The sequence below is a fragment of the Microcaecilia unicolor genome, chromosome 1 (assembly GCF_901765095.1).
Source record: "Microcaecilia unicolor chromosome 1, aMicUni1.1, whole genome shotgun sequence".
Classification (NCBI taxonomy): domain Eukaryota; kingdom Metazoa; phylum Chordata; class Amphibia; order Gymnophiona; family Siphonopidae; genus Microcaecilia; species Microcaecilia unicolor.
Window position 1 is genome coordinate 463,505,464 of NC_044031.1, and position 121,896 is coordinate 463,627,359.

The 121,896-nt window shown below is 43.5% G+C and overlaps 1 protein-coding gene across 1 annotated transcript; it reads right to left on the minus strand.

The window, feature by feature from the left end:
- Positions 1-6,471: 6,471 nt before the first annotated feature.
- On the minus strand, positions 6,472-120,310 carry LOC115476782 (acetyl-coenzyme A synthetase, cytoplasmic-like). The gene is made up of 18 exons (XM_030213364.1): positions 119,964-120,310; positions 119,461-119,656; positions 97,166-97,257; positions 82,568-82,671; positions 75,536-75,608; positions 75,324-75,399; positions 70,337-70,421; positions 68,239-68,376; positions 57,867-58,037; positions 56,804-56,937; positions 50,209-50,341; positions 39,827-39,883; positions 34,764-34,844; positions 22,568-22,676; positions 18,193-18,261; positions 15,249-15,425; positions 14,144-14,218; positions 6,472-7,660 (listed from the first exon to the last, which is right to left on the minus strand). The coding sequence occupies exons 1-18, from the start codon at positions 120,109-120,111 to the stop codon at positions 7,533-7,535; spliced, it is 2,046 nt and encodes a 681-aa protein (XP_030069224.1). The 5' UTR covers positions 120,112-120,310; the 3' UTR covers positions 6,472-7,532.
- Between the last annotated feature and the right edge of the window lie 1,586 nt (positions 120,311-121,896).

The following is a 121,896-nucleotide window of genomic DNA, read 5'->3' on the forward strand; positions in this document are numbered from 1 at the left end:
TTAGTAAAAGGGCCTCTGAATGTCCCTTCTAACCACCTATGCCAAAACTGGCTAGTCTGTGGTGGTCCAAAGACAGGGCAGAGTGGAAACTTAGCCAGTTACTGGTGATATTCTGTCTGCTAACTGGCTAAGTAATTGCATAAAGGGCCCCCGTTTACAAAGGTGTGCTAACATTTTTAGTGCATGCTAAAAATGAGAATGCACTAAACGCTACGATTCCCATTATATTTATATGGGTATTGTACTGTTTAGAGCACGTGAATTTTTAGCACGCACTAAAAACACTAGTGCACCTTTGTAAAAGACCTCCAAAGTTAAGACAGGAAAACACCTGCCCTAATTTAATGTGGTGAGTTAACCGGGTACTGGTTTGAATATTGGCTGGTGCACAATTAACTTCCAGGTTGGCAATCATACCCGGATATTCAATGCATACTCCATCATTGAATATCCAGGGTTAGTTCTGCATGCAGCTGGAAACAGCTTGCCAGCCGCTGAATATCGGGCCCAAAACCTTTTATTTTTTTGTATGCCGAGTTGCAAATTGAAACATCTACTTCTGCTCTGCACCACTTGTTGGGGGCAGGGGCATAGCCAGACCTCAAAGTTTGGGGAGTCTGGAGCCCAAAGTGTGTGTGGCAGGGGGCACAGTTTGGCCCATCTCGTTGCCGCAACCCCCACCCTGCTGCAACTCCACATACCTTGGGCAGGGGTCCCCAACCCCCACCAGCTGAAGCCTTTCTTCAGTGCTGTTCTCTGCGCATTGCCTGCCCTGCTTCCTCTCACATCGCGTGCATGCTCGGTTTTAGTTGGGGACCCCTGCCAGCCAAACCAGAGGCCCTGGATCCAATTTTGGGGAGCCCAGGCCCCCTGTAGCTATGCCACTGGTTGGAAGAGTTTTATTGATTGCTCGGGGAATGTTCCATGTGAATGAATAATTATACTTCAATATTCAAAGGCAATTATGCATTTACCAGTGAGCACATAAATAGTTTATCCATGTATTTTCAAAAGCCTGTACTGATAATATTAACCATTTCAATATTTAAATGTCCAGATATTCTCTGTATATTTGTGGGCCGTGTTAGGGGACGTGCAAGGGTGAGCCATAAAAAATTATCCAGATAGCAGCAACGTGCAGCCTTTATCTGAATAAGTTATATGTTCAGTTCAGGCCTGATGGATAGCTGGCTTAAAACTAAAGAGATAGTGTTGATGTAGTCACTGCACTATCCATGTATTCAGTGCCACTAACTATATGACTATTTGCACTGACTATGGGGTCCTTTTACTAAGCCGTGGTAAAAAGTGGCCTGCGGTAGTGTGGGAGCATGTTTTGAGCGTGCGCTGGGCCATTTTTTTTACAGTGGCTGGGAAAAAAAAGCTTTTATTTAATGTGCCGGGAAATAGGTGTGCGCTGAAATTAAAACTAGCACGTGCCTATTTACAGCCTGAGCCCTTACCACCACCCATTGACCTAGCAGTAACGGTCTGCAGGTTAACCCTCCCGTGCCTTAGTAAAAAGGCCCCTTAATGAATTAACTTAAATGCCAGTGCTGGTGTTTGACTTGCCGGTGACTGCACTAGTTTAAAATTTACACCTATTTGCACAGTCATATCCCAAGAATAGCCCAAAAATGGGAGTATAAAATTAGCTTAGGCACCACAACCTCTTGAATTAGCCCTGACAGAATTATAAACCAAATTCAAAAATGAAAAAGAAGCACTTAAAATAATTTGCCAGTACAGTAGAGCACACACACACAATTATTAGGAGGAAAAATTCTTCAGAACTAACCAACCATATCCATCAATGATCCACAGCTGTGGTACAGATTAATCATAGGTCAACCCCTTCCCTTTTTTCACTTTTTTTGTTGTTGTCCAATTTTTCAAAAATCACAAAATACCATCAAAATATGTCTAACTTCAATTCATATTTCGAATATTCATTTATCATTTGGTGTGGTGATATCAAACTTACACTGGTGGTATACTGAAGCACCCCACAGAAGCCTGCATTTTGCCCTTAGGCTGCAAAATGTTTTCCAAATTAATCCAAGTCAAAGAGGAGAGTGGGAATAAAAACCAGGATTTCCAGAGACAGGACTGCAAATGATCTTGAGTAAAACAGTGTTTATTGAAAATCAAAGTGACTCAACACAACGCTGTGTTTCGGCCAGAAGGCCTTCATTAAGAATCTGTGTACTTGTGTCAGAGAGTAAGAGTTTAGGAATCACAGCGATTAGCTGTGATGGCCTTTAAAAAGACCTTGACATATAGTTACAACTGGATACTAAGAGAAACAACCTTGTGAAAAGGCTGAAAAATCACAATAGTAAATGAAATCACCCCTGGCACAGCCTGAGGGCAAAATGAAGATCCTCATCCATCCCCAGTTGCTCCTGCCTCATTTTTTAAGATATCAGGATAACCATGCATGTCTGGAACCGGATGTCTCAAGTCTCACCTTAACCTGTTATGTCAAATGGACCTTATAGTGTTTTTGCTAGAGAATAGTGTACTCAAATAATATTCATATTTACACCTTTACATAAGTACATAAGTGTTGCCATACTGGGACAGACCAAAGGTCCACCAAGACCAGTATCCTGTTTCCAACAGTGGCCAATCCAGGTCACAAGTACTTGGCAAGATCCCAAAACAGTACAATACATGTTATGCTGCTTATCCTAGAAATACAAATACAAAATTAATGGCTTAGTTTTGTTCCCTAAAAAAACTTTGTAAGCATACACAACAATAGTTGAACAAAACTGATATGTAGCAATACGTATCTAATTGGCTGTAGAGGTTATCTCATATCTTTCTTAGCGACTGTGTGCATTAACGGATCGTATAGCTCACAAGTCTGCATACGGTTGTAATCATAGAATACCTCCAGCCAACCAGTAGTATCGTATTCTATTTGAATATTTAATTTAAAAATTGATTCAAAACGTACTACTGATTCAAAAAATAAACATTATTGCACATATAAAAGCAAATAATGCACAAAATTGACTTAACTTGAGGGCTCCAGGCTTTGTATGTTGTCTTCTAGGACTGAAGCTCAACAAATTGCATCTTAGATTAGAAGAACCCTAATTGGCAACTCCGATGTTGTGATAAGCCCTTATCACAACATCGGAGTTGCCAATTAGGGTTCTTCTAATCTAAGATGCAATTTGTTGAGCTTCAGTCCTAGAAGACAACATACAAAGCCTGGAGCCCTCAAGTTAAGTCAATTTTGTGCATTATTTGCTTTTATATGTGCAATAATGTTTATTTTTTGAATCAGTAGTACGTTTTGAATCAATTTTTAAATTAAATATTCAAATAGAATACGATACTACTGGTTGGCTGGAGGTATTCTATGATTACAACCGTATGCAGACTTGTGAGCTATACGATCCGTTAATGCACACAGTCGCTAAGAAAGATATGAGATAACCTCTACAGCCAATTAGATACGTATTGCTACATATCAGTTTTATCCTAGAAATAAGCAGTGCATTTTCCCAAGTCCATTTTAATAATGGCTTATGGACTTTTCTTCAACGTTTTTGGTTTACATCTGAAAACAAACTTTTCCAGAGTCAGTTAATATCAGACATGATTAATATCTATTTTTATTTATCATATATTAAAAAACAAAACAAAAGAAATTAGCCATAAGATTAAGATGTTTACATAAATTTTCTTATAGTGCATTCTAAAAGTGCCAGGTAAGGGCTTGTCCCATACAGAATCACAAAACAGGTGAATTAAACTTTTTACACAGTATTCACAGATAAAATCAGTTATTCAAAGTATTTTCATAGAACTTACTATTCTATTGTTAGACATATACACATATTACTAGGGGAATGATTTTTAAACTACCCACATTGGAGTAATTTTATAACTGCGCACAGATAAAAAGTATAAATATGCTTTTCTCTGTGCAGACTCTGCTGAAATTTCAAAATGAAAGCACACGTGTATTAAAAATTAACCCAGGAAATTAATGTGCTTATCGCCTACACCTGCAATTTCAGGTGCATACATTTTCTGCGTTAAAATACATGTGGACTTTTGAAAATTCATAAATAAGTGCATAAGTGCAAGCAGCTTCTCAATCCCACCTCTTCAAACAGTGGTTAAACGTACATGTAAACAGGCTGTATGCATGGAAGTTTACTCATATACCAACAGGCAATTTGGTAACAGACCATTTCTGCCTTACCTGGGGAAATAAAAAAGGAAAGAGGAAAAAGGGGCAGACCAGTGTCGTTCCAAAGCAGGTGATTTATTAAAGAAAGGCAATAAAATGACTCGATGCTTTGTCTCTTTGCTTGTCAGCACTTTGGATGCTGTATTGTTGGAGGTTTTTGCCCTTCTGTTTGCACTTTATCATCTGTGGCTGAAATAATTTACTTACCTCCTGAAGCAGGCGCGTGTGGCAACAAAACAAAGGACTGCCTTGAGTCATTTTATTGCTGTTCGTCAATAAATCACTTGCTTTGGAACTACACTGGTCTGCTCCCTTTCCCCTTTCCTTTTTGTTGCTGTGTTGTGGACTTGTTGCTAGGAGGGACACCTTCTGCCTGGTTCTGGCTTTCTTTACCTGTGGAAATGCCTTTAAAAATGGCTCTCACTGCTGCAAAGTCCCTGGGTACTTTTTTAACCCAGGCTCTTTGCTCCAATTTTCAAAGTGGAATGTGCATACTTTAACAACTGCTTAAGGAAAAAGTATCCACAGGGATCTACACCTCATTTTCAGCAAATACGTTTTCTGTGCTTAGTTTTGAAAATCCATAACTATAAACAAACTTCCTCTCTCCCCACCACCTAATCCCACCCCTGGAACACCTCCACTACGATGCAAGTACAGTGGTGGAAATAAGTATTTGATCCCTTGCTGATTTTGTAAGTTTGCCCACTGACAAAGACATGAGCAGCCCATAATTGAAGGGTAGGTTATTGGTAACAGTGAGAGATAGCACATCACAAATTAAATCCGGAAAATCACATTGTGGAAAGTATATGAATTTATTTGCATTCTGCAGAGGGAAATAAGTATTTGATCCCCCACCAACCAGTAAGAGATCTGGCCCCTACAGACCAGGTAGATGCTCCAAATCAACTCGTTACCTGCATGACAGACAGCTGTCGGCAATGGTCACCTGTATGAAAGACACCTGTCCACAGACTCAGTGAATCAGTCAGACTCTAACCTCTACAAAATGGCCAAGAGCAAGGAGCTGTCTAAGGATGTCAGGGACAAGATCATACACCTGCACAAGGCTGGAATGGGCTACAAAACCATCAGTAAGACGCTGGGCGAGAAGGAGACAACTGTTGGTGCCATAGTAAGAAAATGGAAGAAGTACAAAATGACTGTCAATCGACAAAGATCTGGGGCTCCACGCAAAATCTCACCTCGTGGGGTATCCTTGATCATGAGGAAGGTTAGAAATCAGCCTACAACTACAAGGGGGGAACTTGTCAATGATCTCAAGGCAGCTGGGACCACTGTCACCACGAAAACCATTGGTAACACATTACGACATAACGGATTGCAATCCTGCAGTGCCCGCAAGGTCCCCCTGCTCCGGAAGGCACATGTGACGGCCCGTCTAAAGTTTGCCAGTGAACACCTGGATGATGCCGAGAGTGATTGGGAGAAGGTGCTGTGGTCAGATGAGACAAAAATTGAGCTCTTTGGCATGAACTCAACTCGCCGTGTTTGGAGGAAGAGAAATGCTGCCTATGACCCAAAGAACACCGTCCCCACTGTCAAGCATGGAGGTGGAAATGTTATGTTTTGGGGGTGTTTCTCTGCTAAGGGCACAGGACTACTTCACCGCATCAATGGGAGAATGGATGGGGCCATGTACCGTACAATTCTGAGTGACAACCTCCTTCCCTCCGCCAGGGCCTTAAAAATGGGTCGTGGCTGGGTCTTCCAGCACGACAATGACCCAAAACATACAGCCAAGGCAACAAAGGAGTGGCTCAGGAAGAAGCACATTAGGGTCATGGAGTGGCCTAGCCAGTCACCAGACCTTAATCCCATTGAAAACTTATGGAGGGAGCTGAAGCTGCGAGTTGCCAAGCGACAGCCCAGAACTCTTAATGATTTAGAGATGATCTGCAAAGAGGAGTGGACCAAAATTCCTCCTGACATGTGTGCAAACCTCATCATCAACTACAGAAGACGTCTGACCGCTGTGCTTGCCAACAAGGGTTTTGCCACCAAGTATTAGGTCTTGTTTGCCAGAGGGATTAAATACTTATTTCCCTCTGCAGAATGCAAATAAATTCATATACTTTCCACAATGTGATTTTCCGGATTTAATTTGTGATGTGCTATCTCTCACTGTTACCAATAACCTACCCTTCAATTATGGGCTGCTCATGTCTTTGTCAGTGGGCAAACTTACAAAATCAGCAAGGGATCAAATACTTATTTCCACCACTGTACATACGGGAAGGGGGAGCAATTTTCAGTTGATTTACATGGCTAAAGTGCTTTTTACCCATTGAAACCCCTTTGAAAACTACCCTCTATAGGACTCAGAGTCCGTTTAATATTAATATAACCCCCAGCACAATATGTGACTGTACCAGAAACACTGGCTTGAAAGCGACGTGTCTTTCTGGAGGTAAAAGCCATTCTGTGCAGATGAGACCTTTAGATTACCAGAGTTTGGTTATGCATGCTAACTGCACTGATAAAGGTCATGTTTTCAAACACCCAGGCACCACAGAGCGAGAACACATCAGAAAGGTCAAATAGTACTCTCTGTGCAGCCCCGCATAACACAACTAGAGCACCAACACTATAAGCTGATGACATCATTGCATTCAGTTCCTCTCTGCAGTAAATGGATATGCAAAAATGAACTTTAACTAACAGGCTGAAAGTCCAGAAAGATCCAGTTTTTAAAATTAGCCTCTCGCAATCAAACGTTAGAAGTAGATCAAGCCTACCTCATAATGTTAATAGCATTTTTATATTTTTAATATTGCATTTTTATATATTTTCTGGATAAAATCTGTTAAACCCAGAATAAGCAAGTAATTTGACTTAATGAAAAGACCATTTACAACCACGCAAAATAACATGGAAGGTAAATGTATAACAGGTCACCACCCTATGTAAGAAGACCAAGGAGGTACCTATTTTAAGCCTATTTTATAAATTATGTGTTTAAATTGTGACTCCACTCACACACTACTGAACACCCGTCTCCAAGCATTCCTAAACCTAGGTCCCATAAAAGTATGTACATTCTTCTCATCACATGGGTGGTAATCTTATAAGCGGCATTTAGCACATGTATATACCATTGTATATGCAAGAAATGCCTTAAAAAATTAATCCCCTTTGTGGAACACTTAATCACTTGATGGCTACAATCTTGTGCAAGACTGTTATGAGAGCATCAAAGGTTTGCACCATTCCACTTTTCAGAAATGAATGTAGGTCAGACTGGTTTCTCAAGGAGTGGAGTCTGTGCGCAGGAAGAAGTATTCAAGGGGCTTCATGCTGCTGCCTCACAGCGCTGGCTGAAAAGAATCTCTATGACCCTTGGGTCTGCAAGCGTAGATATATCTCCCAAATCTTTCTCATTCCGAGCTATCTGTCTCAGGACTCGTCTCATTATTTTACCTGTTAGAAAAAAAATGTGAAAAGGTTGGTTTTGCTTTTCCACCTGAAACATTGGAACAACGCTTCAAAAGAGATTTCAGTGCCAAAACCAAACAAATGTTATTTTATGTCTCAACTGTAAACTGAATGGAAATATGGAGGGTAATTAAGAGGGCGCCTACTTGAGTGGCCCTTTTACTAAGCCACATAGGCGCCTACGCACACCCAATGCGCGCCAAATTGGAGTTACCGCCTGGTTACCGCATGACCCTTGCGGTAATTTCAATTTTGGTGCGCGTCTGCTACGTGCATCTGAAAAATATTTTTTATTTTCTGACACGCGTAGACCATTACCGCACGGTTACCATGTGAGACCTTACTGCTAGGTCAATGGCTTGCGGTAAGGTCTCAGATCCAAAATGGACATTTTGCCGCAAGTCCATTTTCGGCAAAAATAAAAAAGGTATTTTTTGTAGGTGTGCTAAAAAATAATTCTGCGTGCACCCAAAACACAGGTATACACTACCACAGGCCATTTTTCAGCGCACCTTAGTAAAAGGACCCCTTAAGAAGGTAAGTAGGCACCTGCTTAGGTGTTATTTTATAAAGACAAATAAGTGGCTATTGTAACTTTGTATGTCTAAGTGCTTTGAAAATACGCCTCTAAGTGTCTTTATAAAATACTAGCAAACATTGTACAAATTGTGCCTATTTTGCAGGCCTGGATCTTCTTCAGTCTTGTGATAGAAGTTGCAGCCTCTGAGTGAGAGGTAGTCATGGTATTAACAGCAAAATCTGGTGTCTGGATTTAAAGGCCAAGATATATTGTTCCAGGAGCCCTCAGTTTATGGCTCCCAGCATCACAGCCATCCCTGCAATGACCAGACTAGGAAGAGTGGGAGGGGCAGGGTCTCTTAAAACAGTGGAAATATCTCCAGCTAGATGGGAGTGGCGGTTCATGGTGTCAGACTCCAGCTCTTGTCCCAACTGAGATGAAAGAACAAGGAGAAAGGAGACACTAAAGGGCAAAAAAATATGTATTGAATTTTACATTTTAAAAAAGGTAGTTTTCCACTCTTTTTTTGTGTCTGGATAACTTAATAGTTCTTTTAGGGTGGGAAAAGAGGTGTTGGATATCAGGCTAGGGGAATAATCAGCATGGGGGTGCAATATGGAAGGCACAGACCAGAAGGGGGAGGAAGAAATAACTGAAGATAGAAACCAGGAGAAGGAGCAAGAAGTTTCCTCCTCGTTTCCTTCCTGCCTTGTCCCTGTTGGCTTCATCCCAGTGGCATAGCTAAGGGTGGGCCTGGGTGGGCACAGGCCCACCCATTCTTGCCTCAGGCTCACCCAGTCAAGCAGCCCATGAGGCCCCCAAAACTCTTCAGTGGCAGCACTTCACTACTCTCTCTCCCTCTTCACTTGTGGCCTGGCATCTGCCCGTCTCTCTACCCCCCCTCCTAGTCTACCTCAGAGCTACTGCTGGCAGCATGCTGCGCTGGCCCTGCAGGCTTCTCTCTAACATGTCCTGCCCTCAATGATGTCACCTCTTGTTTTTTTGGTGGGAATGTGGTAGAGAGAAGCCTGCAGGTCCGGCGCAGGATGACTATAGGCATTGCGATGGACAATGGCTCTGAGGTAGGACCGGGGGGAGGGGGTTCAGAGAGAAACGGAAAGACGTTGGGTCATTGAACCCCCCCCCACTATATTGTAGCATTGGGGGTGAGAAGGGCCCACCCAGGTTACCGTGTTTCCCCGAAAATAAGACACTGTCTTATATTAATTTTTGTCCCCAAAAATGCGCTAGGTCTTATTTTCAGGGGCTGTCTTATTTTTCGTGGAAACATCGGGGTTGGCCCACTCGCCCTCCGTCACTCCAGGAACTAACCTTAAACGCCTCCTTTCACCTTCGCAGCAGCAGGGCAGGCCACTCCTTCCTTCCGTGTCCCGCCCTCGCCTGACGTAATGTCCGCGAGGGTAGGGCACGGAAGGAGGTCTGCCCTGCTGCTGCTTGCTGCGAAGGTGAAAGGAGGCGTTTAAGGTTAGTTCCGGGAGCGACGGAGGGTGGGTGGAGGGGGGCCCGGTGACCTCGGGTGGGGAGGGAGGCCCGGGGGCGGCCTTGTCCGGCTCTCGGCGGTCCTGCTTTCAAACAAAAATTTGCTAGGTCTTACTTTCGGGGGAGGCCTTATATCTACCAATTCAGGAAAACCTCTACTAGGTCTTATTTTCGGGGGATGTCTTACTTTCGGGGAAACAGGGTAACTCTGGGCCCACTCAAAATGGCAGGTCTGCCTATGCTCCTGCTTCATCCCCTTCCCCTACCGACCCCTGTTCCACCAGCTGAAGCAGTATGAGGCAGTGCGCATCAGGTTGCTTCCTCCTTCTCTGCTATCTGGGGCCAGATTTCCACAAGATACTATGGAGCTGCACAGTTCAAAGCAGCCAAGTTCAGTTCCTAGCAGCCAAGAGGGAAAATGCTCCATGAGATAGTGCTTCTTTCCTCTTCCTTCCATCGGCCACATCAGCAGCAATGCTTGAGAGGTGCACTGGGAAGAACTGCCAGGAGCTTGAAATCGGTTGGGGATTGAGGGAAGAGAAGAATATCAGCCATCCCTGACTAGACTCCTGATATCCCACAAATAAGTGGATAAAATACTGTGGTAGCCATGCTAGTCCACTTTAAAGGTAATAAATGGAATTAAAACAAAAGAAAGAAAAATAAGGTTGGACTAACTTGGCATGAGACAGATACTGTATCTTTTGCCACAGCATTACAGATAGCCAAGAATACTGATTATATGTCTTTAAAAAAACTGCCCCAGAAAATCTACAGCAATTGCAGCTAAAAAGTGTTTCCTATTGTAATTTTTTAAAAGAATGTGAAAGTTACACAATGCTTTATTACACACACTCACACACACACACACAGACACAGACACAGACACACAAGGATTAACACCAGCTGCACATACTATAGCAAGACATGTTTTTAGATTAAATATTGTAAACTGCCTAGATCAGTGGTTCCCAAACCTGGTCCTGGAGGCACCCCAGCCAGTCAGGATTTCAGGTATCCACAACGAATATTCATGAGAGAGAGATTTGAATGCACTGCCTCCACTGTATGCAAATCTCTCTCATGAATATTCATTGTGGATATCCTGAAACCCTAACTGGCTGGTTGCTTCCAGGACTAGGTTTGGGAACCACTGACCTAGATGGTATCCACTGATACCCTAGGATAATATTCAAGCACCTTTAACCCCCTTATTTTCTTTCTCCTGTTACTCTATCTTACCTATCTGTGGGGCGCTTTTACAAAGCCATGGTAGCCCTACTGCAGCAATGGTGTGCGGCAAATTGGTTCTAGCTCGGCAGAGTGCCGGTTTATGCTGTGCACCATTTCCGATGCTCAAAAAAAAAAAAATTTTTCACACTGGGGGTTTATCTGGCAGTCATCGGCAGCCCTTTATGCTGCTCTGTTACTGCTCCCCCAGGAAATGGCTACGTGGCAAGTGCCTAACTTACTGCATAGCCATTTCCGTAAAAAAAAAATCCTTTTACCCAGTGTGGTAAAAGGGGGCATCGGTGTACGGCGATGCCATCACATGGATTCTTTTACCTTAGCTTGGTAAAAGGACCCTTATATGTTCCATCTTTGTTTATACCCTATGCTGTGTAATAAAATATTTTATTATGTATTGTGTTGACATTGTAAGTAGTATACTATGCCATACTTTGATTTGTTATTTAAATATTTTTTACTGCTGTAATTGTCTACTGCTTATATTTGACTTATTCTTGCTGTACACCACTTCAAATGAATTCCTTCATAAAGACGGTAAATAAATTCTAATAAATAAAGGAAACTATTTGAACTTTGCAGGCGGCATTTGTTTTACACACCGACGAGGGCATTTAAATTGTTCACAGTGGTGCTGAATAACTGGGCAAAGCAGGGAGAGCTGATAGTCAAACCACTATCCAGAAAACTATCTGGATAAAAGGTAGGAGAGCAAGTTTTGTATCCTAACTTTCCCAGGTAAGTATCCAGATAGGAGTCTGACTATCACAGTCTTGCCACTATCCAGACAGCGGCACTATGAGGGTAATTCTATGAGGGGAGCCTAGATATTTGAAGTTTATTTTATAAAGAAAAATAGATGCCTGCTTTTCTTTATAGAATACTATAGTACATGGCCGAAAACACACACCTATATTTAAGGCACAGACACAACATCAGCTAAGCTGGTATAAATCAGGAGCGTCATAAGCACAAACTGCACCCTGTGCAACATGCTCCCTACTGTCGCGGTGCACTCTTGCCCTGCCCACTTTGATGACATCAGCACAAGGGAAGCCAATGGATGGTTTCCCTTGTGCCCTGTGCGGCCGTACATAGCTTGCTACGGCCCTGGTATAAATGCTCACATCCAGATTATAAAATCTTACAATCTACACACACAGGAATCTACCCTATCCATATTCTGCCCAAACTCTGCCCCATGGGCGTAGACTGGGGGGGGGGGGGCGAGGGGGGGCAATGCCCCCCCAAACGGCGACGAGGCGCCACCGCGCCAGTAGTTAAGAAAAAAAAACCAAGCAGGCACGCGCTCCTCTCCGTCCGCTTGGCTTCCCTGCCCTCTCTGTCTGCGTCCTGCCTTCCTCTGACGTCATTTCCTTTCGGGCGGGACGCAGACAGAGAGGGCAGGGAAGCCAAGCGGACGGAGAGGAGGGTGTCCGTCTACCCCCTTCTCTTCCTCCCTCCGGCGCAGGCAGCAGTCTTTTTCAGCTTTCCTGGCAGCGGTAGCGATGTACACGCTGCCTTCGGCTCTGCCCCGAAGCCTTCTCTTCAAGTTCCTGTTCCCGCATAGGTGGGAACAGGAACTTGAAGAGAAGGCTTCCGGGGCAGACCGAAGGCAGTGTGTACATCGCTACTGCTGCCAGGAACGCTGAAAAAGACTGCTGCCTGCGCCGGAGGGAGGGAGGGAGGGATGAAGAGAGGGGGTTAGACGGAGTCACGATCTTGGACCTCGCGGGGGGGGGGGGGGCAGCAGATGGAAGATGGATGGGACTGGGAGGGGTGGGGAGCAGAGGGAAGGAGCAAGAGATGGTTGGGACTGGGAGGGTGGGGAGCAGAGGGAAGGAGCAAGAGATGGTTGGGACTGGGAGCGTTAGGAGCAGAGGGAAGGACCAGGAGATGGATTGGAGTGGGAGGGGTGGGGAGCAGAGGGAAGGAGCAAGAGATGGATGGGACTGGGAGTGTTGGGAGCAGAGGGAAGATGGATGGGACTGGGAGGGGTGGGGAGCAGAGGGAAGGAGCAAGAGATGGTTGGGACTGGGAGGGGTGGGGAGCAGAGGGAAGGAGCAAGAGATGGTTGGGACTGGGAGCGTTGGGAGCAGAGGGAAGGACCAGGAGATGGATTGGAGTGGGAGGGGTGGGGAGCAGAGGGAAGGAGCAAGAGATGGATGGGACTGGGAGTGTTGGGAGCAGAGGGAAGATGGATGGGACTGGGAGGGGTAGGGAGCAGAGGGATGGACCAGGAGATGGATGGGATTGGGACAGGTCAGGCACAGCAGAGTGAAGGAGCAGAAGATGGATGGGACAGAGGGATGGTGAGCAGAGGGAAGGAACAGAAGATGGATGGGACTGGGAGGGGTGGGGAGCAGAGGGAAGCCTACTGGAAAGAAGACACTGCATAAAACAGAAGACACTGGGACCAAAGCGAATAGAAAAACGAAATGATCAGACAACAAAGGTAGATAAAAGTATTTTATTCAGAATTTATTAATTGAAATGTCAGCTTTTTGAAATGTGCATCTGTGATATTTTGCCTGTAAATTTCAATTTCTTCCTCCATATTAGCATATTCATTTGCATATGTATATATGCAAATGAATATGCTAATATGCTCCGCCCATCCTTTGCCCCCCCCAAATGAAACAGTCAAACTACGCCTATGTCTGCCCATGTGAATGTCCACTCGCAAAGTATGCGTACTTACATAATACTGCTTACCTGGAAAGTGCTCATTTATACATAAGTATTTGCATTCTCATGTACAAATCTAGAACATTGGCATTTACACACATTCTAAAACTGGGCACCTCCTTACAGAATTACCCATTATCTGGATAATGCCACTGAATACCCATAGCCCTTAGTGCTTGCTAAGGGTAATATCCTGAAACAGTGGCAATTATCTGGATATTTCCCTTTGAATATCGACCCATAAGGTTCTAAACAGAATTTTGATAAAATGTATTAATCTTTGCAACTGGATAAACCTGGGAAAACTGAAGCTCATGGACTTAGCCTGCTGTGCTCACAAAAGACAACACAGACCAAAAATGAGCCGAGGCAGTCATTATCCCTCCTCCTCCCCAGGGCTCCAAAATTATTATCTCAGCAGCAGTAGTTACCTCCTGTCACTTCACCAGCACCCAGTGTCTCCTGATCTATGGGGTAATGGGTAAAAGGCATACAATACCATTATCAATTACCTGAACGTGTTTTTGGTAATCCCGGTGCATTCTGAATGAAGTCTGGAGTAGCAATAGGTCCAATTTTTTCACGAACTGAAAAGGATAAAATTGACAGTATGCTATCAAAAAGAACTTTGCTGTTTGTACAGAACAGTTTTGCCAGCAATTAAGAAAATATTATTTTTTTGATACATATTTCTCATATTAAACTTTGGACAATATCACCTTATTTTTTGAGACATTCTACATTCCCATTCTACTTTGTTTACTTTTTGGTTTTACTATTTTTATAAATGCTGTGTTCTCCTACCCTGCTTTTTCTGTAGTCACCCTGTAGTTTCATGCCTGTCACAAAACTGCAGCCAGGACATTATCAAGAAGATGTTGCTTGTACAACATCTAAAGCCCTTCTCAATATGGCTACCTACAACTGTCATTTCCTCATGGGATTGCACAGTGGCAGGGACAGTTACCTACTAGTGGGTTGCCCTGAGCGGTGACGTCAGATGCTATTGGAGCTGGAGTTATGGCATTATTGGATGGTTTTTGCTTAGGGGAAGGTTTTTGTTTTTTTGAGGGGGGGGGAGGGTGTTGGGGAACAATCTTGTTTTATGTTTCTGAAGTTTGTTGGCTGTATTTTTGTGAAAATTTACAATAAAGATTGTCTAAAAAAAAAAGTGAAACACAACTTGTGATTAAGGTCTTTTCCCCTCACATTTAGTTGTTGATCAAAGAGTTCACTTTGATTTTTATACCACAGTTTTTCATTGTGTGTGCCAGTTTATGGGTTTGTTTGTTTGTTTGTTTTTTAAACACCAGTGGATTTCTATCTTGGGTTGCAAATAAAAATCTTTAGCTGTGTGCTGATGAGATGTGCCAGTGTTGGCACCCCTGCGAATGCCAATTCGATGCAAACTCTGCTAGTCTGCACTTTATAAGAAAGTTTGCACCAGTACTTCTAGAACAATGAATCTAGCTCAAACATACAAAAACAAAAGAGAAGACCACATTTCACAAAAAATGCCTCTCAATATCCACCAGTCAAGGTCATGGATTAATGTCTTTCAATCAAATTGGTCAACTTAAGGTGGGGAAATAGAATATAAAATTAAGTATGCAATACCTTGCTTTTTCAGCTCGGCACTCAGAGACTCGGTAAACATCATCCCATCTTTCAGGGTGACAAAGCAATAGAGACTCTCTCCCTTCACCGCATGGGGGCAGCTGACCACCGCAGCCTCTGCCACTGCCGGGTGCTTCGTCAGTGCTGACTCCACCTCTGAAGTGCTGAGCAGGTGCCCTGATTGCAAAGAGCAAAGGGTTCACAAAACAAGTCAAGGTTCAATGGAGAGAAGCTTCTTATCTAAAATACTGTTCTGTGGGCAGCAGTGTTGAAGAAAAAAAAAAAGAAAACGCTGAGGGATCCTGAAGACAGAACAACGGAAAGTTCAATCCAAAGAGGCAGTAGTACACGTTGCAATAGCAATGATCACAAACTAACCCATTCTACTTAAAACTCTTTCTTTCTTCCTAGTTGCCGATACCATCATTTCTGAATAAATATTCTTAATTGGCCTCTTCCAGGACAACCATATCTTCATTAGAATGCAGAAGTATATGTTTTGCATTTACATTAAGAACAATTTGAGCCAGCCCAATGAACTGGTGTCAATTCTGCAAGCTGCCAGGCAGGAAATTCCTGAACAGTGTTTTGGTCCTTGGAGGATCCTGCAGAGGCAGCATTAGAGGAATGGAACCACAGTGACAACTACTGGCCAGAGTCTAGATACAAGTGGGCCAGTGTCTCAAAGTCCCTGGCTGACTGTTACTGTAATAACTAGGAAATATGCAAGTAAAATGTTGGGTAGATGTGTATGAAGGCATATGGTGTCAATTCCCAGGAGAAACAAAACCTGGTTCTGATTGAGCCAGACACCCCAAGCAGCTGGAGAAAAGTGTCAGGTCAAAACATGTTATTTTTCATTCTCTTTATCATATTTCTCTTCATCTGCCTCCTCTATTCCTTTGTTCTCATCAAAACAGCTTGCATCTTTCCCTTCCAAAAGGAAAGTGCGTGTTGGATCACAGCATGACATATCAAAAAGATCCTTTTTAGAAGAAGATGGCAAACGTGGGGATGTGAGGATTTGGGTGGTGGCTTTCTGTAAATCACTTTGGGCTGGCAAAAGGGAAGTAAGACAAAAATCAAAACAAATCTTTCCTCCTGCTACTCCACCTCTGGGGTGTTGTGGTGTTTGTTGAAGATTGGGTCCTGGGCGGGAAGAGTTAAAGGGTCATGGATTTGATATACTATCTTCTGTGCTACAAAGCAGTTCACATTCATTGTATGCAGCTACTTTCTCTCTCTCTAGTGGATTCACAATCTAAGTTTTGTACCTGGGGAAACAGAGTTAGATGACTTGCCCAAAGTCACAAGGAGTTACAGTGGGAACTGAACCCATCTCCACAGGTTCTCAGCCCACTGCGATAACCATTAGGCTACTTCTCCACTCTGCTATTTATGGAAGACTGAGCCAGAAAGATGAATTATTTGTTGAAGATTGGCCCACAGGAGACAGGGTGAAGGGCTGGTGGTGAATCTGGGCTGTTTTTGCCATGCCTACTAGCCCTTTCAGTGTGATCAAGTTTGCGCAAAGGTTGTAGATTTCTCATGGTAACAGAGTTAATATGAGGGAAGATCCACCAGGAGGTGGAAAACTCAAGCACCCCACGGTAAAAACAACAATGTGCAAAAAGTGGGAGTACGACCAAGGAAACCAGACGCTGGAAGACGTTCTTAAATAAAAACTTTATTAGAGATTTGAAGACTCGACACGTCGTGTTTCGGCCGTCAAGCCTGCATCAGGAGTCTATAAAAAGTACATTTATATATGATATGTGTGATAAAAGAACAACAAAAAAAATTTTAATAATAAATGAAATAAAACACATATAATACATATAATAAAACTGATTATAAAAATACTGTATATGAATTTATGAAATAATAATGCAATACAAAAACATGTCATATATAAATAATTCAAAATGTATATATACGCATAAATTTAAACAATAAATATAAAATGATAAAAGTTACACATACATGTAAAAAATAAATAAGAAAATTATGTATGCTTACATGTGCTGTATTAAGATAACATACATTTAGAGAATATGAAATTAATCAAAAGTTTAAAATCAACTAAATGAATTAAAGAAATTATGGAGAAAGAACTGTGAGGAAATCATAGAGAACCTTGTTAATTTTCATAATACATAACCGCATTACTTATAGAAAAAGAATATATGGGAAAAAATAGCAAATTTGAATGAGTGGGAAAGATCACAAAAATATAAATTAGAGAAGTACTTATTTCATTTATTATTAAATTTTTTTTTGTTGTTCTTTTATCACACATATCATATATAAATGTACTTTTTATAGACTCCTGATGCAGGCTTGACGGCCGAAACACGACGTGTCGAGTCTTCAAATCTCTAATAAAGTTTTTATTTAAGAACGTCTTCCAGCGTCTGGTTTCCTTGGTCGTACTCCCACTTTTTGCACAACAGAGTTAATATGTCAACAGTAGTCAATACCATGGGAAAATTTTCATATAATTTTAGCTCCTTACATTAGGCACTAAAGCCTGCTTTACCACATGTGTTGAATTTGGAAGGCTACTTACAATATAGCACACTTTAGGGCACAGGCCCCTTACAGGCTGCAATGCTGGCCTAGCATCAGTGACTTTTCCCAATCCTTCAGGTCCCTAGGGGCACACTAGCCAGTAAACAAGATGTTCTAATCTGAATAGCTTGTGTGACTCGTATTTAGATAGCACACTATTTCACAGTTTCGGGTTGTTACCCAGGTCTCCCCAAATCAACAAAATGAAAAATAAATAAATAATAAGAAGGAAGGAAGGTTCAAATAAGAGAGTTTTGCCTATTTTTCCGTGTTGCATGTTTAGCAAATCAAGACCTAAATCTAAATGGAGAAGTACAAAAGTACAAAACAAGGTGACGTCAACGGAAGGAATAATACTGCAAGTCTCCCCCACCTGAAACATTAAGCATGTCATCGATTCTTCCAGTGATCCAATAGTAACCATCTTTGTCCCTTCGGCAGCCTGCAAGTTAAAAAGGAAACAAGACCGACAGTAAGATCAGATTCCCATTTTCCTAGAGCAGAGTTTGTATAATAAAAGCATTTTCTTTTTAGGTAATGCATTTCATATACTGCCTTTCTGTGGTACAACCAAAGCACTTTACATATATTACATGCAGGTACTTTCTCTGTCCCCACTGAGCTCACAGTCTAAGTTTCTGTACCTGGGGAAATGGAGAGTTAGGTAACTTGCCCAGAGTCACAAGGAGCTGCAGAGGGAATCAAACCCAATTCCCCTGGTTCTCAGCCCATTGCACTAACCATTAGGCTACTCCTGCACTCCACATAGGGGTCAATATTCAAAATGGTAGGTGCAGATGGTGAGCGTCAATTGAGAAGAACATTGAGGAGTGTGTGGGTAAAGTTTTTCACAGATGGCCCCTGTTATTTATTTATTTGGATTTTGCTCACATCTTTTTCAGTAAAGGGGTAAAGGTAAGTAACATTTAGGTACAGTGTGTACAGTGCTTTTTTTGTAGAAAAAAAGGTGCCGGTACTCATTATGGGTGGGGTCACCCCATATGACTCCACCCCTATTATAGCCACACCCACATCAGCCACACCCCTTGTACCAGCCATGGCGCATATAAACACACATCATTGAAAATATTATACTGGTATAGGAGAAAAAAATAAAGTGATTTATTTTCATTATAAATCATTTCTGTAAGCTGTTACAGCTCCAGTATACCCAGTGCAAAATAAGACAGCAGATGTAAATTCTCAAATTGGACATATTCCAAACACTAAAATGAAAATAAAATGATTTTTTCTACCTTTGTTGTCTGGCGACTTTGTTTTTCTGTCCATATTGGTCCCAGTCTCTGATTCTGCTGCTCTCTATCTGTTCTCTCAACTCCGCTTCCAGAGCTTCCTTTCCATGCATTTCTTTACTTTCTTCTTCATTTCTTGCCCTTCATCCATAAGTAAAAGCTGGGTCCTCCTCCATGGAATTGACTGGAGGAGGTATAACGTGGATCCAGCTTTTGCCTATTTTCCCCATTCATGTGCAGTTTTTCTTCCCTTTCCCTCATCTCCATTCATGTCCAGCATTTCTCCTCTCTCTTCCCTCCCCTGTATCCATCCAAGCAATAATTCTCTCTTCCCTCTCCTCCATCCAAATCCAGCATTTCTCCTCTGCCCGCTGTCCTCCCCTGCCATCCATCTCCCCCTCTCTCACCCCAAGGGTCCAGCAAGTATTCTTCACTCTTCCCTCACTTCTGTTGTGTCTCCTCTTTGCAGGGTCAGCACTTCTCCCTCTTCCTTCTTTCCCCGCATGTCCTGGCATCTCTCTCTCTTTCTTGTCCTTCCAATCCCCACCCCCAAAGTCCAGCACCTCTTTCCCTCTCTGTGGCCCTTCTCTTCCTCATTCCTCTCACCTCACTGAATCTCTTTCTTTTGTACCTAACCTCCCTATCCAGCACTTCTCCGCTTCTTTGCACCCATCGATGCAGCACCTCTGTCCCTCATTGACCTTATTCAGCAACTCTGTCCCTCTCTACCCCTCCTGATGCAGCACTTCACTCTTTCCTTGCCCCCCCATGCAGTACCTGTCTTCCTCATTGCTCCCTTCAATGCAGCATCTCTCTCCTTCTTTGACTCCCCATGCAGCAACTCTCTCCTTCCTTACCACCCCCCCCCCCCAATGCAGCACTTCTCTCCCTCCCTCCAACCTCCCCCCATGCAATACCTAATCTGAGATAATAGCCTTCCTGTTGGCAGATCCGGTACCAAAGTACTTCATCTTCTGCAAGAAATTTCCAAGTTTTGCTTACCTGAGCACACCTTCCCAGTTCTACCCTCTCCAGATACTGGAATATTCATAGTGCCAACTCATAAGGCAGCTGGATGTCAAAGAAGGCAGAAGGGAATCTCACTTATTTCATTGAAGTCGCTGATGAGTTGCTCCACCAAACTGCTGGAGCCTGACCTCGGAGCTGCCTCCTTCCCAGCCGGGGTGCCTCGACCCTTTGTCCACGACGGGCTGCTGTTACCCTCTAGCAGCCTTTCCAACAACTGAAGGTACTCGTGTGGGCCCCGCGGGAACTCTGGGCCTGCTGGCTGCCGCTGTTCCCTGGTCACGGGTTGAAAACGACACCGGCTGCTAGACCCCAGCCCATCCTTCCTGTTCCGCCACGGCTCTCTTTCGCTGCAGGTGTTCGCGCTGCTCCCCTGACCTTCCCCCACCGGCCCAGGTGCTCAGCTCGGTCCGCCATTGCCTGCGGAACTCCTCCAGGGGGAGGGGGCCCTCTCCGGCCATCACCACCGTGTCAGGCGCGGGAGGGGGGAACGCGCCCGGATAGCCACTCAGGGAAGGCGCCAACGCCAGGGTCACTCACGAGCCCTAACAACGGCCCACTTTCCAGTACCTAGCTGGCTGCCTGTCTCCTAAGCAGTGTTAACACGTCAGCAGGAACAGGCTGCTTCAGCCAATCCCAGGGGCCTTCCTTCAGCGTGTTCCGCCCCTGAGGGCTAAAGGAAGGCCCTGGGATTGGCTGAAGCAGCCTATTCCTGCTGAAGTATTAACACTGCTTAAAAAAAAATTAAGCGCGGGTTTGACTTCGCGCGAAGCAAAAGAAGGAGGGTGGGGGGGTGGGAAGAGGAGGAGAAACAGAGCGAGAGAAAGAGAAGAAAATGCCCAAAAGCCACAGAGAGGACGCCATCGACACTGCCAGGTGGGGGACCAGAGCCCAACATTAAAAAAAAAAAATAACCGGCTCTCGCGAGCCAGTGCACGCCAGCTCCAGCTCATCACCGGACCTCACAAAAAAGATGCCGGTACACCGTACCGGCGCGTACCGGCACAAAAAAAGCACTGAGTATGTATATCCCTGAGGCAATAGAAGGTTATGGGGCCTTTTTATTAAAGTTTAGCATGTGCTAAATACCACATGGCCCCTAGGTAGAAAATAGGACATGCAGCATTTAGCACACCCTAAGCTTTAGTAAAAGGGCCCTCTGTGACTTGCCCAGGATCACAAGGAGCAGCAGTAGGATTTGAATTGAACTCCCCTTTATACCAAGCCCAGTACTCTAACCACTAGACTACTCCTCCACAATTTTAAAAGACTCCCTGGAAACATTAGTGTCCCAATGTTCCTGGGTAATGCAAGTAATGCCACCTCAAAGTTGGCATTATCTTTCTATAAATAACACATGAGTGTCTAACCTCAGCCCTCGCCAGCTCATGTTTTCAGGATTTTCCAAATGAATATGCATGAGATCTATTTGCATACAATGGTTGCAGTACATGCAAATAGATTTCATGCATATTCATTGGGGAAATCCTGAAATCCCAACTGGCTTGTGACCCTCCAGGACCAAGGTTGGACAACCCTGGAATAACACAATGCAAGTTAGTTATTCATTTCACATAATAATGAGCTGGTTTGACAGTGCATCACTAAAAAAAAAATCATATGTTAAAAATAAATAACACATGATTTTACTATTTAATGCAAATAATGTGTGTTATTTCCTTAATGCATGTTAGTCACTTTCCTTTTAAGACACCTGAAGAAACTGTAATATGGAACACTGAAGTGATCCTGCCATTGACCGAGGAGTTAATGTCACAATGGTCTACCCTCTATATACTATAACAGCGCCAAAGATTAATTATATTTCTAGTATGATACTTCTTTCATGTCCAATTAGAAAAACATTCTAAGTTGATTTCTTTGGAATAACAGAACCCCTCAGATCACCCCAGGAGCTGGGAAGAGTTAATTTTCCACACTTTCATAAATACCACACCTCGTTTCATTTGCCTGAAGGCTGCCTTTGGATCCATAACCTAGATACAAATTAGAAATGCATCTGGTTGCATCTGCAGGAAGATCAGTCCTCTTCTATATCTATAAACTCCTCCCAAACACATCTACCCTTTTGCAATTCAAAAATAAAAACATTGGGTGCCTTTCAAATATTTGAGAATGGCCTTTCCAATACACATGCTTTATCACACCAGGACCTCACCAGTAAAGACCCAACACAAGGTAGTCAGCTGGAAGCAGTGGCAATCAAAGCACATCTCAACCTTGGGTCAGTTACCTCTGGGCAGTACTTAAGTCATCTCTCAATTTGCTATAAGAGTGTGGGCATCTAGCAGTGATGGTAGGCATTTATAAACGTATTTTGGAAAATAAAGTTAACTGATTCCCTTACTAAAGATGTTTTGGATGCTTGTTTTACAGAATACATATAAATGAAGGTATCTGTCATCTTTATTAAGTATACCAGCTAGAACAAAAAAAAACCCATCTTACCATCTCCTGCCACGTAGTAACCAGGAAACTTTTTGAAGTAGGTGCTTTCAAAGCGTTCACGGTTGCCGTACACTGTCCGCATTATTGATGGCCATGGCTGCTTGAAAACCTGCAACAGGAGAAAGTAACAAGCAATGAAACGTTTTTGGGCTCAAATAAAACTGTTCTGCTTGTAGAAATGATGCACAAGGATCCTCTCAAGCTTGCATATTGCTTCGCGCCTGGCTGATGCCTCCCTCTGTACACACAGAGTTATGTCAAACTAACACAAGACTCATCGGAGTCCCAGAGAATTTTAATGCAAGAGTATATAACTTGCAGAAGATTTTATCTGGTAGTCTTACATTTCAGTGCATGCTGAACATTTTGGAGAGCTTCAGCATGTCTCTCTCATCTTCAGTTATTACAGGCTAGATATTTTCAGAGGGTAATTTTATAAAGGGGGTGCCTAGCTTAAGAGACCAGGTAGGCATCTACTTAGGTGCTTTCATTTATTTAGACATGTTTCAGTCACATCCAGAATACAAAAAGGTGCTCTGAGCAGCTGACCACTGGAGGGATTAAGGCTTGACCCCTCATGAATCCGGATAGTGGTTGCTGCCCCCCTCCCCTGAAAGTGAAGCTGGAAAGGGTCTATGATAGCACCAGGTATTATGGGCATTCTGAACAAAGGAGAAAGCAGATCTGAGGAGTAGCCTAGTGGTCATTGCAATGAACTATAAAGCAGAGGACCCAGGTTCAATTCCCACTTCCGCTCTCATTTTAATTTCCTTTAAATTGCGAGCCCTCCATTAGCAGATTCAAAGGCATGGATTAATGAGACAAAGTCAACATGGATTTAGTGAAGGGAAATCTTGCCTCACCAATCTACTACATTTCTTTGAAGGGGTGAACAAACGTGGATAAAGGTGTGCCTGTTGATATTGTGTATCTGGATTTTCAGAAGGCGTTTGACAAAGTGCCTCATGAAAGACTCCAGAGGAAATTGGAGAGTCATGGGATAGGAGGTAATGTTCTATTGTGGATTAAAAACTGGTTAAAAGATAGAAAACAGAGAGTAGGGTTAAATGGTCAGTATTCTCAACGGAGAAGGATAGTTAGTGGGGTTCCCCAGGGCTCTGTGCTGGGGCTGCTGCTTTTTAACATATTTATAAAAGACCTAGAGTAACTAGTGAGGTAATTAAATTTGCTGATGACACAAAGTTATTCTAAGTCGTTAAATCGAGGGAGGATTATGAAAAATTACAAGAAGACCTTATGAGACTGGGAGACTAGGCGCAGGGCCGTGCCGATGCGGTAAGTGGGGTAAGCGCCGCAGGGGGGCGCCCACCTCTGGAGGGCGCCGCCGCGGTGCTTACTCTCGCCCCGCGCCGCCGAGGCCTTTAAATCTTTTACCTGGTCGCAGCAGCGTCAGTGAAAGCGCTGCCGACGTCTCCCTTCCCTTGCACTCATTGGTTCCCTCAGTGTCCCGCCTTCTTCTGACGTCAGAAGAAGGCGGACACTGAGGGAACCAAGAGCGCGAAGGGAAAGTAGACGTCGGCAGCGCTCCGCTTTCACTGACGCTGCTGCGACCTCTTAGTTGCCGTCGCGTCATCCCACCCCCCACTTCACGCGATTCACGAACCGTGCTGCCGCTTAGCACTGCTTAAAAAAAAATTTACACGTCAGCAGGAACAGGCTGCTTCAGCCAATCCCAGGAGCCTTCCTTCAGCCCTCAGGGGCGGAACACGCTGAAGGAAGGCCCCTGGGATTGGCTGAAGCAGCCTGTTCCTGCTGACGTGTAATTTTTTTTTTTAAGCAGTGCTAAGCGGTTCGCGAATCGCGTGAAAGGAGAAGACAATTTGCTGGAAATGGAGGGGAGGGGAGAGAGAGGAGGATTGCTGGCTATGGATGGAGGAGGGAAGGGCAGAGAGGGACAAGGATGGACATGGGGGCCCAGGGAGAGGACAATTTGCTGGAAATGGAGGGGAGGGGAGAGAGGAGGATTGCTGGCTATGGATGGAGGAGGGAAGGGCAGAGAGGGACAAGGATGGACATGGGGGCCCAGGGAGAGGACAATTTGCTGGAAATGGAGGGGAGGGGAGAGAGAGGAGGATTGCTGGCTATGGATGGAGAAGGGAAGGGCAGAGAGGGACAAGGATGGACGTGGATGGGAGGACAGGACCCAGGGAGAGAGAAGAAATTGCTGGAAATGGATATAGAGCAAGAAATGAAGAAGAAAGGAGGAAAGTAAAGAAATAAATGGAAAGGAAGCCCTGGAAATGGAGTTAAGAGGACAGATAGCAGCAGACTCAGATACTGGCCAGCATGATCGGAAAAAGAAAGTCACCAGACAACAAAGGTAGAAAAAAATCATTTTATTTTCATTTTAGCGTTTGGAATATGTCTACTTTGAGAATTTACATCTGCTATCTTATTTTGCAATGTATAGCAATTTGTTTCTAAGAATATTGCTGACAATTCCTGTCAGTGTAGCAAGTGGTGAGCAATCATTTTCACCGGGGGGGGGGGGGGGGTGATCATTTTCACCGGGGGGGGGGGGGGGGGGGGGGGCGCCAACTGATAGTCTGCAGGGGGGCGCCAGAGACCCTAGGCACGGCCCTGACTAGGCGTCTAAATGGCAGATGACGTTTAATGTGAGCAAGTGCAAAGTGATGCACGTGGGAAAGAGGAACCCGAATTATAGCTGTATAATGCAAGGTTCCACGTTAGAAGTCACGGACCAAGAAAGGGATCTAGGTGTCATTGTTGATGATACGTTGAAACATTCTGCTCAGTGTGCTGCTGCGGCTAAGAAAGCAAATAGAATGTTAGGTATTATTAGGAAAGGAAAGGAAAACAAAAATGAGGATGTTATAGTGCCTTTGTATCGCTCCATGGTGCGACCGCACCTCGAATATTGTGTTCAATGTGTTCAATTCTGGTCGCCGCATCTCAAAAAAGATAAAGTGGAATTAGAAAAGGTGCAGAGAAGGGCGACAAAAATGATAAATTATTTACTATTTTAAGCCGCATTGAGCCTGCAATGTGTGGGAAAGCGCGGGGTACAAATGTAATAATAATAATAATAATAAAGGGGATGGGACGACTTCCCTATGAGGAAAGGCTAAAGCAGCTAGGGCTCTTCAGCTTGCAGAAAAGGCGACTGAGGGGAGATATGATAGAGGTCTATAATATAATTAGTGGAGTTGAACGGGTAGAGGTGAAGCATCTGTTTACGCTTTCCAAAAATACTAGGACTAGGGGGCATGCGATGAAGCTACAATGTAGTAAATTTAAAACGAATCTGAGAAAAATTTTCTTCACTCAACGTGTAATTAAACTCAACGTGTAATTAAACATAAAGGAATCCTGTTCAGAAGGAATGGATCCTCAGGAGCTTAACCAAGATTGGATAGCAGAGCCGGTAGTGGAGGCGGGGCTGGAGGTTGGGAGGCGGGGATAGTGCGGGGCAGACTTATACAGTCTGTGTCAGAGCCAGTTGTGGGAGGCGGGACTGGAGGTTGGGAGGCAGGGATAGTGCTGGGCAGACTTATACGGTCTGTGCCAGAGCCGGTGGTGGGAGGCGGGGATAGTGCTGGGCAGACTTATACGGTCTGTGCCAGAGCCGGTGGTTGGGAGGTGGGGCTGGTGGTTGGGAGGCAGGGATAGTGCTGGGCAGACTTATACGGTCTGTGCCCTGAAGAGCATAGGTACAAATCAAAGTAGGGTATACACAAAAAGTAGCACACGAGTTGTCTTGTTGGGCAGACTGGATGGACCGTGCAGGTCTTTTTCTGCCGTCATCTACTATGTTACTATATGTAAACTGTGGAATTCGTTGCCAGAGAATGTGGTAAAGGCAGTTAGCTTAGCGGAGTTTTAAAAAGGTTTGGACAGCTTCCTAAAGGAAAAGTCCATAGACCATTATTAAATGGACTTGGGGAAAATCCACTATTTCTAGGATAAGCAGTATAAAATGTTTTGTACTTTTTTGGGATCTTGCCAGGTATTTGTGACCTGGATTGGCCACTGTTGGAAACAGGATGCTGGGCTTGATGGACCTTTGGTCTTTACCAGTATGGCAATACTTATGTACTTATGTAGATATATACCTACTATACCTAAATATTTATGACACCTGCAACCTGAAGTCTTTTGCGATGGTGTACAGTCAGGTACAGTAGGTTATTTCTCTGTTCCTAGAGGGCTCAGTATTTACAATAAAAAAAGTTGTAAGGGAATATGACCACTGACCACTAGGCTGTCCCTCTGCTCTGCAAGGACATCTGTGCCCATTTCTGTAAACAATTCTGCCAGACAGACGTTCTTGTCCCTGGATATTTGGAGTTTATAATTTGGACGTTTCCATTTGTAAAATGGCTGTTCATGTTGGATGTTCTCACTTATTTTCAAACAGGAAATCCCAATGTATTTCCTGTTCAAAAATGGCAGTAAAAAGGATGGTTTTTTTGGACGGTATGTGCAAGACATACCAATTCTGTCTTGGACATCCTTTTAAAAATGTCCCTCTATATGTCTTTATAAAATATGGTTATGTTTATTAAATCTGATATACCACCTTATAGAACATGTCATCAAGGTGGTTTACCATAAAATTATGTTTCAAATCTTTTATTAGAAAATCATAGAAACAGAACCAACAACTTGCAGATATCATAAATGATCATCTCCATCTGAATCCCTTACCCACCCTCCCTACCCATACCCTTCACGCCCACCAACAACACGACTACAAATTTAACAGTCGACTACGTGGTGCAGGTGACAGTGTATTCCAAAATGGAGACCAGGGTCCCTAGAAACGAAGGCCAGCAGGTGAAGATATGTCTCTAATTCCCACTCTCTCTAGCCGCAACATCTCCTACATTTGTATTCACCACTGTTGTAAAGACAAATGTCTAGGAGAGAGCCATCCCATTAAAATTGTCTTCTAGGCCATTATTATTGAGTGGTTTAGAAATCCACTCATACCCCTGGGCACTGTCATTGTTTGTGGAAGACAAACAAAAAGCAAGAGGGGGTCTAGGTGCCAACCAGATTTCCAAAGCTGAGAAATGTAGGTCAATAAGGCATGTCAAAAGGCTTGAATCCCTGTCAGGCCCAAAACATGTGACCCAAAGTGGCTCCCGGCACCCCACATTTTGGACAGTCTCCAGTGGATGATTGACCTACATGAAAGACCCGCCATGGCACCATATAAAGCCAGAGGGCAAATTTGTATTATAGTTCCCAGTGTGCTACAATCTTGGTGCACTGCTGAATTGCTAAGATGTGAGTCTGAAATTGCGCCAGTTGCAACGGGATGATGAGATCAGTGCTCCACTGGGAAGCCAACTGGGCATAGATGACTTCTGGCACTGTGTCCCGGATATGCTGGTATGAGAGGGGCACTTTCTGTTTAACTCCCAGTGTAAAAGCGTAAGCCAGTTTTCCTGAATGTCCTCTGCCAAATCTTCCCAGGGCAAGCTATTAACATAAAGGCAAAGTTGATAATAGTGGAAAGTGTCAGTTACTGGGAGTGAATATTCCTGCTGAAGCATGGAAAAGGTTTAATATGACCATCTTCTGTAATCATGTGACGACGGTAGTAGATTTCCAAACAACACTATCTACCAAAGGCCGAGTATAACTGTCCAGGAAGAAGTGATGATGATGATGACAAATCCAGTGCCAAACCACTTTACACACACACACACACACACACACACACACACACACACACACACACACATACACACACATGGAGAAGACAACTAAAATGTACAGTAGGTGACATTTGTAATTCCAGAGTTGTGGCAGATGTTTAGTATAGAGCTGTCTGGTTTTGCAGATCAGCCAGCTTTGTATATGTAACTTATTCACTTATCTATGATCTAGTAGGGCACATAGCTAGCCTGTGTTTTCTTGACCTTTACAGGGACAACAGACAGGCTTGCTTAGCCTTAGTAATGGGCCATAAACTTTAACAAGTGTCTGTTTGCTTCAAGCAGGCTCTAAACATTATACGGAGACACTCTCAGTGAAGGACAAGTATGAATGATTAGTATTCGAGGGGGGGGAGGTTACAAAGGACAAATGATGGATAACTGGGAAAAATACCAAAGAAACAGAATTATATGAAGGTGACCTTAGAGGTCAGAGTTGAAGAATACCAGATACGTAAGAGAGAAAATATAAGGCATTAAGTGATTGGACAAAATGAAGCTTCAGTAATCTGACAAGCACATCTTGTGGCAGTCAGATTTGTTAAGCTTCCAGGGAAATACATGGAAAGACCAGAGAAAGAGATTTTATTTTCCTTATACTGAAATTTAGATTGATATAAAAAAGAATTCAATTTTCTGTAACACTGGGATAAAGTAAATTTTATTGTAATCATTTATTTACTCTAATAAATTTTAGCATTATTATAAAAGAGAAAAACTAAACTCTGGAGTGTTTTTCCAGAAGGGCTTTCAGTCTATTCTGAAGTTGTTTAGCGCCCCTCCCCCCTTTAGAGGCAAGAGGGGGGGCTATACATAGAGAAGTCACAAAAGGTGCGGAACTAGTTGTTATGTCTCATGCCACTGGCTATAGTTAGATGTCGCAAGCTCAAAAGCCCAAATCCACCATGGTCTACTGAAATTTGCAAAGTAGAGATGGAAAGCTGTGTTCTCTCTTGCCCTGCCAAAGACAGCCAATCAAATAATGGTTTCAAGTACAAAGGCAATTGCTGAAAGACATAAAGCCATCTTGGAATTATGAATATATTATACAATGAAATTTGCCCAAGCAAGGAAAGAGGAAAAGCCCGCCAAGTCAGGAGCCTGGTATGGCTATTAACTAATAGTTTAGTCACTTTTGTGATATACAATTGAGACAAGTTAGATGGTATATATATACTCCAAGCTATTTCAAAGGCCCATCCACCCACCCCAAAGGAAACTCCCCTTCCCACTTAGTACGAGTGTCTACCAGTAGTGGGAGGGCCTGAGATTTACGTAAATTGAGAGAAAACCCAGATAGATGACCATAATGAGTCACTCCCTGCAAGATATTAGACAAAGACGCTTTGGGATTAGTTAACAGTAGCAACAAATCATCAGAAAAAGCAAAGGTCTTAATATGCTTGTACAAAATGTGAACCCCTGAAATTCTCATGTCAGTCTTCAAAACTCGCAACAGTGGCTCAATTGATAGCAAATAAAGAAGGGGGGATAGGGGACACCCTTGCCGCATGCCCCTTGACAGAGAAAAAGGGACCACCCTCATTCTGTTCAACAGAATAGAAACAGTGGGAGACGCATAAGGAGCATGCAGTGCATGATAAAACTAGCCCCCAAAGCCCTGATAACGCAAAACCTGAAAAAGATAATCCCAGCCCACCCTGTCGAAAGCCTTCTCAGCATCTAAGCTGATGACAAGAGAAGGCAAACAATTATGTTAACAAAAAGCCATGGACAATAAAAGGTGATGAACGTTACAAACAGATTGTCTCTGATGTACAAAAACAATTTATTTGCTTCCCACTAGTCACAGAAGGACAGTTATTAAATGCTCAGCCAAGATTTTCGTCAAAATTTTTATATCTACATTAATAAGGAAAATACGCCGACACAAGTCCGCCAAGTCCAGTGGGCAGCCTGGATTAGGAATCAAGGAGATCAACGCTGAATTGACATAGAGGGGAAACGAGCCTTTATATACTACATTGTTGAAGTATGCAACTAGAGGACCCAGGAACTGCGGGGGCAACAGTTTATAGAACTCCCCTGTGTACCCGTCCGGGCCTGGAGCTTAATGTAGTTTGAGCGATTTAACAGTATAGCAGTTCTTTGGCCGTAAGAAGCGCATTCAAGAGACGTAAATCTTGATCAGTCAAGCGGGGGAGAGCTGCAGCCTCTAAATAAGCGCTGTCTGAAACTATCAGGGGATCATCAGCCTTATATGACTGTGAAAAATATTCCATGAATATGCACGCTATATCTACACTCTTAGTACAAAGTGTGCCATGACAGCTCCACAGCGAGACCATTGCATGGGTCCCACTCCAAGACTTAGCCATACGGGCAAGCAGCCGGCCTGGCCAATTCCCAAAACATTGGAAGCGAAACTTTCGGAATACAGTTGGAGTGGTTTTTCCATGTAAAAGGGAGTTCAACGTGACCTGTGTGGAGTGAAGTCTATCTTGAGTATCTTGACAAGGATGATGTATAAAAGCCTCCAACTGTAAAATGCTCGCTGCTTGCCATTTGTTACGAGCATGAACCTAGACTATAATGCCCCCGTGTAATACTACTTTAGCTGCCGACCAAAAAAAGAGAAGGCTGATCCAAATGAGATTCATTATGGAAAAGAAAGGCTGCCCACATACTGTGTAGGTATTTCAAGAAATCAGGGTCCCGATAAAGATAAGAGGGAAAACGGCATCCTGAAGAAGAGTGGTAGGACGTGGAGTCCTCAACATCAAAACACACAAGCGCATGGTCCGATACCTCCTCAGGACCTATAGTCGCTCTGCGGACTGAGGCAAATAGGGACCACTCAGCTAGGACATAGTCTATAAACCCTACACAAATGCATAAAATCCTTCTCACCTGAGTGAACAGAGAGCCACACATCAATTAAATCAAGTGCGCGCATAAAAGAAGGAAGCACTTTCGCATGAGTACTGCCATGATGAGCAGAACCTGGAGTAGTACAATCCAAAGCAGGATCATAGACTAAATTGAAATCCCCTAGAACTATTAGCTGAAGAGAAAGATAAGGCAGACAATGTTGGACCAAAGAGTAATAAAAGGATGGGTCATAGTGTGTGGAGCCATACTGATAAGACCAGCAATTCGCGCCCCTGTAACCACAAACAAAGGAAAACATATCTTCCATCGGGATTGCGAGAAAGAAGCTCAGCTTTATAAGACAGGCCCTTAGGGATAAGTGTAGCCACACCTCTCCTCCTGCCCTCAGATGACGCCGCGAACACCTTGCCCACCCAAGCCCGTCCCAATTTGAGATGCTCCTGCTCCATGAGGTGCGTTTCCTGCAAACATGCTATGTCCATCCCATGCTACTTTAGGGTGGATAAGATCTTACTGCGTTTGACAGGAGAAGAAATCCCGTCTACATTCCAGGAAATAAAACAGGCAGACACCCTACTCACAGAACAGCAAAGAAAGGGAGGGGCCACAGTGACAGATACACCTCTTCTGAAAAAGGCCCTGGCACCCAGCCCCGCCCAGGTACCTCCAAAGAATAGAGACATAGCCAAAATACTTAAGCAAAAAAACTGTGATCGTAACCCGTCTCAATGCTGCCCACACAAACAACAGACAGCCACAGCACAGAGCACATAACGCTAATCCAATAAACTGAACCAAAAGGCACAGTATCACCCTTTGAAACTAAAGTAACTGATATCCCTCAGTAACGATAACACCCACCCAATCCCCATGCCACCCAATAGTACCCCAGATCTGTCCCACCACATCAAGTGCAGCAGAAAAGGGAGCCACTACTGATTTAAGGGATCCCGGCCCCCCTCTATGCCAAAGGCTTATATCATTAGACAGTACCCCAACATCCTTCAAGGCCCATCAACTGCAGGATAACAAGGAATTATAAGAGCCACATACCATTATATAAAGAATCACATGAATTGATAGCAATATCCAACACAGTGGAACTGCACTGAGAAATATATTAACTGAAAACTCTAGTCACTTCAGGTTTCTGGTCGATGAGAGTTTTGGATGTTACGCAAGCACTCCTGTGCTGTTTGTGGAGTCGCGAAAGTCTGTCAGGCACCATGATAATAGATCTTTAATAAAGCTAGGCAAATAAGCACGAAATGAACTTGGGCCTCATGAAGTGCTGAACAAATGAATGAGAAGTGCCTCCAACATTCCTGGAGTGATGAGGAATAATCCTGAAAGATCATTAAACTAGACCCCTCATATTTCAGAGTGACCCCCTTTTGTCAGAAGCCTTGTTAAGATTTCCACTTTGTGCATGTAATTATGCACCTTAATAATAACAGTGCAGGGCCGGATGATACCATGTTGCCACCGGTCCACTCTGTGATCGCTTTCCAAGAACAGAGGGCCCAAGTTATCAGACAAGGCAAATCTGGATGACAGCCAGTGCTCCAGCTGTGCAGGTAGGACTCAATTAGGCACCGTCTCCGGGATCCCCCAAATCCAAAGGTTATCTCTCCGTGAGCAGCTTTCTAATTCATCCAGTTTATCCACTTGCTCACAAATTTGCTTTCTCAGGGCTTTCATCTGCTCGGTCGTTGGGTTCCTGGCATCTTCCAGCGCAGATACTGGTTGCTTGAGGTCTCTGGTATGGCGTGTAGTATCCGCTAGTAACGCTTTAACATTTGAAAGCTGCTCCAACAACTGGCCAAGGTGCAGCTCTAAGGCACGCTCAACCGCCTCTGTAAGCTGGGTCAGCTGTATAACGGTAGAGGCAGCGGGCGCAGTGCTCACAGTCAGCGCCATTTTAGCTTCACTACTGCCCTGCGCCTTCTCAGTGTCCTTTTTGTTAGACTTCATGGTCATTGCATGACCACTCGGGTCATGAAGTTTTCCATACATCAGGTAAGCTGAGGGTACAACTAGATAGCTTGGCTCATTCTCATCAGAGAAATATAGCAGAACAGGGGGGCTGGAATCTCAGAGAAGACCAGAAGCACATCTAGTCCTCTCAGCACATCAAGTGGTCCTCTTACCATAAAATCATAAAAGTAAAAGAGAATAAAATGATAGGAAAGGAAGAGAGAGTTAAAAATGTTTCATTTCAGACACAGTGCTTTGTGGGCCACACTCAGACACTGGACACCCGATTGCCAAAAGTCTTAGTAAAACAGAAAGTTTTTAAGGGCAGTCCTGAATTTTGACCAGGTTTGTTCAGAATGCAAGGAAAGTGGTAATGAGTTCCACCATTGGGGAGCAGTATGAAAAAAAAGCACACTGGCATGGGGATTGCAATCACAGATGAACGGAAGACGGGATATTAAGATGAAAATCATATATATTATGTAAGGCACAGGCAGGAATATGTAATGTAATCAAAGGAATAAGGTAGAACACGTGGCAGAGATTGCACCTTGAATGCAGGCGTGGTCACTTACACCTCCTCGACAGCAAGTGTAAATGTTCATGCATAAAGTTCACAAGCACAGGTGTTGATGAAAGTGTTTTACAATTAACATGAGCACTTGTGAACTGTGCCTGAATTTCATCCAGACTGCGCTCCTGGCTATGCCTACTGGCAAAGTATATACCACCTTGACAAAGCATGCACATTTAAGACAATTAGTATTTTATAAAAGGCCTTTTACACACATATGGGGCCTGTCACCTCTTTCCTCTGGAAATTCCTTCCTCTTGCACTTAGAGCTGAGAAATCATACCCAAGATTCAAGACATCACTGAAAACCTATTTTCATTGGCTTTAGGAAGTGACACCTGAGTAGTCCAGTGGACATCTGCCAGCATGGACCTCTTGCCCCCTCCTTTCTCTTGTACACTCTATATCCCTGCTTCCCTTTCTTTTCCTAATCTTCATTTATCTTCTCTTCCGCTATCCTACCAAGAAATTGTAGTTCTTTTCTTACTTTCCATGGTTTTAACCTTTGTACATCGCTTTGATTCCCCTTTGAAAGGTGGTTTATTTATTTATTGCATTTGTATCCCACATTTTCCCACCTCTTTGTAGGTTCAATGTGGCTTACAATACATCATGAATAGTGGAAATAAGAAGGGAATAGACGTTTGGTATTACAAAAGGATTTTGGGTTACATGATAATGAAAAACATGATAGTAAAATAACAAGAGAACATTTTAAGACAGTATTGGATACATGTGGGGGAGATCATATGTGTTAATCTTTGTTGTATGTTTCTCAAAACTTAATAAACATAAACATAAAAAAGACTTTATAAGTTAATGGGACAACATAAAAATTATCAAAAAGATTTTGCATGAGCTATCAAAATCGCAAAGGACCCCCAGTCATATCTGAAAAACATACCAAGGTGGTCCATGAATGCTCAGATACAACACTTTCTTTGGATAATTCTTATGTTAGTTCGATATAAGGTATCACAGCAGCAGAGAGTTCAATCTCCAGGATCAATACAGATGCTAGAAGTCTCTCAGTTCTAAGAAACACCATCAGATCACTATCACCAAAAGGATATGGATTCCTTACTAAATAGCCTTCAGCTTCTCCCTGCAGTTCCTCTCCGTGTTCATTTAATACAGCTGGAAGAACTCCAAAGAATGGGAAAGTCTGTAAAAAACAGAAACATTTAATTAGAGCAAGCAAATATTCATGGATCATACTTCAGCCACGCCAAATGCAGAGCAGGCACACAATAAGACAGCCTTTTATTAAGCAAAAGTAATCATAACCAGCTGGCTGGCATTACTACTACTAGTACTACTTAACATTTCTATAGCGTTACTAGACGTACGCAGAGCTGTACACTTGAACACGAAGAGACAGTCCCTGCTCAAGAGAGCTTACAATCTAATTAGGACAGACAAACAGGACAAACAAGAGATAAGGGAATATTAAAGTGAGGATGATAAAATAAGGGTTCTGAACAAGTGAATAAGGGTTAGGAGTTAAGAGCAGCATCAAAAAGGTGGGCTTTTAGCTTAGATTTGAAGACGGCCAGAGATGGAGCTTGACGTACCGGCTCAGGAAGTCTATTCCAGGCATATGGTGCAGCAAGATAAAAGGAACGGAGTCTGGAGTTAGCAGTGGAGGAGAAGGGTGCAGATAAGAGAGATTTAGCCAGTGAACAGCGTTCCCGGGGAGGAATGTAGGGAGAGATGAGAGTGGAGAGGTACTGACGAGATGCAGAGTGAATGCACTTATAGGTCAGTAAGAGGAGTTTGAACTGTATGCGGAAACAGATAGGAAGCCAGTGAAGTGACTTGAGGAGAGGGCTAATATGAGCATAACGACACTTACGGAATATTAGTCGTGCAGCAGAATTTTGAACAGATTGAAGAGGAGAGAGATGGCTAATTGAGAGACCTGTGAGAAGCAAGTTGCAATAGTCTAAGCGAGAGGTGATAAGAGTGTGGAAGAGGGTTCTGGTAGTGTGCTCAGAAAGGAAAGGGTGAATTTTGCTGATATTACAGAGAAAGAAACGACAGGTTTTAGCAGTCTGCTGAATATGTGCAGAGAAGGAGAGGGAGGAGTCGAAGATGACCCCAAGGTTACGAGCTGATGAGACAGGAAAAATGAGAGTGTTATCCACAGAAATAGAGAATGGGGGAGGAGGAGAGGTTGGTTTAGGGGGAAAGATAAGAAGCTCAATCTTGGTCATGTTTAGTTTCAGATGGCGCTGAGACATCCAGGCAGTAATGTCAGACAGGCAGGCTGATACTTTGGCATGGATTTCGGCTGAGATTTCTGGTGTGGAGAGGTAGATCTGGGAGTCATCAGCGTAAAGATGATACTGAAACCCATGGGATGAGATCAGAGTACCAAGGGAAGAAGTATAGATGGAGAAAAGAAGAGGTCCCAGGACAGATCCCTGAGGTACACCAACTGACAGTGGGATAGAAGTAGAGGAGGATCCACTAGAGTACCTTTGTAATAAGTGACGGTCTGGTAAATGAATAAACAATAAACAATATACAGTAAAGGTACGCTGGGAGAGATAAGAAGAAAATCAGGAAAGAACAGAGCCCTGAAATCCAAGTGAGGACAGCGTATCAAGGAGTAGGCTGTGATCAACAGTGTCAAAAGCAGCAGATAGATCGAGAAGGATGAGAATGCCTGCTGTTTGTTTGTATCCTTTTGGGGTACATACATTTTTCTATTCTATTTCGGCATTTCTATCCCGCTTATATCCCCCAAGAATCAAAGTGGGTTACAGCAAAAGTCAACACACAACAATGAGATCACACTTCAAAATACTTCTTGAATAGAAAAGTATTCAGCGACTTCCTAAAGAAATAATAATCTGAAATCTCTTGTAATTGAATTGGAATAGAATTACAGAGCATAACAGCAAAATAGTTGAAGGAGCTCTCAAAGAAACATTTAAATTGTATGTTGTTTACTGAAGGAAGGACTAGATTTAAAGAATAATGTCTTTGAGTAAATCGACTTAATGGCGGATACTGAACTAAAACAAAGCTGCTCCTTTTGATCTTGGGCAAGTCACTTAACCCTCCATTGCCTCAGGTACAAAAATCTAAATAAATAAATATGCTCCAATGGACTAGCACCGTAGAAAATCTTATGAGTAAGGCAAACCGTCTTAAAATCAACTCTAGCAGCAACAGGAAGCCAGTGAAGGTATCTGGGCAAAGGTGTAATATGCTCATATTTGTCTGTGATGCCTCAATGAATCATAATGATGATATATTTTTTTTTGCAGTATAAGCATATTGATGATAGGGTATGTTAAGCTAACTGATCTGAGCCATATTTTGCCTTATGTTATTGAGAATATGTGTATTCAGATATTTGGAATGCAGGAGGGTGTTGGGCATTCATTTACTGGAATTGCTGTAATTCTAGAAGATATGGGAATTCATAACGGTAAGATTGATGGGGAGGGGGGGAGTAATTTAATTCCCACCTGCAAAGTGCAATCAGCTAAGTAAGATTCGAACCAATTCAGCACTTGCCCCTCAGTGTCTTGGATGGCATCAAATCATTTAGCCCTGAATATTGAGAAGTCAAAATGTATTGAGTTTTGTCATTATTTTTCCTAATAATTCATCTCATTTGGTTACTGATGGCATTCCAATTGTACTGTCATGACAAGTTACTACTTTAGGTGTGATCTTGGATTTGGAACTTACTATGCAACCTCAGATGTGATCTGCTATACAGGCTCTTCCTATCATCTGCAGTGGCTTCATAGGTTGAAGCTAATGTTAAGTATCGCTGAATGTCAAGCTGTTGTACAGGCTAAGATTTTATGTTTCAATGTTTTTTTTTATTGAGGACAGTACAAAGGTAACGAATCCACAATGTGAATACATAAAAAGTCAAATATGAACCTATACTCAATGAAGACCAAATGTTACAAACCGTCATCAAGCTTTTTAACATTTTATCCCTACCCCCCTTCTGTTTTATGTTCAACGTTTAAACACATTTTCTGTAATAACATTCCAACTGTAATTATCTTGCTGAATAAACTGCAGTCCTTTCTTAATCTCCTACTGCTTGATGCTTCCTTATTTATTTTAGTTCCAACATTTTATGCTACCATGCTTTTACAGATGCTCCTCACGCAACAAGTACAATAAAACATTGACCCAACTGGAGAGTACCATGTTCAACAAGTTCAGCATCCATTTTCCTAACCCCCGTGCTACCCCCCTCTCTCCCCCTATATTCCTCGTCCCACCAAAAGGCATCCCAACTACCCATGAAACCACTCCTCTCCCTTCCACCCCCCCCCCTAAAGAGCCTACCCCCCCCCCATCTCCCTACCATTCCCCAACATCTCATGGCTGAAGCTTCCAACTGAGCTGGACAGCAACCTTGTGCTCATAAAGAGCTAAACTCTACAATATGTTCACTATTTGGCTGCGATTCCGAGTACTGAGAGACTGCAGGCTATGATTTTAATGATACCTGATTACTGTAAAACCATATATGTAGGCCTCTCTAAAAAAATCAGTGTCAAATGTTGCAACCTGTTCAAAATGCCACTGCCAAACTCATTGCTGGTATCCCAAAGAATCAGCTGTGAATGCAGATAAATGCTAGACAAAATTTCAGCAAAAAAATGTAGCACATATACTAATACAGAGCTGAATGGGGCTAGATCAACCCTAAGTGTTGAAGATATGTGGTATCAGTTTGAAGGCTTTTTTCTTATGTTTATAGTGGAGAAAAAGACATCAGTAGTCATAGCATGGCGACAGAACAGTAAACGTACTCAACGCCAGCATTTCATTGACTCTGTTATTATCACCGGTCATAAAAAACTCCACTTGTATGTAAATGTGGGCTAAGAATGAAATGAACTATAACCCATCATCAAAAATAGTCAGAATCGTGATGTTTAACACTTGCTTAAACAAGCTAAGAAACAGCCACCCCAACTCCCCCCCCCCCCCCAGCGTTGTCCGCGCGATCCCTGGTGGTCCAGCGTAAGGACAGCCCCCTCCCGGCCCCCCCTACCTTAGTTGGAGGAGGGACGCAGCCTGCCTCCCTCCTCTTGGTTAATGACACAGCAAAATGGCGGCGCCCAGCCCCGCCCAGTGCATCCTGGGATGCGCTGGGCGGGGATACAGACCATGTAAGGGAGCGATTCCCTTACATGGTCTTTAGCCCTGCCCAGAGCATCCCAGGATGCACTGGGCGGGGCTGGGCACCGCCATTTTGCTGTGTCGTCAACCAAGAGGAGGGAGGCAGGCTGCGTCCCTCCTCCAACTAAGGTAGGGGGGCCGGGAGGGGGCTGTCCTTACACTGGACCACCAGGGATCGCTCCAACAATGCTGGGGGGGGGAGCTGGGGTGGGCTGGAGGTCCGCCGGACCTCCAGCCCCCCCCCCGTCACTCGCTGGGTGGGAGGGGGTTTTGCCAGCAGCCACTAGACCACCAGGGACCAGTTTCGGGGAGGGGTTGGGGGGGCTGGAGACCCACCGATCTCCAGCCCTCCCTGAACCTGTGGGGGGTGGGATCGTCGGGGGGACTGGAGGTCCATCGGACCTCCAGCCCCCATTGCTTGGGCCTCGGGGCAGGGTGTTAGTTGACGGGGCAGGGTGTTTGACAGGTTTGAGCTTTTGACAGCCCAGACCTGTCAAACAAGTGCGGGAGGATTGTGCTGAGCGAATGCTCAGGCACAATTCGCCTGCACTTCTACCCGATGATCAGAGATAATTGCGCTGCTTAAATGTGTATGCATTATCTCTGATCATCGGTGCGGTAAAGCCCCGCGCTGTTCCAGCGCCATTTTAGAGTGCTGTTTGGAACAGCGCGGGGCTTTTGATCATGAGGGCACAAGTGACTTGCTCAAGATAACTGAGATTCAGGTGGACTGCAGAAACTGAACCCTTCAAACCCAGGGGCTCTCCATCCAGGTTGCTAATACATGTAGCAGTTAGTACCTAGGCTGATAGCAGTTCATTTTCAATAATAACCCACAATTCCACAGACCCCCAAAACAGAGGATGAATGTCTGCTGTCTCTTTTACACAGGGTTTGTGTTTAATAGTCAGAAATGGCACTGCATCACTATTCTACCACTATCTCAGGTCCCAAATTATACCTTGGATTACTCACCGCTGATCCTGGTTTCAAAGAAGTAGCAGCTGGTAGAGGAGTCAGCACATGACCTCCCTTAAAATAAAAATAACAATTATTTAGAGGGTAATTTATAACAGGCTACTTAGCTTGTGCAGCAAGAATGAGCATACATTACACTCGTTTTCAAAGGGATCGTATACACATGCACAAATTCGTCAGCTAATTTTATTTTCTTATTTCATAAAATACATGGAGAAGTGCAAATCTTGTGCCCGTGAACGCCTCCAGTCTGGTTATACCAATGTATGTGTATAAGGGTATATGCACATAAGGTTATGCTAAAGACAATTAAAGAGCACTTTTTCAAAACTCACTCAGTCTGTTTTTGTCAGTTTTCAGTTTTGCGATTAATTTCATTCATCAAGGCATTGTTTATTTACTATAGCATATTCCCGTGCCAAAACTCACCAAGTCCGTGGTATTTTAATGACTTTGTGTTGAATACTCTATGCCAGTGGTTCCCAAACCTGGTTCTGGAGGCACCTTCGCCAGCCAGGTGTAAATCTATCTCATGTATTTCCTGGGTATCCTGAAAACCTGACTGGATGGGGTGCCTTCAGGAAGAGGTTTGGGAACCACTGCTCTATGCAAAACTCACTTAGTCCAAGTATTTGTGACCTGGATTGGCCACTGTTGGAAACAGGATGCTGGGCTTGATGGACCTTTGGTCTGTCCCAGTATGGCAACACTTATGTACTTACGTACAGAAGTCACATCTATTTTTCTCAAAATTGCTGCTGATGGACTGAGTGAGCTTTGGGAAAGTGCTCTTCCATTTCTGCATACAAAATGACTCACAGGATTAACCTCAATGAAGGATAATTTTATAAAAGGTCACCTAGTCTGTGCAAGCATGTCATGCCTGTTTTACAAAGGTAACCCACATGTCTATGTGTCTTTACAAGATAGCCTCTGGAAAAGCTCCTGAATAAAGTTACACCTACTTAAGGGTGCATGGATATGCAGCTCATAATGGTACTAAGCCATGTAGACTACTGCAATGGAATCTATGCGGGATGTAAAGAGCAAACCTTAAAGAAACTTCAGACCGCTCAAAACACAGCAGCTAGGCTTATCTTCGGAAAAACACGATTTGAAAGCGCAAAACCCCTCCGTGAAAAACTACACTGGCTCCCAATCAAATAACGCATTGCTTTCAAAATCTGCACTCTGGTTCACAAAATTATCTACGGCAAAGCTCTGGGATACATGACAGACTTGATCGACCTACCAACTAGAAACACATCTGAATCAACACGAACATACCTAAATCTGCACTACCCAAGCTGCAAAGGACTCAAATACAAATCAACCTACGCATCCAGTTTTTCCTACATTAGCACACAACTGTGGAACGCATTACCAAAAGTCTTGAAAACTACGTACAATCACCTAAACTTCAGGAAAACACTAAAAACTAACCTGTTTAAAAACACATACCCTGCCGATCCAACATAAATGCCTGATACCTGCAACACAACAAAACTAAAGTACGTAATGGACATAACACAACTCTTCCATTATACGATGCCCTAATGTGGCTGTGCCACATGAACCAGATCTTACCACAACATCACTTTGTATTTGTTCACACCAGAGTCTGCAAACGTCTCTCCGGTACTATGTAAGCCACACTGAGCCTACAAATAGTTGGGAAAATGTGGGATACAAATGTAACAAATAAATATATAAATAAATAAATAACATATAAGGATACATTGCAACTCCACATCCAGGAATGACTATCCATACCAGTCAGGTTTTCAAGATTGCCACAATAAATATGCATGAGACTGATTTGCATGCACTGCTTCCATTGTACGCACATTTAATTGAGGAGGCGAGGCTTCCTTTGTTGTGTTGTAGAATTCTGTTTTTCAGGTGAATGGCGTTGGATTTGTAGCAACGGCAAAAACCCGAGCTACAGGAGCAACGGCTCATGGGGATGAGCAATGGCATTAAAGGCGGGTCGGGTGACCCGGAATAAATGTGTGGAGGTCCACACAGGCCAGGGCTCTTGCTGTTAGGGCGGAGCCGAGAAGAGGAAGAGTTGCGGTGACAGCAGAAAGAGGAAGTTGCTGCTTTGCTATCAAGGTGAGCAGCGGAGGGGGGCAGCTGTTGATGTTATGCTTTGACAACTGTAACTCGGGGGTGGGGTTATCCTTTACTGATGTTAATTGAAAGTTTTAAATTGTTAATAAATCAAGCTGCGGCCTATGGTTATCCCACAATTGTGTGCAGAAGAATTATTGATTGATGAAGTATTTGGGGGGGGGAAGCAAAGTAAGTGGGGGGGGGGGGCATGCCTGGTCGAATGGGTCCCTGCTCCAAGGGTTAAAGTTTGAGTTTCAGAGTCTGGCTTTTTAAATGGGTCTACCACTTACAGGTGTAAGTAGTGAAGTCGCCACTTATACTGCCCTGACAAGCCAGAACACAGTAACTCAAATTTTTGTCAAAACTAAGCTAACTTGCCAGATGTCCTTTAGTTACTGTGTATTTCTTAATATGGAAGCTATTTAACATTTGGATGCATTTTCAAGCCTGCAGCAAAAGTCCAAAACACAATATCTCTTGATATGATAAGCCAGAACACAGTATTGTATTAGTTTTGGTCAAGAATGACATCATGAGGATTTATTCAAAGAAATCATTTTTTTTTTGGAACATAAGAGTAGCCATACTGGATCAGACCAATGGTCCATCTAGCCCAGTACCCTGTTTTCCAAACAGTGGCCAAGCCAGGTCACAAGTACCAGGCAGAAACCCAAATTGTGGCAACACTCCATACTACAAGTCCCAGGGCAAGCAGTTGCTTCCCATGTCTGTCTGAATAGCAGACTATGAACTTTTCCTCCAGGAATTTGTCCAAACCTTTTTTTAAACCCAGATACGCTAACAGCTGTTACCACCTTCTCTGGCAAAGAGTTCCAGAGCTTAACTATTCGTTGAGTGAAAAAAATATTTCCTCCTATTTGTTTTAAAAGTATTCCCATGTAACTTCCTCGAGAGTACCCTAGTCTTTGTACTTTTGGAACGAGTAAAAAATCGATTTTCTTCTACTCGTTCTACACCACTCAGGATTTTGTAGATCTCAATCATATGTCCCCCTCATCAGTCTCTTTTCCAAGCTGAAGAGCCTTAACCTCTTTAGCCTTTACTCATACAAGAAGAGTTCCATCCCTTTATCATTTTAGTTGCTCTTCTTTGAACCTTTTCTAATTCCACTATATCTTTTTTGAAATACGGCGACCAGAACTGAATGCAATACTCAAGGTGCGAAAGCACCATGGAGCGATACAAAGGCATTATAGTATTTTCTCATATTTACATTCTACTACTACTACTACTTAACATTTCTAGAGCGCTACTAGGGTTACGCAGCGCTGCACAATTCAACAAAGAGAGACAGTCCCTGCTCAAAGAGCTTACAATCTAATAGACAAGTGAACGGTCGGTCCGATAGGGGCAGTCAAATTGGGGCAGTCTGGATTCACTGAACATTCTCAACAGTTATTGTATTTTTGGCTTTTCAGGGCAGTGGTACTGTTCATACATACTCTTTTTTTTAATTTCTGAAACATTTATTGAATTTTAAAGTAATAATAAACATGAACATAATTCAGGAAACAATACAACTTCTAAAGTGTCAAGTCTGGGGAATGTTATATCGAGTAACAATGTCATCTTCTATATCAAAGTATATAATAAAATAACTAAAATTAATATTACAGTATGTGTATAATGTAAAAATAAAGGTAGCATATAGAGAAGATAATGAAGGAATTATATGGTACAGAAGGAAATAAGAGAAGACTATATTTTCTCAATAGTCTTATGTCTATTAGTAAATTCAGAAGCTTTACATTCATATTTGTGTATCATTAGGACTGTTGACCACCAAAAGGTGATATTTAAGAGACAGCAGGATTTCCAGTTCTGAATTATCATTTAAATAGTGATAGTAATTAAAATATCTAATAATCTGGATTGCCATTTATCTAGAATATCCTGATAGTTCAAGGAACGATATATGATAATAGTAGATGTTATAGGGCTATTAAAAGGCAGAATCTTTTGTATCACATCCCATACCTCTAACCAAAATGGATAAATATTTGGACAAGCAAATAACATATGTATTAAGTCTCTCAAACGTGAACTGCAATGCCAACACTGATTAGTGGAACCTAATTTTGCTCGATGTAATTTACAAGGTGTCCATATAGCCTTATAAAACAGAAAATAACGAGACTGCATATGACTTGTAGATGCAGTTGGCCGTAGGGTATATTTAAAGAAAGTAGGCCAATCAATATTCACATACATCTTGTTAGTCTCTGATGACCAAATTGATTCAATAGTGTGAGAAAGTACATATTATTTTGAGAGCAGAGTTTTATAAAACAAGGATGTAGTATGTCCCATAGTGAATCCTGTCTGAAATAACTGGAGTAATTCTGAGCATTGCAGCCATTCTTAAGATTTATATTCAGACATTACATAAGAACATAAGTATTGCCACACTGGGACAGACCAAAGGTCCATCAAGCCCAGCATCCTGTTTCCAACAGTGGCCAATCCAGGTCACAAATACCTGGCAAGATCCCAGAAAACTCAATACATTTTATGCTCCTTATCCCAGAAATAAGCAGTGCATTTTCCCCAAGTTAATTTAATAATGGTCTATGGATTTTTCCTTTAGGAAGCCATCCTGACCCTTTTTAAACCCCGCTAACCTAACCGCCTTTACCACATTCTCTGGCAACGAATTCCAGAGTTTAATTACATGTTGAGTGAAGAAACATTTTCTTTGATTCGTATTAAATTTACAAATTTGTAGCTTCATCGCATGCCCCCTAGTCCTACTGAAAACAGATCTTTTCAAGAAGGCATACCATAAACATCCATCTTAAAAACTAAATAACAACGCTATACACGATCTATACATAACCGATCTTTTACCTCATGACTGATTAACCTCTTTGATACTCATGATCAAGTACTACCACTTCAACCTTATGCTGAATAGGGACTTCTATAATCGATGACCTAATGTATGCTACAATCCAATTTATTCTCAGAAACTTTCATGCAATAGCATAATTTATTTTACTTTACCATGTATGTATGCACATGGTATATACATATACCATGATCTGTTCCATATATGCCATGTTCCATGTATGTTACCATGTATGTATGCACCTTAATGCAATACCATTTGTAATTCTGTTACCCGGTAATGGCAACCGCCATTTCGGCAAATGTAAGCCACATTGAGCCTGCAAATTGGTGGGAAAATGTGGGATACAAATGCTACAAATAAATAATTTTGGAAAGAGTAAACAATCAATTCACGTCTACCCGTTCCACTCTATTCACTATTTTATAGACCTCTATCATATCTCCCCTCAGCCGTCTCTTCTCCAAGCTGAAGAGTCCTAGACGCTTCAGCCTTTCCTCATAGGGAAGTCGTCCCATCCCCTTTATCATTTTCGTCAACCTTTTCTGTACCTTTTCTAATTCCACCTTATCTTTTTTGAGATGTGGTGACCAGAATTGAACACAAAATTCGAGGTGCGGTTGCACCATGACCGATACAAAGGCATTATAACTTCCTCAACATTATGCTATGTTGTAGTTGATACCATCTAAAAAATTCAGTGCCAGGGAGATTATAGATTTCTCTAAGTTGTGAAAAGGATAATAATTTGTTTTCATAAAATAGACGATGTAGGTGATTAATGCCTTTAGATATCCAGGAGGTCTAAGAAATAGAACGTTTATCTATCAATATCTGAGAGTTATACCATGTAGGGGCATCAAAAGAATGCCACCTCTTTTTCGATATCAAGTTGTCTAAGATCTGGAAGGCATGTAAGGTTGAGAGAATAGAATCAGGCAGATGTGTATTAAACCGAGAAGAGGAGTAAAGTAAGTAATGTAAAGGAATGGGAAGGGAGAGGTAAGTTTCAACTAGTAGCCATGTTGGACACTCCAATGAGTCCACAGAACAGTTGAGCCAGAATATGCTATATCTTAGGCCAGCAGCAACATGATATAAATAAAAATCTGGGAAACCAATTCCCCCATCACATCAAGCAGCTTTTAATGTTTTGATTGCTATACATGCTGGCTTATTATTCCATAAATATTTGGAAATCCTGCTCTCTAATTTTTTATAGAAAGGGATAGGAGCCAATTTATGTAACATGCTTAAATAGTAATTAACAACAGGTACAATAGACATTTCAATAGTTTCCATATGTCCCCACCATGATAAGTTCCTAGGCAGGGCCGGTCTTAGGCCAAGGCGACCGAGGCGGCCGCATAGGGCCTCGCGCTTAAGGGGGCCCTTTGCGGTGTGCCTCAACTCTGTCTCCACTTTTGCTCTAGGCTCACCCATCCAACATCCTTCATCGCTGTCACTGCCTTTTCTCCTGCGGCTCCAGGTACGGCCGTCCAGGAGGCAGCAATCAGCGTTGCCTGCCAGTGCCTGCCCTGAAATTGTGCTTCTCCCCAGGCTCTGCCCCGCTCTTTTTTTCACTCGTCGCGCAGCGCTGCCATTCACACAGGCAGCTCCGCTCCCCTCCCCTCTGCCGCGTCCATCCGGCCCTACTAAACAGGAAGTGCATCAGAAAGGGCCGGATGGACGCGGCAGAGGGGAGGGGAGCGGAGCTGCCTGTGTGAATGGCAGTGCTGTGCAATGAGTGAAAAAAAGAGCGGGTTGGAGCCTGGGGAGAAGCACAATTTCAGGGCAGGCACTGGCAGGCAATGCTGAATGCTGCCTCCCGGAAGGCTGTACCCGGAGCCGCAGGAGAAAAGGCAGCGACAGCGATGAAGGATGTTGGGTGGGCGGGTCTGGAAGACATAACTAAAAAGTAAGTGCTGGACTTTGGGGGGGGGGGGCTGGAGGGAAGGGAGGGGATAGTTTTGCCAGAGTTGGACTTGTTGGGGGAAGGGGATTAGAAGGAACTGGGAAAGGAGAGAGCTGCTGGAGGTGGGAGTAAAAGGAGGAGGGGATCTGGATAGAAGGGAGAGAGCTGCTGGACATGGGAGGAAGAGGAGGAAGGAGCTCGAGAGCTGCTGGACAAGGGAGGAAGAGGAAGAAGGGACTGGAGGGAAGGGAGAGAGCTGCTGGACATGGGAGAAAGAGGAGGAGGGGACTGAATGGAAGGGAGAGAGCTGCTGGACATGGAAGGGAGAGGAGGAAGGGGCTGGAGGGAAGGAAGAGAGCTGCTGGACATGAGAGGAAGAAGAGGAAGAAGGGGCTGGAGAGCTGCTGGACAAGGGAGGAAGAGGAGGAAGGGATCCGGATGGAAGGGAGAGAGCTGTTGGATATGGGAGGAAGAGGGGAAGGAGAACTGGAGGGAAGGGAAAGAACTGCTGGTACAGCACAAGGAGGGAGGGCAGGGAAACATAGATACCAGACCAAGGAGAGGAAGGAAAAGGGAACAAATATTAAACCTACATCGTGAGGGAGGGAGGGAGGGAGGGAGGGAGGGAGGGTGGGTGGGGTGGGCAGGCAGGCAGGGAATCAAGCAACCAAACCAGATGCTGGAAAGGGGAGGGAGTGAGAGGGAGAGAAGCTGGATGGGGTAGGGTCAGAGAGGGTAGAGATATATTGGCACTGGGGACAAAGAGAGGGGAGAAGCTGGACAGAGAAATATAGGGACACAGAGAAAAGGAGATACTAAACATGGAGGAAGATAGAGGTACAGAGATGGAAGAAGATGGATAGTGGAAATGGAGAGAGAGTAGAAATATCAAATGGACATGAGACCTTTAGTGAGTGAGTTAGGAGAAGGCAGAAGGATGTAGAAACCAGAGACTGGGACGAACATGACTTGAAAAATAAAATGAGCAGACAACAAAAGGTAGAAAAAAGAATTTTATTTTTCTATTTTGTGACTAGAATATGTCAGATTTCAAATGTATATCCTGCCAGAGCTGGTGTTAGATATGACTGGGGACCAAGGCAGATATTTAGGAGGGGACCCCAAAGCTTACTAACAGGCTGTACCTTCTTCAGCTTCCAGTTGGCCTGGGGTTCTCTCTGGCTAGGGGGCCAAACGCAGTTGCCCTAGTTGTACCTCCCCTAACGCTGTCTCTTGCGTGTGCTATCATATTTTGCACAGTATAGGAGAAAATGCATCTCTTTGTATTTCTCTGTGCTGTGCTAAATGCAAGGTCTGGCCTAATTAGAACTAACTCTGCCTTCCTTATGTCCTTCAGCAAATAAGAGGTCAATATTTCGGGCCATAGTAAAGTGACGGGCTGGTCCTACTGAGTGGCACTTGATGTTCAGCATATTATTTTCTAAAAATTGAATAATCTTATCAATGTGGTGGAACTAGGGTGGGGGCGGGGCTAGGGCAGGGGCTAGGATGGGGCCCCACCAAATTGGTCTGCACAGGGCCCCGCACTTGCTAAGTCCGGCCCTGTTCCTAGGGGACCAAGTATTAATGAGTTTGTTTACTTTTGACAATATAGCCTCAGGGTCTATGTTCATGAGGTGCTCTTGATCCTTGCAAAACAATATACCTAAATACTTTGCTTGTCATACTCTTTATTTAACACTTTCTATTATAAAATGGCTTCTTCCGATGTGCCCCACACTAAATACACATTCTGTTGGTTAGCGCTATACATATTTTATAAAAGACTCTGTATTCAGCACCCCTCTTTCTACCAGTCACCCCCCTCTCCCTCTCTCTTTCTCTCTCTTCTCTTAATCCCCTCTCCCTACCAGTCACTTTCTCTCAATCCCTATGCATCTCTTCACCACTCCTGTTCTCTCATATTCCATCTCCCTCTCCCACCAGTCACTCTCTCAACCCTCCTCCACTCCCCAGTAGTCTGAAAATGGGGTGAGGTTTTAAGTACTGGAAGGGGGTTTGGGTCAGTCCCTCTCTTCTCAATTCTTTATGCTCCCATCTCTCTCATCCTGTTTTTTCCTTCTCTACTCTTTCCTCCCACCCCTTCCCTTATGTCTCCTTTCCGCCTTCCTTTCTCACCTTGTCAGAAGGTCTGGGACTGCATATACAGGGGAAGGTGGGTGGAAAGAATCCCAACTACCACAACTCCTCCTCATGGGTTATGCCACTGCTTAATAATTTTTCCAACAGCAGAAGAGAGTCAGGGGAGCTGAGGCACTTAGCAGTGGAGTTCAGATGCACACTAACACACATCTGCACCCTGACAACTTGTACCAGCAGTTTACAGAATACTGTAAGTTACGCACTTAAAAGCCGCATTTAGGGGTATTTTGCTAAGGTGCGCTAACAGATTTAGCGAACGCTAATGATTAGCATGTGCTAAATGATAAGATGCCCATTAAGGGGGAGATTTTATATATGGAACATTAAAAAAATCAGTGCGGAAAACATTGTCGACTAATCATACTGTATAAGCAGCACTTAGATTTAGGCGTGGTATACAGAATATGCTTAGTTGATATTACAGAGCCTAAAAATATGCACCTCCATTTACACCAATGAAAATGTGGCATAAATCCCTGTGCGTAGATTTACATGCACTGGGTCATACCCTATAACTATGCGCATAAATTTCGAAACACCCAGTTCCCTGTACATAACCATGCCTCTCTTTGCCTGCGTGCATTAAAATTTAGGCACAGTACATTATAGAATACACTTAGGGAGTTGTGCGCGTAAATTCTAATTATTGTCAATTAGTGTTCATTATTGCTTAAGTGCTGTTAACAACGTTGATTGGCTTGTTAAGCCAATTAACAAAGTGCGACGTTACAAAATACGCTTGGATTTCGACACGGATCTCTAGGCGCGCTATATAGATTCCATGGGTATATTCCTATGGGCATCTTATCATTTAGCGCACGCTAATCGTTAGCGTGTGCTAAATCTGTTAGTGCACCTTAGTAAAAGGACCCCTTAGGAACCAACAGTTATGCCCCCCATAGACATGTCAGAATTCTTCACCCTTAGATTTGGCATGCCAGTGCTGTCTTAAGCTAAAATTCCATAACAGAATCTGGGTGTGCAAATGCTGTCATGGAAATCGGTGTGCCTAAATTGTGGTGCCCAGTTTTAGAATTGTCCCCTCTGTGTTTTGCACTGGAACAATATCTTGTATCATCACGCCCATTTTATTTCTGGTACAAAAAGGTCACCTATTTATTTATTTCAAAATTTCCAGCCCACGTCATCTACAAAAACAAAACAATCTCACATAAAAACAAACAACTGCTTTCAATAAACAGTCCTGACCAATGACCCTCGGCCTAACAACTAACAGTATTCTTCAGTTCTTTCATATGCTCAGTACGTCATGCTCAAAACCAAATGTGCCTTTTAGGATGGTACAGTTATACTCACAGTCTCAGTCTGCCAAAATGTGTCGACGATCGGACACCTCTTCTGGCCAACGACATTGTAATACCACAGCCATGCTTCTGGATTTATAGGCTCCCCCACTGTACCCAAGACTTTCAGTGAACGAAGGTCATACCTTGGAGGGAAAAATACAGGAATGCCATTTTTCACTAGCACCGTGCAGACTAACAGTAAATTCGTCACAGAAGCTGTGAAGGTTAGAAAAATGAACAATACCTTTATTATTCCTATTACATTCATTTTCACTCATTTGACAATACAGTTTTCATAAAGGTCGTCTGTCCTTGCAGCACTGCTAAGAGTGTGGAGGGCTGGTAATCTCTTTCCCATCAGACTGGACAGTGAATCAGAAGAGTTATTTTATTTAAGTCATTTACATAAAACTTGAATATACCACTCTCATGGAAAATTCCCTACCAAAGCACTGCAGATAAAAATTAAAAATGACTTCAAAATTAAAAATTTAACACTAAATGTAGCCACTGTCTGACATAGTCTATGTAGCTCAACCAGAAAATAAGAATTGCCATACTGGGTCAGACCAAAGGTTCATTAAGTCTAGTATCTTGCATCTAACAGCGACCAGTCCAGGTCACAAATATCTAGCAGGATTCCAAAAAGTAGGTACATTCTATGCTGCTTACCCCAGGGATAAGCGGTGGTTTCTCCAGGTCTACCTTAATAACACTTTATGTTCTTTCCCCCCACCTATACTAACCGCTTTTACCACAGTCTCCAGCAATGAATTCCAGAGCTTAACTATGCATTGAGTGAAAAATTATTTTCTCTGATTTGTTCTAATGTACCACTTAGTAATTTCATCACGTTCCCCAGTCTTTGTACCTTCTGAAGAGCAAACATTATGTGGTTACCCATTGTATTTCACTCAGAAGTTTATAGACCTTTAGTATATCTCCCCCTCAGCATCACTTCTCTAAGCTGAACAGCTCCAAAGTCTTTAGCCTTTCCTCATATAAAAATCATTCCATCCCCTTTATCATTTGGTCATCCTTCTCTGCTCCTTTTTTAATTCTGCCATATCTCTTTCGAGCTCAAGATGTGGTCTCGCAGAACAGAAAGCCAACCAACAAGAAGAAACATCAGCTTGACCCCTGTCTGACCAAGCTTCTTCAAAGTCCCCAAAGAAACATACGCGCACCATAAGGGTAGTAATAATTCAAACTGCATTTGCAGATCCAGAAAAATCAATTTATTCACCTTTTTCCTGAAGATCATGTACACCATCTATAATTATTGTTTTAGTAAATAGCTCACAACTTTCTAGTGGTGGCTCAAGGACAGTTGCACTCAGGTACACTAGGTATTTCCCTGTCTCCAGAGGGTTTACAATCTAACATCCCTGTTTACTAAGCCACGCTTAGTATGGGCTTTGAATGGGCTATGTTGGCATTACTGTGCAGCAGCTGCTAGCGAGGCTTAGTAAACAAGGGGGTAAATTTGTACTTGAAGCAGTGGACTTGCTCAAGGCCACAATCAGCGTCAGTGGGATTTGAACTCTGGTGTCTCTGATTCACAGCCTTCTGCTCTAACCTCTAGGCTACTCCTCCATTCCATCAACCATATTTGAATATGTTATTTATTTATTTCATAAATTTTCTAGTCTGCCATAATTCTAGATGGAAAACACAAAACAAAGGCATTAAAACACACAAATTATAAAATACATATATACTCATAGTTGCAGAGTGCTGTGTGATAGATATGTTTACCAGAAGTAGAAGTATCTAGAAAATTTGTTCCCATAGAAACATGAGAAGGGAAACCTGAAAGGAACAAACTAGCCTGGGAGAATTAACTACATTAAGAGGGTAATTCTATAACAGGGTGCCTACTGTAGGCACTAATTGTGGTGCCTAGTTTAAGACTAATTAATAAAGAAAGATAGTACTCTATAAAGAAATACTAGCGTAAAAAGCAGAGAACGCATGTACATCTAGACACGATCACTTACACCAGTCCACAGCTTGCGTAAATACTTGCACCTAGATGTATGCATAGACATGTGTAAATAGAAACATGACAGCAGATCAGTGGCGTCGCGAGGGCAGCTGACACCTGGGGCCGGTCGCCGCTGCGCACCCCCCCCCGGGTGCAGCGTGACGCACCCTCCCCCCTTCGTACTGCAACACCCCCCCCCCCGCCCGCGAGAACATACCTGGAAGGCGGTGAGGGGCAGGCGGGAGGGCCAATCCGCCGAGTGCACGCCGCTGGGGGGTGTCGGCGCCTCGCTGGTTCCTTGCTCTCTCTGCCCCGGAACAGGAAGTAACCTATTCTGGGGCAGAGAGAGCAAGGAACCAGCGAGGCGCCGACACCCCCCAGCGGCGTGCACCCGGGGCGGCCCGCCCCACCGCCCCCCCCTTCCTACGCTACTGCAGCAGATAAAGCCCATATGACCCATCCAGTCTGCCCATCCTCTGTAACCCCTAATTCTTCCTGTTCCTAAGCGATCCCACATGCTTATCCCATGCCTTTTTAAACTCTGGAACAGTCCTCGACTCCACCATCTCCACCGGAGGCCATTCCACGCCTCCACCACCCTTTCTGTGAAATAATACTTCCTCAGGTTGCTCCTAAGCCTATTCCCTCTCAACCTTGTCGTATGCCCCCTCGTTCCAGAGCTCTCCTTCATCTGAAAAAGGCTCTCTTCCTATACATAAATGCCCTTGAGATATTTAAACGTTTCTATCGTGTCTCCTCTCTCCCTCCTCTCTTCCAGTGTATACATGTTGAGGTTCATAAGCCTGTCCCTATAATTTTTGCATTCAAGACTGCTTACTAATTTCGTAGCCGCCCTCTGGACCGATTCCATCCTGTTTATATCTTTCCGTATCTAAGTATTATATCATTTGTGCATGTTTATGTGCACTCTACGCACGCTCTGCTGAAACTCTGTCCATGTACATACCCACCAGCAAAGTATGAAACGTCAAAACATGGTAGGTACTTTTCTGCTATACAAGGTCATTCACCTGTGCAAATGACAAGAATATCACCAGTTATGCACCTTCTTGTTGCCTAAAATTAAGCAGCTCACAAGTACTTAAGTACATAAATATTGCCATAATGGGACAGACTGAAGTTCCATTAAGCCCAGCATCCTGTTTCCATCAATGGCCAATCCAGGTCACAAGTACCTGGCAAGATCCCAAAACAGTGCAATACATTTTCTGCTTATCCTAGAAATAAGCAGTGGATTTTCCCCAAGTCCATTTTAAACTGGTCTATGGACTTTTCCTTTAGGAAGCCATCCAAACCTTTTTTTTAGATCCCGCTAAGCTAAAAGCTTTTACTACATTCTCTTGCAACAAATTCTAGAGTTTAATTACATGTTGAGTGAAGGAAAATTTTCTCCGATTCGTTTTAAATTTACTACTTTGTAGCTTCATTGCATGCTCCCTAGTCCTAATATTTTTGGAAAGAGTAAACAATTGATTCACGTCTACCCGTTCCACTCCACTCACTATTTTATAGACCTCTATCAAATCTTCCCTCAGCTGCCTTTTCTCCAAGCTGAAGAGCCCTAGCCGCTTTAGCCTTTCCTCATAGGGAAATCGTCCCATCCCCTTTATCATTTTTGTCACCCTTCTCTGTATCTTTTCTAATTCTACTATATCTTTTCTGAGAAGCGGTGACCAGCATTGAATACAATATTCAAGGTGCGGTCGCACCATGGAGCGATACAAAGGCATTATAATGTCCTCATTTATTTTTTCCATTCCTTTCCTAATAATACCTAACAGTCTATTTGCTTTCTTAGCCACCGCTGCACAATGAGCAGAGGGTTTCAACATATCAACGATGATGCCTAGATTCCTTTCCTGGTAGGTGACTCCTAATGTGGAACCTTGCATTACGTAGCTATAATTTGGGTTCCTCTTTCCCATATGCATCACTTTGCATTTGCTCACATTAAATGTCATCTGCCATTTAGATGCCCAGTCTCCCAGTCTCGTATGATCCTCTTGTAATTTTTCACAATCCTCTTGCAATTTAACAACTTTGAATAACTTTGTGTTGTCAATAAATTTAATTACCTCCCTAGTTACTCCCATCTTTAGATCGTTTATAAACATGCTAAAAAGCAGAGGTCCCAGCAAAGACCCCTGGGGAACCCCACTAACTACACTTCTCCATTGAGAATACTGACCATTTAACCCTACTCTCTGTTTTCTTTTTAACCAGTTTTTAATCCACAATAGTATACTACCTCCTATCTCATGACTCTCCAACTTCCTCTGAAGTCTATCATGAGGTACTTTGTCAAAAGCCTTTTGAAAATCCAGATACACCATATCCACTGGCTCACCTTTATCCACATGCTTGTTCACCCCCTTCAAATTACCCCTAAAAAAGCAATAGAAGGCTTCCTTTCAGGTTGGGGGAGGTGGTGGGAAGTGGCATAGCCCCCGATTTGGAGATGAAACTTTACGGGAGCTACAATTTTCACAAAGTTTGGGAAGGTAGTTAGTCACCTGAACCCAATTAGGAAGTCAGCTAGAGTTAAAAGTCAAGCTGCTCTCGCAAAGCTCCAGCCAGGGAACTAGCAGAGCTGCGAGAGCTAGAGTACCCTATACAGTGGCTGGAGTACAACTAAGCTTCCAGAGACAGGCAGACACGCTGAGTGTAGAAGCAAACTGTCTTCTTTGGAAAGAATCCCTATGTGGTGAAGGAAAGCACAGACAACCAGTGTACTGGTGGCGGATGGCAAAGAGAGAGAGGGGTGAGGACTCCACTGACATCAGCAAATAGGCCTGTAGCCTGATAGGTTGTTATAATTTTTTTTATTGTGCTTGCATTACGGTGCCAAATATCGAACAACTCTGAAGAGGAGAAAAATGAAATACAATATAAATGAAAAATAGCTTGAATTTAAACAGACACCAAAAAAAAAATCAATGCTATGTACTTGAGAAGAGTTAACCAAATAAAAAGACCATAAGTTGAAAGAACTCATTTCAAGTATAATGCAGGTCACTGTTTCATGTACATTGAAACACCAGGAGACTAACACTAGAGGTAATTTTTCAGTGGGATCCATCAGGGGCAGGAGCAAGTGGGGTTCATTCCTGCCCACTGTACCCAAAGGACCACCAGGGATGGCCAGGTAGGTCCTGGGGGGTCTAATGGGACATTAGGGGAATAGGCTTCTATTGTTGAATGTCATGACCAAGAGGGATCAGTGTAGGGGAGTGTTGTGTCATATTAGGGGGGGGGCTTCTTTCACTGGGGTCAGGTCTCGGAGGAGAGATTGGAATCAGGAGAGCTGGAGGACATTATATTCAGCTAGGATATACCTAACAGCCAGTGTTCTGCCCCCACTATATGGGGCAGTTTGTGCTGTCTGTGTAACATTACATGTCTGTATATTTATTAAGTTGTATATAAAGGACCAGGTCCCTGCAATTCTGCAGTCTTCTGTAAGTAGCCTTTTTCAACACCTATGTTCTGTCCTCAGTGCCTTTTGGAGCTTTGTTGTTACTGTCTGACTCTGGGCATGCCAGGAGGGTCAGGTTTCCCCCCTCCCTCCAATTGCTCACCGGATGTAAATAAGAAAAAAATATGGTAACCTGTTCCTAGGTCAGAGATCCAGCGTGTAAAGAACTTGAACTCTCCATGCTGAAGCTGCTACTTGTTTTTTCCCTCTCAGTAATCCATAGTGATTTTTCACCTACGGCGGTTGCTGCTGCAGTTGCTGTTGTGTGCTGGGAAGGGACAAATCACAGACGCAGACTAACTCTGTATGTATAGAATCCCTGATCCGGCTCAACGCAACTGCAAGTGATTGATTTGTTTATCTTATCGACTGTATTAAATGAAGAACTGGATTACAGATTGGAATCTCTTCTTTGGTAATAAGCAGCCCCAGGTTTAACCCTCTGAACATACTCAGTACAGGAATACTAGGTAGTACAATACATAGTACCATACATCGTAGATGACAGCAGATAAAGACTTGTACGGTCCATCCAGTCTGCCCAACAAGCTAAATTCATGGGTACGATGTGATACTACATACCTATACTTGAACTTGATTTGTCCTTGCCATTTTCAGGGCATAGCCCATAGAAGTCTGCCCAGCAATGCACAGCCAGAGACAGTTAGAGTTGAATTATAGCAGTATTTTTAGTGGCACTATTATAGGTACAGTGCCACTGAATATAGGAATAATTTTAAACAACTAGGTTAGATGTTTCAAATTGTTCCCCAAATATTTTATTGAATATTGACTAGGTAATATTGACCAGCAACTTTTGAATAGATGTGCTGCCTGGCTGATTTTAGTGGCCACCTGGCTAACTTATCAGAACATTTTATAATACTGTGTGGTTCTTTCCTGCCTAAACCAGGTTATTCCTTTATGCCACCCAGCTGGTAAAACTTTCTGAGGAGAACACTGTAGATATAGGTATAAATATATGAAATCTGTTATAGTCACTTTCATATGGAGAAAAGTAGAGAAATCAGAACATATGCTAAGCATATAAAGTGTCTAATGTGTGGATAGCTTAATACCTGAGCACATTTAAGGCAAAGAAAAAGCACACAGGTCACTTACTTCTTCACTGGCTCTTTTCCGTATTTCATTAGCAGGCGAATGGCAGTGGGAGCAGTGTAAAACTTGGTCACTTTGTATTTCTCAATGACGTCCCAAAATCTTCCCACATCAGGATACAAAGGAATTCCTTCAAACTTAATAAAAAAAAAAAGAGAGCGTCTATGCTAACTGTTTGCAGATTTTTTTTAAAAGACGCATGATTCTAAAACAATGCTTTGATAGCACTAGAACCATTAAAAGACTAACAGGTTGCTATTCAGACTGATGTAAGTGACCAGGAAAGACTCCTGGATGGTTAAATCGCTTGTGCAGGGCTATCTGCTGATTTTCAGCAGTACTTAACCAGTTAGCCGCTGAAATGAAAGCCAGCTATTTTGTGGGCAGTCTGGGGAGCGGAGTTAACACTTAATGTGGTTAAGTGCCAATATTCAGCACTTAACTGCCTAAACTTAACAGGACAAATCAGTCATATCTTTATCCGGTTTCACTTATGTGGTTAAGTGCTGAATATCACACTTAATTGCATAAGAGATAACTGGCTGCATAAACCTGAATATTCAATGCCAGTGCCCAGACATGGCTGGCATTGAATATATGGGCATAATTAGGGATAGGGTTTCTGTGGTTACAAAGTGGTTTACAAATTATATACAGGTACTTATTTTGTATCTGAAGCCATGGAGGGTTAAGTGACTTGGCCAGAGTCTCCAGGTGTTGCAGTTGGAATCAAACCCAGTTCCCCAAGTTTTCAGACCACTGCACTAACCACTAGGCTATTCTTCCACGCCATAATGCTGGCAGCAGACAAAAAAAAATGCTGACCCCTGCTGGCTGAACATGTACCCCTAATGGTTTAATTGATTTTAAGTTCTTTACTTGTATAATGACAAGGTAGCAATCTCAAGATCATTTTACTGGTGTTGCTCAGTCACCAGTTGGAGTGGCCTGCTACTTATAGGCAAAGACTATTAACCAAGTTCAAAGAAATGTACAGGGCAGGATAAATCCAGATCTTCAGTTCTAAGAGAATTATAAACAGATAGTCACGTAACAGAGAGCTCACCATTAAACTTGTGGCGCCATTAGCCAGAGGCCCATACACAATATAGGAATGCCCAGTGATCCACCCAATGTCAGCTGTGCACCAGTACACATCAGAGTCATGGTAATCAAACACATATTTAAAGGTTAAGGCTGTGTACAGAAGGTAACCTGCAACAGTGTGAACCACACCCTGAATAATAAGAGAATAAAAAATAGATTACAAGTGCAGTCCCATACAAATAGAAACATCATAAGAAAACTATTCTACTGCAGTTCTCCAATTGGGAGGAGTATTTTATTTGAGATTCCCCTGTAATTGTGCTATTCGACATAATTTGATTAAATATGTTTTTTCAGATCCTTCACAATTAACATCTTTCATAGCCTCCAAAAGTACAACTGGAGTATAATAATTTAAATTTCCTGTTAATGTCTAGGTATTTACTGTATTATTAATATATTTGTTCCCTTTGAATACCTCTTGAGATTTGATTCTTGGATCTCCCCATTCTTGTGGACTTGAGTGTTATATTTCAATTATTATATTGTAATTGTTGAAAATGCCTTTAGTGATTATATTCTTGAAATATTTAACACTTTTCAAATTCAAGTGTATAGCCTTGAAATATGATGTAAAATAATTATAAAAATAAAATAAAATAAAAACTATTCTACTGAAAATATTGGAAAATCATGGTATTGCTGGTAATGTTCTACTTTGGTTTAAAAGTTTTCTGTCTCTTATAGAGTTAAAATAGAAAATGAGTTTTCATCAAGTTGGATTTGCCGTTCTCACTGGAGAGGTGCTCTTTAGTTCTTGTTACTGAAGCCTGTGGCACTAAGTTTCTATGTTTGGCACTGTGACATTTTTATGTTTAAACTTTTTTATTATCGAAAGGCACAATACAATGCAACTTGGAGGCTTCATACAACAAAGTTCAATTTTCCATTCAGCATTGCAATAACATTATATCTGCTTCATTCACTGAATCTCATTTTTCTGTTCCCCCCCCCCCTACCTTATATCATTATTTGTCCACAATTGTTAAAAGAAAATCATAACACATTAACAATATAACACAACTTTTGCTTTGGCAAATATACAATTGTTAATCAACCATTGTTATGCCGTGATGTAAAATGATCAGCTTATCACACTAATGTAATTCAAATCCTCTTATTCCTCTATCCCCTTCCCTACACCCTCCTCCCACTCTTCCCTATTGATCCCCCCCCACCCCCCTTGACTAACTCAAATTAATATATCCCAATATTGTAGTGATGTATGGTTCTTTTATAAAGTATTAATGACCAAACTTCGGCCTCTCTGTGTCATTTTTTCCAGGTAGCTACCCCATGTTTTAAGAAACCTTATTTTCCTTTTGTATTGTCCTTTAACTTCTTTCGCCTCCCACACTAATAACTGATGCACCCTGTTACGCCAATGCCAGTAAGGTGGTGAACTGGCTACAGTCCAATATTGCATAATACATTTTTTCGCCACCAGACATAACTTTCGATATAATAATGTTTTGTCAGCATTGAGTCTTAAAGGTTCATCCTTCAAATCTAATATCAACTGTCGTGGATTCATGGCTATTCTACTACCCAAAACATGTGACAGGTAAGTAACTATTTGTCTCCAATATCTCTGTAGTACTACACACCCCCATATCGCATGGTATAAAGTATTGTCATGTCTATTACATTTCAAACAGAGCGCTGTCTCTATACCCCCTGATTTATATAATTGTACCTGAGTAAAATAAGCTCTGTAAATTATTCGATACGCGCATTCCCTGTAATCTGCGCCCCCAATTATTCTTGGTATATTTTTTATCTGCGCAGTAATATCCCATGATTCCAAATTACAACTCATATCTTTTTCCCATCTCTGTCTAATCGTGGTTGTCTCCTTCAATGGAACCAGCTCCCACAACTTCCGATGTATCTGGGATATAGATGGGGCATTTTCAGATATCTCATCAAAGAATTTTTTGATTTTGTTGCCCAGTTTACACTGCAATGCTGTTTTATCTAATGTTTGTACATAATGTTTAAGTTGACAGTGCGCGTATACATCACCCCAGACCTGCTCCCTCTGAGCCAATAGCTGTGACAGTGGCAGTATGTCCCCTCTCTCTCCCAGTACATCAGCTATACAAGTAACACCTGCCTGTGCCCACCTATCAAATGTTTTATTTTCCAACCCGGGCACGAAAGACGGATTTCCCCTAATGTTTAAATACTCAGTTACTCTTGAGTCTCCCCCCAATAGTTCCCCTAAGAATCTCCACGCTGCTCTAAGTGATAATATCAGAACATTTTGTCTAAGTCTGTACGGTATCTCCTTTTTCTGTAAATGTGCTAATGTTATCCCATGATATGGACTATATAACGCTTCCTCCATCTCTAGAGGTGTGTGTTCCTGGGTTTGGTATAGCCAATCTCGTATTTGGCGCAGAAGGCATGCCATATTATAAAACTTTATATTAGGTATTCCCAGGCCCCCTTGCCTGCATCTTAGCCCGTTTTTTTGCCCAGCAGAATCTAGATATCAATCGATATAAGCGCTTAATATCTTTTTGCAATAACACTATGGGCAGTACCTGTAATGTGTATAGCCATCTTGGCAATATCACCATTTTGATAAGACTAATCCTCCCCATCAAAGATAGTGTTAAACTGCCCCATGAATCCAACTGTTGAGTTGTCTGTTCCAACATGTTTGTAACATTTAAAGTATAAGCTCCTTCAATCTAGCCGGTAGTTGAATCCCTAAATATGTAAAAGACTTGCTTGTACGTTTCAAAGGAAATCCTTCCGGCCAATAGGCCCGAATGTCTAAGTTTATCCCAAGAGCTTCAGATTTGTCTGTGTTTAATTTAAAGCCCGAGTAATCTCCATATTCTTGAATTAACTCTAGTAGATTGTACAGGGTCTCCTTCGGTTTTGTAATAACCATCATTAGGTCATCCGCAAACGCGGCAAGCTTAAATTCCTGATTTTTAAGTTGTACCCCAGGAATCGCCGCACAATCATATATGTCTCTAATTAAGGGGTCCAACTGTAGTGCAAAAAGTAGAGGTGAGAGCGGACATCCCTGTCTAGTACCTCTACTAATCTGAATCTCCTCCGATATATTCCCATTCACCATCACCTGTGCTCTAGGTTGGTGATACAATGCCCTGATCGCCTGTACAAATCCACCCTGAAATCCATATCTTTCCAGCACAGAATACAGGAAGGGCCACTCCACTCTATCAAATGCTTTCTCAGCATCGAAGCTTATCATTAATGCTTGTGCCTGGGAGTGGCCCAAACCTTCTAATGCTGCCAGAATACTCCTCAAATTTTTGGAAACTGATCTACCCTGTACAAACCCCACCTGAGCTGTGTGGATAAGATGAGGTAGCACTCGCCCCAGTCTATTTGCTAGAATTTTTGCAAATAATTTTGCTTCCTGGTTAATTAATGAAATAGGTCTATAGGAGGTTACCAGTTTTTCATCTCTTTTAGGCTTAGGAAACACAACTATCCTAGCCAAATTTAATTGGTCTGGCATCCTACCATTCTCCATCCATTCATTAAACACCTTGACCAGTGTTGGGACCACCGAGTCCCCCATCAATTTATAAAATTCTGCTTTATACCCATCCGGGCCCGGGGCCTTGCCCATTTTACTTTGCGTTATTACCCATGTCACCTCATCAGCATTAATCTTTGCATTTAATTGAGTACTATCCCCATCTTGTAGTTTAGGGGTCTGAACCCCATCTAAAAATAGCTCTCCCGGAAGTCCTTCTTGTTCCGACGCCTTATAAAGGCTTTGGTAATATGTCTGGAACGCTGATCTAATCTCTTTATTAGTGTGGAGATAATTCCCCTCTTTATTTTTAATAGCTGTTACATTTTTAGATGAATATTTAGATGCTATAAGTCTAGCTAGAAATTTGCCTCCTTTATTTCCATGCTTATATAGCTGAAAACGATAATAGGCTTGAGATTTCAATTCTCTATCATGTATCAGGGAGTTCAAAGTTGTTTGTAGTTCTATCACCTCTTGTCTAATCTTACTACATGGGGTTAGGCCATATTGTCTATTCAACTTAATTAGTCTCTTTTCTAGCCGCACAATTTCCCTATCACGGGCACGTTTATATTGTGACACATAACTTATTATCTCCCCTCTTAATACTGCTTTTGCGGCTTCCCAAAAGCTGGTGGAACTGTCTACCGTACCCTCGTTAAAGTGCTTATACTCAGTCCATTTAGCCCGTAAATATTCCCCAAATCGTGGGTCTTTAAACAAGTAGATTGGAAACGTCCAACTATTTAATTTCTCTTCCTCCCCTCCTCCTTTCCAGCACATTCTAATCACTGAGTGATCCGATATAACACAAGGTTCTATATGTGCCTCAGTAATATCTGTTAATAAAGTGTGGGAAGCTAGCAAATAGTCAATTCTGGCTGAGGTGCCATGTGCTCTAGATTGATGGGTATATTCTTTGTCTAGTGGATGCAGTGTCCTCCATATATCTATGAGCCCGAGTGTTGTGCATAGATCCGGCAGACCTCTGGTACTAATCCGCCTTAAATCAGCCAGGGGATGTGATCTGTCCATTATAGGGTCCCAAGTCATATTAAAATCACCTCCCAGCAATAAGGGCAATGGTTCCAGTTGAGTGATCTGCCTAAGCAATCTTTTATAAAATTTTAAATCCAATGTATTAGGAGCGTAAATACTACCCAAGATTATTTTTTGTCTATTTATTGTGGCAATGCAGAGTACAAACCGGCCTTCCACATCTTTAATCGTTTTATGCACTTGGACAGCCATACCTTTTCTAAAAAGTATAGCCACCCCCCCTTTCCGGCCCAAGGCCGCCGTTGCCACACAGTCCGCAACCCACCACTTAGCCAATTTGGTGTGCTCAACATCTAACAAGTGCGTTTCTTGTAACAGCGCTATATCTGTTCCAAGACGTTTAAGCTGTCGCAGAATCTTGGAGCGCTTAATAGGGGAGTGTATACCTCCTACATTCCATGAGGCTACCTTAATTGTTTACCCTCCAAAGTCTCGCCAATCTGTATCAGATTCATCTTCTCCTTTTGAGAGAGGCCAGCCCAGCCTCCAGCCTCCCTCTCGTAAATTTCGGTCCTCTACAAGTTGTAATAATTTCACTTTTAATACAAATTGAGTTAGTCCCCCCCCCCCTCCCCTTTCCCAACCCAATGTTCTCCCTCTTCCCGTTCCCTCCCAGTTCCCCCTCTCTACCCCTTCTGTTCCCTAAGGAAATGGGTCACTTCCGACACCCCTTCTCCTCTCTTAATAATAATCTTCTATATGATTACTCATCTCTTGACGTTTCAACATTACAGTTTTGCATTCCTCATCTAACCATATAGGTCTATATATCAATCGTGCTATCACATCCATTCTATCACATATTTCTTTACCGCATTTAAACTTTCTTATCAATTAAATTGTCTATCTTTTCTCTTCAGTATGTCTCATATCAGTTGCTATCTGGGAGATTATCTCCCCTTCTCTATACGATACCTGAAGCATTGATAAACAGTTCACTTTTACTTCTGTCTATGTTTACCAGGTTGACGAGTTATAATGCCTTCTTCAATTATTAAGGTTTACTAAAATAGTCCAGTTCCACCGACATTTATCAGCAACTGTCTTAGTCTCTATGATCTTCTCCTTGACTATTTGATATAGCCTCATCTTTTAATTTACTCTTCCCGCTGAGTTTCCCCAGTGGGACATATCTTTAGGGTCTATATGCAGACTTTTTATGATTTCTTGGTGCGTCTTTTATCCGTAATCAGTCCCCCTACAGATTATTCTCAGTCTCAGATTTTATTGCATCGCATCATATCGCCGCATTATTGTCCATTTTCCATCTGTTGCACAAAAAGTTTTGCTGTTTCCACTGAGTCAAATATTTTTATTCCCGAGTGATGATTAATTCTCAATTTCGCCGGGTATAGCAGCGCAAATTTAGCTTTCCGGTTGACGAGTTCAGAACAGATTGGCGAAAACTTTTTCCTTTGCGCTGCCACTGCTGCTGAGTAATCTTGAAAACATAATACTTTGCGATTTCCACTGTGCAGTTCTTTCCCATTCCTTAAGGCCTGCAAAATCACGTTTTTATGGGCAAAGTTTAAAATTTTGCAAATGACTACACGTGGTCTACCTTCTGCCGTCTGCTTTGGGCCTAGGCGGTGAGCTCGTTCAATTTTCAGCGGGCCCAAAGATTCCGGTAGTTCAAGTTCCTCTGCCAACCATGTTTCCAAGTATCTGCTTAAGTCTCGATCTCCTTGTCCCTCCGCCAGACCCACCATACGAAGATTATTTCGTCTTGACCTGTTTTCTAAGTCCTCAAGCTTTTCTTCATAAGAGGCAAGTGTTTTTTTCAGCTGGTTTACTTCTGACTCTAAAGTACCAACGCGATCTTCAGTATCACTGGCTCGCTGTTGGTAAGTCACCATTTCTAGCTGAATTTGATTTACACTGTTATGCAGCGATTCTAACTTAGTGTCTAGTGAGCTGAGTTTTTTCTCCAAAATAGCTTCCAAAGCTTGCGTGACTTCGCCCACTATCTCGGCGGCCCATGCGGATCCAACCGCTGAAGTTCCCGGGCTTGCCGGCGCCGCCATTTTGTCCTCAGCTTGCCGGTTCTTATCTTTCTCTTTTCTGGTTGATTTGGTCGCCATTAGCTTCTGAATCGATAGTAAGTAAATCCTCTAACGTTTCCCAAAGCTTCCTCTTGCCGATAACAATCAAACAAACGCTTTTAGATTGAGTTTTTCAACTCGATTCTTGAGGAGAAGGCAGGAGCAATTCGACTAGCGTCCGCTCCTGTGCATAGCGTCACGTGACTCCCGCACTGTGACATTTTTATGTCTTTATGGTTTTATTGCTGGCATTATAAGAACCCCTGATGAAGGCTTGGGTGCTGAAACATGGCCCATGTTGTGTTCAGACTGTCAGTACTATTATATTTGGATAATAAAAGTTTCCTACTGATCACCTTGGAAATTGTGACTGGCATCTTCCACTCCTTTGTTCTGTCTACGTTTACTTGTGGAAGGTTTTTTTGTTCTCCTGTTATGTTCTTGGTTGTACCTCAGGGATCCCCACTCTCTCCCATCTTATTTAAAGTGTTCCTGCAGACGATATCACTATTCTTATTCCCATTCTGTCTCTACTGGAACAGTCAAAACCAATTATCTCTGTTAGTATACAGTTGAGGAATAGATGCAAAAGCATTATTTAAAATTAAATGTGGACAAGACCAAATTTATTTTAATAAGAAATATTATATTAATAAGTACTACTTATTTTTTGTGTGATTCTTATTGCTTTAGTTTTCCTAAGTCAAGAGGTAGGAAGTCGAAGTGCTTGACAAATTCTTCGTTTGCTTACCAAGCTGCTAAATTGTGGTATGAACTTCCTAACTAGATTACATTCATAACTGACTACAGATTTTTTAGGAAAAAAACTAAATAAATTCTTGTTCAGTAAAGCTTATTCTTCTAAATTCTGAAATATTATTATGCTCTTGTTTAGCTGATATTTTCCTTTTTATAATTTCTGATTACTGTTTCAGTTATCTTAAATGTGATCTACATTGAATTTCTATGAGGTATATGCAGAACACAAGAAACTTTGCTTTGCTATACTATGCTATGCTAAAACCCAAGAGGCAGGTGCAGAAATAAATGGACAGAACTAGGTCGAAAATCATGAGGTTCCGTAATAATAGTAGCCTGCAAGAAGCAGAAGGTAATGTTACAGGATTTTTAAATGGATAGAAATGTTGTCAGCTTGAACAAATATTCCTTTCTAATGTTAGTACTCTATCAGGCTTATTTTCGAAAGAGGACGCCCATCTTGCGACACAAATCGCAAGATGGGCGTCCTTCTCACAGGGTCGCCCAAATCGGCATAATCAAAGCCGATTTTGGCCGACCCCAACTGCTTTCTGTCACAGGGACAACCAAAGTTCCAGGGGGCGTGTTGTAGGCGTAGCGAAGGCGGGACTTGGGCGTGCCTAGCACATGGGCGTCCTCAACCCATAATGGGAAAAAAAAGGGCGTCCCTGACGAACACTTGGACGACTTTACCTGGTCCTTTTTTCTTACGACCAAGCCACAAAAAGGTGCCCGAACTGACCAGATGACCACCGGAGAGAATCGGGGATGACCTCCCCTTGCTCCCCCAGTGGTCACTAACCCCCTCCCACCCTCAAAAAACATCTTTAAAAATATTTTTTGCCAGCCTCAAATATCATACCCAGCACCATGACAGCAATATGTAGGTCCCTGGAGCAGTTTTAGTGGGTGCAGTGCACTTCAGGCAGGTGGATCCAGGCCCATCCCCCCCTACCTGTTACACTTGTGGTGGTAGATGTGAGCCCTTCAAAACCCACCAGAAACCCACTGTACCCCTTCACCCATAAGGGCTATGGTAGTGGTGTACAGTTGTGGGGAGTGGGTTTTGGGGGGGGGGGGGATTGGGAGGCTCAGCACACAAGGTAAGGGAGCTATGTAACAGAGTAACATAGTAGATGACGGCAGAAAAAGACCTGCACCTGGGAGCTTTTTCTGAAGTCCACTGCAGTGCCCCCTAGGGTGCCCGGTTGGTGTCCTGGCATGTCAGGGGGACCAGTGCACTACGAATGTTGGCTCCTCCCAAGACCAAAGGGCTTGCATTTGGTCGTTTCTGAGATGGGCATCTTTAGTTTCCATTATCGCCGAAAATCAGAAACGACCAAGTCTAAGGACAACCATCTCTAGGGACGACCTAAATTTCAAGATTTGGGCGTCCCTGACCGTATTATCGAAACAAAAGATGGACGCCCATCTTGTTTCGATAATACAGGTTTCCCTGCCCCTTCGCTGTGACATCCTGCGAGGACTTCCTCAGGAAAGCTTGGGTGCCCCTTTCGATTATGCCCCTCCACGTAAATCACAGAATTATAGCCACCTCCAGTAAATATAGCTATCGGTACTTAGGGCTGCCCCTGTGTGCGAATGGGAGTGACCATTTGCTCCCAGTCCCACAGTGCTACAAACCACACCCACTCTGCTGCCACTGTCCTGGTGTTTCTTTCATGCAGGACAAGCATATGCTAGCGCTTCCTCCTCTTAAGTGGTTCAGTGAGGGGCTCCACTCACTCGGGTCTTTGTGACAGTACTTAGTATACTACTACTACTAAACATTTATATAGTTATACTAGACATATGCAGCACTGTACACATCAAATGCAGGTACCTTCTCTGACCCTAGAGGGCTCACAATCTAAGGGGGGGTGTACCTGGGGCATTGGAGAGTTAAGTGACTTGCCCAAGGTCAAAAGGAGCTGAAGAACCAGCAAGCAATACAGGAAGAAAAAGCAGAGATCACGAACGCTAGCTGCCTCCCTGGGCTACAGCATGGAAGAAGGATGTAAAGAAAATAAAGGTCCAAGGACTCAGAGACTAGGTGAATGATGGTACAAGCAGGGACTCTGGGATTAAGCGAGTGATGAATGCAGCCCACGCCCAGCCCTAACCCCACAATGATACTCCCCTCATCAATACTCCTTGAAAAAAGAAGCTAGTGAATTTTCAACAGTGCTTTAGTGCCTCTACTTCCCTCCGCTGCAAAACAAAGCATGTCACATTTTTACACACCTGACAATAAACAATAAGAGGGCTGATTCACTACAGTTTATTAACATTATAAACAGCTTAATAAATACCGTGCTGGTCATTAACAGGTCAATCTTCACAGAGTTTAGGGTCCCATATCAGGTCTTTTGAAAATTCACTAAGTTTCAGTGCCTAAATTTAGGCCCCAATTTTCACTAGCATCACAGAACAAGTAGATGCTAATTCAGGAGGACTGTAAGACTCCAGAGACCAACACAATGCTGGTTGATGATATGAACCTGACTCTGGAAGGAGAGGGCAGCCCAGCATGGCATACTGATTGAAAGTCACCTTTTTGTTTGGCCTAGGCCAAAATGCAGTTCATCATGTCAACCATTTCATGCGCAATCATCCTAGAATGGCCCTGCCTCTACGTCAATAGGTGATTCAATTAATTTGGAATTTCAGATTACAATTGACCTTTAAATGATTATTATGTAATTCAGTGCTCAAATGATTATTATGTAATTCAGTGCTGAAATGTTAGTGAGTTACCAAACCAGTTTAATTCATGAAAGGGTTGTGTGCTATTTAGCTATAGTAGCACATGAGGTTTTCTTCACCCATTTTCTTTTTCTTTCTACAGATGGTTTGTGTGGTGATTAATGCTTTTTATGGTTTTATGTCAACAGCCTGTGTGCCAGACTTGCACTGTACCCTAGTCACTGGTTCATATTTACCTTTGGCTTTCCTGTAGAGCCACTCGTGTAAAGGATAAAGAGTGGGTCTTCTGCATCCAGCCATTCAGGCTTGCACTCCTCGCTGGCATCCAGCATTAGCTCGTGCCACCATTGGTCAATGTCTGCATTCCATGGAGTCTGCAGAACAGAGGGAGAAACCTGGAATAAATCACTCTTGTAACTCATACCTTAACTTAGAATGGAAACTTCTGCATTATTTATTTATTTGTTTATTGCATTTGTATCCCACATTTTCCCACCTATTTGCAGGCTCAATGTGGCTTACAGAGTTTTATTATGACATAGTCATTCCAGAATATCAGATACAATTGGCATGTATAAAGATTGAATAAAGAGTGAGAGGAAGTTGTTAGGCAGGTTAGTATAGAAGGTGGGTTTTTATAACTGGATGGGTTGGGTGGTAGTCTTGTAAAGCTATGGGTTCTCTTTGTAGGCCTTGTTGAAGAGGTGTGTCTTCAGAGATTTGCGAAAGTTAGTTATTTCGTCAATAGTTTTCAGGGCTGTAGGTAATGCGTTCCACAACTGCGTGCTCATGTAAGAGAAGGTAGTGGCATGTGTCAGCTTGTATTTTAGTCCTTTACAGCTGGGGAAGTGCAGATTGAGATATTTGCGGGATGATCTTATAGCGTTCCTAGGAGGTAGGTCCACGAGGTTTAGCATGTAGATTGGAGCGTCTGCGTGAATGATTTTGTGTACAATCATGCAGATCTTGAACGCAATGCGTTCCTTGAGTGGGAGCCAGTGAAGTTTCTCTCTTAGGGGTTTAGTGGTTTTGCACTTTCGTATTTAGTTTTTCCAAATATGAGTCTAAGAGAAAAGCTCCACTGGCTACCACTCAAAGAACGCACCACATTCAAGATCTGCACATTAATTCATAAAATCATTCACGGAGATGCCCGGCCTACATGTCAGACCTTGTCGACCTACCACCCAGAAATGCAAAAAGATCATCCCGCACATTCCTTAATCTACACTTCCCCAGTTGCAAAGGACTGAAATACAGACAAACACATGCATCCAGCTTTCCATACACGGGCACGCAGTTGTGGAATGCCTTACCACGTAACTTAAAAACAATTTACGAACTAACCAACTTTTGCAAATCTCTAAAGACATATCTCTTCAACAAGGCATATCACAACATCAATCAACCATTGTAAATGCAACACATCACCAATTCACCTGATAGTAAACTGCTCTCTTTCTATGCCTATTATCCGTTTCTCTCTACAACTCCAAATGTAACTCTCTACTCTGGAATGGCGAATGCCATAACCGAACATTGTAAGCCACATTGAGCCTGCAAAAAGGTGGGAAAATGTGGGATACAAATGCAACAAATAAATAAATAAAATAAAAATGATCTAGTCATTGTGCAACAGTGGTCAGATTTAGGGTCCATGCTTGCAGGGTTCCTGAAGAAGCCCTCTTTGCTCCATTGCTTCCGTCTAAGGGCAGTACTGCAATGGCTGAGCCAAATGAAATTACAAACGACACAAAATACGTACGGGAAGCAATTTGTGGGGTCAATATTCAAAGCACTTATCCAGAAAACAGCACCAGCTATCCAGGTAAATGCTGCTGAATGGGATATTCAGAGGCTTTATCCAGATAGTGCATCTGAATATCCTTATGGACCACCTCTGCATTAGATGGACAGTGCCACGGCAGAACGTGTGTGAAGCTAAGATGGTACCAGAGCTTATTCAGATGGTGACAATAGTCAGTCTGCTGTCTGGATAACTTATCCGGATAACTTAGGACAGATAGCTTCTCTGGATAGCAGACTGAATATTGAGACTATTTGGACAAGTTCCACTGCTGACTGCCTTATGCGGATATTCAGAATTGACCACTACCCAGATTGTGGCTCTGAATATCTTGACTGCCACAGACATTTTAAAAATGCTGACCATGGCAGCTGAATATTGACTCGTGTTGATGCTTGCAAATGATGGCTTATGGTACTATAGCTCAAGAGAAGCTGGTTCTTATTGAGCTCAAAGTTCAAGGAACAGGAAGAAACTGCAATGCCACAACTCCAAACCCCCCCTCCCCCAAAAAAAGATTTCAGTACCTGGAGCTTCGTTTTCTTTTGATTGTTGTTGTCATCACCACTAACATGCTTTACCACAATGCAATTCTTCACAGCAAACTGCCCCCTAAACAGAGCCATAAGAGAAAAATTAAGAATCCTATATAATAATTTGCACCTCCGTCTGGATGCCTGGGTTTGTAGCACAGTTCCCATTGGTCTGCCCTGGGGATGACATCACAGGGCGGACCTATGGGAAGTGAGAGGGGAGAGAAGCCAGCACCAGTCACCGGAGGTGAGTACAGAATCGGGCCCCCGAGTTCCATGACCCCCTACCTCCCTCCACTCCCGTCCGAGTTCCACGGCCCCCCTCTCCTGCGAGTTCCACCGCCCCGAGTTCCATGCCCCCCTACCTCCCTCCCTCCTTCAACTGCCGTCCGAGTTCCACGTCCCCCCTCTCCTCCGAGTTCCACCGCCCCGTGCCTCCCTCCCTCTCTCTCTGTGGCCTCTGAGTGCAAGCAGGACGTGTGCAGCAGCCCCTCCCCTTCATAAGTGCTAAGTGCCAGCTGTTCTTTAAAAATTTTCACCTCCTGGTCCGCCGGCAACAGTGAAGTGGAGCAGGCATGGCACGGCGCTTCAGACTGCCTTCGCTTTCGCTTCTGTTTCAGCTCTGCCTCTGGTCCCGTCCTTCCGCAAACAGGAAATAAGGGCGGGACAAGAGGCAGAGCTGAAACAGAAGCGAAAGCGAAGGCAGTCTGAAGCGCCGTACCGTGCCTGCTCGACTTCACTGTTGCCGGCGGACCACGAGGTAAAACATTTTACAGAACAGCCGGCACTTACGAATGGGAGGGGCAGCTGCACACGTTCTGCTTCCACTGGGAGGCCACAGACAGAGAGGGAGGGAGGTGCAGGGTTCTGGAACTCGGACAACAGTGGGTGCATGGAACTCGGAGGGCAGGGGACGAGAGAGGGGGGGAGGGGGACCTGGAACTCAACCGGGAGGGGAGGGGCCTGGAAGGGGAGGGCCGGGCCTGGAAGGGGAGGGCCTGTAACTTGAAGGGGAGGGGGGTCCTGGAACTCGGAGGACAGGGAGGGGTGCCTGGAACTCGGACAGGGAGGGAGGCAGGTAGGGGGCATGGAACTCGGCGGGGAGGGGGGCTGGAACTCGGAGGAGAGAGAGAGGTAAGGAGGAGGCCCTGGAACCTTGCTAGTGCCCGTTTCATTTCTGTTGGAAATGGGCCTCTTTTACTAGTGCATTCATAAGTTACTTGGATACTTGCTTGGATAAATTTGTACTGTAATTTCAGCTCAGATTTAGCTTAATTATTTTAAGTACTCTCTGGAATCATTATTACTTTTTACAATCAAAGTAGAATAATAAAGACACTTAGCTTCCACAGTTCCCTTTTTGCATTGTGTAATAAGAACACAAGAACATAAGAAAAGCCATACTGGGTCAGATCAATAGTCCATTTAGCCCAGTATCCTGTTGCCAACAGTGGCCAATCCAGGTTACAAGTACCTGGCAGAAACCCAAATAGTAGCAACAATCCATGCTACCAATCCCAGGGCAAGCAGTGGCTTCCCCATGTCTTTCTCAATAGTAGACTATGGACTTCTCCTCCAGGAACTTGTCCAAACCGATATTACTACATCCTCCGGCAAAGAGTTCCAGAGCTTAACTATTCGTTGAGTGAAAAAAATATTTCCTCCTATTTGTTTTAAAAGTATTTCAATGTAACTTTATTGAGTGTCCTCTAGCCTTTGTACTTTTTGAAAGAGTAAAAAATCAATTCACTTCTACTCGTTCTACACCACTCAGGATTTTGTAGACCTCAATCATATCTCCCCTCAGCTCTTTCTTTTCCAAGCTGAGAGGTGTGGTAGCCGTGTTAGTCCACTCTTAAAGGTTATCAATAGAAATCAAACAAAATAAAACATGGAAAAGAAAATAAGATGATACCTTTTTTTATTGGACATAACTTAATACATTTCTTGATTAGCTTTCGAAGGTTGCCCTTCTTCCTCAGATTGGAAATAAATTCCAAGCTGAAGAGCCCTAACCTCTTTAGCCTTTCCTCATATGAGAGGAGTTCCAACCCCTTTATCATTGTAGTCACTCTTCTTTGAACCTTTTCTAATTCCGCTCTATATTTTTTGAGATAAGGCAACCAGAACTGAACACAGTACTCAAGGTGAGGTCACATCATGGAGCAATACAGAGGGATTATAATATTCTTCCTTCTTATTTACCATCCCTTTCCTAATAATTCCTAGCATCCTGTTTATTTTTTTGGCCACCACTGCACACTGGGCAGAAGATTTCAGTGTATTGTGTACAACAATACCTAGATCTTTTTCTTGGGTGCTGACCCCTAAGGTGAACCCTAGCATCAGGTAACTATGATTTGGATTATTCTTCTCTATGTGCATCACTGTGCGTTTCTCCACATTAAATTTCATCTGTCATTTGGATGCCCAGTCTTCCAGTTTCCTAAGGTCTTCCTGCAATTTTTCACAAGATCAACTGAAAACAGCCAATACTATTTAATACAGCGACGTTCTATCTTCATTTTTTAAAAAATGTTATTATATTTTATTAAAGTCACAAAAGAAAACAAAGACATATGCACAGCTTACAATACAGTAAAAGTAGCCAACTTTTTTTGATAAGGAACACATTACCCCCACCCCCCCAACACCCACCATGTCTGCACAAGAATACCATCCCAACCTGAATCAACCGCGTTATTCCTTCACGATGACCCAGAGTACTAGACAGCTGGTGTACATATAACAAGTCCCTCCAACTTCCCCCCCTCACCCACCCCCTTAGAAAATATGCTCTAATTCAGAAATTCAATAAGGAACTCCAGGATCAGTGTGGTAAAGATTCTCAAAATAAGGACTTCTATTTTCATTTTTAATAAATCAGAATTATACCAAGAGGCAGTCTTTTTTTCTTTGCTGTTATGTGCCACCTGAGAGGAGCAATAAGGTCTAATTTGGCATCCATTTAATCTGAACAGAGTGTACATCTAACATTTTCCATTTGCATTAACAAAATGCAAATTCAGCTGGTTATTTTATATTTGTTTGTTTGTTTTTTTATTTATTTTAAAATCTTTTTTTTTAATTAAGGTTGAAAAGATAACAAGAAATCACATCCACATAAGTACATAAGTATTGCCATACTAGGAAAGACCAAAGGTCCATCAAGCCCAGCATCCCGTTTCCAACAGTGGCCAATCCAAGTCTCAAATACCTGGCAAGATCCCAAAAAAGTACAAAACATTCTATACTGCTTTTCCCAGAAATAGTGGATTTTCCCCGTCCATTTAATAATGGTCTATGGACTTTTCCTTTAGGAAGCCATCAAAAAACAGCTCCTGATGCAGGCCTAACGGCCGAAACACAACTGTTGTGTAGAGTCATTTTTCATCAATAAACAAGTGTTTTTATGATCCATCTTTCCAGGCTTTGTGTTTCCGTGGTCAAACATCCCACTTTCTCCTGTACCTGTGTTCTCCTGTGGGGTGTTCGAGTTCTCCGCTTGTCTGCGGATCTTTCCTTCAACTTTCTGGCATCATGCCGTCTCCTGTTCTCAGTCTAACCTCCTTGATGCTCTCCCATGACATCTACCTTCCTTCCTCATCAGAAAACTACCATGCAAAACATTTTCCTTATCCCTCTCCCATATCCTGCAGCAGATGCAGTCCATAAACTGCAGTGACCTCCTATGTCTCAGAGGTTGGGCTGCAACTAGCTTCAGAACCAATTCTTATAAAGCTCTTTGGCCGATCCCTTTACTGAATAAGGAATAGCCTAATTGTTTGTGCAGTGGCCTAAGAACCTGGGGAACTGGGTTTGATTCAAAATGTAGGTCCTTGTGACTCTGGACAAGTCAATTAACCCTCCATTGCCCTACGTACAAAATAAGTACTTGCAGTGCATTTTTTCTAGCAAAAAAAGTACCAGTACTCAAATGCTAGGCTGCCCTTCAGGAATGGAGTGATCACTGAGGGACCCACCCCACAATAGCCAGGCCCCCTACAACCAGTCACAGAATCTAGGCTCATATTTGGAAAAATGCGTTTTGACAGTGCCAAACCCCTCTGACAAAACTGAACTGGCTTCCAATCAAAGAGCGTATTGCATTCAAAATCTGCACGATAGTTCACAAAATTATTTACGGCGAAGCATCGACCTGCCAACCAGAAACACTACAAAATCAGCACGATCATACCTAAACCTCCACTACCCAAGCAGCAAAGGATTCAAATACAAATCTACCTATGCAACCAGCTTTTCCTACTTAGGCGCACAACTATGGAACACACTGCCAAAAGAAGTAAAAACTACGCCCGACCACCTTAATTTCCGGAAAGCACTAAAAACAAACCTGTTCGGAAAGCCATACCCCACCGACCCAACATAAAAAACCTGGTTACCTGCGACATAACGTAACCAAAGACCGTAATGGACATATCCTAACACTTTCTCTTCCTCTCTAAGCTCCTCTATTGTACCTACCATACATGATTCTCATTTTACCACAATATCACCTTGCATTTGTTCATACTGGAACTGGCTAATGCTGTTACGGTACTATGTAAGCCACACTGAGCCTGCAAATAGGTGGGAAAATGTGGGATACAAATGTAACAAATAATAATAATAATAATAAAGGCAGAATTGGTGTGTAGAGCCTGAGCTCTTTCATTAAAACTTGGGGTCCATGGGTCAATTTTAGCAGACCATGGAAAAGGTGCCGGTACTCAGTACCCCCTCAAAAAAAGCCCGGAGTACTTGTATATAATATGTAAAACACTTTGATTGTAACCACAGAAAGGTAGTATATAAAATTATGTCCCCTTAGAAAACCAACAACTGGTTACATCTGTGACCCTGTCAACAGATGTTAAGTGGTTATAAAGCTACAATGATCAAAAATTTGCTATTTAACAAAACTGAACAATTCAAAGGTGAATCTACAGCAGTAGAACAGCAAATGAAAGTCAAAGAATACCTCTCCCTGGACTTCTGCAATGCTTCATCAGCAATCTCCTTTAGGTTTATTGGTTTTTCTCCTCTGAATACGCCATCTAAATGGAATAAGATACAGTTATAGCCTAGAAAAGTTTAGCAATATACACACGGCCATGAAACATGGGCTTCATGAACATGAAATACCAGAACAGAAAGCAGAGTAATGCAGAAAAACAAGTTTTCAGTGAATACCTGCTGTAATGAGAAGAGAACACTGGGAATCCAAGATTCTTTCACACAGAGATTCAGAGGAGAATCCTGCAAACTGAGAAGAAAAAAACAATGCATTACATTTTCTTTTTACAGATCTAATTTTTTACCTTGTTGTTAACTTTGACAGAACTATTTGTGACCATCTCTGGGAAAAGGTAACTAAAGTCACCAGAAACATTTTTTTTTTTAAAGAGGTTTTAATGAATTCCATCAGAGCAATTTGTAATACAACAGTCCAAATCTCATCCTTTTATGTGACAAAAACCAAAGTTACAAAACATCAAACATGTAACTTTTGCAAACTGCTTATAAACTCATGACATGAAAAAAATCAGCTACTGTCAACATTTTGTATTGCTAATTTAGACACCTTTTCCCAGAAACAGTCATATTTATTAACAATTACATAGCTTTTTACCTAATGCACAAATTTTCTAATGGAAAATAAAATCTCATACAAATGAAAACAGCACAAGAAAATTATGCTGCAAGGGAAATGGTGAAAGTGTGGCACAGCTCCACAAAAGTGGCCGTAAACGCCAGTTCTACCAACATGCACAACTCCAAACTGAAAAGGGAATACCACTCATGATGCTAGCACACCCAGAGCTGGCCCAAATGTATCAGATGCCCTAGATCAGGGGTGTCCAACTTCGGCCCTCGCCAGGTTGGGTTTTCAGGAATTCTCCAATGAATATGCATGAGATCTATTTGCATACAATGGAGGCAGTGCATACAAATAGACTTAATACATATTCATTGGGGAAATCCTGAAAATCCAACTGGATTGCAGCCCTTGAAGACCGAGATTGGACAACCCTATCTTAGACAAACCTTCAACCATTTGCCCCTAGGGGCAGTTCAAAACCCTACCATGCCCCTCCCTATCCACTCCCCCCCCCCAGGTAGCCAATATCTCTTCATCCCCCTTCCCCCGGTCCAGTATTCCATCTCTTCTTCCCCTCCTTATCCTCTCTTTGGATTCAGGATCTCCCCTCGCCCTCCTGCCTGAAGCTGCATCAGAAGGCAGGACCCGGCAGAGGTAAGGCCCTGGAACAGGCCTATGGGGATCCTGTTGGTGGCTGCTGCTGGCTGCAGAAGGTAACTTGTGCAGCAGGAGGGGGGAGAAGAAAGACATCAAGGTGCTGGGACCTACGAACAGTAATCATATTTTTTTTTTTTGGGGGGGGGGGGTGATTTACCACGGGGGGGGGGGGGGGGGGTAAAAAGTTTAGCTCAAGCACCTGTGGTAAAATGTAAAAAGTTTTGAGGGGTCCATGGTTTACCGCAGGTCCCCATCCCCGTGTCATTCTCTACTGAGAAAGCTTCCTGTAAGATTAAACCTCAATGCTACTCCTTCCCCAGCAGGGATCACTGAAACAGCAGCAGCAACTATCTCAATTGCTTCTCCCAGAAATCACACTGGTTACCTTCACAGTGCATCAGTAACAGAGAAGTATATCTAGCTCATACTCCTAAGCTATTGCTCTAAAAGAACCATCACTTCCTGTGAAGCTAAAGGCTGATCCCGATGAGGCATTATCGTCACCATGTCTACTGAACTTTAAAAACATACACTAGATACTTAGAATTAACACAGGTAAATCATTAGAATGGTTTACAGATGGCTACTGTGCTGGATGTAGGTGTGTATGTTTATTTTAACCCTGACCCTTGTTCTTCAAGTACACTTTCAGATCCTGGCTTCAGTGCACAGTTTGCTAATGTAAGTGCTAAAAGGAGGTTTTACTCCAGAAGCTGTAAACACACAAGGACTAACACTGGCTGCACATACTGAAGCAGGACTTTCTTAGCGAGGGCGGAAGTGAGGAGAGTTCCAAGTGAACAAGGAGTAAGAGCGTCCAATAGTTTATTAGCCACAAAATACTGATACAAAGACCCTACATGGGCCGTGTTTCGGCTCAAAGCCTTCGTCAGGGGTCGTAGCAGTGCAAACATAGTCAGCTTCACAGAGTTTACACCTGGGAAAAAAAAAACTTAAAAAGCACCGGAACAATATGTGCTGAGGCAATCAGATGTCTCTGCGAAAAACGTTTTGCTACGACCCCTGACGAAGGCTTTGAGCACAAACACAACCCCATGTAGAGTCTTTGTATCAGTATTTTGTGGCTAATAAACTCTTAGAAGCTCTTACTCCTTGTTTGCCTTGGTCATTTGGAACTCTCCTCACTTCCACCCTTGTTGGTGCTGCTTGACTATTTGTGGATGTTGTGAGGACCCCTCCCACCCTTTCCTTTCGTTTGGATTGCAGGACTTGCTTATCCACTCCTACCCCAGCTGATATTATCTTCATGCACCGTTCTTACTTCACGCACAACTTTCCATAAATTGGTCCCCTCTGTTACTCTATCTTTGCTTACACCCTATGCTGTCTATTAAAATGTTTTTATTGTGCATTGTGTTGACAATTTAGGCACCATACTCTGCACTGTTATTTGAATATTTTTACTGCTGTACCTGTCTATTGCCTGTGTTCCATTTATTCTTGCTGTACATCACCTTGGATGAATTTCTTCAACAAGGTGGTAAATAAATCCTAATAAACAATGGCTTGCAAATAAATTTGCACACAAAAGTAAGAGAGCAAACAGTTTACTGCTTTGGGCATTAGCAGCAGAAATAACGATATTTAGCAAAAAGATTACAAACAAACCAGGAGCAGTGCTACATATGCATTAAGAAAAAGAACATTTATGTGCATATCAAGCTGTTTGGACCTCCAGATTATGGGACTATGTGAGGTCATACATATCTCTGGAGTATAGCAAATGCTTTTTTCTGCACTTAATACTACAAATCTAACGCTATTCTTTTTGAAACAAATGTAAAAAACATTTCTTATCAATCTGGGATCCATATATACAATCTCTCTCTCCTACAGCCTGTAGCCTTGTGCTTAATACTCTCCAATAGAATTAGATGAAAGATCATTGATTGGTTTCTGATATCTGAACACTGATACTTAAGTACATATGTAATGCCACACTGGGAAATGACCAAGGGTCCATCGAGCCCAGCATCCTGTCCACGACAGCGACCAATCCAGGCCAAGGGCACCTGACGAGATTCCCAAATGTACAAACATTCTATACATGTTATTCCTGGAATTGTGGATTTTTCTCAAGTCCATTTAGTAGTGGTTTATGGACTTGTCCTTTAGGAAACCGTCTAACCCCTTTTAAAACTCTGCTAAGCTAACCGCCTTCACCACGTTCTCTGGCAACGAATTACAGAGTTTAATTATGCGTTGGGTGAAGAAAATTTTCTCAGATTTGTTTTAAATTTACTACACTGTAGTTTCATCGCATGCCCCCTAGTCCTAGTATTTTTGGAAAGCATGAACAGACACTTCATATCCACCTGTTCCACTCCACTCATTATTTTATATACCTCTATCATGTCTCCCCTCAGCCATCTCTTCTCCAAGCTGAAAAGCCCTAGCCTCCTTAGTCTTTCTTCATAGGGAAGTCGTCCCATCCCCGCTATCATGTTAGTCACCCTTCACTGCACCTTTTCCAATTCTACTATATCTTTCTTGAGATGCGGCGACCAGAATTGAACACAATACTCAAGGTTCAGTCGCACCATGGAGCGATACAACAGCATTATAACATCCTCACACCTGTTTTCCATACCTTTCCTAATAATACTGTGAGAAGGAAGAGGCTGTCCTACCCTGGTTAGGTCCCTAGAGGGCGCTGTTCCCCTAAAATGTCCAGGGAGAAGGGCTGGGTGAGTCACTAAAGGGAGCCAGTCAGGGGTGTATAGCAGGAGGTCGCTAGGACCGAGGAGAGTCCTGGGGATAGAAACAGGTGCAGCAGGTTATGGGCTGGGTCCTGTTTGGTCATTAACCACTTAATACCCCACCTGAGTGTGAGGGAAGAGGAGAGCTAGCAGCTGAAGAAGAGAGCTGGTAACTGAAGCAGGAGGATCCCCATGAGAAGTACTGGCTGAGCCCTTTGGACTGGTGGTGAACTGTGTGCAAAGCAAGGAAGCTGGCTGGGGTAAGAAGGCCCTAGAGTGTCAGGTATAAGAACTGTGTGTTACAAGGAAGGACTGTGTGTCCAGGTTACAAGGAAGGACTGGGTGTCCATGTTACAAGGAAGGACTGTGTGTCCAGGTGCTTAAGCTGGAAGATTGAACTGAGTAGGAAGAAATGTTTAAGCTGGAAGAACTGTTTAAGCTTGTAAATGTGTTTTAAGCTGGAAGAAGTGTGCCCCAGGGGGCTGGAATAAAGATTTGTATGAGAAAAATCCTGTTGATGAGACCTGACTATGTTTGCCTTTTTGAGAACCAGGTCATCCCGAGTAGAAAGGGGTAGTAGACTAATTTGCATAAAATCTGCATACTGAGAACCAGCTCACCCTGAGTGAAAGAGGGACCTGGTATCCTGAGGTGGGAGCTTCATCTTCACAATAGCCTCATCTTCACAATACCCAACATTCTATTTGCTTTCCTAGCCGCAGCAGAACACTGAGCAGAAGGTTTCAGTGTATTATCGACGACGTTCTTGGTCCGTAACTCCTAATGTAGAACCTTGCATGACGTAGTTATAATTCGGATTCTTTTTTCCCACATGCATCACCTTGCACTTGCTCACATTAAACGTCATCTGCCATTTAACCGCCCAGTCTCGTAAGGTCCTTCTGTAATTTTTCACAATCCTGTCGCGAATTAACGACTTTGACTTAGTAGATCAGTAAGTACTAAGCCATATTCTCAATCTCTCCATGAGACTCTGGCAATTGTTTCATCGCTTAGATCAATGGTTCTCAAACCTAGTCCTGGAGGCAACCCAGCCAGTCAGGTTTTCAGGATATCCACAAATGAATATTTATGAGAGAGATTTACATGAAGTGGACAAAGTGCATGCAAATCTCTCTCATGAATATTCATTATGGATATCCCAAAAAACTGACTGGCTGGAGAGCCTCCATGACCAGGTTTGGAAACCACCAACTCAGATGATTATCTGTTGGGTATCTAGTTTTCTCTCTCTGTCTTTTTATTTATTTATTTTAGTAGGCAAATATGATTTCCACCATAGTGGTCCATGATCTTAAAGGAAGGTAGGTAAAGGTTGAGGTTACTTTAGCTAAAAGTTTAACTGGTTATGTACATCATTGGTATGCTTGCTGTTATTCACAATAAAGTTGTGACATTATTTAATTTTGACATTTCAATAAAAAGATTTAAACATAATGCTATTCTTTTTGGGAGAATGTCTTATGCAGGCTGTGCGCTAATGAAGTCATTAGCGTAACTAACTGCAAGGTTTTAACGCGGAAGCAGTTAGTGACTCCTATGTAGGTGGCGTTAAGTGATCCAGAATTAACTGAGCAGTTTTCCCATTAATGTGTGTTAATGAGGACATGCTAACAGGATAATGTTTCCATGCCCATGCCACTCCCACATCACATCTTCTCCCAGAAAAATTCCTTAACGCACACGCTTAACAGTTACATTACACCACAGAACACCTTATCGCATTCATGCAGTAACCCTGTTAGTGTGCATTAAGGGCTCCTTTTACTAAGCCGTGGCAAAAAGTGTCCTGCGGTAGCGTGGGTGTATGTTTTGGGTGCACGCTGGGCCAGTTTTTACTGCGTCTGGGAAAAGGGCTTTTTTTCAATGGGCCGGGAAAAGGGACTGTGATAAAATTGAAGCCAGTGTGCACCTACTTACGGCCTGAGCCCTTAAAACCACCATTGATCTAGCGGTAAGGGCTCATGCACTACACGCACGGTGATCGGTCAGTATGCGCCAACTGCTGGAAATGCTGCTCATGGTAGGAAATTAAAAAACAATTTGTCCCGGCGGTATGGGTGCTTGCCAAATCTGAAATTACCACCGGGGGGGGGTGCGCTAGCCTTGTGGCAGTCTCATTTTGGCATGCGCTGCACATACACAAAGCCTACCATACCCCTCTGTGCACTATGTGCTGTTCTATAAGACAGTACATAAGTACCCAAAGCACATAACTGCAAAGAGATGTAATGTGGGCGGAGCATGAGAGGGCGTCGGCGCCAACATACCTGCACAACTTACAGATTACTACAAATTATGCGGTTTCTATGGTGCATTTACATGCACTCATTCACACCTGCCATTGGCCTGACGCAAATTTAGGTGCACCAATTTGGGTTTAGTTTTCTATAGATGACATTAAAGAATTGGCACTCAGTGCACGACATCAACATGTCTAAATGGAGGCACTAACAAAGTATTGCCCCCCCCTTTGGGTCTTATGTGCACTTGCTGCATTTGTATTTAATACCTAATGCCCTCGTTACCATTAGAATTAATGGAACAGTGCACTAATGTCTATCGCATAGTTTTCCTTTGCACTAAAACTTCTCTGTGTATAGGGCATCCAGGGCAGCTATAACAATGCACAAAGTTCTGCCAGAACTCAGGCTAAGTCTCCTGCGCTTTATTATATCTGCCCCTCAGTGTCTGCACCAGTGGCGTAGCAATGTGGGGCCACGGGAGCCTGGGCCCCCTCAAATTTCCTCTGGGCCCCTGGTTTTGCAGGCGGGGGGGGGGGGTCCCCAACCCCCACCAGCTGAAGCCTTGTCCAGAACCGGTCTCCGGCACCACCGTGTTGCCTGCCCTACTCTTTCTTCCCCCTCATGTCCCTCATGCTCGTTTTAGTGAAATTGAGTTTCATTAAAAGGAGAGTACAAGGCATGAAGGGGAAGACAGAACAGGGCAGGCAATGCGGTGGCGCTGGAGACCAGAGCTGGACAAGGCTTCAGCAGGCATAGGTTGGGGACCCCCGCCAGCCAAGGTATGTGCTGCAGCACTGGGTGGGCAGGGAGCGGCAGGGCAGCAGACCAAAATTGCCCCCTCCCCACCTCGGGCTCTGGCCCCCCTCCCACCGTGAGGTCTGGCTACACCCCTGGTCTGTACTTGACAAATACAACGTATAGTAGCTGGATTAGGACTATACTCAAAATAAGGAGTGAGAAGATTGCCATGGCTACTTACCACTACTGAATGAATGGCTCCTATTCGTGCGCACGCCAGCATGGCGTATACCAGCTCAGGAATCATGGGCAGATAGATGGCTACCCTGTCTCCTTTCTCTACACCTGAAAAGAGGTTAAAAAAACTAATGATCTTCAGTAAGTTGAATTATTTTACATGATGCCATGCCTAAAAAAAAAAGCCTTATCCACGGATCACAGCAGCCTGAAAGTATGATTAAAACAATTTAAATAAAAGGGCCTATTAGATGAATACAAATCCTTATGTGCTATAGATTATGGAAACGGGGCAAAATCTGCTAGTGTTTCTACAGCGGAGATGGAGGAGACGAGGACAACATTTGAACTCAAGAAAGCATAAAACATGCAAAGAGGCTCTAAGGGAGAGGAAGAGCCTAGTAGATATGAATAAGCATACTGGATTGGCCGTATGGTCTTTATCTGCTGTCATTTTCTATCCCTTTCCTAATAACTCCATACATTCCATTTTTTTGTAACCATTGCTGCACACCGTGCTGAGGATTTCAACATATTGTCCACAATGCCTCCAAGATCCTTTTCCTGGGTGATGGAACACACCATCACGTAGCTGTAGTTGGGATTGTTTTTCCCCTATATTCATCACTTTTGCACTTGTCCACTGAGCACAAAAACATCTAGCAAATGGCCAATTTTGAAGTGGAGTGGAATGGAGTGGAGTGGAGGAGTGGCCTAGTGGTTAGAGTGGTGGACTTTGGTCCTAGGGAACTGGGTTCGATTCCCACTGCAGGCATAGGCAGCTCCTTGTGACTCTGGGCAAGTCAATTAACCCTCCATTGCCCCAGGTACAAATAAGTACCTGTATATAATATGTAAGCCGCATTGAACCTGCTATGAGTGGAAAAGCGCGGGGTACAAATGTAATAAAATAAATAATAAATAAATATATCTATGTTGAGACAAGGCTACATCCCCGATGTATAGAGTGAAGCAGCAGAACCATGAACTACATATCCCAGAATGCATTTCCAGTCCTAGCAGTGAGATCCCAGGGGATAGGCAAGCTGGCCATATACCATCTCTGACCACAAGAGGGAAGGTGAATGAAGGAGCCAGTTCCTGGGACCAGCAATCTGTATATCATGCTGCCCACCTGTAATAGGGAGGGGTGGGCTGAGAAGCAGGAGGAGGATTGGATGGAAGAGGGAATTAATCAGCCTGAGCAGGGGAAGAAAGCAGAATGGAATGGGAGCTTGAGAGCTGAGGAAGGCAGCCCCTGAAGGTTTGGAAACCTACATGGTTTTGGCCTTGGGAATTTATTTTGGTTTAAACCCTGCTTAAGTAGAGAAGCCTGGTTTTCTTTTGGGGAAATCCTGAGTGGTGGGGGAATTACTAACCTGTTTTGAAACCTGATTATTGTGAGAACCTCTGAAGTTGGAAGGCTTGTTTATGAAGGAGGGCTGCCTGGTGGGAAGAGGGGTTCAGTTCAGGAGGAGAGGAGTAGTGCAGGCTGAAAATCCTTGGGCAAGACAGGTCCCTAAAGAACTGAAGCAGGCTGAAATACCTTGGGTGGAAGGAAGTCCCAAAAGTATTGAACCTCCTGAAAGTAAAGGCTGCTTGGTGATTAATACTGTCTTGAGGGGAAATCCTGCTTGTGGGACAAGTACTATTTGTTTGCTACTGACTGAGACCACAAAAGCAGGGATTTCCAAAGGACTAATGCATTCCCCTCCGGGAAGGGGGCAAAGTCTTTGTATAATTGGCTGATGTACTAAGCAAGGCAGAACAGCCTTGCCTGAGAAGCAAGTCTCTACTCTGGAGTGAAGTTTTGTTTATGAATCTGGAAAATAAAGGAATGTTTTTGAAGTATTTCCTGGTGGCAGTTTTGTGAAGTTCTGGCTATTCATGGGAGGCAGCTTCCTCCCCTATACTGGAGCAGCGGGCCCGTTTACAATGTATAATATAGAGCCTGTGTGTGTATTGCACCTGGGATCACATATTCTGGCAACATATTTTAAAAACAAATTTACAGCAGAAAAATAATTACCTCAATAATATTTTACTGCCCTTTTAATACAATATAGCCAAATTTGTAAACCGCCAAGAAGGTTCACTGATTTGGCACTATATCAAGCCTCAATCAATTATAATGACCACACAAATAGCAATTTATTATAAATAAAACAAACATGTCCTATGCATCACAAAAGGGGGGGGGCTTTTAGTAAAGTGATTTAGATGCAAAGTTTGTGCACTCACTGTTGGGGGCGTTCAGAGAACTTTACAGTGTGGTAGGTGCCGTTGCACTGATGACAGTGCATGTTAGAGTACTGTACACTAACCGCAAGGTGTAGTCCATGCCCATTCCCTGCATATAACTCAGCCATTTTCCACCCTATAACATGCTGTGCAGTTTGGGAATTAACACATACCAACTGCCATGCCAGTGCGGTAATGGCAGTGTTTCTTCTAGCAAAAAAGGTGCCGGTACTCAAATGTCAGGCCACCCTTCAGGGATGAGGTGATCACTGAGGGACTCACCCCACAATAGCCAGGACCCCTGCAACCAGTCACAGAATCTATGACAAGGCAGAATTGGTGTGTAGAGCCTGAGCTCTTTCATTAAAACTTGGGGACCATGGGCCAATTTCAGCACACAATGGAAAAGGTGCCGGCACTCAGTACCCCCAAGTACCCCCTCAAAAAAAGCCCTGGGTAATGGTTACTGTTGTTGTGCACTAACACTTATCACATATTGAGGGGCATTTTCAATACGACGTCTCAGTTCAGTTTTGGACATTTTGCGGAAAACGTCCAAAACTCCAGTGGCAAACATGGCCGTTTTCAAACCCGAAAAAGGTCCAAATTTTGGTTTCAAAAATGGCCATTTGCTAGATGTTTTTGTGCTCAGTGGGCAAGTGCAAAAGTGATGAATATAGGGGAAAAACAATCCCAACTACAGCTACGTGATGGTGTGTTCCATCACCCAGGAAAAGGATCTTGGAGGTATAGTGGACAATATGTTGAAATCCTCAGCACAGTGTGCAGCAATGGTTACAAAAAATGGAATGTATGGAGTTATTAGGAAAGGGATAGAAAATAAAATGCAGCTAATAATTCTCTGTATCAATCCATGATGTGACCAGACCTTGAGTGTCGTGTGCATTTCTACTCATCACATCTAAAAAAAAAAAAAGATATAGTAAAAATAGAAAAGCTACAGAGGTGTAATTGAATTGATAAAGGTAATGCTTCCTTGTGAAGTAAGTCTAAAAGGGTTAGGGCTCTTCGACCTGCAGAAGAGACTGCTGTGAGGAGATATGACAGAATCTATAAAACATAAATAGGGTGGAATGGGTAAAGAGGGAGCAACAATTTACCCTTTCAAACAGTACTAAGATGAAGTGCACTCCATGAAACTAATAGGTAGCACATTTCAAACAATCAGAGAAAGTATTTTTCACTCAAGGACAGGATGCTAGGCTTGATAGTCCTTTGGTCTGACCCAATATGACACTTGTGATATTCTTAATGAGGCGCATGCTGCTTTGCAATTGTGTGAAATTTTAAAGTGGCTTTTGAAAAAAAGTCTCCTATTCATACAGAACAGAACTTCAGTTAGAAATTACCCTGTATGCTTTGTGATCTCTTTTTTTGCATCCAATTCATCCGGCCTGTGCAGTCTTCTCCTTTGCATACTTAGTCCCTTCCTCATTATGCAGCTCTTTCAATAGGAACCCTACAGAATGGAGCATACTGCAGCTCTCAGAAGCACTATTTATTTATTAGGATTTATTTACTGCCTTTACTCCATTTAAGTGCACATCAGATAAGCACATGCTCTGTTTAACTGCATGCCTTACTTCGGTCCCGTTTTTGGTGCCATCAATTTCTATGGGGACAAACTTCGGTTTAGCGCACCACTGATAAGTGCAAGATTCGCTTATATGCATGGTTTAAGACCGCTCCTCTGCAGGAAAGACTCTGCATAAGCACACGCATGGAATATGGAAGCAGATTGGTGCGTGACAAAGGGGCGGTAAATTTGAAATCTCATTGGTTAACTGCCACAGGCAGAAGAAGTGAAAGAATGTTGTTAGAGAATGTTGATCAGCTGGTTTTGACGCCTTTACGTCCTGCACGGGGCTACATGCACGGTGCAGGACGTAAGGCGTCAAAACAAGCTGATCCTTCAGACGAACTTTGTTGAATGAAGGCGCCGGAGTCTACTAACTCCGGTGCTGAAGAACACTCTTGGCTGGCGGAGTTTGGGGATCCCCGCCACCAAACAAGGTACTTCATGGGGCGGGCGGCGACGGCGGGGGAGGGTTGGTAGTGGGGGGGGGGGGTTAAGAGTGTCGGCGCAATCGAGCGGGGGGAGGTGGGGTCGCCAGAGGGGGGAGGCGGCTTAACAGTGCCCCCCACCTCGTGCTCTGGCCCCCCCTCCTGGCAAGGTCTGGCTACGCCCCTGAATTCTGGAGGCCACTGGATGTCAGTGCTATGACAGTTTTTACTGTCTGGCAGACGTAGTCTATGGAACTCACAGACACAAGAGTGTACATGGAACTCACAGACACAAGAGTGTACAGAGGACTATGTCTGATTACTTCAAGCCTAACCTCAGTTAACGGAGACTGTATAACGTCAGTTAACGGAGACTGTATATTGTACGTATAATAAACAGTACTGTACATATGTTTATCAGATGTCAAGCTTCTTTGGGTCACAATGGTTAAGTGCACACTCCGGTTAACTGCATGTATTTCTTTGGTCCCAGACCCTTACCCTTAAGTGGATTACACTGTAATTCACTCGAGGTGGTGTACAGTAAGAATAAATCAAACACAAGCAACAGACAAAGCAGTAAAAATATTCAAATAACAATACAAAGTATGGCACAGTACACATAGTAAGTAGCAGAACATTTTAATAGACAGCGTAGGGTATAAGCAAAGAAGGAGCATATAGGTAGGTAAGAGAGTAAGAGGAGTTAGAAAATAAGATGACCAAAGAAAGTTGCAAATGAGGTCAGAGAGTTGATAAAATGTTATCTCAGCTAGGGCAGAAGTGGATAAATATGTCCTGCTGCAGTATGTGCAGCCCATGTCACTCCTTGTGTATGTCAGTGAGACTAACAAGTTAGTTACTTCTTCCATTAAAGGCCTGGTTGAAGGGCCAAGTTTTCACCTGCTTCCTGAAGGCTACACTGGAGAAGGCTCAAATGTGGGTATCACATTGTGAATGTCTTTTGGAGAGAGTGTGGTTAGAGATACTCCTTGGGAGGCTCTTAGTGTCCTTAGAGGTGTGTAGAGGGTCAATCTATTCTTTAAGTACTTGGGGGGGGGGGGGCATTTCCTTTAAGGGCCTTGAAGATCAGATATAGAGTTTTAAATTTAGCCCTGTATTGTACTGGCAACCAGTGAAGTTTTTGAAAAAAATGGTGTGATGTGGTCACATCACTTGCAATCTTCTATTAGTCTTGTTGCAGAATTAGAATAAATTGGAGCTGGTGCAGACCCTTTGTAGTCAGACTAGTGTAGAGTGCATTACAGTAATCCAGTCTTGATGTTATCATGGCATGCACAAATGGGATAAGATTTACCTTCTCGATATAAGGAGAGAGGAAGCATAGTTCTTGCAAATAGTAGAAGCAGTTCTTGAAGGTTGCTTGGATTTGGACCATTTCATTGTTATTTTCTAGCCTTACCCTGATACACGCTGACAAAGCTGCTACCTTCCATAAATACCATCTGTTGCAGCCGAAGCTGGTCCCATTAGTAAGCCTTGATGAGTGGGACAGAATTACCAGGTAATATGATGCACCTCCCAATCTATTAGACTCGCTCAGCGATTTGAAATGGCAGCATATTTTCAAGAGAAAAATACTTACACAGTATTTCTGACTAAGAAATGGAAGAAGAGCAAGCTAGGGGTGAGGAGAGGGAGGATGGGACCGTTTTGAAATTGTTATTTTGTACCTAGCTTTTAAGCTTTACTGTAAGAGGTGTATAATAAATATTTACATAGTAAATAACAGCAGATAAAGACCAGCATTGTCTATCCAGTCTGGCCAGATAGGTGGCCAAAGTTGAACTTGCTGTTTCATGAAGGTTACCCCCCTCTTTGTTATTAGAGGCATATCTGACACTCCGTGCTTTCTCTTTATTTTTTTGTATGAGTCAATTATTTTTTTTAATTTGGAGTAGAAATACTCTGCATTTTTATTCCATCCTCTTCCCATACAGGAATCCTCCATTTATAGCCCATACCTTTTTGAATTCCATCTATGGTTTTCATTCCACTCCACACCCCCCCCCTCCCCTCACACACACAGAACAGCATTCCAAGCATCTACCACCATCTCCACAAAAAAGTATTTCCTGATGTTGTTTTTCAGTTTTCCCCCAAGCTTCATTTGGGTAGATGAAGGAAGACAATCCTGGTGGGGAAAAGTGTTTCCTACCAGTGCCTAGCTGCCCATTCCATTAAAAGCTAATCAAACCCTAGCAACTAGAGCTGCTTATTTACCAAACTAGGTTGAGCTGTTGCTTTAAAAGACCCATCACTTCCTGAGATGCTGCCGTAGCTGCACATTAACGATTTATTACGCATGAAAAAGCAAGGTTTTTAGTGTTAGTAAAAAATTAACATGGGCTGGCTGCTGTGCTTTGAATCATGTACATTTAGATAAAACGAGAAGGGGGAACCTTTTCTTTAGCCAGACCAACAACATGGAATGAATCGCCGAGATATCCTAAAAATGAACGACACGCCAGCTGAAAAGACATTTGTTATGCCTGGCATATTATATACATCTGATGGTGCTTCTTTTTTTATTACCTAAGAGGCCTGGATGTTACCTTTTCTGTGGTCTGGCTTACTATGCATTTGATGATACTACTTTTCTAGGTCACCTAAACAGCCTGGATGTCATTGCTTAGTATAATTCGGAATCATATCATTGTATATTTACTAGATTTTATGTATGTGTTTACATGATTTTATGTGTGCATTTTTGTAAGCCGCCTTGGATAAAGGCAGATTAAAAATAATAAATCCAATCCAATCTTCTAATATTGCATACAACTACCAAGCCTGGGGGCATAACATCTTTCAAAGGAAAACTACAGATGTGTGCAAAGGTTTAGGCACCGCTGGCCAAATTCTATGATTCAATAAATCCATACGTGAACAAAAACTGAGAACTTCTACATGGTGCAAAGTTACAGTCTGCAAAGTTAAATGTATAATTACTATTAATTTGCTGGCTTTTTACCAGATTGAAAATAATTTAAAGAAATTAATATGGCAGATTCAAAAGTCCTAGTTCATTCATTGTTAAGTTGTTAATAAGGTCCAAATAGTTTAGTTTCTTGTTAGGTCCAAAATTAGACAGAAGAACACAATTCCAGAATTGAATAAATACTCTGACCCTTCTAACCTCTTAGCTTTAATTGTTTTTCTATTTTCAGCATCTGTCTCTGCATTTGAAAATAATAATCTGTAACAAAAGCTAAAAAATCTTTTCAGTTACCATTTTAGAAGTCAGAAAGATTCTTAAAAAATGGAAGTTATATGAAACTAGTAATACTGAAGTCAAGGCAAGATTTGGAACAGCAATAAAAATCTCTGACCGAACAGCCCAGAAACAGATCAGGACTGCAAAACAGAACCCACAGATCACTGCAAACATTCAGCTAATTCTAATTTGACACTTATAGACCGGTTTATCCCCCATACAGTTTATCCCCCATACAGGCGTAGCCATGGGTGGGCACAGGCTTACCCAGCAATGGTGCACCTCTGATGTGGCTGGCACAGCTTCCCAAGCCCTGCCAGCTGAAGACTCCCAGCATCTCTCCCTCCCCTCCCTCACCGGCATTCTGGCGCCTCTCAATTCCACTCCCTCAATCCCCATACCTTTTAAAACTTTCATTTCTTCGCTGGCAGTAAAGCAACTCATACCCGCAGCTCACGCCAGCCCCAAGCCTTCCCTCTGACACAACTTCCTGTTTTTGCATAGACGGGAGAGAATGCTCAGGGCTGGTCCGAGCAGTGGGTATGAGTTGCTGCTCACTGCTGGCGAAGAACTGAAGCATTTACAAGGTAAGGGGTGGGGGGAGGAGCAGAGCTGAGACATACTTGATCGTTTGGGGGAGGGTTTCTTGTCCACTTTGTGCTCAGGCCCACCCAAAACTGGGTGTCTGAGTATGTGCCTGATCCCCCCAACACTTTAGGCTCAGGCCCACCCAAAATTAGATGTCTTGTATGCTCCTGATCCCTCAACAAGGAGAACTGGAGCAGCTATCCAGAGGGCCACAGTACTGCATTGCTTATATGATAATGATCCACATGGGACAGTTGTCAGAAGGAAATCTTACTTACAACCTCATCACAAATATCATCATCTAAAGAACAGATTGAGAACTCCAAGCCCTCATTCTATAACTTAGTGCCTACTATTCGGCATCAAGATTCAGGTTTATTCAATACTTAATATACTGCCTAGGGAAGACCATCAATGTGGTTTGCAATTCCATATATATCAAAAATAAAGAAAAGAAACAGGACTACAATAACAGAGAGAGAAAAAGTAAAATAGCAAAGATCCAGAAACTGACCCTGCACACATTAGACCGCTACGTCTCCACGGTTGGCCAAGGGTATCTAGGACCCAAAAGCCTGCTGAAACAGATGAGCCTTGAGTTTAACTTTAAAATCAGCCAAGGATTCTATTAAATGTAAATCCAAAGGAAGAGAATTCCACAAGTTAGGACCTTGCACACTACGTGATTTTTTTCCTAACTGTAATCAATATAAACAGAATAAAATAAAACAAATTATGGCACAAAATAACCTCCTGTCTTAAAATTTCACTTGTGTGAAAGCTTAGCCGGTGGTGGGAGGCAGGGCTGGTGGTTGGGAGGTGGGGATAGTGCTGGGCAGACTTATACGGTCTGTGCCAGAGCCGGTGGTGGGAGGCGGGGCTGGTGGTTGGGAGGCGGGGATAGTGCTGGGCAGACTTATACGGTCTGTGCCAGAGCTGGTGGTGGGAGGCGGGGCAGGTGGTTGGGGGGCGGGGATAGTGCTGGGCAGACTTATATGGTCTATGCCCTGAAAAAGACAGGTACAAATCAAGGTAAGGTATACACAAAAAATGGCACATGTGAGTCTATCTTGTTGGGCAGGCTGGATGGACCGTGCAGGTCTTTTTCTGCCATCATCATCTACTATGTGTAACATTGATACAGAACTGTTTAGAAGGGGAGGCCATGTCTATAGCTTACCAGAAGGTAACACAGTTCTGTTCACTAAGGCTCTATTAGCGAAAAAAAGTAATCTTGATCTCGTGAAGAACACATACTAAAATGGAAAGCTCTCATGTTTGACATTGCCCTACTGGAAAGGAAAAGGAAATGAAGAGAGAAGTTGGTTTGATCATGTATGAAAGACTGTTTTTAGTAGGACTTCATAGTTTTTTTTGTGGATATTGCAGTAGATTTGAGAAACACACTTTTTTGGTTACACATTTGCTTAAAGTTCTGATATCTTGTTTAATTTGTTTGGAGTGATATCTGGCTACATTTCCATCTTTTTCTTCTTGCTTTATTTGCTTTGTGCTGAAATTGTAGTCACATAACTTTCAATTCTTTTTGATCTGGTTAATTATTTTATCCCTCGGTTTGACATATGTATCTTTGGGGAGGGAGGGATAACAGGATGAAGGAATTTATTTATTAAAATGAAAAATGCACAGTACGATTAATATACAGTACAACTGTAACTGTGATGATACAGGTTTGGATTATTTGCTATTTGGATTGTGCATAGATCAGAAACCACTGCGTGCTTGGAACCACAGTTGATCTGATGTTTAAGATATTTTTGTATTCTCGATTGTACTGAATAGAGAGTTAAAAAAAAACTCAAAAGAAGTCAAAAAGCTAGACAAGAGAAATGCACTATGTATGAAAAGTGAGAGGAGATTCCCTTAGGTCGGATAGGCTTAACCGAGAGAAGTTGGAGAGGTGGACATGACTGAAACAGCTCTAACTTAGGATGCCCTTTTTATTGACTTGGACATTTCTTCCCATTCAATTATCACTGTTAGACGTCCTAAACTTGGGTCCTCCCTAGTCCCACCCTAAACTCGCCCACAACACACTCTCTTACTATTTGGACAAGCTGCATTGTAGGACGTCCAAATTCTGCCTCTTGAAAAATCATGATTTGGATGTTTTTGGCAGGTGGATCTTTTTGGGCCACTCTGGGAGTCCATCTGCTTTGAAAATGAATACCATAGTAACACAGTAGATGATAGAAGATAAAGATCTGCGCGGTTCATCCAGTCTGCCCAAACAAGATAAACGTATAGCATATGGTATGTGATAACATATGCATACCTGATCTATCTTTGTCATTTTCAGGGCATAGACCATAGAAATCTGCCTAGAACTGGTCTTGTTTCCTGTACTGAAGTTGCCATTGAAGCCCTGCTCCAGCCCATCTGTTTAGCCATAATCGAGGCATAGACTGTAGAAGTCTGGCCTTATTTCGCAATTACTGGAGTTCCTGTCTAAGCACCATTAAGTTTATTTTGATTCCATTCTCTTTCCATATAGGAATCCTTATGTTTATCCCATGCATATTTTAATCCCATTACCGTTTGTCTCCACAACCTCCTGCAGGAGGGCATTCCAGGTATCTACCACTCTCTCTGTGAAAAAGTCAATACCTTCCCCCCCCCCCCCCCCCCCCCGGCAACCTCAATTCACGTCCTCCAGTTATACCGCTTTCCCGTCTCTGGAAAAACTTTGTTTGTATATTAATACCTTTCAGGTATTTAAAAATGTTTGTATCATATCACCCTGATCTCTCCTTTTCTCTGGGGTATATGTATTAGGATCATCAAGTCTCTTCTCATACGTCTTGTGGCGCAAACCCATACTGTTTCTGTCGCTTCTCTCTGAACCACTTCAAGTCTCATTACATCCTTAGTGAGATAAGACCTTTAAAACTGAATACGATATTCCAAGTGGAGCCTCACCAAAAACTTGAATAGGGGCATCAACACCTTCTTTCTTCTGCTGGTTATACCTGTTTTGCAGCCTAGCATCCTTCTGGCTTTGGCCACCGACATGTCCCACTGTTTCACTGCCTTGAGATCCTCAGACACTATCACCCCAGGATCCCTCTCCTGAAATGTGCTTATTAGCCTCTCACCTCCTATTTCCTACATCTCCTTTTGATTTCTGCATCCCATGCGCACTCCATTATTGACAACTTTTGCTATTTTAAATGTATTTAAACAGGGTAGTTTTGTGTATCATGATTAAAAAAAAGTTTATTTATTCATTCCTTCGATTTATATGCACCCATCCAAACATAAAAACAACGTTAAAACACATGCAAGACAAACATTTAATACAAACAATCGAGAAGATACCAATTTAGTAAAGTGGGGTAAGGTTTTGTAGTTACTGTGCATCACTTGCCACAATAAATATGCAGAAACTGCAAAACTTCTACAGTAGCCACTGGGGGCATTTCTGGCATCTTCCCAAACAGTTAAGAGAGAGGAAACCATTTTACTGTGTATTAATTTCATTACTGATAAGGCAATGCAGTTGGCTACACCAATTCAGTTGAGGCTGGACTTTTCACATAGGCGCCCTCTACAACAGCAATCAGTCAAGCCTTTTGCATGAGTAAAAATACATTTTTCCTGCAAAAGTAGGGGCTTGAATACAATCCAACCCATCTGCAGGCAAAAGCTTTGCACGTTATTCAAAAGCACATATAGTTTTATTCACAGAAGGTGTCCGGAGATTTCCCCAGGATCGAGAGAAGAATGACATGAGTAGAGAAGAATGACTACGTAAGTGTAATTATTCCAAGTTATGGAAGAGATACCCACAGAGAAAGCAGGCAAAAATCTTCTTCATTATTGCAGGTAATTTTACCAGCTTTTGATTATTGCTCCCTGCTGGGTCTACAGAAATTCAAAGTCTAGCTACAGTAAGAATAATACCTAACAACAAAAAGCAGAAGCTAAGAAACACGCAACAAAAATATTTGTTGTGTGTTTTCTAGCTATACTGTTCACTAGCTAGCCCAAGTCGCCTTTGTTTTTATTTCCTAATCCAAATATAGATTTTTCTAGAACCTCCTTCTCTCTCTTGCCCTTTGTCTGTTCCTTATTTACCACTGGCATGTGCCAATGCAATATGTGTACGTGATTCTGATAAGGATCAGCACATAACTTGGAACACTTGGAATTGCTACTGATTTCTCAAGGCGGAAATAAAATCCTCATTGAAAAGATACAGACAGCAGTGAAGCAGGAGATCTCATTAAAAACTGGGGAAAAAAAAGCCCCAGGCACCACTCCAAGCAAACAATGCCCAGAGAACACTAGAAGGAAGTACTGGTTTTATGGCCTGAGAAAACTAGGAACTTTGCCAGCTTTTCTTAGACAGAAGTGTGGCTAAGCTTGCCTGATGAGATTCTGAAGCTCCTGTCTGCTGAGGGCAGATGATACCTGCCCTGCAGAAAAAATTCCACACATATGCCAAATGGTCTCTGTGAGGCCCATCCCTTTTGTGTTCACATCATAGGTGCTATGCTCCTGCTTATAACTTAAGGCTTACCACAGTATGAATCACATTTTAAGCGAATGTTTTAAATGGTATCTAGTGAATATGTATTTGCGAAGACAAGAATAAATAACCAGCCATGCTTCTGAGATGTTAAGATGTTTTAAAAAAATACTCCTATCCTCTAATAAAAACCCTCACATCCACTATGGGGGAAATATTATAAAGGCAATTATGCACATATATGAAACTTATAAAATTTGTAAAAGTATACACAAAGACAATAAAGTATATACTTTTATGTGACTCAGATGTAGGCACGTTCTGGGTTAGAGTCTGGGTGAAGAATGGTTAGAATCATGTACTTTATGCACAGACATTTACATCTGCTGCCAAGCAGGCGTTATGGACCAAATTCTACATATATATATATATGGTGCGAAAAAAATGAGTGCTAAGCGCAATTCTATAAATGGAACTCCGAGTTGGGCGTCGTTTATAGAACGGTGCCTAGTGCCGGGATCCACAAGGATTTACACCAACTGAAACCTGGTGTAAATCCCCTTGTCTAAATTAGGTACAGATCAGGCGTATCCTGTAACAGGTCATACAAATTCTTAGAACCTCCATGACCCGCACACGTCCCTCCCATGGCCACGTCCCCTTTCAGATCTGCAGATATCTTTATAGAATATGTCTAGCAAGATGGGCACGTAAATTCTAATTATTACCAATTAGCACTAATAAATTATTAGTGCCAAATTATTGACATTAGCTCGTTACGCATTTAAACTGCACACGCAATCTAGGCACGCACCTGGGGGTAAGTCCATAGCGTCATTATACCTGCAATTAATTTTATCAAGTCATATAGGCACCTGTCCAGCTTATAATCGAAAGAGAAAAACGCCTATATTGCGACCCAAATCGGGAAATAGACGTTTATCTCCCCAAAACGAATAAATCGGTATAATCGAAAGCCGATTTTGGACGTTTTCAACTGCACTCCGTCGCGGATGCGGACAAAGTTGATGGGGGCGTGTCAGAGGTGTGGCGAAGGCGGAGCTGGGGCGTGGTTATCGGTCGAACAGAGATGGGCGCATTTCACCGATAATGGAAAAAAAGTATGCGTTTTTAGCTAGAATTTAGGACACTTTTCCTGGACCCTGTTTTTTCACGAATAAGGCCCCAAAAAGTGCCCTAAATGACCAGATTACCACCGGAAGGAATCGGGGATGACCTCCTCCCCTGACTCCCCCAGTGGTCACTAACCCCCTCCCACCACAAAAAATGATGTTTCACAACTTTTTATTTTCACCCTCAAATGTCATACCCACCTCCCTGGCAGCAGTATGCAGGTCCCTGGAGCAGTTGTTAGGGGGTGCAGTGGACTTCAGGCAGGTGGACCCAGGCCCATCCCCCCCCTAACTGTTACAATTGTGCTGCTTAATGCTTAGTCGTCCAACCCCCCCAAACCCACTGTACCCACATGTAGGTGCCCCCCTTCACCCCTTAGGGCTATAGTAATGGTGTAGACTTGTGGGCAGTGGGTTTTGAGGGGGATTTGGGGGGCTCAACACACAAGGGAAGGGTGCTATGCACCTGGGAGCTCTTTTACCTTTTTTTTTGTTTTTGTAAAAGTGCCCCCTAGGGTGCCCGGTTGGTGTCCTGGCATGTGAGGGGGACCAGTGCACTATGAATCCTGGCCCCTCCCACGAACAAATACCTTGGATTTATTTGTTTTTGACCTGGGCGCTTTCATTTTCCATTATCGCTGAAAAACAAAAACGCCCAGCTCACAAATTGTCGAATAAAACATGGACGTCTATTTTTTTCGAAAATACGGCTCAGTCCGCCCCTTCACGGACCCGTTCTCGGAGATAAACGCCCATGGAGATAGATGTTTTCGTTCAATTATGCCCCTCTATGTGTCCTTATAGATTTGCTTGACCTCCAAATCTAGACTACCTATTATAAAATTAATTTCTATTAGGAAAAGGATGGGTTACAAGTGCGGTTCATACCTAGTTTCTTTAGGACATTGGAAAACTTGCAGACTTGTTTAAGCAGATAGCGGTATGAAATTGCGGTGTTGTCAGTGGGCTCGTTGCCTTCCCTGAAAATGAAGAGAAGCAAAAAAAACAAGAGAGACAAAATGGTAAGAAAACAAAAATCAATAGGTACCTTCAGGTAATTTTCAAAGACAAAATTCTGCTTTGAACAGAATTGCTAAGTACTCAAATTTATGCAAACAGAAAACAGGACTGATTTCCATCAGACTGTTACAATGGACTCAATAGAACAGCTAATAAAACAAACAGAACAAGCAGGAAAAGCAAGCACAGCATGGTTCATGGAATTCTTTCAACCCATCTTCACGTATATATGTGTCTGTGTCTGACTGAGTCTGTGTGTGCACACACACACACGTTTATTTGTATCTGTGAGGCCTCTATGGGAGTAATTCTATAACTGCATGCCAATATCAAGGCACCCAGAGAGTGCCTGATAGGAACATCTACTATAATAAAACGCACCCTCAACGTTCTGAGGACACTGACGTCACTGCAGGAACTCACACACCGGTTCGTAAGTTCATGGTGGTGAAGCCACAACACTCACCATGTCTGCATAAGTACATAAGTACATAAGTAGTGCCATACTGGGAAAGACCAAAGGTCCATCTAGCCCAGCATCCTGTCACCGACAGTGGCCAATCCAGGTCAAGGGCACCTGGCACGCTCCCGCCCTCGCGTCACACGTGATGATGTCGAGGGCGGAACACGAAAACAAGGCAAATCAACGCACGGGGAGCAGTAGGGAAACCTACTCCTCCCCTTCCAACAAATCCCAGCCGCAAACAACGATGTGCCCATCACCCCAGCCCCTTTCACCACATCGCCCCGCCCCTTTCAAGGTACCGGCCCGCCCCCGGTACCACACTCTTCCACTCATCACCTTCCCTCCCCCCTGTCACCTCCCATCCCCTTACGCCACTATCCCTGGTGGTCTAGCGGTACCTGTTCGCTCGGGCAGGAACGAAGGAACCCCCGCTTTCCTGCCCGGAGCGCTGCTGCTAGCTGCCCGGCTGCATCGTGTCTGAGTCCGGCTCTCGGTGAATCAAAATGGCCGCCGAGAGTTGAAGCTGCCTCGCGAGACTTCAACTCTCGGCAGCCATTTTGAAACGCCGAGAGCCAGACTCCCACACGATGCAGCAAGGAAGCTAGCAGCATCACTACGGGCAGGAAAGAGGGGGCTCTTTCTTTCCTGCCCCGACCGAACAGGTATCTCTAGACCACCAGGGAGACAAGCGTAAGGGGAGGGGAAGGGAGTCCGGTGCCGGCTAGGGCCCGTTTCATCAGCGGCAGAAACGGGCCTTTTTTACTAGTATTATATAAAAGAAAGTAGTCACCTACTTTCCTTTATGGAATACTAGCATAACCAGATATATACACATGTACACACTTAGGCCTGAATATTTATGCCAAGCATAAAGCTGGCATGTGTGTGCATTCTGCCCGGTCTCCACCTATACGTATGCCCCCCTGTAAAATACATGCTGTTTAATATTCAGCATCCAGGATTACTCATTTCCCAGCTAATTTACCACCACCACTGCCCTAGAGAATAAACATCAGAGGAATAGATGGGTCACAGTAGGTTCTGGTAGACTAAAATCTGTGACACAGAAACACTCGCCCTCCCAAGCTTTGCCCCTCTCAAATTCTTTTGCAGCATTGCATCATTACGATGGTGTAAAAAGAAATACTGTGGAGGAACCAGAGGCAATGAAAGTAGCACAACCCAAGAAACATCCCCCAAATAATGACAGAATGGTGAAAAGAAGAAAATTCTTACTGCTTGGAGACTCCATTTTCAGAGGCATTAACTTAGGAGCACAGTTCAGGGGTTCCAACCTAGTGAAATGTCTTCCAGGATCTTCAGCTACAAAATGTACAGACCAAATTCTGAAAGTGATCCGAGAAGAGGGCGAGGCTTCAAATGCTGATGTTGTAATTCACCTGGGGACAAATGACCTGGCCAACAATAGCAAGTTTACAGCACAGAGAGCGTTCCAGAAGTTTGGGGAGGGACTGAAATCTTTGGTTCGGACTGTGGCTTTTTCTGAAGTAATTCCTAAGTTGGGGAGGGGAGAGGAAAGACTATGCAAAACAGAGGAATTCAATAAGTGGCTTGAGTCTTAGTGTAAAGAAGAAGGTTTTAGATACATAGGAGCGTGGAAAAATGACAGGCTGTACTGTAATGATGGTCACCAGGTACACACTGTGGATCCAAAAAAGAGTCCTCTCTCATGTAATGTCTTCCCAAACAATGTCTTTATTAAAATCGATAAAAACCCGACACGAATCGCGTTTCGGCCACACCGGCCTGCATCAGGGGTTTATCGGCTTTGGTTGGAACAGATGAAACAGCTGAATTACAATGAAATTGTAAAGAACAAGGATATCTTGAGCTCCTCCAGCAATCACTCTTCTCCTCCAGCCACTTCCTCACCCATCTTTCTGTGATGGGAAAAAGGATCCTTGGGGAGAAATTCAGACAATATGTTTCTAGACATTTAAACTAGAGGGTGGGGGTGACAAAAGGAAACCAAGGATTTCAGAATTTCACCCCCAGAATAAACAAGACAGCAGAGGGAAAGGTCATGTAAATATAGTAAACTACCTAAACTCACTAAGCACATGGAAAGCTATGTGCACAAATGCTCATAGTCTAAGTAAAAAGGTTCAAGACTTGCAAGCCCTGATGTTTGAAGAAAACTTGGATATTGTTGCTATTACGGAGACGTGGTTCAACGATTCCCATGAATGGGATGTGACCGTACCGGGCTATAATCTTTTTAGGAAGGATAGAGAGGGCCGAAGAGGTGGAGGAGTGGCTCTGTATGTGATAGACTATATCAGATCGGCTGAAATGCGGGGAACTTGGGGAGAGGAAGAAGCTTTATGGATCGTCCTGGAAAGAGAAGACGGAACCTGTATCCACACGGGGGTTATCTACAGACCTCCTGTGCAAACGGAGAAGCTAGACAAGGATCTGATAGAAGATATTCTAAAGATTGGTAGGAAAGGGGAGGTGCTACTGTTGGGAGATTTCAATTTGTCTGACGTGGATTGGAACGTCCCATCTGCGGAATCAGAAAGAAGTAGGGAGATTGTGGATGCCTGTCAAAGTGCCTTGCTCAGATAAATGGTGACGGAACCCACGGCGGAAGGGTCAATGCTGGATCTAGTGCTCACGAATGGGGGTACTGTTTCCAATATCCGGGTGGGTGCCCACCTATGTAATAGTGATCATCACACCATATGGTTTGAAATAAGAGCGAAGGTGAAGTGCGGACGCACAAAATTCAAAAGTACTGGATTTCAGACGTACTGATTTTGATAAAATGGGGAATACCTGAAGAAGGAGCTGTTGGCGTGGGAAGACGCAGAAGATGTGGAAAAACAGTGGTCCAAGCTAAAGGCTGCTCTAAATATGGTGACTGATCTTTTTGTGAGGAAAGTAAACAAGAGAAGCAGGAAGCCTATATGGTTTGCTAAACAAGTAGCTGAAAAAATAAGAGCAAAAGAAGCTTTGTTCAAGAAATACAAAAGAACGCAATGAGAGGATCACAGAAAAGAGTATTGGATTAAACTCAAAGAAGTGAAGAGGGAAATACGGCTAGCGAAAGCGCGAGCGGAAGAAAAAATGGCTAAAGAGGTAAAGAGAGGTGACAAGACATTTTTCAGATATATTGGAGAAAGGAGAAGAGATAGGAATGGAATTGCGAGACTGAAAGATAATGAAAATGGCTATGTGGAGAGTGATGAAGATAAAGCGAACGTGCTAAACAATTATTTCTCTTCGGTGTTCACAGAGGAAAATCCTGGAGAAGGACCGCGGTTGGCTGCCGAGGGAACATCTGGGAATGGAGTGGCTACTGCGCCGTTTACGGAAGAAAGAGTTTATAAACAAATTGAGAATCTGAAGGTGGACAAAGCAATGGGGCCGGATGGGATACATCCCAGGATACTGAGGGAGCACAGGGAGGTCCTGGCGGGACCTCTAAAGATTTATTTAATAGATCTTTAGAGACGGGAGAGGTTCTGCAAGATTGGAGACGAGCAGATGTGGTCCCTCTTCACAAAAGTGGAGACAGTGAAGAAGTGGGAAACTACAGACCGGTAAGTCTCACATCAGTGGTAGGATAAATAATGGAGTCACTGCTGAAAGAAAGGATAGTTAACTTTCTAGAAGCCGACGGGTTACAGGACCCAAGGCAACATGGCTTTACCAAAGGAAAATCCTGCCAAACAAATCTTATTGACTTCTTTGACTGGGTGACCATAAAACTGGATGAAGGACGTGCGCTAGATGTAATCTACTTGGACTTCAAGAAAGCATTTGATACTGTCCCCCACAGAAGACTTGTGAATAAGCTGAAAGGGTTGAACTTAGGACCAAAAGCGGTGAAAGCGGTGAACTGGATAAGAAACTGGTTGACCGACAGGTGGCAGAGGGTGGTGGTAAATGAAATCCGCTCGTAGGAAAGGAAGGTGAGCAGTGGGGTTCCTCAGGAGTCGGTGCTGGGGCCCATTCTATTTAATATATTTGTGAGAGATATTGCTGAAGGGTTGGAAGGAAAGGTGTGCCTTTTTGCGGATGACACGAAAATAGCCAATAATTCTACTCCTGGAGGGAGTAGAAATGATGAGAAGGGATCGCCGAACCTTAGAAGAATGGTCGAGGGTCTGGCAGTTAAAATTTAACTGCCAGGCTGACCGGCTGGTGAAGTCAAGGACAGTGGGACACTACAGCAATTGGATTGAAGCTAAGTGTTGGGTAGCTGTCTCACCAGGACTGCTGATTAGTAAAGAACTGATGTAAATTGTATGAATCAAATTGAAAGTAATTGATTTGAACTACACTCTGTGTTCTATAAAAATACATACACGTCTGTCAACATATCAGTATATTTGGGAATGGTTTTCAGCACATACCCTGGTACATTAAGGAGCAGTAAAAGTGTTTTCAGCACATAAGTGGAGTTTTTTTTTAAGCCATATGATGGTGCGCCGGGCCCACGCCTTATAGTCTGAACCTCTAGGCTGGCTGGGTGGCGATACTGAGGCTTTTTTTCTCCACTTTTGGTGCGGTGTTTGTTTAGCTGTTTGGCCGTGTGGGTGACAGTGGTAGTATTTACTGATTTTTGCACGCAGCATGTGTGGAGCTGTGTTTTGAGTTTCTAAATAATTTCAAAGATTGGGTGGATTATTAGTTAAAATTTAATGCCAAGAAGTGTAGAGTGATGCACTTGGGGTGCACAAACCCAAAAGAGAGAGATCGAATAGGAGGGGAGAGATCAGTAAGCTCGACTCAGGAGAGAGACCTTGGGGTGTTGGTGTCTGAGGATCTAAAGGTGAAGAAACAATGCAACAAGGTGACGGCCATGGCCAGAAGGATGCTAGGCTGCATAGAGAGGGGCGTAACCAGCAGAAGAAAGGAAGTGCTGATGCCCCTCTACAAGTCGTTGGTGAGACCCCACTTGGAGTATTGTGTTCAGTTTTGCATGCCATATCTTGCTAAAGATGTAAAAAGACTGGAAGCGATGCAAAGAAAAGCTACAAAAATGGTATGGGATTTGCGTTGCAAACAGTACGAGGACAAACTTGCTGACCTGAACATGTATACCTTAGAGGAAAGGAGAAACAGGGGTGACATGATACAGATGTTCAAATATTTGAAAGGTATTAATCCGCAAATGAACCTTTTTCGGAGACAGGAAGGTGGTAGAACTAGAGGACATGAATTGAGGTTGAAGGGGGACAGACTCAGGACTAATTTCAGGAAGTATTTTTTCACGGAGAAGGTGGTGGATATGTGGAATGCCCTCCCGCAGGAGGTGGTGGAGATGAAAACGGTAATGGAATTCAAACATGCGTGGGATAAACACAAAGGAATCCTGTTTAGAAGGAATGGTTCCTTGGAATCTTAGTGGAGATTGGGTGGCGACGCTGGTAACTGGGAAACAAAATGGGAGCTGGTCAGACTTCTACGGTCTATGCCCTGATTGTGACTGAATAGATAGGGACGGGCTGGAGTGTAAATTTTAAGGGGCTTCAACGTTAGCTTCAGAACTTAGTACAAGAACAGTGCTAGGTAGACTTCTACGGTCTGTGTCCTGAGAAAGGCAAGAACAAATCAAACTCGGGTATACATATAAAGTATCACATACCATGTAAATGAGTTTATCTTGTTGGGCAGACTGGAAGGACTATACAGGTCTTTATCTGCCGTCATTTCATTTACTATGTTACATATTTACATATTTAAAACAACTTCAATAAGATTGGTTGAGGCCTGCATTGACTGCTAAGTACTGACTGAAAAGTGCCAGTGGCAAGAAAGGCAAGGGAGGCAGTGACCATAAGGTGGACCAGCACTGGATTATCCTACGTGTCCTAGCCTGGATGAGTTGTAGCTAGTCACAGAGGTGCAGCATGGCAGCCCTATTAAAGCGGTACCTTGTAAGGCATTGCTGGTCAGTGAGGTCCATGAAGTAGGTCCTGGGCCTCCTCTGCAAACTCTGATCCACATCCAGCAAAGCGTCAGACACAACAGCGTTCAGCGCATCCATGACTGATGTACAGGTGTCCCACCACCACAGATATAACCCACTAAACCCAGCAGCACCACTGTGCACTCCTCCACCAACTGCACCCAGTGAGACTTAGTACCAGCATCTAGCACTTGCTCTCCCTGCAACACAAAGCACAGTGACAAACTGGGAGTGGACAAACAGAGCAACGATGAGAAACAGAAGACAAGCAGGTAGGGGGGTTTGAATGGGAGGTGTATGGGTTTGGGGACAGTGAGGGTTTGGTGGGGGAAGGAGGTAAGAAACAGAGTAAGTGTCGGGTATGGCTGGGGGGCTGGCAGGTGTGGACAAAGACGAGGAGGTGACACACACAGAGGAGGCAAGGCAGGAAATGTGAGGATCAAAAGGCTCAGACAGGGCAAACAAAGGTAACAGACCACTCAGCAACTCTTCACTCTTTTTCACAAACCAACAATTACACCTCTCCATTCTCCAACTCAACAAAATCACAAATGGGTCCAAAGACAAGTTTGGTCTTGAGCTAGTCGCTCTTAAGTAGGTCTAATTCTTTCCGGCACAAGGAAATCATTTTGTTATCCATTATCGCAAAAAAATATACATTACATAACTCCGCCCATCTCACGCCCACAACACACCCCTGAAACTATCACTCTCAAAACACTTTTCTCTGCACAAATATCGGACTTATATGTTTTTGTTTTTCTTTTTTTTAAACTATATGAGTTAAATGTTTTCATGTGAGAAACGCATCCATCTGCCCCTTGTGACATTTTTTTATGTTTTTTCTTTGAAAAATGAGCCCCATAATATCTAAAACAAATTAACGAAACCTATTTTTAAAATACAGAACATCACATACAATACAAATAAAACAATATTACTCATTATACTCCTCTACCTGCACTTGTGTCATCCCCAACAATTCCCATCACATTAACAGTTCAAGTTCACATGCATTCCTGCTAATCAAAATCTAATTTTATTTTAAACTATAAGCTTTAATAAATATATGGTTCTTTAAAAGTTTTTTTACATTGTGCCATATCTGTAGTAGTTCTAATATTCATTGGACGCTGACTGCAGAACAACGGACCAAAGAATTCAGCAAAAGGATTTCTTCCCCTGAAGAACTCTCTGAAGACTTCATCAGTACTACAGAAACTGAACTTGAAGTCAGGGAAATCAGTTTCTGAGCTCTCCTCACCAGCATCTGCTGATCCTGAAGCTTTCCCAAGGTGGTCACATCTCATTTCCACTCATTGGAGAGAACTCCATGTACCAATGCAGAAAATCTTTACCCACAGCCAAAAAATGCATAAGTTGCATGTGATATCAGCATGCTGGTTACACAGGTACTTTTTGAAAATCAAAACGCATGTAGATTATTAACACACACCCAAAACAGCAGTTTTTATGCAGCCCGCTAACGGCTCAATTCAGTAAATGGTGCTCAAAATTTGGTGCCAGAAAAAAAATCTGTGTTAAGTGCAATTCTGTAAAGGGCACGCACCCTTTATAGAATCAGTCTTAGCGCCGATTCCCACGCCTAACTTTAGGTGCCAGACTTCCGCCTGCTGAAACCTGGTGTAGATGCTGGAGTCCAAGTGAGGTGCGCTGAGGCCGTATTCTATAAATCTGCATGCAACTTTGTGGAATGCCCCTGACACCGCCATGGCCATGAGCTATGCGCTAGTAGAGTTAGGCGCCATGCCTTATAGAATTGCGCACAGCCAGATGCACGTGCAAATTTTAATGAGCGCCAATGAACTTCAATAATTGGTTGTCAGCGCCTAATTATTGACAGTTAAGGACTTGTTTCTCAATTAAATTGCATGTGCAATTCGAGCCTGCAAATCTGGGCACCATATATAGAATCTGAGGGCATATGTGTGTTAAGCGGATTTTCAGCTGTCTCCAGCTATAGAGGATATTCCAAAATGTGCAACTCATTTACAAATGCCCCCAATAAAGATTTTGAATGCTTACCCATTCTCATTAGTATTTTTTGTTACATTTGTACCCTGCGCTTTCTCACTCATGGCAGGCTCAATGCGGCTTACATGGGACAATGGAGGGTTAAGTGACTTGCCCAGAGTCACAAGGAGCTTCCTGTGCCTGAAGTGGGAATCCAACTCAGTTCCTCAGTTCCCCAGGACCAAAGTCCACCACCCTAACCACTAGGCCACTCCTCGTGAGAATAACCCAAAGATGAGATGAAGTGGCAAATCGCAGGGTTTGGTTTTTCATCCTAGCAGTAAGGAATGCACTCCTAGACCACACTACTCTGCCAGTGGACTGCTAAGGTACTTTTACTAATCAATAACGTAATACATTCTTTATGTGGAATTTGAAATGGAAAAAAAAAAAAGAAACAAACCAGTGTACAGCAAATTAGACTTTCCACTACACTTGTGTGAAAAAAAATACCAACTGAGGCCAAGGTTTCAAAATATGCTGGCATTGTACTAATATCTGAATGCAGAAGCTACCACCCTTTACTGAGCAGTTTCACCTGACACATTACACATGATTACAGCTGTCGACTGAAGAGCTGCACTGTGGTCACTTTGATTCATCATAGGCTGCTAAAAATAAAGTTCATTGGCAGTCAGATGTGGTGATGCTTGCATGACCAGGGTGTGCTGCTGCAGCTGTCCTTATCTGCCTACCTGCCGGTGAACTCGAAAAGTATACAGAACATTTGTAATGAAAATTGTGTAAAACAAGCAGCAACCTAATGCTACAGCCAACCTCTAAAACTGTTGTCAGCTGTACTTGCAAGGCTCAGAAAGGTTACTAAAGGCCTACTAGCTGGGGGAGGGCAAGAAAGGAGAGACTTCACTTGTCAGATTTTCTCTCCTGACATCCTCTCCCCGCTTCTCCTCACAACTTTGCTACCACCCTCCACTTCAGCCCTTTCTCCTTTCCATTTTTACCTTTTCCCTCACCCCTTTGTTCCTCCATGGCCACTCATCTCCCTTACCTCACTCCAGACCATCTCTCGACATTGCTTCCCCCATTCACATTACCTCTGGTGTTATAGACTGCAATGAATTTCAGTTATTGCTTTTGAATCAGTTATTGCTGTTCTGAACAGCACTGAAAAATTAGCATCAGAATAGCGTGGGGAATTAAAGCCCCAATAGCATGCAAATTTATGCACAATATTAGTTTTGATCATTGGGGGACTTCTGCCAGAGGACTGTGCTTGGGCATGTGCCCAAGGCACAATCCTCCCACGGAAGTTGTTTGACAGGTCTGGGCTGTAAAAAAAAAAAAAAAAAGCCCAGACATGGCAAACAGAAGGTCCCCCCCCCCTCACTGCACACAAGGGGCTGGAGGTCTGGTGGACCTCCAGCCCCCCTAACCCTCCCTCAGACAAGTTTCCCTGGTGGCCCAGTGGCCTTCTCCCCCCTCCCCTCACCCCACCCAGACATGGGGACAAGCTGAACGTCCAGTGGATCCCCAGCCCCAGGTCCCCCCCCCCAACACAAAGGCACAGAGGGCTGGAGGTACACTGGACCTCTAGCCCCCTTAACTTCCAACACCATAAAAATGTCACTGGTGGCCCAGTAACCCCACCCACCCTGGTGGCTTAGCACCCCCCAAACCCCCCCCCCTTACTTTTTGAAGGGAGGCGAGAGTAGCACTCTCTCCTTCTGCGGCGCTGCCTTCAAAAATGGTGGCACCCTGCCCTATCCGGAGCATTCTGGGGATGCAATGGGTAGAGCTTCAATACCATATAAGGATGCACCGGGCAGGGCACCACCATTTTAAAGGTGGTGTCCCAGGAGGAGGGAATGCTACTCCCTCCTTTCTTCCAAAGGTACAGGGGGATTTGGGGGGCATTAGGCCACCAGGGTGGGTGGAGGTGGGAGGGCAGATGGAGTTCAGGTTGCCCACTGGTCCACTAAGGACATTTGTTTGGTGTCGGGGGGTTAGGGGGGCTAGAGATTCACTGGACCTCCAGACCCCCTGTGTTGGTATCCACGGGGTGTCCAGGGGTCTGGGGCTGGTTGGAGAGCCTGGGGACTTCATCCACTGGGGGGGTCCACTGGACCCCCAGGAGCAATGCTGGCAGCCCAGGCTGACAGTGACAGCCCAGGCTACCCGGCTTGGGGGGAGGGTTAAGATGGAGTAGGATTAAGGCGGTATTCCACCCATACAATCAGAGGGCGGAATACCACAGAGCTCATTTAAATGTCATTTAAATGAGCTCTGTGGTATTCCCTGGCATGCTCACTGTGGCAGGGCCCTCTGTTCATTCTGCACTGGTAAATGTGGGCACTAGTGGTCTCTAGCGCCCTCATTTACCTTTGATCATTGGGGCCTCAGTACACTAACCATTACCTGCATTGTTTAGAGGGAAGTTTCTAAAATGGGAACTGTGAATTCTGGCACCTCCTACTAGTACAGCCAATAGATGTGTTGGGAATAACTTGGATTGGCTTCCACTGTTCCAAGATGAGTCACCAGAAAGGAAAGGATGAACGAGGCACTACATGGATTAGAAAGAAGGTTTCCGTTACTGGTCACAGTCTGAAATGTAGTCTTCTGGTGGCCAAGTGATGTGAAAGTTTTCTTCCTGCACCACCTGTTGCAGGAAAAGTGCATGTTCCTGCTTGCCATCAAATGACTCCAGAACAGCTAAGACATGCACCTTGCTTGCTAGTCCCACATATCCCTCATAAAAGCCTTGCGTATTCAAGAAACATTTCAATAAGAGACAGAGGAGAGTAAAGAGATCTGTTGTTGGTAACCCCTGCAAAATCTTGAGCTCCACAGATTTAACCTGAGATCTTGAAGCTTGTTTTAATTAATCAACAGCACTCAAACACAAAATATCAATACAACCAAAGCAATAAGCCCATGAAATAAAGCTGCCTCTGACTTCACACTCAACATCCCCTGTCCCAATTTAATCATAAAATCCAAGAACCGCTACCCAACATCACACGATCACAAACCCCAAGATACCAAATCAAACCTAATCCCACCCCTTTCAGAATCCACACATGCTCAAAGTCTGCCAGATCCCGCCTCTTCCAAAATAGGAAGTTCAGTGGAAGTAGAGACCAGCAGTCCTTGAGAATGCATGGATGCTAAAGGCCCTACATCGGCCGCAATGTCTTCCATGGATATGCTGACTGCCACACTGTCCCACTCCCCAAACTGTACTGCCTAATGCAAACATCTTGTCCGCCTAGTGGTCAGAGCAGCCCTGCTGTAAGTGGCATCATTTCACACGCAGAGTCCGCCCCGTTCACTGGGTAAATCTCTCTTATCTGCACCCTTCTCCTCCACTGCTAACTCCAGACTCCGTTCCTTTTATCTTGCTGCACCATATGCCTGGAATAGACTTCCTGAGCTGGTATGTCAAGCTCCATCTCTGTCCGTCTTCAAATCTAAGCTAAAAGCCCACTTTTCTGATGCTGCTTTTAACTCCTAACCCTTATTCACTTGTTCAGAACCCTTATTTTATCATCCTCACTTTAATATTCCCTTATCTTTTGTTTGTCCTGTTTGTCTGTCCTAATTAGATTGTAAGCTCTCGAGCAGGGACTGTCTCTTCATGTTCAAGTGTACAGCGCTGCGTACGTCTAGTAGCGCTATAGAAATGATATGTAGTAGTAGTAGTGTATAAGTGTAATTAACTGCTCTCCTTTCAATCTGGAATTCTGAAGTGAGGGGACAACTGTGCTTCTTTCTCTAGCCTTAAAAACTACCTAAAAAAAAAAAGCCAAACATTCAGCATGTACAACTCTGCCCCTTAATTGTCTTCCCTTGTATATGCAGTTGTACAAAATCTGGCACGTACATGTTTAAGCTACAAGAACTTACATGCATAAGTACCAGTAAAACCCATTCCTCTTTAATTTTTGTACATGTTTCTTGTATAATGGCTGTTCCCACTATATATGCTGGCAAAGGTATGTGACCTCCACCATATCCTTATACATATTTTACAAAAGGCTCTTTTACTTCAGGGATTCTTTTGTAAAATACCCAGGAAATGATGAACTCCCAACTTGGATGACCTTCTTCTGAAACAGGTGTCATGCGAAAATTAGATTTCCTCTCCATTTTGCAAGACACATTTGTATTTGTTGACCAACAATGCTACCTTTTTTTTTTTTCTGAAACTCACTAATACTGTGATCAGCTAAGAACAAGAGAACATACTGTGACAAGGCAAGCCCCAGAGATTCCCCAGTGAAGCAGTTGAGCCCAGAACTACGGGTCCCAAAAGTCCTTGCAAGAATGAGTGAGGAGAGTAGTCCTAAAAAGATGGAATGGATTTCCAGTCCCAGCAGGGGGAGCAATGGCTCGAGGCAGGGTGAGCCTGTTACTCCCTTCCCCACTAGAGGGCAAGGGAAGGATGAAGCTCAGTTTCCCTGGCTTCGCCATCAGTATATAATTCCTCACAGCTGTGAGAAGGGGAGAGCAGATATCCTGGAGGCTCTCAGTCACCAGAAGAGAGAAGAGACGAATGGAGAGAGAGATTCCATGGGGTATGTGGAAGAAGGAAGTAGCCTGCCACTAGAGCTGCCTAAGGGAGAGGAGCCAGCTACCATGGAGTGGGAGAATTCAAAGGTTGCCCTGCCCAGCACTTGAAGGCAGTGGAGGAGGCCACACCGGGCATGGTGCTGAGAGGTGGGAAAAACTGCCAACCCTGCTCCTTACAGGGTTCCCTCTGTACTGTGAAAAGGCAGGTGATTTGTGGTATTGGTTTGATGTGCAAAGACTGTCCATGAAGATTTGTTCTGAACTGTTGTGCTATATTGAAAGTGTGCTGAACTCTTTCTAAACCCTTCTGAAAGAGGGGGAAGGGAAAGCAAATGCCCTGCTCCATCTCTGGCCGTCTTCAAATCTAAGCTAAAAGCCCACCTTTTTGATGCTGCTTTTAACTCCTAACCCTTATTCACTTGTTCAGAACCCTTATGCTATCATCCTCACTTTAATATTCCCTTATCTCTTCTTTGTCCTAATTAGATTGTAAGCTCTGTCGAGTAGGGACTGTCTCTTCATGTTCAAGTGTACAGCGCTGCATACGTCTAGTAGCGCTACAGAAATGGTAAGTAGTAGTAGTAGTAATAGAAGACCTGAGGTCTTGAGGAGCTGAGCGTTTGCTGAGGGATTTTGGGACCGGGACTGTACCTTTTTTTCTTTTGAAGATTATCTTATGAGGACTGTACCTTTTTTTCTTTTGAAGACTATATTAAGAGGGCTGTACCTTTTGTTATGAAGAATTAATTATGATTTTTTGGTATGAAATTGCCTTGACAATAAAATACTTTGGCCCTGAGTCCCAGTATCAGCAGTATTCTGTCCAGGAACCCTGGGAGCCCCGGAGGCTTGCCGGCTCCACCTAAGAAGAGGAATCAGATCCCCCCTTTACAATACTGTTTCAGGCTGGCAGAAATCTTAGCTAGGTTATAGCACGCAACAAGAGCCTGCCATCTGCCAGATGCAGAATTATTCCAGCACATTCTATGATGCCAAAGATCCTGTAGCCAGCGTGGAAGCATACACACCCACTGCACTAATGTATTGCCAGATCCTGGTTCCTGCTCTGCCCTCACCTCCTTCCTGGAGGAGCATTTCAAAGAAGCATTCCAAGGTAATCCACTCAAACATCAGGTTGTAATGAACCCTCATCAGACAGCCTATACATTTAGAACTCACATGTTTAGTGATTTAGAAGTATGCTTCTAGGTGTAGGGCACTCACCTACCCTGTCCTCCTGTGGAACTTTCTGGAACAGTTAAATTCTGCAAGGGTGGGAGAAAGAACAAGAGATCTGCTGCCACATACAAAGCCACAAAGGAAAGAACTTTCAAATTAAATGTTACTTCCTCCTTTTACCAACATGTAGCACCATACTGTAACACAGTGATTTTCAAACTTTTCCATCTCGTGGAACACTTACAAGGCACAAAAATTGCCAAGGCACACCATCAGTTTTTTAAGAATATACATATTTTATCATTTAACAAACAAGTATTTAGATTGTGTTCAAAGTTCAATAATTAAAATTTTAAACACTGTGATATCTTTATAGCCACAAGTAACATGCATTCAAAAACAACAATTTTAAAGCGAATCCCATCATCCTCATCATTAAAAATATAAATCAGAGGGAAATCTATACTTGATGTTGTTTTTTCCAGCTCCCCTCCCTGCACACACACACACTCCATCCATCTTTTTTCCAGACCCCCCTGCCTGCACACACACACTGCAGCTCCCCCCTATCAGTCCTCATCTGAGACTCATACCATCAAACAGTTACCCGCTTTGGTGACAAACCACAGTTTAAGGCCACTTTGCAAGTCCTCCCTTCAATAATTCAGTGTTGCACATGCTCTCTCTGCTCGGGCTGATGCAGAAAGGCTCACACTGTCACTGACACATGCTTGGGCCAGCTGCACATGGAGGTTGCCACACGCATGCCCCAGTAGATCAGGTGACCTCTGACACTCCTGGCCAGTACATGTCAGTGTGAGTCTTGCTGCATCAGCCCAGGCAGAGAGCAAGTGTGGCTGTGCTGAATTACTGAAGGGAGGAGGTGGTAATTGGACGTCTTGGATGAGCCTGGGTAGGTAGGTGGCCACCGAGAGGCGCGTACACTTCTACAGGAGATGAAGCGGGACATGCTGTACCCCCCCTCCCCCCCCGCCTGGGCCTCAGCATCCGTCCACACTTCTTTTCATCACTGGTCAGGCAGCGGTGCTCCAAACCCCCACTGCACACTGAAAGGAGTGCTGGTAGCTCCGAACTGCAAACGGAGGAAGAAAACAAGGAGCGCTCACAGTTGCAGAGCCAGGGAAGGGCAGGCCAAAGTAGATCCCTGCAGGATCCCCTCTTGAACATGACATCTGGGGAACTGCCGTGGCACACTGGTTGAAAAATGCTGCTTTAGCATGATATATCCGAGCAGGAATACTGAGGATGTAATTTTATAAGCCATTTCTGCAGATAAAGTATCTTACAAGCTGAAATAGGCAATTATTAAATTTCCAAGGCTAAACAAACTAAGATACTGGGCAACATCTACTTTACCTCAATGTAACTTAACCTGAGCTACAACTGAAATGGTGTGAGCTAAATCCAGTGATGTTCCTTGGTCGGCTGGCACCCAGGGCGAATCGCTGCTGCGCACTACCCCCCAATGCGTCTCCCACCTGCCCGGCGCATGACCTCAAGACACCCCTCCCGGGTGCATTGCCACTTACCTCCTGGGGTGCTGGGAGCAGCCGCACGGCTGTCAGGTCCGCCAGTTCCCTGCTCCCTCTGCCCCAGAACAGGAAGTAACATCAGAGGCAGCAGGGAACCAGCAGAGCCAACAGCCGCACGGAACCAGCAGAGCCAACCCCTCACCCTCACAGCTCCCTCTGCCCTGGAACAGGAAGTAACATCAGAGAGAGTAGGGAGCCGGAAGAGCAGACAGCCGCACGGCTGCTCCCTGCACCCCCCCACCCCCACCACCACCATCACCACATGTACCCGCCTTGCTCTCTGTACACCGCTGGCTAAATCCAAAACCCCATTCCTTTCTCAATACACATGTAAAGATGTGCTGGAGAATTCTGCACTACATTTCTGCTGCATAAGGTAAGTACCCTGTCATAAACACTACCTTCTGAGACTGCAAGGCGAAAACCCTCTTTGAATATTCCTAGCTGTGAAAGCAGAAGAGTTGCTCAGCCTGGCACTATGCTGCAGCAGCAGCAGCTCACCAGATCATACTGAGAGGTATTTACACCACAGTGGCCCAGGATTTACTAGTTACTGTATATTTGTATAATATGTCCTTATATGAACTATGAATAGTAGCACAGTGAGGCCAGGGACCACATGCCTCTTATCTTTCTTTACCTGATGCACCTAAGGCATCCCTGTGCCATTTTGCCAACTTTAAAGCCCATATTTTAGATGGCTCTCTAAGAACTGTTCATTGTGCACTTTTACTTAAGGTTGAACTGTTTTCTTTTTCATCTGTGACAATTTTATTCCTCCCCAGTAGCAAAACTGCTAAGCAACTTGCTGGGCAGCAAACTAATGGAAAAGCAGCCCTGGACTAACTATTAAGTAAAATAAGCATAGGCACAAAGAGAAAGTGGCACCACAGAGTTTTTTCCCCTAGCAATCATGCCCTTAACTCTTTCACTGCCATCTGCCGCATCCATTATCCAACATGTACATCAGCGTTTTTCTAATCATCATTACAAATAAAAATGGTGTTTTGTTTCATGCGATACTAATATTCCTCAGCACTTATTGAGTCTTAATGTCTTTTCAGTTAGGCAATGCAAGAGCCATGGGGTACTATTGCTGGGCTGTGCTTGCGGCATCAGATGGACTTAATCTGGCCCTACGGAAAACAATGGAAAAGCTGTATGGTCAATGCCAAACATTTAGAAAGGCTACAGTCTATACTGCCTTTGGGATGTCATCACCTGCAGGGGAGAGGCTGCTCTCCAGAGCCAATTGGTCAGAAGTGGTCTTATTGCATCATTTCATTCTGATTTCAGAAGCAGTGCTGAAATTTTTAAACTCAAATAAAAAAAACATGCAATCTTTCCTCAAAGTTTACTTAATGGTTGCTCAAAAATTGAGATCAGGCCCTGTATTTATGTAATAGGTGAACTCATGAGTTCACCTACCATATAAATACAAGGCCTGAGACTCAGTTGCATGGGCCAGTCCATTTCTATAGCACTGTAAACCTATAAGGGCCCGATATTTTAAAAGCACTTATATCTTCAGTACTGTGCTGAACATACAGTACTACCAAATTTGTAAAATATAAGCACTTGTATAATTGTGGACATTGGAGTCAATTCTATAACACGTCACCAAAATGAAGGCACCTACTTTCTGCAGGTAGAGACTGTTCTAGAACAGTTACATGCATAAGTGTTCTTACAGAATACAAGTATATACCTGCATTAACACACCTACATCTAGGTGTGAGCATTTACAACAGGTCTATGGCTCACGGCCACCTAAATGCAGCAATTTACAGTATTCTGTAAACTAAGGGGCTCATTTTCAAAGCACAGACTTCCAAAGTTCCATAGGTTACAACAGGGGCGTAGCTACGGGTGGGCCTGGGTGGGCCCAGGCCCACCCAATTCCAGCCCAGGCCCGCCCAGCGCCAGCGCCAGCTCCCATTGCCGCGGCGCGCGGCGCTACAAAAAGAAGAAGCGCTCAGCTGACTGAGCTGAGCGCCAACACGTCGTTAAGAACAAGAAAAAATGTTTTTAAAAAAATGCGGCACCGTAGGCAGCCTCGAAGCATTGGCTGCTGGCTCTGTGCAGGCTCCTCCCGTCTCTTACATCACTGCCCCTGTAGCGAAGCAGGGGCAGTGACGTAAGAGACGGAAGGAGCCTGCAGAGGCAGCAGCCAATGCTTCGAGGCTGCCTACGGTGCCGCATTTTTTTAAAAACATTTTTTCTTGTTCTTAGCGACGCGTTGGCGCTCAGCTCAGTCAGCTGAGCGCTTCTTCTTTTGTAGCGCCGGCCCTGCTGCTCATCAGGAAAAGCAGCAGTGGCCGGCAATGGGAGCTGGGGCTGGTGGGCCTGAATGGGAGAGGGAAAATGGATGGCAGGATGGGGAGAAAGAGGAAAAATGGAAGGATGGGGAGAGAAAGAGGGAAAACAGATGGGAGGATGGCAGAGAAAGAGGGAAAATGGAAGGATGGGGAGAGAAAGAGGGAAAACAGATGGCAGGATGGGGAGAAAGAGGGAAAATGGAAGGATGGGGAGAGAAAGAGGGAAAACAGATGGCAGGATGGGGAGAAAGAGGGGAAAATGGAAGGATGGGGAGAGAAAGAGGGAAAACAGATGGGAGGATGGCAGAGAAAGAGGGAAAATGGAAGGATGGGGAGAGAAAGAGGGAAAACAGATGGCAGGATGGGGAGAAAGAGGGAAAATGGAAGGATGGGGAGAGAGAGGGAAAATGGAAGGATGGGGAGAGAAAGAGGGAAAACAGATGGGAGGATGGCAGAGAAAGAGGGAAAACAGATGGGAGGATTGCAGAGAAAGAGGGAAAATGGAAGGATGGGGAGAGAAAGAGGGAAAACAGATGGGAGGATGGCAGAGAAAGAGGGAAAATGGAAGGATGTGGAGAGAGAGGGAAAACAGATGGCAGGATGGCAGAGAAAGAGGGAAAACGGAGGATGGGGAGAGAAAGAGGGAAAACAGATGGGAGGATGGCAGAGAAAGAGGGGAGATGGATGAAAGGATGCAGAGAAAAAGGGGAGAGTGGAAGGATGTGGAGAGAGAAGGGACACTGAACAGAAAAGGGTAGAGAGATAGACACTGGTTAGAAGGAGGGAGAGAGACATTAGATGGAAGGATCAGGAGAGAGGGTAGATGGGTGGAAGGATGGGGAGAGAAAGAGGGAAGACGCTGGATGGAAGGGTAGGGAGAAAGAGGTGACAATGGATGGAAGGATGCAGAAAGAAAGAGGGGAGACTATTGGAAGGATGGGGAGAGAGAGGGGAGACACTGGAAGGATGGGGAGAGAAAGAGGAGAGCTGCTGCATGGAAAGGGGGAGTAGTGAAAGATTGGAGAATAAGAGGAAGGGGCATGGGGAGAACAAGGGTGAGAAAAAGATGAAAAGCCATAAGTAGATGAAGGAAATTAAAGAATGGATAGTAAGAATGAATTAAATCTGGACACAGAGAGAGGCAGAAAAATATTGAAGAAAGCAAAGAAAAAGGAGAGAAAAATGAGAAATGGCCAGGAAACCCTGGCAGAAGAGTCAAGCGAAAACGAAGGAAAGCAGAATCTAGAGACTGGGAGCAACACAATGAGAAAAAGTAAATGGCCATACAACAAAGGTAAAGAAAATAATTTTATTTTTAATTTAGGATGAAGTAATATGGTGTTAATAAAGTTTCAGAGACCAATACTTCCTTCCTTAGGTTAGGAGAGGATACCGTAACAGCATTATACTGACCTGAGGCAGGAGGTTTTGGCCTCTGAAAGCTCACTGAAAAGGGTGTTAAGGCTATTAAATAAATTGTCTGAAATCTGATGCACTGAAAAGCAGCACTTTACCCTGTGTGACAAATGCATCTGAGTGTGACTACATTTTGCTGGGGGGGGGGGGGGGGGGTAGAGAGAAAATTTTGTGCCCACCCACTTTGGGTTCAGGCCCACCCAAAATTGGCAGTCTGGCTACGCCACTGGGTTACAATGGAACTTTGTAAGTCTAAGCGCTTTGAACATATGCCTCTAAGTGTGTAATTGTCGCCCCTGCCTATGCCCTGCCCTGCCCATACCCCTCTCCTGTAAATTCCCCCTGCCATTATGCATTAAGCCATCAGCGAGTGCACATTACATTACAGACTCATGCTTCTGCCATTTTGTACATGGCAGTATTTTTCATTTTTTTTTATTTAAACGATTTTTATTTAGGATCACACATATCCAACCTTCAACATCGAAATATCAAATCTAGACAAGATTTTCAATCAAACATAGCAGAACAATAATCAAAGACAGCAAACAGCTGGGTAACACATGATCCTATTTTTGTTTTGTGAAACTGCTCCACCACCCTCCCCCCTCTTTACCCTAGTACCTGTACAAATTTGCGTTCAAAATGACCCCTCTCCTCCCTCCAACCCTACCACCCTGAACTTAAACAAACACTAAGATGACCCGGTTTCTGGACCAGGTCATCTCCGTCATAGTAATATCTAATATTCCCACCCCATCCTCCCAAGCAGAGAACCCCTAAAATAACTCTCAATATGGCAGAACCAACTTAGGAAACACTCTGAAATCTATTCAATACTGCACTTGTTGCTTTATGGGAGATTTTTTGCAAGTAGCAATTCCAGATAGATATGAAAGCCCTTCTACCCTTTGGGGAATTCCTGACAGCCTTTGCCTCCCATAACATAAAGGCATGCAGTCTATTTCTCCAATACCAAAAAGAGGAGGGGCTCTTCCTGCATCCAATGCTTAAGTATGCACTTCTTCCCCAATGCATAGGTTTTACTCAGTAATAAATGCAGATTTTTGTCAGAGATTCCATATGCCATTTATTCAGCAAGATTCCTTTCCAAGAGAAGATTACATGATGGCCAAAAAGAATCCCTAAATAGTGATGAAGCGACCTCCAAAACGCTTGAATGTCACCACATCGCCAAAAAGCATGAAAAAAGGTAATGTCCCCCCCCCCCCCCCCCACTGACATTTGGAGCATTGACCAACAGGCACACAACCTGCTCTAGAAGCCTGATGATGTGATATATATGCCCTATGGAGTATTCGATATTGACTCTCCTGAAGTTCAGCATTTCCAACCTGCTTTGGAATAGCTTTAATCAATTATTGAAAATCCACCCCCTGCAGTTCGTATCCTACATCCCTGCTCCAAGCCTCTTTAAGAGGACCATACTCTCGGGAAGGGAGAAGAGAAACCAAAGCTCTATGTAGACCTGATATAGAAACTTTGCCAAAAGCATCTCCCTGGAAAAAAATCTCGGATTTTCTGACCTAGCCTTGTTTGCACAGCCCCGTGTTCTAGACTGTTAAAATAGTGGTGCAACTCCCAATAGGCAAAATAGTCTGTGTTAGTGAGAGCCTCTGCTGTAAATCCTGAAAGGAATAAAAAAACGCCCTCCTCATTGAGAAATCCTCAATCAAAACAATGCCCACGTCCGCCCATCTCTTAAACTGTCCGTACTCCAGCCCCGGTGGAAAATCAGCATTACCCCTACACGGCAATAAATCACTAACATTAGGATTTTGAATTCCAACACTTCAAAAGAGCCCGCCAGATACCCCTTAGTGGCTGCAGCAATACACTCCCATGACAAAAGCGAGACAGACTTGCTATCTGGGCATGTAAAAGAAAATTCAAATGCCAAGGTATAAACAATTCCCTTTTCCATCCTGTGGGAGTAAACTGCTCAGCACCAAACAACCAATCTCTAAGATGTCACAAAAGACAAGCCTGATCATAGCACTTAAGACAAGGTAAACCCAAACCTCCTTGTGGCCAGGAATCATAAAGGTATTCAAGACACATTCTCGGTTTCTTCCCACCCCCCCCCCCCAAAAAAAAAACTTTCCTGCATATCCATGTTTTTTAAAAATTGAAGCGCTTATATTTATAAGGTGCAGAAACAGACACCAAAGAGTGCTTCACTTTCTGGTTTTCGCCAGTCGCATGTACACAGGAGCTGAGCTTACCATGAAACTCTTCTGCACATGCGCCAAGCACGTTCTCCCTTGCATCCGCTTTTACAGTGCCCATATAATTTTAATATCATTTCTTATGAGCAATGGCGAGCAAGGTTTCTGCACTGTTGGCTTACCGCGGGAGTTCTGAGCATCAGACTGTGAGAAAGGTGTGCACTAAATCCAAATAAAATTAAATTAAGATTTCTGTCTTTTCTAGTCCTTCAAGGTAATAAATAGAAATAAAACAGAACAAAGAAAAGATGATACCGACTAAATACATTTTTTGATTAGCTTTTGAAGGTAACCCTTCTTCTTCAGATTGGAAATTAACAAATTGTTAATTCAAAGCCAGCAGCATACAACTACAGTAAAAGTGTTTCTGTGACATGTGGTTTTGTATACACCTATATAAGCAGTGATTCACATCACAAGTTACAGTAACTACAATTAAAGGGGTATTTTAAAGGTTTTTTTAAAGAAAATTACCATAGTAAAGCAGTCTTGTCTCCCAGATTCTTCTCTGTCACATTTCTGTCAAGCAGGTTGTAGCAGACATTGGTTTTCGCTCCCTTCATAAAGTGCACATAGATATCGCCTTTAGTTATGTCAAAATTATAGTCAAATACTTTCCCCGTGGGGTGGGTCTGCCAGTGAAAGTTCCCTGCAACTTTCCGCCAAAACTCTAAAAGGAAGATGAGAAAAGAAAAGGAAAGGCATGTTAAAAAAAAAAAAAAGCCATACATTAAGGATGCCGATACTAGGTGCGAACTAACAATATGAAATCCAATATGCAATCAGAGGAGCCAACTTTTCAAAATTATTGGGGGTGCTAAGCCCAATGGAAATAACCCCTCCCTGGACATATACAAAGAATTTTCTCAATATTGAGGGGGTGCTCAAGCACCCACAGCGTTGGCTCCAATGATGGCAATCAGTATTTTTAAAGCCCAACTTCCTCCCTCGCTCCGTGGTTTCACTGGGACACTAACCTTCAGGATGCGCGATGGACTCGCGATAGATGTCCCGGTAAGTGGCGAGGTCCGGGATGTGAGCGTCAAGGCGCAGGTTGGCCGGGGGCAAGTAGACAGGAGGCTCGCTGTCTGCCAGTGGCACGGCTGTATCACTTCCCCTCAGCATCACTACAGCAGTAGCAAGAGTAGGGAGGTAACGGGTGCGGCAGGGGGGGGGGGGGGGGTCTTTTCAGCAGCAGAATCGAGGGCACAAATTAACAATCAAGATACGCTACTGAGACAGCGGGAAAAGCACCAAGGACGACAGTGTTACCAAAAAAATGTAATCTCACTGGCCGACGCTGCTATTCCGGTTTGTAATTGTAATCCTGCCCCTGCTGCTGTTTATAGTAGACCTAGGAACCATCCGGCTCTGGCACTGCCCCCGAGCCAAGCCTCCAGCCTAGAGTTCAGCCGGCTGTCTTTCTCGTGGCCAATCAGCGCTCTTCCGGCCCAACGCACCCACGTTGTGATTGGCCCCGGCGCACTCGGCTCACCTCTGCCCACGGGATTGGGGCACCGTAGAGGTCAGGGCGGGAAATTCCTCCTCCTTTACCGCTTGGCTCAGCTTTTGGCCGGTTCGTTGCCTTCGTTCTTGGTGGTGCAACTAGTCTCTAGGACGTCATTCTTGAGGTTGATTTGGTTTGGGGTTTTTTTGCGAGCTTAGGGTGTCTCCGTCCAGCGTCCCGGCTGGACATACACTTCAAAGCCACACTGTTTACTGTGTCGGCACCCCTTCTCATGATTTGTGCATCACAAGATGTAAGCAAGTTTAATTAAAACGTATTCGCTTACGTGATTGTTTTGAATATGCTAACCGTTTTTGTGGAGGGGGGCATCACACAGGGTTTTCGGTTGCCTGGTTCTGGAGTGATGAAGCTTTTCGCAATAAAAAAAATTTCAGCCTATGACTCAACGTAACCCAAGAGGTCGTTTTACTAAAGGGGGGGGGGGGGGAGCACTAATACATGCTTACCGTGCAGGAAAATTCACTTCCGCATGGTACGATCAGGGGTCCTGCAATAGTTTTGGCATCTGTGCACGCTTCCCACCTGCTAAATATTTTGGGGCATGTTTGGGGGTAGCGAGTAGGTGTGCCCAGTGCTAATCAGTTAGCACAAATATATTGCTGCACATCAACCAATTAGAGAATTGTCATAGAAGCCAACTTTTCAGAATGATTAGGGGGTGCTGAATGAATGCATACTTGGGCAAGAAGTCCTGGCATGCTGCTCAGAGCCAGAACCAAGTAGGGAGGAGCAGCACCAGTCCATTTATTTAGTTGGTGGGGCTCAGTATCCCTGGCAGCAAAGGTAAAGGAGTTCAGAGATGCCAAGGGTGGCCCATCTTGAAGCTGGAGATTTACGACCGCTATTCTGGAGACTGAAGGCCAATGAAGTGAAGTTTTTCTTGTGGGCTCCAGCCATGTCAAAACCGGCATATACATAATCCAAAACGTAATTATTATCTTCTCATTTACATGTTCCAAAATTCCACACAGCAGCTGTACAGATCAGCAGGACCCAAAGCAGTCTAAAACAAGTAAAGTCAGAAACACAGTTTATACCTAATTATTCAACCATCCTTAGGATTCACCTTTGAGTTTAAAAAGCAAAACCATGTGCATGTAAGAACTGGCTAAACGAATTAAAAACAAGGTTTAAAGCAAATGCCCTTAATAAGTAATTATTGGTAGCAATAACGAAACAGTGATAGAATATTCACAGAGCAAGCAGCCTGAGCCAACAGATTTATTTTCCATTGAACATATGTATTATTTATGTATGTACGGGCTGGTATTGAGGTTTTCCTTCCCCCCCCCCCCCCCCCCCCGCTGTCACCACCGCTCCCCTCCCCCCAGCGAAGTCGCCACCGCTCCCCCCCCCTCAAAGTCACCGCCGCCACCCCTCCA

What these genes read in the sequence shown, in the direction of transcription:
- LOC115476782 (XM_030213364.1), bottom strand. Translation starts at nt 120,111, where the DNA reads ATGCTGAGGGGAAGTGATACAGCCGTGCCACTGGCAGACAGCGAGCCT. An exon ending in CATTTTGGCAGACTGAGACT is followed by an intron (nt 39,884 to 50,208) that starts GTGAGTATAACT and finishes TTTTATTTTAAG; the next exon opens with GGAGGTCATGTGCTGACTCC. An exon ending in CTTTGAAACCAGGATCAGCG is followed by an intron (nt 34,845 to 39,826) that starts GTGAGTAATCCA and finishes TGTTTTTTACAG; the next exon opens with ACTTTCCCATTCTTTGGAGT.